The 144,179-nt window shown below is 41.8% G+C and overlaps 4 protein-coding genes across 7 annotated transcripts; all 4 read right to left on the bottom strand.

The window, feature by feature from the left end:
* Window positions 1-43,264: 43,264 nt before the first annotated feature.
* On the bottom strand, window positions 43,265-58,888 carry ASB9 (ankyrin repeat and SOCS box containing 9). Its single transcript, XM_058861950.1, has 8 exons — window positions 58,543-58,888; window positions 53,852-53,931; window positions 52,537-52,644; window positions 51,463-51,613; window positions 50,741-50,875; window positions 49,230-49,421; window positions 46,050-46,216; window positions 43,265-44,919 (listed from the first exon to the last, which is right to left on the bottom strand). The coding sequence occupies exons 1-7, from the start codon at window positions 58,634-58,636 to the stop codon at window positions 46,092-46,094; spliced, it is 885 nt and encodes a 294-aa protein (XP_058717933.1). The 5' UTR covers window positions 58,637-58,888; the 3' UTR covers window positions 43,265-44,919; window positions 46,050-46,091.
* An 8,327-nt stretch (window positions 58,889-67,215) lies between these two features.
* On the bottom strand, window positions 67,216-84,695 carry ASB11 (ankyrin repeat and SOCS box containing 11). Of its 4 annotated transcripts, none has more exons than XM_058850632.1 (7): window positions 83,061-83,197; window positions 81,364-81,443; window positions 78,388-78,495; window positions 76,775-76,982; window positions 76,430-76,564; window positions 75,319-75,510; window positions 67,216-72,627 (listed from the first exon to the last, which is right to left on the bottom strand). In XM_058850632.1, the coding sequence occupies exons 1-7, from the start codon at window positions 83,128-83,130 to the stop codon at window positions 72,503-72,505; spliced, it is 918 nt and encodes a 305-aa protein (XP_058706615.1). In that variant the 5' UTR covers window positions 83,131-83,197; the 3' UTR covers window positions 67,216-72,502. The 4 variants fall into 4 exon arrangements, with proteins under 4 accessions (XP_058706615.1, XP_058706597.1, XP_058706623.1 ...); XM_058850614.1 differs by lacking the exon at window positions 83,061-83,197 and adding an exon at window positions 84,407-84,695 and having other exon boundaries at window positions 67,217-72,627; XM_058850640.1 differs by having other exon boundaries at window positions 67,218-72,627; window positions 76,775-76,925.
* Window positions 84,696-89,328: 4,633 nt separating this feature from the next.
* On the bottom strand, window positions 89,329-97,479 carry PIGA (phosphatidylinositol glycan anchor biosynthesis class A). The gene is made up of 6 exons (XM_058828937.1): window positions 97,383-97,479; window positions 96,500-97,158; window positions 95,809-95,941; window positions 94,612-94,744; window positions 93,202-93,408; window positions 89,329-91,579 (listed from the first exon to the last, which is right to left on the bottom strand). Exons 1-6 carry the CDS (start codon window positions 97,421-97,423, stop codon window positions 91,316-91,318), a joined length of 1,437 nt encoding a protein of 478 aa, XP_058684920.1. The 5' UTR covers window positions 97,424-97,479; the 3' UTR covers window positions 89,329-91,315.
* An 11,795-nt stretch (window positions 97,480-109,274) lies between these two features.
* Window positions 109,275-139,925, bottom strand: VEGFD (vascular endothelial growth factor D). Its single transcript, XM_058829164.1, has 7 exons — window positions 139,275-139,925; window positions 122,002-122,212; window positions 117,878-118,068; window positions 115,367-115,515; window positions 114,039-114,136; window positions 111,401-111,596; window positions 109,275-109,944 (listed from the first exon to the last, which is right to left on the bottom strand). Exons 1-7 carry the CDS (start codon window positions 139,362-139,364, stop codon window positions 109,818-109,820), a joined length of 1,062 nt encoding a protein of 353 aa, XP_058685147.1. The 5' UTR covers window positions 139,365-139,925; the 3' UTR covers window positions 109,275-109,817.
* Between the last annotated feature and the right edge of the window lie 4,254 nt (window positions 139,926-144,179).

The following is a 144,179-nucleotide window of genomic DNA, read 5'->3' as shown; positions in this document are numbered from 1 at the left end:
AAGGACTTTTCTTCCTAGATTTGCCACCCCATCGAACAGCAAGAGGTTTTATTACTATTATTTAATATTACTCAATTTCTGTTAAATAAACAGCTTTTTCCACTTCTCTCCAAAGAATTTTTTTTTCTTTTCCTCTCTTTTCCCGGACCAGAAAGTGAAGAGGGGCATTTCCCTGGGGAAATCCCCATTTGGAGTTTTCCTCCCTAATTTGCCCTAAACTAGGACAAATATAGTTTTTGGCGCCCAACGTGGGGCAAGAGAAAGTGGAAAAACCTGTACTGATTGTTGGTTGTATTTATTCTGTATTAGGATAAAGCAGTCAGTAGCCATGTTGCTTGGATACATAATATCTCTCGGGGTGGAAGCCTTCATGTGGATCTGGTCCCTAAAAGTTTTTGAGGTTTTAATACCTGTCTTTGCCCTCTTTCCCAGTAGAGGGGCACGGATTAGAATGGTTATTGTGCTGGGCTCAGTGATAATGATTTATAAGAAGTTTATAGAACTACTGAAGTTTCTGTCAGGTATGTTTGGCTTATAGTTTCTTCGCCCGACCCTGCCTCCCAGTCCCAGTAGCACATTTTGGAAGTTTATTAGTAATTGTACCCAGTTTGTTAGAGGAAGAGCAGGGGATGAGGCTTTCCAGCCTTTTCTTTCCTTCTTCTCCTTTGAATCTGTTATGTCCCTCTTTGAGAATATCCAGTTTCCCCTGAGTGTTAAGGATACCACTTTCTTGTTAGTTCAGCTGTTAGGTTTCCTCTATATGGTCTGCAACTTCTCTAGAATGAGGGCTGAGATATCCAGAAGAGCCAATGAGACCCCTGCCCCAGAAGTAGACTCAGGTGTGAGAAATCCTGAGTGGAGTAGAGAATGGGAGAGAATTGGCCGAACTCTGAAGGAATTCTCTGATCCCCCAGCCTGAGAATTTTCACTTGAACAAATTCAGAACCCAGATGAAGTAGGGAAATATCTGGAAGAGAATTGCTGTGATGATTCTAAGCAGAAAAATATCATTGCAATAAGCTGGGCCCTAGCGTATGCTTATCGCACGGTGCTAGATACTGTAGGGCAGGCAGATAAATCAGCAGCTACCCCAGTCACTCAGGCTGCAGCCAAACCAGACAGTGAGCCTAAGCCAGTGGCCACACCAGACAGTGAGCCTAAGCCAGTGTCTGTTGCTCCTACCACGAGAGGTATGAAATTCAAAACCAAAACCGATCGGCCAGTAGATGATGATGATGGTGATGCAGGGGAAGGACCCTCAAGACCAGCAACTGATCAAAAATCAGAAGGCGCTGGTGAACCTTTCTCCCTGAAGGACCTTCGTGGCCTGAGAAAAGATTACACTCGACGACCTGATGAATCTATAATTAGTTGGTTAGTCCGTCTGTGGGATGCTGCAGGTGAGGCTACAGTTCTGGATGGCACTGAAGCGAGGCATCTGGGATCCCTGTCACACGATCCGGTTATCGACCAAGAAGTGATGAGGGGGGCTGACCCTTATAGTCTCTGGGAACGGGTCCTGAGAAGTGTGGCACAAAGATATCTGTGTGCAGATGATCTCTATATACAGCAAACTCGTTGGAAAACCATAGAACAAGGGATTCAGCGCTTGAGAGAAATGGCAATAGTAAAGATTGTCTTCGTGGGTAACTTAGGCACTAGAAATCCAGACTTGGTGCCATGTACATCTGTGATGTGGCGAAAACTTGTTCGACTTGGGCCACAAGAATACGCTTCTGCTTTAGCAACAATGAAGCGGGATGACCGGGAGGAGACTGTGATGGATATAGCGAAGAAGCTTCGAGCATATGCAGATACCGTGCATGGCCCCATACAGACAAAAATTGCAGCTATGGAAACACGTATACAAAACTTTCAAGACAAAATGGAGGAGAATTTCAAGAAACTCAGGGAAGACCTTGTTCCAGTCTCGGCAGTACAGACCAAGAGCCCTGGTACTCAACGCAGACGTTCCCCAAATAGAGAGAAAAGGCTACGAGCTGAGATGTAGTTTTTCCTACGTGACTGTGGAGAAAACATGAAAAGATGGGATGGAAAATCTACTGGTGCTCTGGCACAGCGGGTGCGTGAATTGGAAGACAGCAAGACTCAGGGGGGATACTCCACCAAAAAGAAAGCCGCTCCAGTAGCCTGTAGTCAATCTGACAAGTATGATGATGACATGTCTGATTCTCTTGAAGGAACCTCCAAGACATATACCCAAGGAAAGAAGGATAACCAGGCTTAGAGGGGCCCTGCCTCTAGCCAGGTAGAGGCTAGGGAAAACCGTGTCTTTTGGACTGTGTGGATTCGTTGGCCTGGCACATCAGAACCACAACGATATGAGGCCTTGGTTGACACTGGTGCACAGTGCACCCTAATCCCATCAAGATATGTAGGGGCAGAATCTGTTTCTATTGCTGGTGTGACAGGCGGATCACAGGACTTAACTTTAGTAGAAGCTGATGTGAGCCTGACTGGAAATGAGTGGAAGAAGCACCCCATTGTGACTGGCCCAGAGGCCCCATGCATTTTAGGCATAGACTTCCTCCGAAGTGAGTATTTTAAGGACCCAAAGGGACTTAGGTGGGCATTTGGGATAGCAGCTGTAGAGACAGAGGGCATCAAGCAATTGAACACTTTGCCTGGACTGTCAGAGAACCCATCTGCAGTAGGACTCCTGAAGGTGAAAGAACAGCGAGTGCCAATGGCCACCTCGACGGTGCACCGCCGACAATATAGAACAACTCGAGATGCTGTGATCCCCATCCACAAGATGATCCGAGAACTGGAGAGCCAAGGGGTGGTCAGCAAAACCCACTCACCCTTCAACAGCCCCATCTGGCCTGTGCGTAAATCTGAAGGAGAATGGAGATTGACTGTGGACTATCGTGCATTAAATGAAGTGACTCCACCGCTGAGCGCTGCCGTGCCGGACATGCTGGAGCTCCAGTACGAGCTGGAGTCCAAAGCAGCAAAGTGGTACGCCACTATTGACATTGCCAATGCATTTTTCTCCATTCCCCTGGCAGCAGAATGCAGGCCTCAGTTTGCCTTCACGTGGAGGGGAGTGCAGTACACCTGGAACCGACTGCCCCAGGGGTGGAAGCACAGCCCCACCATCTGCCATGGACTGATCCAGGCTGCCCTGGAAAAGGGTGATGCTCCAGAACATCTGCAGTACATTGATGACATCATTGTTTGGGGAAAGACGGCTGAAGAGGTCTTTGAGAAAGGAGAGAAAATCATCCAGGTTCTCCTGAAAGCCGGTTTTGCCATCAAGAAGAGCAAAGTTAAGGGACCAGCTCGTGAAATTCAGTTCTTGGGGGTAAAGTGGCAAGATGGACGGCGTCAGATTCCTACTGATGTCATCAACAAGATTACAGCAATGTCTCCACCAGCCAACAAGAAGGAAACACAAGCTTTCCTAGGTGCCATAGGTTTTTGGAGGATGCACATTCCTGAGTACAGCCAGATCGTGAGCCCTCTTTACCTGGTCACCCGCAAAAAGAACACTTTCCAGTGGGGCCCTGAACAACAACAAGCCTTTGCTCAGATCAAACAGGAGATTGCTCATGCTGTAGCCCTTGGCCCAGTCAGAACAGGACCAGATGTGAAGAACGTGCTTTACTCTGCAGCCGGGAGCCATGGTCTGTCCTGGAGCCTTTGGCAGAAAGTGCCTGGGGAGACTCGAGGCCGACCACTGAGATTCTGGAGCCGAAGCTACAGAGGGTCCGAAGCCAACTACACTCCCACAGAGAAGGAAATCTTAGCTGCCTATGAAGGAGTCCAAGCCGCCTCAGAAGTGATTGGCACAGAAGCACAACTCCTCCTGGCACCCCGACTGCCAGTGCTGGGGTGGATGTTTAAAGGAAAAGTTCCTGCTACTCACCATGCCACCGACGCTACATGGAGCAAGTGGATCGCCCTCATCACGCAGCGCGCCCGTATTGGAAACCCAAATCGCCCTGGGATTTTGGAGATAATTACAAACTGGCCGGAAGGTGAAAACTTTGGTCTCACTGATGAAGAGGAGCAGGAACAAGTGACACGGGCTGAAGAAGCTCCACCATACAACCAGCTGCCAGCAGAAGAAACACGCTACGCTCTGTTCACTGATGGTTCCTGTCGCATCGTAGGGATGAACCGGAAGTGGAAAGCAGCCGTATGGAGCCCCACACGACAGGTCGCAGAGGCCACTGAAGGAGAAGGTGGATCAAGCCAACTTGCTGAACTCAAAGCTGTTCAACTGGCCCTGAACATTGCTGAAAGAGAGAAGTGGCCAAAACTCTATCTCTACACAGATTCATGGATGGTAGCCAATGCTCTGTGGGGATGGCTGGAAAAGTGGAAAAGGGCCAACTGGCAACGCAGAGGAAAGCCAATCTGGGCTGCTGATGAGTGGAAAGACATCGCCACCAGAGTAGAGAAACTGTCTGTGAGGGTCCGTCATGTAGATGCCCATGTTCCCAAGAGTAGAGCTAATGAAGAGCACCGAAACAATGAGCAGGTAGATCAGGCTGCAAAGATAGAGGTGTCAAAGATAGACTTAGATTGGCAACACAAGGAAAAGTTGTTCCTAGCTCGATGGGCCCATGATGCCTCAGGCCATCAGGGTAGAGATGCCACCTATAAGTGGGCACGAGACCGAGGGGTGGATCTAACCATGGACAGTATTTCTCAGGTTATCCATGACTGTGAGACGTGTGCCATGATCAAGCAGGCCAAGCGGTTGAAGCCCCTCTGGTACGGTGGGCGGTGGTCCAGATACAAGTATGGGGAGGCCTGGCAGATTGACTACATCACACTGCCCCAAACCCGCCAAGGCAAGCGCTACGTGCTCACAATGGTAGAAGCCACCACAGGATGGTTGGAAACCTACCCTGTGCCTCATGCTACAGCCCGGAACACCATCCTGGGACTTGAAAAGCAGGTCCTTTGGAGGCACGGCACCCCTGAGAGGATTGAGTCAGACAATGGGACTCATTTCAAGAATAACCTTATAAACACCTGGGCTAGGGAACATGGCATTGAGTGGGTGTACCATATCCCCTACCATGCACCGGCTGCAGGGAAAGTGGAGAGGTACAATGGACTGTTAAAGACTACCTTGAAAGCGTTGGGTGGGGGATCTTTCAAAAATTGGGAGCAGCATCTAGCAAAGGCCACCTGGACAGTTAACACCCGAGGTTCCACCAACCGAGCAGGACCAGCCCAATCTGAGACCCTACATATAGTAGACGGAGACAAAGTCCCAGCAGTACACCTCAGAGGTTTGTTAGGAAAGACAGTTTGGATCAATTCTACTTCGAGTGCAGACAAACCCATTCGTGGGGTTGTTTTTGCTCAGGGACCGAGTTGCACATGGTGGATAATGCGGAAAGATGGAACAACACAATGTGTACCTCAGGGAGATCTGATGGTTGAGCGAAGATCATGAATTAATTCCCTTGTCTGTATATAATGTATGTGTTGTAGAGTTAAAATATATATATATTAATTTTGATAATAAGTTGACGATATGGGGATAAGGGGTAGAATGTCCTGGGGTGACTTTATGATACTGGTATCCCCAATCGTCTGGTTTATGTTATATATTAAGTTCTGCACCTTTAAGACTGACTCTGAGAGCAAGAGAGGGGGGTAGAAGAAGCCGCAGTTTGTGTTAAAGAAAACATCACTCCCACACATCTCGCTCCTGGACTGTGTTGTCTGCAGCACGGACAGACAGCGGGACAGAGCTTCTCCCTGGTTTTTAGTTAGTTTTAGCTAGCTGAGGCAGAGTTCCCCAGACTTTTGTTTTTTTTCCTTTTTTTCTGGATCTGTGCAAGCCTGCTCTGGACTGAACACCCAGCCAAACCCCGGGAGCTCACAAGCCTGTGGCCCACCGGGCCCTGGGCCTCGGCACTTTCCAGCGCCGGAGGGACTGATAAGAACCTGAGCGAGCCGAGCTTCACCACATGAAAAGGACTTTTCTTCCTAGATTTGCCACCCCATCGAACAGCAAGAGGTTTTATTACTATTATTTAATATTACTCAATTTCTGTTAAATAAACAGCTTTTTCCACTTCTCTCCAAAGAATTTTTTTTTCTTTTCCTCTCTTTTCCCGGACCAGAAAGTGAAGAGGGGCATTTCCCTGGGGAAATCCCCATTTGGAGTTTTCCTCCCTAATTTGCCCTAAACTAGGACAGAAAGGCTCTGCCTCTTTCTGCCTGCCTCTGCTTTCTCCCAGCCCGTGCTAAACCACTTCTTGCCACTCTATTCCCTGCTGTTGCTGCCCCAGTGTAAGCTTATAAAGATGTGATAATAATATTTAGGTGCTTGCATGACAATCAGAGAGCTGCTGATGGCAATGCCAAAAACCTCCCTGTCACTACAGCTGAAAGGAAATACACAACAGTTTGTGGGGAAGTATCTGCTGAATGCAGTAGGGGCTAAAGACTCAGGTATTTAAATATAGCCTCAGGTAAATAATTGTATTAAAAGAACAAGAGCTCTCTTGAGTGTTAATCATAACATTTTGATCTAGACAGCTCATCTAATCAGGTGTGTTTGTAGACTTTTTCAGTGAGATGGGTACAACACATCAATCTTCAGAGTTCAATTTTTTAGAAAGCCACTAAATTGGACTGTCAGCAGCCACTTGGGGTGTCCAGCTCTCAGGGACCTGAAACCAGGCAGCCAGGCTTTGAGGAGGTGGCACCATTTCAGGTTTCAAGCAGGTTTTTTTTTTTTGGAGCACAGCACCACAGCAGAAGAAACCATAAGGGGGGGTCACACTTATATGCACACTGACAAAAATTGGAAAATTTCCCACAGCATTCAAGGATTTCTTTTATTTACCTGCTTCCTCATGCTATTTTTATCATTGTTGTTTGATTCCTTTTCCTGTGAAAAAGCAGAAGTTATCAGACTGGGTGGGAAAGAGGAGATAGGGAATGGAGACACTAGAGTACACAATGTGGGAATTGGGAATAGATAACTTGTTTTTTTCTGATTTCAGAAATAGCCCTTATATTGCTTGGATGTTTCTTATTTCATTTCAATTCTATTTTGTTCTATTTCTATTACATATAAGTCAGATGGTACAATATTTTGATGCATCTGTTTACAAATAGATTTTAACTGTGAAAAATGTGATATATTCCATATATAATGTGTAAGCCCCACTGCAGCTTAAAAAAGGACATTATAAAAGAGGCACCTTTCCCATGTACATTTGCTAGGCTTTCACAAAGTGTCCTTCAAATGTAAAACTCTTGTCCTTAAAGTCTTATTCTCCAAGCAATGATAATAACTCTGAGATAAGTGAAGCTGGGAATTTGGAGGATTTTTTCAAATGCAGGCCTTTAAAAATGTTTGGATAATGGATGAGCAGTTTTAGATAGTCTGTGTAAAGGCAGACCTTGAATTACCTAGGAATTGGTTGTGGTGATTTTGAAAAGAAGCTTGAAAAGAACTAGGTGTTTGCATGGATATAGACTTTATCCAGCTGTAATGAATGCAATATTCAAGCAGTGAAGGTAGGAATTTTTATTACATTGTCTTTATTTCTGACTTCTTTCTGCTGTGAAGGGATCCAGCGGTGTGAGCCAGTGGGGAAAGGGTGTGTTAATCTTCCCAGTTTTTGTGATCAAGTGACCCATGGCTGCCACAGCATCAGCTAAACCCCATCTGTTAAACAGGTCCTATCAAAGGAAGTGCATGTCATTTCAAGGGAGTATTAATTACATTTAAACTAGGTCTTGAGTGGTCAGCAATGTCTACATAAAGTTCTTTTTAGATGGCTAAATGTCTTTGATGATATAAGCCCCATAATTACATAATTTCAATATCGAAGCATCAAGGTGTTAAGTTGAAAAAGGTGATCTCTTTCTGGGGAACTGAACAAGAGGTTGAGGATTGTTGTTTCTTACCCCTCAATTTAAAATAAGTTATGGGAAAACGAATCTCTGCTTTTCTTTTCTTTTCTGTGTGAACATTGCTTACTTCCCCAAAACCTCTAAGGTTTAAAACCTTATCATCATCAACCTGGTGGATTAGTGTTAGTCTAGGAGGGCATCTGGACATAAACTGAGTGTGAGCTCGGTTCCAGAAAGGGAATGGATCACATCTGAAGTCTCAGCCCTAGACTGATGGATTTCCAGGAGGGGTTTCAAGTTAGAGACCAATCTATAGTTATATTTCCCTTCCATCTAAACTGGTGAATCACCTGGGGGCTTGCAGATCAATCAAGCCTTGCAGATCCCTCAGCACTCTAACTCTCAAGCACTCTGCCAGCGTAGAAGCTGTTCGGCACAGGAGGATGGGCTGCCCACAGGCACTCACCACCAGTGAGTGGGCTGCCTGTCCACCCCTGCTATGGACAGAGAGAGTGAGCAGCAGAAGACTCCCAAAGCTTCTTGAGAGCAGTGCAGCCACTCTGCTGGCCTAAGGAAGGAGCAAATGTGTGTTGAATCACTGTGCTTGCAGAGCAATGCTCTGGCACAAGGTCTGTGTACCAAAAGAAAGCCCTCTGATACTGGGACATCTTTGCTGGGATGATCAGCCTGGGTCCCAAGGAAAGACTGCAGAGGGAAATGTAGAATCTCAGGTGTCCTCAGGGAAATGGGCACACCTCTCACTTCCTCTTGCCTTTTTGCTGACCAAAACCTATGACTCTTGTCTGAGCAACCTCCAGCCTCTTCAACCCTTCCTACAAGGATGTTCTTCTGCTAAAGTGTAAATTTCTAATTTGGTTAGAAGCCTTTTAGTTTTTATCTAAAACTTTTGCTTCCCACAAATACTGCATATTATTTCAAACTCAACAACAAGGTATTAAAGACAAGTGAGCTTTAACAATTTTTCTTTTAATCTCTGACAATTTTTCTTATTTTCTAACAGGCATGACAAATCTTACAAAATCTCCGTTTCAAGCATAATTGATGCAGGGATAAGAGCAAACTACTCCAAAGATTGCCTTGTTGTTTTAAAGACAATGAGTTAATTAGAGAGATATTCTTGTTAGTGGTGGTTCATTAAAAGATTCTTCATGCAACTGAAATGGTAATTTTATCAGAAACAATCTAGAGGACTCAAATTATTAATTGATCAGTGTTTAATAGTTTTTTAATTAGAAGCTTTAGCAGCAGAAATAACACCAAAACTGCAGTGACAGCCGCTAGATTTTTAAGAGTTTGTCTGCATAGGTTTGGATTCCCTGAGTGCATCACTACTGCCATCTTATTGCCATTCCCAGGCTGCCTTCATTTGTGCCCAAATCACACTGACTGCTCTGTAAAGTGCATTTATTTTGCAGCCCGTGATTAGCAGGGCACAGTGCTCTGTAAGAAATACTTGGGAGTGAGTCAGAAAGGAGATGAGAAAGCCAGTAGGTGCAGAGGCAGAGCATGGGTAAGCAAATTTTGTAACAGGTATGTGTGCTTTGTGGAAACAAAGGAGAAGATGGAAAGGGTGGGTCTGCTCAATCTTAAGAAAAAAAAAGCCATGCTCAAGCCATGACAGTGACCAAAGAGATGGATTTTAAATTTACTTCCCAAGGAGCAGACTTGGTTACAAGCAAAAGAGGTCTCAGCCACAAAGATCTACTACAGGCCTTCCTGGGGATCCCACCTTACACAATATCCTATTCACATGCTCAAAGGTATGTGTTTGTTCACCTGTTTTGGTCACTGGCCATCTCTGCTGGTGTTTAAACATCTGATTATTAAATGTGCAGGCAGTGGACTGACAACATCAACTCACTAAAATATCCTGGGTGGGGGGGAATACAAAACAAAACAGAAAAATGCAGTAATATTTTCTGGGCTCATGACTTGAGGAGCAATGACAATGCTTCAGTTCCTGTGGCCTTGGAAAAAGTTGTCAAGGTCTGGGAAAGCACCCTTGTAGAGCAGTATTGAATGTGATGTGTGCAGCAATGAGATTCGATTGTATTGCAAACATATTCTTTGTAGCTTATGTCTCCTCTGATGCTGAATCCGAAAAAATCAATGCCTGTAAGCCAGGACTCCTGTGTCTGCCCTGAAAAATGTTATTTTCAGCTTTCTTCATAAATTCATATTAAAACAGAGGTCTATTAAAATAAATTTTTTTTAAAAAAGCAGCTGTCAAATCATTAGTCTTGTATTACTCAACTGAAATTAGGGTTGTCCCACATTATTAATTTTCCTGTATGCTCCTTCTGTTTCAGGAGGCAGGGTACAAGCGACAGCAGTTGCCTATGAGTGTGTAAAGAGTAGTCAGGGCAAAGAATAAGGCTAATATTCATCTTTAATGGATGACTTTAGCTGGCTCAGAGGCTAGAGAGGGTATGGCAACAAGCTTTGTTATAATACTCGACAGGATACAGGAAACTGCTCTAGAGGAAAGACTTGTATCCCAGTGTTGTCTACATCCCAGTGGATATTTTTTTCCTCAATTGCAAAACTGTGGTCTAATTAAGTAATGGATGCAGATGGTTTCATTCAGACTGTGCCCAATATTTCCTTTTAGCAAAAGAGAAATTATGTTAATTTCTAAATTGGCACAAGCATTTGGAGAGGGGGCAGTTTGTTTTTCTTTTTGCTGTGGTGCTGTGTGTTGTGGGGGCTGCCTCTCTCAGCTGTCTGATGGGAAGGCTCTGTCAGACAAGCTGAGTGAGCTCCTTGAGGAGCGGCCATGGGGGCAGGATGCAGGTCTTGGATGATGATGTGGGATCTCTCACAAGCTCCTGGCAGGTTTCTGTGCTTTGGCACAAGGTGTTGATGGGTTTAGGTGGGTAAAGGCTTTTGGAAAGCCCAGTGTTTGTGGCACATGTACAGGATCTATCCTCTTCACAGAGATCGAGGTGAGGCAATGGTAACCAACCCTCCCTTCCCGAGCTGCAACACTGGACTGCCCTGGGCCAACAGGGAGTGCTGAGACCTAAATTTTCAGTATAGATCTGCAGTGCTTGGCCACAAAATGGCCAAGAGGGTGTATGCCTGCAGAGGTGTGTGCTGCTGTGGCTGGGCAGGAGTGCTTTGGGCTGACAGGGATGCTCTGGTCTGGCAAACTGAGCATCTACCCCTGAAGGGAATAAGCAAAGAAAACAAATATCTTTTTCTCTTACTCTGCATGAGCCCACAGCAGGATTCTCTGCCCACCATCTCCTGGACCCCAGGTCATCAGGAGTACAAGACAGAGGTACTTGTCCCCAGTCCCACCCTTACCTATGGACAGAAGCTCAGCTCCTGTGCTCTGTCCCTCACCTTCAGAGACTGCCTTGTCTTCTGCTTTTGCAGACTTACCTGAACACTGTCCCTGCAATGGCACCATAACAAAACCAACATGGGGATTGGCTGATTAACTCCAAGTAAACTCCAATAATGATGCACATAGGAATCAAACATACTTTTGCTTTTGTTTATCACTCTGTGTGTGCCTTATGTGGCAGATCAAGTTCTACATTTTACTTTCATCCGCAAGAATATTTTTGCAGCAACCAACCTTGGGCATTGGACTGAAACTAGCAGCTGAGGGAATTATTTGCCAATAAATAAAAAAGCTATTTCTACACCACTAGTTAGCAAAGGAATTGATTCAGTCAGTCAGGGAACAGTTTTCATACTCTGGCATCAGAGGGTAAAGCTTCAGACTCATCTGGTATTTTTCCACTAAGACTTCTGAACTCGGAGAATTCCATTTGCTGATCATTTTACCAGAAAATTATCACTTCTGAAGGAAAGTTATTTACTCCAACTGCTGTATTAGCAGCTGTAGCACAGACCAGGTGTGCACAAGAGCTATTAAACAGTGCCATCTCCTGGGCCTCGGGCTGCTCTGGGAAATCTGCATTTGCCCATCCCGGCACGGGCACGTCGGAGGCAGCTGTGCAAAAGCCATTGTGCAATTAGTGGATAATGCTGATTCCAGCGGGGGAAGGAGGGCAATTTGTTAATGTCATCATTTAGTAGTGTGTTCACTGGGCAGATAAGCTCTGAGACTGTCTAATTTAGAAAAAAAAAAAATAGAAATTAAAAAAACTCCCACTGTGTTAATACTGCATAAGCCTGAAGAATTGCAGCAATTATTCCGCTCATGCAGCTGCCGTGTTAGGGAGATAGGTAGAACGGCAGGTGAAGGATAGTTTTCACAGAGATATCAGCCCACCAGCATTTTGAAGTACCTGCAGCAACAACACCAATCAAGCTGCAGGGAAGTCAGATCCCTGCAGCTTTCTTTGGGGCTTTTGGGCTTGGGGACTTTTTTGGATGCTTTTTTGGGATGTTTTGCTGACTTTATTTCTATTAGTTGGTGATACCCTCCCTCTTAATATGGCTCAAATGTCCTTTCTCGGTAAGTGAAAAAACACAGATCTGCTTACCCTCCTTTTAAAATTCCCCTGGTGACAGAGCCAGGCAGGAAAGGAGGAGTTCTGAGAAGTCTGAAGGTTTGTGATTTGGAAAGAACAGCTGAGATCTTCTGCCTTGTGCCCTAGCTCATACTGGTATACTAGTGCAAGAAGAGCTGATATTTGAACCCCAGCCTTTAGAAAAAGGAAAAAAGAATAAAACCAAAGGGAAATGTAATTTAATTGGATTGCAGTCAGGGAATATCTCAGTTTCCAGGGCATTTAAGCTGTGCTTTGTCCTGCCTGTAGTTTGCCCACTTTAACTTGAGAGGGCAAGCAGTTTTCTGTCCCCATTGTTGCCATATGATGGTGGACTTCCCTTTTCTGGAATTAGTCATGTCATTATTTGAAACTATAATCACCTGCATAAAAAGTATCTGGTGTCCAGTAAGCACCATAACCTATGTTTAATGTTTCAAAAGCCTTTCTCATCCTATTTAAACCACCTGTTTTCTGAACAGTTGTTTGCTTGTTTTCTTGGATATCATGGCTTAACCCTGTTGGGCATCTCAACCACACACAGCTGATCCCTCACTCTCACCCTGTGGGGTGGGGAAGGAAGTCAGGGGAGGAAAACTGAGAAAACTCATGGGTTGAGATAAAGACAATTTAATACATAAAACAAAAGCTGCACACAGCAAAGCAGAACAAGGAATTCATTAATCACATGTCATGGGCAGGCTGGTGTCCAGCCATATCCAGGGAAGCTCCATCCTGTGTAAGGGTGCCTTGGGAAGACAAACGCTGTTATCTCTGAACATCCTCTCCTTCCTTCTTCTCCCCCAGCTCTCGAGGCTGAACATGATGCCATGTGGTGTGGGCTATTCCTGGGGTCAGCTGTCCTGGCTGTGTCCTCTCCCAGCTCCTTGTGCACCCCCAGCCCTCCCACTGCTGGGTTGGGGTGAGGAGCAGAAAATGTCTTGACTACTGTGCAAATGCTGCTTATCAGTAACTAAAATATCCCTACATTATCAACAGTAATTTGGTCACAAATCCACAACATAGCCCCATATCAGATACCATTAAGAAGATTAACTCTATCCCAGCCAAAATCAATATATTGGACTAAAGCCAGCTTTCTCTTTATTTTTTATCCAACTTTGCATCAAAGAAAGTATTGATGGGAATTGAAGTTTTGCTGTCTTCACTGTGTCTTTGAATTTACAAGACTTTTTTCCCTTTACAAACGATGAAAGATCTTCATTTTTGGGGATCCTTTCTTCCCTGCCATTTGCTTCTTTTTGTCAGATTTTTCCTAAGCTTCTAAGATGTGCGAAGTAGAAAAAAACCCAATAGATCTGCATGTACAATGGGTTTGATAGCAACCAGGGAAGACTATTCTGTTTCTAGAATTATTCTGTCTCTTCATTAAGAAGTTCAATCACAGTCCATTTGTCACTGCACTTAGCATTCAGGACATAATGAAAAACTTTCCAAGGATTCTTTGCATCCTGCACTCTCACAGCTGTTGCCCTGCTCTGTAGGTCCCAAAAATTCCACTAAAACAAATCATGGAGTATTTTATTCTTAGTGCAGATAAAATAGTACTAAATTACAGTCTGATACATGGCGATGGTTAATAATAAAAATATAAGCATACATCTATTCATCAGTATGTATCGGATAAACATTTCTAGAACAGTCTGACATTTGCCAGGACAGATGTAAAATGTCTTTGCATTTTCAATATTGAAGGCAGCTTCCAAAAACCTGCATAGTTAGAATTACATCCTCTTCCTGTCAAACCAGCTGGCAGGATCCTCAGTTACAACAGGAGGAAATTTCAATTCATCCCTGAACTACACTGAGAAGTCAATTGCATTTACTGTTCTGTCCAATGCTTTACACTCAGTGTTCAGTTCCTAGAAAAACTACTTAGGCTTCTCAGTCTAAGACCTGCCAAACTCTGCCCAGTCTTGCAGTGCTCTGTTACACTCATGTATTTACATCTTTTTATTCTTCTGAGAATGACACAAGTGCCTTGACTGAGTAAAATAATACAGAAAGTACACTAATTAATACAAATGAATTACATCAGTTTCTAAATACCTATAAAGACTTACGGTGTTTAGTACAGTGCCACCTCTCTTGTAATTTATCTCTAGAATATATTGCTCTGTTGATCAATCAGTTTTATTGGTGATTTTCTAGAGTTTTGTAATAAAAATATTAAAATTGATGTGTAGGCAGAGAAGTGAAATGTTTTGTGTGAAAGCAGGGAAAGAAGCAGCTGAAAGAGGATTTTTAAGAAGGTCTGCAATAACAACAAAGTGCACTGCACTTGGCATACCGTGCCTAGGACCCTGTTTCCAGCAGCAAAATGGGGACACATTGTTACACCAAGCACAGAAAATATGCACTATGAGAAGACTCCAGCCCAGCTGCCACCCCAGAAACTTCATCTCAGCAATGGAGGGTGACACCAGCATGGCAACAGATCACTTTATTCCCTTTATCATCAGCCTAGCAGGAAAACAGATATTTTCCAAACAAAATAAAGCAGTGGGTAGCAGCCCTACCAAAGATTTAGAGCTAGAACCATGCTGGGGGTAGGCAGTGCTCCATAAGAGATCACAGCTCTGAAGGGGTATAAGAGGTCTGTCCAGACTGTCATTTTGTTGTCACCAGGCAAAAGAAAGCCCAGAGACACTCAAGAGGAGCTGGCAGCCTCAGTCCTTCCTGCTGAGCACAAGCCATTGGCACACACACACACACCTTGCTGATTGCTTGATGGGGGTGTGGCAGCAGAAGCACATGAAGGAGTGCAGATTCATAAAGTCAGCCAGATTAAGGAGTTTGTAAATAATGTCATCTTCTCTTCTGTACCATCTCACATGGAAGTCTTTCCCCCAATTCTACCCTATTTCATACTGATGTTACTGGTTACCAAGAGCACCATGTAATGAAGATTAAGTTCTTGACTGAAGATACTGATCACAGCACCTGCACAAACTGTGTATTTTTTCACTTTTTGAGTGCTGGGAAGGAAAGCCTGTATGGACTCAGAGGGGTACAGGAGCCTTCCACAGCATCACTTGGTGTCAATTCACAGTGGAAGAGCAGTGAGTGTTGTGTCCCCCAGGGGGGAGGATCCAGTGACAGAACCACAAGGATTGTGTGACCACTCAAGGGGTGATGTCAGCATGAACACCAAGAAATGTAGAGGAAAAGGGAAGAAAGGAAGTTGTCCATATGTGAGAGAGGACACAAAGAATAAGAGCATAGTAAAGTGAAGGAGGTGGGGAATCTGAGGATAAAAGCAAACATATCATGTGAAGAAGATTACAAATACAAAGATTATTAGAGGAAAGAGAAAAATAACCTAGCACAATCTGGGATACAAAGAACAACTGATAAGAAGAAAGAGTAAGGAGTGAAAACAAGTAGCATATAATAAATGTGCTAAGTAGCTAGTAATAAAATGTGCAGTTTGTGGCCTATTTATGAAATCTGTGCATTTCACAGGAGACTAGGAAAAAGGAAACAGAAAACAACATCTCACCCTGTGTAGGTCATAGACTCCTTGGAGGATATTTGAGGGTTTTATGCATTTATTACTATTGAATTATGAGGCTGAATTGATAAGTTTTGAAGGAAGAAAAGTAGGAGAAAAATAAAAAGTCTGACTGATTTACTCTCTCAGTCATATGACAATTCAGTGAGGGAGGAGGAAAATCTTGATCTCGAGGGGATATGGGTTTACAAATTTTTGGTTTTCCCTCAGTTAATGCCGTGAGCCAAAGCAAGGTTAATCCTCCCTCTAAACAAGGCAAATAGCCAGGCTAGGGAGGAGGCCCCTCAGCCCTCACTCAGCTAATTTCAAGCTACAGGTAAATGGGCACTGACAAGAAGACTTCCCCTCAACAGGATCAATTCCATTCTGCTTCATTTCACTGCACAGGGACAGGCAGAAAGCAAAGCAAGGACAGGCAGAATGCAAAGCAAGCACAGGCATCAAAGAGCAGTTTTTACTCCCAGGTGCTCCCAGGAAGCTCAGAAGGGGCCCTGTGGTACTTGGAATCAGCATCCTCCCACTCTGGTTGAGTCATGCTGGGACTTTCCAGAAGTTCATACTGAGAAGACACATCACCTATGAAAACACTCCTGATCCTGGGAGAGAGCTGTGTCCTGCCTTCCTGCCAGCTCCCCTGCAGGGTTTCTGAAGTGCCTGGGCTACTGTGTGGTTAATCCTGGCTCAGCCAGGCTCTGTACTATTAATCTGGCACCAGGGGAGATACCTGGTAGGAGGTAGGATGTGCCCAGGGCCAACACATGGTTGGGAGCACTGAAGTTCCCAGTGGTATCAGCGTTCCAGGTTCCTTGCCGTGTGTCTGGTCACCTGTGTGTTTTGGCTTTGCTGTTCTAGGATCAAGTCTGTTTCAAAAGAAAGCATGTTCTCAGACTTAACTTCTGTGTCTTTTCAACAGAATATTTCTTGAAACAAGTTAGTGTTTCTTCCAGTTCAGAACAAATGGGTAACCTGCCTTTAACTAGCTCTGGAGAGAGGTGGGTTGCTTTGGCAGGCTAACCACGTTCATGTGCTTGCAGTGCCTGACTGAAAGGCTTTGTTATTGCCATGTTCCAAAACTATTCATGTAAAGGGGGAACTGAGAGTTAGTTCTCATTAATTTTTCATCAGGTAGGTAGACTACAGAGCAGTCTTGTCCTCTGTCCACACAGAGCTGTCCTATTCATTCCTTCCTATGATTCTTTCACACTCGGTATGAAGAGCAATATAATGGAGATATTGGGTACTTTGTCTAAAGCAGAGTTGCTCCCTTTGAACACAAACCTCATTTCTTTCATAGTGAACTTGAGGAACACTTGGGAAAGCTGATACAAATTAGTAGTGAGAGTAAAATTAAATTGGAATTTAAGCTGGCTGAGTGTAATCAGACATTCTTATACTGGGGTGATGCCCTCATTCCCCAGTATGGAGATGAAGCAATTACTGCAAAGAAGCAAATCTTCAGAGTTTGAGGACTGCAGAGCTAAACTTCATTAAACACCAGTGCAGAATCTTTCTCAGGACTAAGGGGGTTCATCTCCCTCTGCCCAAAGTGTTGGCACACAGAATTCCTCAGCCAGGCTCACGAGCCAGCAGCAATATTGCTGTACTCCTACAGCAGTTCCCTCGTGCTAATGGATGCTGTTTCTCAGGGAAGCAAATCATCTGGGACAGAGCTCCATGCTGATATCCTTACATATATTCCAGCACCCAGGCATGCTTGCACACCCTAACGTATCACTGTATTGCCTATGGTACTGACAGGCCTAAAGTAGAATTAATTTAGTTTAGTATAATACATTTTGAAAGTGACTTAACTAAGTCCATTGGGATGACTTCCATCCTGAAGGAAGAATATTTGCATAGGGATTTACTGAAATTGAACTAAATTTGCATGAACTTTTGAAAGAAAAACTTTCTTAGGTGATCTGTGCCCAACAAAAAAAATAAACAATAAAATGAAAAGGCCACACCAAAATCAACCAACCACAATAAAAAAAAAACAATCAAAAAACAACAAAGACCAATTATCCTTTTCTTTGGAGTGAGTAAAGACCAGAAAATAGATTGGAATTTATTTAAACTGTACTGTCGCTACCAACCTGCTTGTAGAGAAGATGAAAGAAAAAGGTCTGGTGAAATGAAGGGGTGAAATATTCAGGATTCTCAGATTTTGCAGTTCATATCTTTGACAAAAACATACCTTCTGCTGTTCAGCTTCTGCTCTTTTTATATTGTTTTCTGTTTCCTTTGAGACAAAAGACTTGGTAAGTGTTGATGGGTGAGGAAGGAAGAAGGCAGAGATTTATAGGCATGTCCAAGAAAACAACTTTTTGTCCCTTCAGATTGCAGGAGGTGTTCCTTCCAGTCCTCCTCCATTTAGCAATGACCCTAGGCTCTGAACTTCAGAGATTTAAACCAAATGGAGAGGCCTTAGAGGTGTGGAAAGAGTAAGTGAAGAGAGACATTTTATAAACCCTCACTCACAACTTTTTCATTTAGGAAGTACTGAACAAACCACAGGTAAGAGACTGTGAATGAGGCAGACTTTAAGCTTGCACAAAAGCAGCTTCATATGCAGTCTTTATTTTTCCCCAAAAATAGTTGCCCTTCAGATTTGGTAAAGAGAAAATTGACTTTTTCTTTTCCATTAGGCATTCCTGTGTTGTTCAGAGAAGAGTGAGAGAGGAGGCAAGGGGAATCACTGTGAAACTGATGAAGGTGAAGGCATTGTCTCCCAATGGGCAGAGAATAAAAACAAAGATGTTCTCCTGGAAGGAGCTGGATGCCATTTGCTGCCCATCTACAAACTGGGGTGGAGGGCTGGTGCTGCTGAGTACTGACCTGTGGGAAGAAAATTATCCCACCAACCACCACAAACTAGCACTTATCCTGCAAGGAGCACATAAAAGAAATGCAGTGCTCCAGCAACACCTGAACTGAAGCCAGTTATAATCCTTTTCACTCTTTTAACGTACTCAATGGGACAAATTGGTTGGAATTGTAGAGATAAAACCCTCCAGACTAGACTGAATTCTTCATGAACGTTTATAATGCAACTTGCAAATTTGCTGCAAAATGCAAACAGGCTCTGTCCTTTTGGATCACATCTTCCCCTTTCTCTCACAGCCTGTCTTTAGGATACACTGTGGATGTCTAGAGAGAGTTCCTCTAAGTGCAAGTATATCTTTGCGCTAAACTATGCCCGTGGTCTGAGAAGGACCTGGGCAGAAATCCAAAAAGTGCAAAAGTAAACCATGATTTATGGATGAGTGATATAAAATGCATTAAATACAGAGCCAGGTGACATAATTGGTTTGGATATTGAATCAGGGAGGGGAATTAAAGGCTTAATATACTGAAAGGTGAAGCTAGGAGAAGGAAATATGCATGACCTAATCTTTTCCAATAAGGTGTTTGATACAGGCTGACAGAAAGAAACTGGATTGCTTTTGTTAAAGTGTGTGCCTCCAAAAAATCGTTGTTCAAAACTAAAAATGCGTGGTATGCAAACCTGGTGAAAGCATTTTGCTGGAATGGTTTCTTATCAGAAAATATTTTGGTTTAGCAAACAAGTTAACCGTTTCATAAGAAGAAAAAAAGAAAAATAAAACTAGGAAAAAAAAAAGAGAAAAAAACAGGAAAAAAAGACCTAGGAAATGAAAGTAACCTTTCATTGAGAATCTTGTTTGTATCAAGTTTTTACAGGAGCAAGGAAGAGTTCCACTCAGTAGTTTCATGACCAGAGAAAAGACCTACCTGCTGATACATCGGAACTGTGTGCAAGAGCCCTTAGCTCTACTTCTTTCTGGTCATGAACTTCTGAACTTTGTTTGAAATGTACAGAAGTCCACAGGCCCTTTTGAATCGCAAGCAAAAGTTTTTAGTTTTTATCTGCACTTCCTTAACAAGGGTTACAAGATAATTGAAACCCTTGCCCCTACCTTGGATCTTATTAATTGAAGAAGCAGACACCTATTGCATGTAGATTCAAGGTTTTTATCCCTTTTCTCAAATCTTCACTCAGGATTTTCTCCTTTCTTTTTACTGCAGTAAGGGTAACCCTTGGCTGGTTCCAGGCTATCACCTATTCCTTTCCTTTTTCCTTCTAAAACCTCACCATCATCTGTAACTGTATTAAATAGCACTATCAAGAGTTACTTTCAGGGGATGGCAATCCCTTCCTGTATAAACATGTCTGATTCACTCATCATTAAATTCCATCTTCTGAATCATTCAGCCAAGGGTCATAACATAAATGAGCTCCTTCACTCATGAAAAGCTCTGCCTGTGTGTACTGTGTTGTGCTACACTCCATAATCCTCTCTCCCACTGTCAACCAAAACTTTCAGAACCCAATAAAAGCCAATAAAATGTTTGGTTTGCTTTGACAGTGTGCTTTGGCCATTACAAAGTGTTGCCAGCCTTGGCTTTACCACTGACTGGACAAACCAAGTATTAGATCAGGAGCCTGGGAGCACTCCTCATACTTCCTACACCAGAGGAAACCCTGTTGGTGATGCAGCATGGACATGGAAGCCTGAAGGTTCATTAGGTAATGAACATGTCTTTTGGCAAACAGCTCTCTCCTGTCCAGGTGTACAAATTTGTTGCTGATTTCAGAATCTGGCTCTAGAAAAATGGCTGAATCCTCAGGTACAGGCAAAGTTTCTATTTTCCACCTTCACATGGCCAAGAAAGTGCACCCAACCAAAAAAACCCTTCATTGACAGGAGCATCTTGAGGACACCAAGAGAATAACAATATATATGTGTGTGTATATATATATATTTATATATTTATATATTTATATATTTATATATATATGTAAAAGATGTCTCTCCATGGGTTTTATCTACACCTATAGATAAGTTCCACTATCACGTATCTCTCTGCTCCCTTGTCTGGAGCCTACAGGCCCCTGAAGGGTGTATTTCTGAGATGCAGGGACTTAGACTGAAGTCTTCATTGTGAATCCCCTAATTTACAACTGATGATTCATTCTCTTGGTGCTCAGGGAAAACAAAAGTAGCCTTCCTCCTTCAGTCAAACAAGAGGTAATATTTAACAAGAGATAATGCAGGAAATTGCTGTAAGAACCATTTGTCAATAAATAACAGTATGAGTGGTTTAAAAGTTTTTCTTTACCTTCTAGAGGAAGCATCCATCAACCTATCTATACTTACATTAAGTGGTGATTACAGGATGAATATATTATAGAAGAGTGAGAAAATTATGAGCCATGGTTGTCAACAAAATGACATTCAAAAGAAATGTCCTGAATACCAAGTAGTCAATATTTTACCTTTTTAGACTAAGATGAAATTGCTTGATCACATCCAATTACCTTATCAAAATGCTGATTGAGATAATGAAAGAGAGGACCAGAACCCATTTTCATTCCTCTGTCCTTTAACCTGTTTTCATTCAGAGGTTTTCATCTGCAGATATCATCACCCATATTAATCGCTGAAGTTAAATAAGAGGCATAAGATTTCTGCCAACATATATTTTTCCTTCTTTTTAATTTCTTAATCAGGTCTCCCTGATTTGTATATCTACTTCTCTCCTTTTCGGGTTGTTTTCATTTTCATTCATTATGCACATCATTATTTTTGAACATTTTCTGCATGTTGTTGCAGAACCAGAATTTGTCAAATCATAGAAGCCAACTTATTTTTCCTCTGGACAGAAAATCTTTGCAGGGTGAGGAAACCTTTGTGGGATGAACCTATTCCTCACTAGTATTTCAGAGTCAGCACTGAACAAATATGCTCAAAAACCTTGAAGTGTATTGGCTGACAAAATAATTTCCATTCTAGCAATTATCATTTAATCTCCAATTTTTTCCTCCACATAAAAGTCTTTGAAGCCCAAGAAAGATACCATTTATCTGAAAAACAAATTTGTAGTTCTGCAATGTGCATTCTTCAAGTGGGGCTGACAAAGTTTATCTGGTATTGAATATATTTATTAACTTATTTTTATATCTTCTAATGATCCTTAACCTCTATTTGGAACAATTACTATGTGTTATTACTCTAATTTTTATTTTATTTTGTCTCTTACATGGGACTACAACCAAGTAGCTTAAAAAATTCGTATCTAAGGTTATGCCTGCTATTTGAACACATAAGCTCTAGAAATGCTCAGAGCTGATTTAAAACAAGTACAACCAGAGAAGTGAAGAAAAATTAGAACAGAAACCTCTAAACTAATTTTAAAAACTCCATTAGGGAAGCAGGCCAGGAAAAGCCAGAGGGGTCTCATCTTATTTGACAGTGATAAGAGAAATTGAGTATGTTGAGAGCAAGACATTATACAGTAGAACTCAGAGAAGCAGCTTGAGGGGTAAGAAACCCATTTATTCTCCAACAAGAATGTGCATCAATTATAAAATACAAACATGTTTATTTTTTCAATAAGTTCTCTTATTAAGAATATAATATTTCACATGAATCCAAGATCAATAAATTATCACACTCCTTCACTGGAAAATAGCTCAAATCTTTTTAATTTTCTTCTAATGTGGTCTTAAATCAACCTCCATGACAGACACAAAAGAAGCTTTAGGTAAGATGAGAAGCAAATATCACTGATGCACACATGCACAGGTACTTATGCACACAGGTACACACTAATCACCTTGGCAGGTATTAATAGCAGCCATGGCTTTTAATTACAAGGGAAGAACTCTGGAGACAGTAGGTCCTGTCCTGACAGTCTTATCTGCCCATCACATCAATTTAGTGGCCTGATTTTCAGCACACCATATACTGGACATAAGTACCAAAGCAGAATTTGATTCCTCCTATTGTCTGTACTGAATTGTTGATGGGATACAATATAACCACAATATAAGAGTCATTTTCATCTGTCCAAAGAGTGAAATTACATGACAGAAAATCCATCAAGAGCTGGGTCACTGTGGTGGTTTGATCCTGGCTGGATGACAGGTGCCCACAAAAGCCACTCTTGTCACTCCCCTCCTCGGCAGGACTGGGGAGAGAAAACAGTGAAAGTGTCATGGCTGGAGAGAAGAACAGGGAGAACTCATTCACCACTTCCTGTCATGAGCAAAACAGGTCTGACTTGGGGAAATTAATTGTATTTATTACCAATCCAAATGGAGGAGGGTAATGAGAAATAAAGCTAAATGTTGGAGTCTGAGACACAGAGTGTGTGCCCTTGTCTCTGATGCTTAGCTCTGAGATCCAGGAGAACACTGAATTTCATACAACATGAAATTTACGAGCATGTTTTCATGATGTTACATAAAAACAACTGTTAAAGTTAGATAGAAAAATCTAAAAGTGTGTGTAGATTAGAAAGTTTTCTTAAGTCACTGGGTGCAAAAGTTAAACTAGTTTAGAAAACAGAAGACAAAATGGAGGATTTAGGGTGTTGTCTCTTTTCCTTCTTCTTCTTCTTCATCTTCTTCTTCTTGTAGAGGTTTTTGGGTAATAGTAGGTGATTGAATAGAAAATGCCACAGTGCAGCACACAGGTGATGGGTCACTGGGTCACTAAGAAAAATAATATACCTGTCTATTGTTAATTGGGTAAGAATAAGTATAAAAATAAAAGAACTGCATAGTTCGGGGCCATTTTGTGCCATCAGAGCCAAAATGTGCCAGGTTGCAGTGAATTAAACTTGTGCAGAAAGTCTAGAGAGACCTGCCAGATATTGTGATAACATCCTAATAAACACGAGAAACAAGATCCTAACAGGCTTTGGAGTCTTCTTCCTGACCCGGAGAACTGAGATAAGTGGAACTCCCTGTGAGGGAGTATTCCAAAGGAGCTCAGCTCAGGGGAGACTGGGAAATCCATGTGTGAGAAGAAGCACAACAGAATCAAGAGAAAGAAAAGACAGATTAAAAAAGTTATAGCTAAATATTAAAAAAACCTTCCTCCCACTCCTCCCTTCCTCCCAGGATCAACCTCACTCCTAAGTTCCCTCCCTCCTTCCCTGCAGCAGTGCAGGGGGGCAGGGACAGGGATTGTGGTCAGTTCACCACATGTCCCTGCTGCTGCTGCTTCTTCAGGGGGAAGACTCCTCATGCTCTTCCCTGTTCCACTCACAGGAACATGGGGCTCCTCTCACAGCAAACAATCCTCCATGACCTTCCTCAGTGTGACTCCTTCTCACAGGATGCACTTCACAAATTGCTCCAGCATGGGCTCCTTGCACAGGGTGCTGTTGCTGCAGGCACCAGCAGTGGTTCCACACAGGGCCACAAGTCCTGCCTGCAAACCTGCTCTGGTGTAGGTGCCTTTCTTCACAGGTACAGAGGTCCTGCCAGGAGCCTGCCCTGGTCCTGGGCTCCCCATCGCCTCCTTTGGGCATCCACCTGCTCTGGCTTGTGGTCCTCCATTGGCTGAGGAGGATCTCTGCTCCACCATGGCCCTCCATGGGCTGAGGATGATCTCTGCTCCACCATGGTCCTCCATGGGCTGAGGTGGATCTCTGCTCCACCATGGCCCTCCATGGGCTGAGGAGGATCTCTGCTCCACCATGGTCCTCCATGGGCTGAGGTGGATCTCTGCTCCACCATGGCCCTCCATGGTCCTCCATGGGCTGAGGAGGATCTCTGCTCCACCATGGTCCTCCATGGGCTGAGGTGGATCTCTGCTCCACCATGGTCCTCCATGGGCTGAGGTGGATCTCTGATCCACCATGGCCCTCCATGGGCTGAGGAGGATCTCTGCTCCACCATGGCCCTCCATGCTCCTCCATGGGCTGAAGGTGATCTGTGCTCCACCATGGTCTTCCATGGGCTGAGGGGCACAGCTGCCTCACCATGGTCTGCACCACAGGCTGCAGGGGAATCTGCTCCAGCACCTGGAGAACCACCTGCCTCTCCTTTTTCACTGGCTTTGGGGGCTGCAGAGGGGTTTTTTCTGTTACATATTGTTGTTTCTGTAACTCTTTTCCCCGTCTGAAGTACATTATCCCAGAGGAGCCACCACCTTCGCTGATGTGCTCAGCCTTGGCCAGCAGCGGGTCCATCTTGGAACCTGCTGGCATTGGCTCCATCAGAAATGGGGGAAGATCCTGGCAGCTTCTTACAGAAGACACTTCTGTAGTCCCCCTGCTACCAAATCCATGTCGTGCAAACCTTATACAGTCACAAAGACCCACCGCTGACTCAGTGACCTTTGTAAATCTTCAGCACAGGATGGACTGCAACCCCTGGTAGTATCATTGTCTGAATACATTAATTCTTCAAAAATCATAAAAGTCAAAGGGGTCTGATGAAACTGATTTTCAGCAAGGGCATGACCCTTCCTCCAGACCACTGAATGTGATAAATGAGAGAATCTCAAGTAAGAGAAAAAGCAAAGTTGCATAAATCCTTCATATTTATTTTACAATTGTAATGCAGCAATCAGCATGTGATTGTAAACAAGTGCTTACCTACTAACTTTGCTGAGTAAGTAGGCTTAGTAATGAAAGTCTTCTTAAGATAAAGAATAAGGTAAAAAAATTACTTAGAGGGAGTTTTCCTTATGTCCTTTCCCACATCAAACTGCAGTGATCTGTTCAAGAGACACCAGCTGTCCGATCAGGGGAGACAAATTTCCCTCTGCTCTTCACTGGAAGTGGATTTTGAGGAGACAGTTTATAATTCTGGTTGCACATCTGTACTGATGCATGCATTGAAACAAAATCTGTGGGGAAGGCTAAGGACTCTTGCTTGAATCTTCCACTGAAGAACAACTTCAGCTGCCATTCCACGGCACTTCTCAATGCTGTGGACATCATCAGTGACAGACAGAGCAAATGTGCTCTACTCCAGCACTGATATTGGTCATAGAGGTAAAACCAGACTCATTTAAAGCCTTTTGTTCAGCTGTGAATTCAGCTGTTGTCAAGAGAGCTCTTAGTAATTCTTGTCATGTTTAAGCTTTATCACGACTTCCTAACAGTCCTTGTAACAAAAGTAGCATCTTGTAATTAATGGCAGTTTGATGCAGTCATCCAAAACTGATGGTATTAAAACATCTGCAAGTTATTATCACATCTGAATGAATATCACACTAAAAATTAGTTAAAAACTAGTATTATATTAAAATAATGTAAATAACAGGTTCAATAACCGGCATTTTCTTCCATCTTAATCTGTAAAAAGTGTCTGTTCTTTAGTATGTAATGAATTTTTACTGCACCAAAATACTTTATAATCAGCTCAGGCTGAATGATTTATCTGCTTTTTATGCTTTTCAGTGCTTTAATACAGAGAAGTCCTTTAAAATAGCCTGAAAAGTTGCATACTTCCTACTTATGTTTTATTTAGGAAATCTACTTCTATTTTTTGCCCTCCCTATTCCTCATTCACAAAAATTTCCAATGTAGAAGAGTTTACTTACTTTAGACCTGAGGGAGTTGAAAAGGCATTTAATTAGGTTTACTTAAGACTTTTCTGAAATAATGGTCATACTTTCACAAGTATATTTATATTAATACTCAATCCAGAGTACCTTAATGAAAATAATTTTGAAAGGACAATTTGGCTTACCCACTGGTTTAAACTCAACCTGGAAGTACCTTGTTTGATTCATTTCTGCAACATTACAACATCTTTGGATTAAATTTAAGGCCTCAGGATATGCTGGATGAGAAAGATCAAGAGATATAAGCATTAGAAATAAACAATTAAAAATTCTCATAAGGATTCTGGGCTGTTTTGCTTTTTTCAGACTAAATGTATATTTTCAATAAAAACAAGCAACAGATCAATTTGAATAAATGTTTGTCTTCACCTCTCCTTGTTTTCCTTTTGCCTAAGTGTGAATTGAGCAACACAGCTGAAGCCAATCCAGCTGCACCAAAGACATTCTGTTCTGTGCACAGACCCTTTTAGAAGGAACCATCCTTTTCCTGTGGCTGCAAGCATTTTTTATTTTTTTTTTTCTAGTACTGGTGTTCTTCTCCAGGTGGTTCCTGTGTGAAGCTCCACAGGATTATGTTAGATGATGTCCCAAATGTCTCTTGTGGACAATCAGTGTGCTGGAAGCACATGGCAAGAAGAGATCTACACTTAATGCAGAAGACTTCCTCTGGGATGTGTTCCCAGCAAAACCTGGGAAGCACAGTAGAGACCAAGTCAGTTGGCAGATGAAATTAGCATTCAGAGAAATGAAGACAGGATGATGCTTCTGGAAAACAGGCAGCTAATTACTCCAAATGACTTGGGAATAGAGCCACAAAAGGCTTTTAGTACTCAAGTCTTGCCTAAATCTGAAGCTGCAATCTCTTAAAACCTGTCCTCTTCCAGTGCTGGAAGCCTGGAAGTGCATACAGATATCTAGTGCAGCATTCAATATGCTAGCTAGATACAAATATTCCAAGCAGAAATTATTTTTCCAAGCCTTGAAATCCTGTGTGCCCCTCTCTTGGCCCACGCTTGCCTCCTCCTGCACCCACAAGTTCGATGTCTCTCTCTGAGTCGGTGGAGGAGCCCAACCTCTCAGGTATCTTCACACCACATCAGCCCAAGATCGTCCCAGCACAGTGACAGTCAGGCTGTGTTCTCCTGAGTCATCCTATGGCTTCCCTCTCCAAAAGCAGCTGTCCAGCTACTCGATCCCTCATCTGCTAAGGTTTCCCCAACAGGGACCAGTTTCAGCAGGCGTATGTCCCCTCATGTCCAATGCACTTTTCAGGTTGCATTTAGCTTTAGCTTTATGATTAGAACACTCTGGTTGGAAGGTCCAACAGACCAGAAAAACCCAAAACACCAACCACAATACCCTGAATAACTTTGAATACCCTTTACCCATTTACCTGGGGAGAAGGGAAGAGAGGAGGGGTGGGTTCAGTGCAGAACTGACAGGTAGGGATTTGTGGCCCAGGGGTAGGTACCCATATCCCACAGTAGGTTATTAAATGTCTCATTGTTCAACATACTAATTCCTGGCTATCTGGCTCTGAGACCTCTCATTTTTTCTCTCTTCTGCTTTCTGGAGTAGTACACCCCATTCTGCTGGTCAGGCATGCAAAAAATCAGGTAGAAGAGCACACAGCCCTGAGACACTCACATTTTCTCATTGTTTCACAGCTGGTGTTTTCACAATATGGAAATTGAGGCGTAGAGATGAGGTGCACTCACCCACGACCTTGGATGCAACTTGATTGAAGGTTATCTAATAAAGCATCATCTCTGATGAACACAGGCTCACAAAGCATTAGTGTGCTATGATTGTTTAAATAGGTGAGGAAAAGATAGAAAAGGAATTTTCTGAATTGAAACAATGTTATCCTTTTAAACAAAAAAAAATCCCACATGTAGTTTCTCATATTGAACACAAGGCAGCTCTTATCCTGAAGAAAACAACATATTGGTGTTTTCCCCAATTGCAACAATATTGATAACAGATTTCTGAGCTTAATTTCCACCCAAGCTGGACACTAGAAAGTGCTACAACAGGACATCAACAAAAGAAGGATGTGTATGTGCCTGCAGAACAATCCTCAGCGGAGATTTCAGTGGCTCAACCTGGCAGAAGCAGACAACTCAGGTTAAGCAAGCAAAGGGACATGTAAAATACAGTTACAAGGTCCTTTACAAGATATTGTCCATTTTTCCCTGTTTTTCACTATATAACTAGAATATTCTTAGCTTGTTAGGCTCATCATGATAACAGATAATCTACATTGTCCTTTTTTGCAATACAATACCCTTAAACAAATCTCCTCCCTGTGCCATCACAGAGGTCTACAAGAAAACTTACCTTTGAGATCTTCACCAGATAATAAGCCTGTGGGAGATGATAGACTGAATAAATAATGTAACACCCAGGGAAGAAAGGACTGAAGACAGAAGAAGGGAAGAGAAGGACATCACAAAACAGATCAAAGAACCCCCAAAGAAATATGCAGCTGGATTAATTCATACATATATTCACCCTCTTAATAAGAAAAGCAGATCAAGTGCACTTTCACTGGAGATTATAGCAAGTCAGGTTGTCGCTGATAATGACACCAATGTAGCAAGGCAAGTGAGATGCTCTGTGAGTCAGAATGAAAAATGCCCAGATCTATATGTAGGGGTAACTTTTCTAGTTGGACTGCAGGTCAGTCCTTGGTGTAACTCAAAAGGTAGAGCTCCCTGCTGGGACCTGCATGGCAGAGCTGGTTCGATCTGTCCTCCAAAACACATTTCTGTGTTCTAATGCTGGCATAAAAAGCTTTCTGCTGTGAGACCAACCTCAAGCTCCCCCCATGCACAATGTTTCCATACCACTATCAGGCATGGGGCTGAGCCCCCACCCCATTACCAGTGGGGAAGATGCCCGTGGGTAGAGCCTCCCCAGTTACTGCACAAACAGGGAGAAGCAAGAGTGCATATCCCTGCGTCCACAGAAATGTGTGTTCTGCCATAGCCCTGCTACTCTGCATGCAAAGATCCTTTCATGCTTTGACTAGGGACAGGAAGATATCTTTGGTTTTCCTCGCAAAATAAATTCTCATTTCTACCTGACTGCCAGTTCCACAGGGTAGTGTAATCCTGATAAAACACTCCTATGAATGGGCACTAACCATTGAATTAGTAGTGAATTTAAAAAATGTATCGTTCAGATAAAAAGCACTGGTGTCATTTTGTCAATCTCCCATTGTACATATGCAATATGATTCTGTCTTCCTTGACAAAATCTCTTCCTGGAAGCTGCCCTACTTTCCTGCTGTTTAGCCTGAAGGAAGAACAAGCCAGATGTCCTTCTGGACTGTGTCCTCCCTTTCCTCTTGCTGTTTCCCTGGGAGTGGGGGAGAAGTCTGAGTATCCCTGTAACCCTAAGGTGATGCAGGCAGTGGGTTTTGCCAGCAGAGACTATTTTATATATGAAACTAAGGGACTTTATCTGCATTTTGAGCACTGCTCCAGAGGGGACCCAGCTGCAAGACTCCCACACAGCCTGGGAGACCAGAAGTGCCTGAGGCTGGCCCTGCAATGCTGGGTCACACTGGTGGGCACAGCAAGCCCACAGGCTTTGTTTTCTGCATGTAGCACCAGCAGGAGTAACAGAGCCATACCTAGCAGGAAAATCAGATGGCAATGACCAGAGGCTTGTTAGCAAAGGGTATATGCTTTAGACAAATTCCTCAGAAAACATCAGAAGGGGGAGGGAGGAGGTGTTTTCCTTGCTCTTCTGTATCTAAATATCTGTCAAAGAAGGTTCTCTCAACCTGACTGAATTACGGGATTTCAACACAGTCCTTAATGATCACTGATAAGGGCAAGGCTGTGCTGAGCTGTAAATGGGAAAAAGAAGTCAAAGCCACAATTTGTAACTTAGCTGCTGTATAGTTTTCCTGGGAAGGTTTCACAGCTCAGGCTGCAATTTGCTGCACCATTCCTGGAAATCATTTTCCTCCCAAAACAAACAGTATTGATTGCTTCTCATCCTCTCCAAATCCCATCATTTTGGAGAAGTCTTTTGTATTGTTTCCTAAAATAAGTAATAGGTGGTGTCTGGAAAGTATGGGAGAAAAAGGCCTTGGAAAACCATGTTCTTCTGAAAGCAGAAGCTAGGCAAATTCAACTTGAAGTGTAATTAATCATCAGTGAGGCATTGCAACAACTCAGAGACATCTGTAATTTGAAATTTTTCTCTCTGTGTTTCAAATCTATCTGAAAGAGACAGCTTAGGGAATTCAAGACTTTCATGCAGGAGTTGATTAAACACTCAATATGGTTTGTCCTATAAAATGACCATAGATTTTGTAGATTTAGAAATTATTATTTTTCTAAAAGCACTGCATGAAATCCCACAAAGATTTACTCTGCAAATGACAGGAGCACCAGGGCTGAGAACAATGCATGTGTACATTCAGGCAGTTCAGAATTACAGCCACGAATGCGTAAAGGACCCCAGACACTCATGAACTCTTGCTTTGCTCGTTAGCCTGGACTAAACATGTGGTTTGTAACCTTTTGTCACCTGCAGACCCCTACATACTTTTCTGTAAGCCTCTGTGCAGTGTTCACATCCTCAGGAATAGTTTTCTCTTCTATTTATCATATCTGTGTGCTGTAGAAATAGCCATGTGAATGCATTTATGGATCTGAGTGTCCTCAAAACCACTGTACTGAATGACTTCTTTCTGATCCCATGACTGTTCATGTCCTGTTTCTGTTCTGCTACTCTCTTTAGTCTTCAGCAGGCATCTATATTTGCCCATATACTACAAATCCAAATCCTGCTGAATTTTCTGAAGTCCTAAAGTTTTATTCATATAGCTGAGGACAACTTTTAAAGAGAGCAAAAATATCCCAATAAGCCTACAGAAAGCAAAATTAGGTGATTTTATTCAAATTGAAAGAAAAATTCATTCTGTTTTACTCTGCTTGTCACATTTACATGTCTCATTTCCTAGCTCTATAAAAGCTCCAGTGTGTACTGAAGGTACTTTGTTGATACATTTTCTGCCAGACTGGTATAAACAAAAATACATTCACTAATTACTTCTTTTTTTGGCTTACTGTAATGCCTGCCAAGACAGTGATGCACTCTTAGTGCCCTCTCCCTTTTGCCTGATCAGTTACATCTGTGGAGGAAGTTGATATTTAAGTTGGCCAAGACGTGGTAAAAGCATAAAGCAATTAAAACAAATGTATCCTGTCTCTCTCTAAGGTTGTTTTTTTTTTTTGCCAGGAAGCCAGTATTTAATGAAGCTTAGCATTATCTGACAGCCCTTCAACTTTCCTCTAATTAACTTGCAGTTCTTCAAATAAAACCTTTCAACACAGTGGGACTGCCTGTGAATGCAGTATTTTGCTGCCACTTCAGAAGACATTGACCTCTTTGGTGTGGCCACTCTTTAGTTTCTCCATTAATTGTTCTTTCCCTTGACAGCTGTATTGGTGCACGTCTCTAAGCAGAAATTTATTGTCCTTTCATGAAAATGCTTAGCAGGGTAGTACATATGCTCCATAATTCAAAATATTAATGTGTATCTTACAAAGCCAGATCCCTTGTGTTTGCCTGCCACAATTCATGTTCTCCCTTCCAAAAAGTGACCAATATAATGGTGACCATCTTCAAAACCTAGCTGGAGTCTCTGGGATCCTTTGTTTTCTCAAATGTGTGTTGTTGTCCTGTCCAGATAGAGCTGAATGACTACCCTTGGAGGAGAGGTAAAGATTCTTTATCTCTGCTTTGCCATATCCTATATGTAAAAACTTTCCTCATGGCAAAAGGATCATTTAGAGGAGAGTATACCCAGTAAGTGTCCCCTGCAGAGCAATAACTTTTATCCTCCCTCTTAGTGGGTACTTCTCTTTGAATTCTTCATATAATGCAGAAAAAAATCTGAACCTCATCAGATGCAGAGTGCTACCTATGTTCAGCAGTGAACACTGATCCTTGCCAATTACTTGTATTTCAAGGTAGGAACAACTGTGTACATTCCTAAAAACGTGTGGCTGCCTATACCACCTACTCTCACAGCATGTACCCCTTGCTGTAATAGGTGAGGCTGACTGTAAAACTGTTTGTTTTATGGCTTGTTAACTATCCCTTAACAGTCATGTTTCTCTTCAATATAGCTTAAAACCCACCCTAAAGGCTAGCTTTAATGGAACAGAAAATAAGCCATATTCATAGTTCTTGCAAAGTTGCCTGATACCACATTTTCCATAACAATGCTTTAGTGTTTTGTCAGTCCATAACCACTAATGTACAGCTCAGCTGTGTGGATTGTTGTGTTTATACTGGAAAAAATCCCAAACCTTCATGGATATTTGAAAATTCTTTTTGTGGTTGTTCCAGTCTCTTACTAGGATATTGGTTAATAAGTCATGCTTATACAGCTCTGTTTTTCCTTGTAAAATTCATCCTACCTTGCCAGCTTTATTGCCATTGAGACACTCAAATTCTTGAGCATACAGTTGTCTTTAAGAATTACAGCCTTCTGTACTATTAATATTCAGTGCTGATTTTTGACTCCTCTTTTGGCCTCTCAGAATATTCCCTTCCAAGCAGATATTGCTTTATTTCTCATCCAACAGCTAAAGTCACTATTAGACTTCCCATTCAAAACATTGGCATGCTTCAGCATTTTTTGTTTTATAGAAATTGGTATTGCTTCATAGTAAACCCCTTTTTCTTTTTACCTCTTTTCTTTTTGGGAACAGACAAGGTGTCAGAGCTTTGCTGGGGTCCCCTTTGATGCAGGTTGTATTTTCCCCTACTTTCATAGGTGACTGTTCATGTGCAGGGTGAGAAGGCACAAAAATAGATCCTGGGCTAATGAGGTGAAATGCAGGAAAAGAAAACAGTCCTGATACAAGGAAGTTTTCTGAATACTGAGGTCTATTGACTCACAAAATATTCTTCAAACATAAGGATACAAGCCATGATAAATTACACCTTTAAACTACTTTGGAGTAGAGATTACTGAGAGTTTTTCTTATGAAAGGCAAAATGTGAGACGTTTGAAGGCAGGATTCCTCACAAAAGTGCGTGGAAAGTACAGAACAGTAATTTAGTCCTCCTTGTTTTCAGAATTTCAAGGAAAATTATCTCCACAGCAGTGGGATACAGGTGCTTCTTTCAAGAATATCAAGCTGGCCATGCATGTGAAGAGCCTAGGAACGAGAAGACAAACCAAGGGATCAAAAAGAGTAAGGACTGCTTGAATGGACATCTCTGCAACATTTTCCCGGGTAACCTTATTTTCCCATAATTCCTTAGCCTCAGATACTCTGGATTTTGGGCCCTTTGTCTTACTATCATTCTCAGATGAGAAACTGGATTGTGGAGGCTCAATATTAAAGCAAATATATTGGCAAGACGTAGGATCCCATGAAATAGTTGTCAAAAGCAGAGAGTGTTTGACCTCCTATAGAGGGGCTCAGTCAAAATGACTAATAAGCTGTTATTAATGCCTGGTTGAATTCTGTGTAGAAGCCTCACAACATAACAGAAACTGTAAGATTACTTGAAGACATTTATGACCAGCAGCCTGTATAACATTTGGTGTTAGCTCAGCAGCATCACATCCCACTTCACATTATTTTCACAGTCCATATAAACAGTGCTTTTTTGGGGATGAAGAGAAAGAAAAAAGTCATCCCACCTTTTTGAACAACCCCATGCATCACACTTACCCAAACAACAGATCAGTTTCCAAAGTGATATGATACTGATTTCAACAGAGGAACCAGTGTGAGTCACAATTTGCCTTTGGGGATGTCGCCTTCAAGAGTCTCTTTCATGACTGGATATCTTACACAATCACAGTCTTTCTCCTACAATGGATGCCCTTCAGATAAGATGTTACTCAGCAAGCTCTTCATCCCACAGGATGACTCAGATCTCAAACTGCTTAGGGAGCCCAAACTTGCCAGCAGTAACGATGTCACCTTGTTGCCAGGGACAGGAAGCAATGGTAGAACAAAAACCTGGACACAGGACTACTGAAATAATCAATATGTTTTTATGTTCTACCTCCTCAACCACTGAAGAATCTCCCTACGAAATTTCAGGTAATATAAAGGACAATTGTTTGGAGGGAGGAGGACATGTGAATTCTTTTGTTGCCCAGACTTGCACTTTTCTGCTTTTTGAAGATAGGTGCAGTGTCAGCAATTCTCCAGTTAAATGACTTCTATCTATCCTTGATAAAAGTCTTAGAACTTCTGATGGTGAGTATTCCAGTCTATTTAGGTAGATGTGGTCTGCCCCCCTGACAGAAGGACATTAATGTCTCTGAGTATTGAAATCATCTTAGCCCAATTTTTTTTCATGTCATTCAAGGAGAACAATAAAAGAAAAACTATGAAAAGCTTTGCAGGCTTTTGCACTAAATTCTTTTAAAGCTTACCTGCATGGGAAATTGTATGAACAACAGACTTATTTGGTTTACAGATCATCTGTCACTCCTTCCTGACAGCTCAGCAAAGGGACAGAATGCCAAAACCCAAGTAATGCTTTTAAAGATTTAGAAAATTAGTTGTAACAATCATCACAATATTATTGTGAATTGCTTAATTGTAACATTATTGTGGATTACTTAATTGTTAACTGTTAAATTAAATAGCATCTGAAAGATTCCATATGTTTTCATCTATTTCAGAAGTCATGGAGTGTGTACATCCTTGAGATATCTCAGGTGCCAAAGCAACAGAGAAGATGAGAGATGAGCCAGGGATAAAGAAAGGGATGGACTGTGAGCCATTAAACAGATGTGTTGAGGTTCTCCTGCCCTTCCCTGTGAGGAGCTGTGGCAAACCCTCAGACCAGCCCACCCAGCCAGGCAGGCACTGGGACACAGTCACCCTCAGGGCTGGTCTCCCTCAGGAAAGGACCAAGTTCTAGGAGACATAACTATGATAAGAACTTTGGATGTTAGTGGTGGGATGTTTACTGGACTTCACCCAAATACTATTGCAAAAGCCAGAACCAATACTTCATGACCCCTACTGTTTTCTTTAAGTCTATTTTTTTAAAAAAACACGTGAGGAAAGACAAATAATTTGAAATAATTTCTTCTTTTTTTTTTTTCCCCCTTTTTAGTGCATTTTCTACTAGCCCAACTAATTACTACCACAACAACTAAAGGTTCATGATGAATCCCTATAATCTGGGCAGTGCTAGGAATAATGCTGTCCCTTTATCCTCAGTTCAGTCTCCTCAGACCTATGAATCCAGCTGTGGTGTTTAAGTGTAGGATAGCTGTTTTTCCCCTAGACCCTCTATTGTCACTGCAGACATGTGGAGCAATGTGGTTCCCTCTCATCACTCTGCCATTCTGCCTCATTCATCATGGGCTGTTCAAGCCATGCCCTGGTGGTAAGGTTATTAATTTCATCCAATGCCTTTCTTTAGGGCTGATCACTGCTGTGACAAAAACATTAGTCAATGTATTGTTGTAGCTCCTCAGCAAGGAGTCTCTGCTGTACAATCAAGGAGCAGAGTCACAGCAAGATTTCTAATTTCAGATGCCCATTTGAGGTTTATGGTATAATTTTCTTCCATAACTGTTGGAAGTTACCTAACACTGTAGATATTTAATATGCAGCAGGTTTTCATTTTGGTTATAACTGTGAGAAAGTTATTGATCTGGATGTAGAGAAAATACATCCAGTATGGCTGCTTCTTTTTAAATGCCATGTTTATGTACCTTGCCTGGCAGAATGTACAGAGCAGTTGGCAAAGGCAATGTAAGACACCCTTCTCCAGGACAGCCTACATATTTTCACTTCTTTTCTTTGGGAGAAGCATGTTATCCAATAATTGATGAAACAAAACTGTCAAATTGTGCTGGCCCCTTTAACAGCACTCTGACACCCTTTTCTTTCACCTATTGGATAAATAAGCTTACAAAACCTTTGAAACCTTCAGATAGGTAAGGGCAATATCCTGTGATTCTCAATGTTGCTGGAATAGCATCTACGGTCTGACCATCTGACCATCCAGCTGTTCCAGGTGCACACAAATCATCATTCTGCCTCTTTGGTGCATGAGATTCAGGTGAATACTACCTCCACTTTGTAACCCACTTCCTCCTTATGAAAAAGACATCCAGTCACAGTGGTCTAAAGGAAGAAAAAGTATTCTCTAGTCTGGTCCCTGATGTTGGCAATGTGTGGAGCAGAAACCAGGTTGTGCTGTGGCACCCAGATGTTGTTCAGCCTTAGTGATGCCAAATCAACCATGGGCTTCTTTTTAGCAATTATGAAACACCTGGGGGGAATCCTTAATTCCAGTTTCATTGTGCACTGCCTTTGCAAATGGATGAGATGCTGCCATGCAAGTGCAGGTGTGAGACTCCAAACCCTCAGGTCACCCACATGTTGGAGGAAAGAGGTCCCCTGTAGCCATGGAAGCTGTCTGTGGGGCATCCAGGAACTGCCAGGGACATGGAGGGTACATTTCTACACCTTGCACTGTGAAGTCAGAGGAATGTGGAGATTTCTTTGAAGCTAATTAAAGAGAGGTGTTTGAAAATGCAGCAGGATTTTATAAGGTAGTGTACATGCCACTACACTAAGGGATGGCCACCCATGAGACCATACAGCTTCTCCCTCACACTTTGGCCCAAATAAAATTTCTGTACTATGGTATCTGAATAGCTTTGAGGATCTGGTTGTCAAGGGAAGTTTTGTGACAGTGTCATTTGGAACATCAAGAATAGCTATCAAAAATTACAGGTTTCTATTTTGGGGTCTCTTGTCCTGGATGTGGATGTAAAAATACCTTTGAGCCAACGTATAATTCCCAGCTTTGTGAAGGTTTTTCCCTTTTTTTTTTTATGTTGTGGGGTAGTTTTGGCCTTTTTTTTTTTTTTTTTTTTAATTTAATCTGCCTTTTGCTTTCAAAAGTGTTTTCAAATTCCCTCAACAATGTTCACATTATTTATGCCTTGTAATTGTGTGGAGCTTTAAAAATACTAATGTTAGCAGTCACCCCTCATGAGATGAAAGTTACATAATTGCCTCTTAACCAACTACAAAATGCTGCAAACAAAGAGCTCCAAGTTTTTCCCCAATGAATGTTTCTTTGGAGATTCAGAAGCTGATATTTTACTGAACTTGTTCTGCCTGTGGACAATCATAATAGCTCTCAAAAAAGTAATCCGCACACAAAGCTTTATATCTCAAAGCAGAAAGCTGCAGGAAATTAGCTTTATTTTGCTGTTAACGGAAAGAGGCAAAATCCTGCAGTAACTTAACTGTTTTAGGGTTGGTTTTTTTTCATTTTTAAATGATTGAAAGAAATTAATAAAATTCAGGGGACAGAATGAACTTGCACTTCCTGTGAACATGAAAGGGTGCTGTATCCTAACAGCAGATTTCTGTGATAGCCATAAAGCAGAATTTAATGAAATTGCTTCAGAGAAGTGCAGCAATAAATGCAAGTAATGAGCCAGCAAAAGAAGCCAAGAGGCAAGGTGCTTCCATAGATATGAGTCAATAAGTGTATTAGTGAAAGGAACAATGGGATCTTGGAGAGAAAATTGCTTAAAATTATCAGAAATGAGAAGAGTAGCAATTTGTACAAAACTCCACCAAGAAATGTTCTTTTCTACCTATGGTTATGGTTGAATATTTGAACTTTAACAGAAGTCTGGAAAGGCCAAAATGGTAGTTAAACTACTATGTTTTTGCTGTTGGCCAAAGTATCTTCAAAGTCTGATGTGTGATACAAGGCAAGGTTTCCACACCTCATGCACTGTTTTAACAACCAGCACACAAAATACAACTCTGCTGTGAAAACTTCAGTCTCAGGATGATCACAGCTGGAGTTTTGCATCAAAATATGCATCAATTTGAGATGGGACACATATTAAATGAACCAGTGTGTCTCCAGTGCTTGCATCATTCCCCTCTCACAGAGGCATTCCAGAGGCACACAGGTGGTAGAGAGCAAAGCAGAGCACAGGTCTCCTTTCTTCATGGCTTTTGTGGAGCCAGAAGAGACAGGTGAAGCAGGTGTGTACCCTATATGTTTACATCCCCTAGCTATAATTTGCTGAGCAGAAGTAGCACAAACACATCAAGTTTGGGATGCCATTCCTACCCCCTAATGTTTTACTCACTGATAGCTGCAATTTTCTAGGCAGCTCCTGTAGAAAATTCAAAGAAATGAGAGCACTGTCAAAGTAGCTGCCTCCATTTGTGCAAAGGCAAATGCACATCTCCAGGCAGTCACTTGGATGTCTTACTAAATTACCTCATCTGCAGGGATGTGTGAAAGTCTGCCACGATAACTCACAGCATGGATTACACTTCAGAGGCCTAGCCTATGTGCAGGCAGTGTGTGAAGGCATTTATTTCTATGACGTGGAGCTGAATTAGATTGTCATATGCAATGTGTACATCTCCTGGGCTGTAGACTGTGGGAAGTGGGATAAACAAAACATTTTAGAGAGGACATGGAAATAAAACATTTCTCTGAAGTCAGAGTCACTGCACAGCATGGGGCACAGATGTGGCAAATCTTGGCTGTGATGCCAAAGAGCTTTGTAAAGTTCTGTGGTAAATTCTTTTTAGGAGAAGATTCCAAGGATCACCCAAAATAAATTATGGGAAGGACTCTTGCTTAGACCTGCTGTCTTGAAAGTGATAACAGCCAGCCTGTGAAATTAGGAAGCCAGCAATTATTTCCCTAGAAGAGAGCAGGGGTTTTGAAAGGCATTATACACCAGCAAGCACTCATTCTGAAAACCGAGACAGATTTCTGTTTCTAATTGGTTAATTATATGTAATTTCAGCAGGTACGAATGTTCCATTTTCTGGAACTGATCTTTTTTCTGTCGAGTGCTAATGGAGGTTAGAGGAAAAATATATTAAGCAAGCTGTTATGTAAAAAAACTAAGCAGACCCTTCAAAGAGTGGGAGTGCTGCAGGGTACCTCTAATTACAGGTCACTGACAACCAGTGACTGAGAACACTTACGTTCATGTTTTTCAGACTTTTCTGGTGCTTTCTTCACATATTATGGTTAAAACATCAGATTTCACAAAAAAAAACCACCCAAAAACAACAACAACAAAAAATTAGATTACACAAAAAAACCCAAACAAACCAAAAAACATTAGATTTCATTAAATAAACAAATTAAAACATAAATAAATAGATAAAAAAGGAAGACAAGCATTAAGTAACCTATCTGTTAAGACAAACTCTGAGCATTGTATGCATCCTGCCTCTTTCAGACAATCGATGTAGAAAGGCTTGGCAATAAGTAGGACAGTAAAAAGGAAAACTTGCACCACTCGCAGATGGAAATGGCAATGATGGGATATTCCCTGGTCCGTGTGAGCCTGAGTTTGCATTCACTCCCAGCACCACGTCTTCTCCAGCTCGGTTTTTTCCCCGGTTATTCCTGTGGCAGAAGCTGAGTGCGGAGCTGCGTGGCAGCGGTACCATCTGGCGGCTGAAGCGGGCACTGGCCCGGGAGCTGGGGCTGGCAGTCCCCAGGCAGCCGCTGCTTGCCCTTGCCTCCCTCCCCCAGGAGGGCTCCTTGCCCAGGGCAGCAGCAGCCAGCGCTCATGAGAAAAGGGGAAGGGGCTGCTGTGGCAGGGGATGAGATCCCGACATCAGTCTTCAGAGCCAGAGATGTGTCCAGTTACTCCTATCACATATATCTCTCAATGTTCTGTCTTTCGGTCCTGGTTCCTAGGGGTCTGGGGCTTTTTCTTTGTCACGCTTGAGAGAAATGCCTTGCCTGTTCACTTCTCAGCTGTCCAAGAACAGGAATAGCGGATAAAAAGTCCAGATTGTGCACAGGGATGGGACACAGCCGTTTTTTCACATCTCAGGAAAAGAAGAGGTCTCTGTGCTATGTCCTTTGTTGGAGCTTTGCACGTAGCAGTCCTCCTTTAATACAGGACAGGCATTCAAAACAGCTATGATAATTTTTATGGAATAAGGTAACTGAAAGCAGAGATCATATGCAAAATGCCTGAACTGAGCTCAGGGTGTTTTCACTAGGTATTTATTTTGGACTAAGATGTCTGACTGCATGAGCCAGGAACAGACAAGTATCTCAGAAACAGTAAAGGACATTCAGGGAAAGAAGCCAGAAGCAGTAGGTAGCTCTGAGTTCTGGATTCTCTTTCTTTTTTGAGGGAATGTGTGTTTTACAGACAGAATCACAGTATTTTGGTCACCCAGGTTTCTGTCCATGGAGTGGCTAAAGAGGTTGGGAGTCTGGTCTGGGAGAAAGAGAAACTAAAAGGAAGGGATGAGAGAGACTACTATAAAAGGAGTAATGAGGAGAGATTAAGAAACAATTCCTCATTTTCTTAGGTAAAATTAACTGAAAACTCTTTTAGAACAAAGAGGGAGGGGATTAGGCATACAAAAGGTATGTGGTGGATTAATAGATCTCTTGCCATGCTCATGGATGTCGTGGATGCTGAGAATTTGCATGGCTACCCAGATATCTGAGCCCTGAGGGCACCACTGCCCCATGGCAGCCACCCACAGCTCCAGTCCCTGCCCAGGGGTGCCCTAATCCAAACACCTGGTCTTATGCTCTTGTGTACTGGGCAGAATCAGTGAGAAAATATTAGTGAACTGAAGTCATACAGTCTTGCTGGGTAAGTTGGGTGAGAGGAAAGCTTAGAGTCACCAGAATCAAGGAGGATATAATCCCAAAGCACCAGGGATATCAAATATAGAGAAAGAATGTTTTTCATTCTAGGAGGGAGTCTGAACTTGTTTCCACCACGTCTAATGAATATGTCCCAATAGCCCAACTGGTAGATAATATTTGTCATGTGTTTTTTCTGTTCCTGCAAGAAAAATGAGCAATTTCCTTGACTTGGATTGAACTGTTTGGGGTTGTGTTTGTTTGTTTTCAAGTCTGAGAAATAACAGAAGTAATTATAGCTTGAAAAAGAGAAAAAGCTACTTCCTAACTTTTGCTCCATGAGGGAAAGGCTTTGTTTAGGGTTGTTTGAAAAAACAACAGGGAAACTTGAAAAAATGACAGGGAGCTGTGGAAAAAAAACATCTCCTTCTAGTGGTCAGTGAACAAAGAGACTGAGCTGGTAATTCCAGAACGGGAGTAGTGCTCTATCTTTCCTATGGCACAAGTGAATAGAAATAATCCCAGTGAAGTCAGGACACGCTCACACCTTGTGTTCACCATTGTGATTATCTGAGGAGCAGAAATGCACAGGTCACCTATCCTGAACCGATGGGTATCAATGGAGTTACTTCAGAAAGGGATGTCTATAGTCCTCACTGGAGAGACTTGGAAAGGCAGAGGTTCTGCCTGCCAACTTGTAGGAAAAATTATATATAAAGAGTTGGAAGGGACAAAGCATTTGTCAGTCTGTCACCATGTTCAGCCAGAGGGTGAAAAAGCTGAATCAAGTTCAGGGGTGATGCTCCTTCAGAGAAGCCTGGGAAGAGCAAAGCAGCTGTCAGGAGCTTTGCCCCACACAGAAATTCCCAACAGCAACTGTTCCTGTTTTGGTACAATTATTAAATCAGAGAAAAAAAAAAATGCAACTTCCTTTCCTCAAAATAAGGTAATAAAAAGTGCAGTCTCGACAATGAGACAACCCTGTACTTGTCCTATTCATAACATCTTTGCAAGGTCTGTATGAACCTCTGTGATTCAGAGTCAGTGCTTTCATGAGACAAAGAGCTGCTACGGCTGCATTTTACAAACCACAGAAAGAAAAGCTCCAGGGATTTCAAAAGCCATAGACTCTGCAGATACTCCACAGTTTAATTTGTGAAGTGAGACAGCTGACAGATTACAAACTCAATTTTACTTCACAGTCACTAAAGCCATGAATCCAGTGCTGTGTCACTTGAATCAGTGATGATTAATGAGTTTCAAGACCTTTAAAAGTGCAAAGGGAAGTAGTTCAGAAAGGAAAGGCTTCACCTGGCACAGAAGTGACAAGACCTTGTTGCACGGTGACATAAGCCAGGTATTCTCCAGCACTGAGGTAGGGATGGAGTAAGGGTTACTGTGTTGAATGATACAAGAATTTGAAACATTTATCGTTCCAGCAATAGTTCACTGCTGTAATTTTAAAGAAAAGTGGATTCCCTAGGTATCCTAGAGAGCAGTTCTGCATCAAATGTTTCCTGGTGCATGCAAGTGAGTATCCCTTGGAGCAGTGAGCTGAGCAATGCGTCAAGGAATGGCAAATAATTGCTCAATATGCATAGAAATAACTCCAGGGAATTTCTATCCAAAGCCAGCAGGGTTCAGGCTGGAACTGCCAGAGCAAGGAACCCTCCACTCTGACAAATACAGTGCATGTGTTAAGCAAGAAGAAGTGAATTCAGGAGCATCAAGTCTCAGATCCATGATTCTCAAGAACATGAGTCTGATGGGAATTGAGCATATCCCATATTAGGCATAAAAGTACTCTCTTTTTCAACACTAACCTACTATTTTTCAACCAGCCTGTCCCATTTTATTAAGCTAGTAAAGTAAAATTTATTTCCTTCTTAGTCATCTTGAAAAGAATTCATGTTCGTGGACAAGCAAGAGGACATTCTCTGAATATGCTCCAAAGCTGTATGTTACATTTACTAGATTTGCATGTCTGCAGTTTGCAGTTAAGAGGAAATACAAAACAACAAGAAATGCACAGGACAGCTGTGGACCTTTGCACCTGCACAACAGCACCAGAACTTTGTGTGTGCTTTTTGCTTAGTTGGCAGGAGAAATAAATTGATGCAAATCAGTTAAAAAAACAAAGCCAAACTGAAGACAATGAGCATCTAAATTTACATCTTCTCCTGCTTTCTGGAATCTCTATCTCCTTTTCACTAACCCTCAAGTGAGAAAAGAAAGAATTTCAGGAGTCCAGCTCTACATTAAAGCATCAACAAAAGGCAAGATTTATACAGTATTTGCATTTTAGTCCCATCTTTACTATAGTTTTATTTGAAGGAAATATTCGGTTCACTACCTGCCTGCAGGTGGGATTACAAGAAGTTAGAATTCAAAACCCCATAGTAGCAGTCAATCCACAAAATTAGGGCTATCATTTCAAAACTGAATGAAAACAAACTGACAAGCAAAAGAGTATGAACTATTTATTTCTGAGAAAATAGTCTACAAAATTGTGGCTTAACTGCCATTAAACTGTTAACATAAAAATAGAAAAGAATCTGATAAAATATATTTCTGATAATCATTTAAGTCCTGCATTACAGTTTGAATGGTTTAAAATATAGAAAAAATTCCAAACCTCACCTATAATGAGCTTATTCAGTTTGCATCTTGTACTTCTACAGTTTATAACTGGGTAAGTGTTGATGCATAAAGCTGTAATTCACCAGTGTTGAACACAATTTTTTTGAAAATAAATAAGTAAACACACTGAGATGATACAAGCTGAGCATAAAGAATTCATCCTAATTACATTTGGGCAAAGAAATTCAAGTAAACAGAGTCATACCATAAAATTTTCATAAGAAAAGCAAACTAGAAGTAACTCGCTCACCTGGTTCTCAGAGCAATTTTCTCCAGGTATTATCATTACTCCTATAAACCCACTGGCTGAAGTTACAAAATAAGATGCCTACAAGCAAAAGAAAAATTAGTATGTACAAAAATGTTCCATCATCTAGAATATAATGAGATCTCCAGCTTTCCACTGTGTCACCAAAGCAGGGATTCTTCACACATTAATGTCCAAAAGTTAAGCACCAGGTTCATTGTCCATTCCCTACCTGTTCAATGGAGATTCAGCTTAACTAAGACACTGATTTTAGAAGAATATACCTTTCCTATCCCAGATACCTGCTTTTATTCAACCTCTGTGAGGACAGGTATCTCCTTTTCTTCCTGGGCATGAGGGCAACAATATAGAAGGCCATCTTGAAACAGCCAATTAATTTTTACATGGCTCAAAGATGTGTGATGAACTGGGTCAGATAAGTGTTTTGTCCCATTAGGGTACAATTTGGTGTCCCAAAAACCCAACAGAACTGTGCTGTGTTTGGTCAGCACAAAGGAATCAAATCATCACACTGAATACCTATAGCCAGCAGTCATGTTGTGCAGACAAGGACTTGAATTGTGATTTACATCAAATACCAGCATCCAGGTATCATTTGATCTCTCCTCTGTAACCTTCCACTTGCACAAGGCAGGCTGGCTCTGCTCCCACTGGCACACTGGTGAACACCAAAATCAGGTTTCATACACTTGAAGGCTGGCAGTCTCTCCACTTCTGAGATGAGGACTCTGTATCTCTCATTGCTGGTGTTAGCAATGTCATCAGCTTCTGCACTCCCAGCCCACTCTTACGGAGTCTCCACTGCGAAGTGGAAAAGGATCTCCACAAGCACCCAAGTGTGTGGCTGCCTCTTCAGCTCAGGGTGACATGGAAGCCCTTCAGGGAACTGGGCTTGCTGCTGCTCCCAGGTGATACAGATGCACTTTGGTTTAGAACTCAAAAGGAAACAGGGCAATGTGAAGAAGAGCTGGAGTCTCAGTATCCTTGCTCCTACAAGAATCAGGCAGCTGATACCCCTGGGGGAGCAGCCAAGTGAGCAGAACGGTCAGAACTGCATTTTGGTGTCAACACGATCCATTTCTGAAAGGGAAAGAAAAATACCCAGTGTTAATGTTCAGCTGGAAATATTTGCTCTTATGACCTCACTGGAATAAGAACTACATACGTCATACACTGAGCCAACTGCTCAGCAACCGAGCAGGGGCAGTAATTGTGCACTGTTTTTTAAAATTTGGAATGGACTTTGATTTCATTGTTTGTTTTATGACTACACATTAGAGGCATTATTATTACTGCTCCCATGGAAAATGCTATGACTGAGGTAGCAACCATCCCAGAAAAAAATAGTATCTCACTCTTAATATTTTCTTGGGTGGAGAAGGGGCATAGAAGCAGTTGTTTTTCTGATGCATGCTGAAAAATGCTTTGGAAATACCACCTAATTTTCAGGGCAGGAAATGCCTCAGTGCCTGCTCCTGATAGCCTCTTAGCCCATGTCTTTGAAAAAATAACATGCTACAAGGATAAAATGGGTCATTCTGAAGTGTAGCTCTTCTATGTCTCAAAGTATCAGGAGTAACTGCCTTAATGGATGATTAAAAACTTTTGCCCTGCTATTATTGCACAGTAGGGAGCTGCCATCAGCAGTGACCTATTTGCTGTCATGGCAGAAATGCTTATTGGTGCTTATCTGTCCACTCCGTGATCTCTTAGAAAATAAAAAACTTCTGCCAGAGGGCCTTCCTTGCTTGGCAAGTGGGTTCAGTTGGGTTCCCTCCCCTTACTCGTGGTGCTGTGGGCACAGCCCTCACAGATGACAGGCACATGAGCACTGCTTAGAGAAAGCTCTCTGTAGCTCTCCTGGTGTGCCTGATGTTTACATGAAATGCTGTTACTGCTGGGCTGGGATGTGTGTTTTCTTTCTGAGGGGTTGTCAACCACAAGACCTTTGGAACTGTGCCAGAGAATCAAGAGATCTATTTTAAAATGTTATGCTAATCTTCTGTGCTTTCAAGGGCACTCTCACACCACATTTCCAAGCTTCACCATGCAATCACACAGGATTGTTTCCTTCCAAAAGGATTTGGTGGGGGTGATGGCAATGAAGACTGAGCAAGTTGGTCAGTCCCAGGCTTCATTAGTGACCAAAAATTGCCATAAATTATCATTGCAAACACTGGTGACGCTAGTGATGAAAAACGTTAACTAACCTTGCTGTGTTATTAAAGGCACCGTTTTGAACATAAAAAGGCTCAAATGTGGAGAAGGAAATGTTTCAGCTCATCTGGGAGGAGAAGTCCAGTTATTTTTTGATGCTGCTTGTATCCAAAGCACCTCCTGATGCACAGGCGGCACAGCTGCATCAAGGACAGTGGCCCTGGAGAAAGATCCAGGGAAGAGGTTACACACATGGCTTTATAATGCCAAGACTATAAACCTGAAACAGCAACTGTGCAGCCCACCTCCTGCAACCAACCTCTCATCAGGATTTCACACCCAGCAGTGAAAAGTCAGACCTGCACCCCCCAAAGGACAGCTGCCCACCTGCAATCCAGTCCATGCCTAGTCACTGTCATTACTCAGCTGGCATCAGCAGCATCAGCCTTTGCCTTTTAAGCTGTACAAATGTTTGTTCTGTCTGAGAAGAGATGATTGATGCTACTTTAAAAGCCCTTCCCTCCTCTCCCCCAGTGAGATCAAAGTTTTCAGTCCACTGCTTTCTGGAGGCCTATTTCATAACACTGACAAACACAAAGCAAAAGAAACACTATATAGTTCTTTATTTAAACCTTCCAAGTTAACCACATTGATAGATGGGAGCCCTGTTGAAGAATCTTCGTCACTTTACAAAAAAATCAAGGTATATTAGCATTATACACTTGTTTGGGTCACTTATCCTTTTCAGGAAGGGGAAGATCATGTATCAAGTTTTACCTGCGGCACCTGTCAGCGTTCAACACTCCAGAGCATCGTTTGCTCAGGGGTGTGCAGGGTGGCAGGGGCTGTGGGAGGGCAGGTAAGGAGATGGGCACCAACGATGGATGCAGGGGGTGGGGAGGTCATGAGAAGGGACACTGCAGAAAGCACGAGGGATGTGAATGAGCTTGGAAGGGACAGTTTAGGTGCTCTCCCTCCTGAAGAGCAGAGGGAAGGAAGGAATGCCACAACAAAAATGTGGTGAGAGGGCAGCTTTGATCAGCTTTTGAGACTTCCCTCGTACAGGACACCACACTTCCAGCAGCTCTGCAAGGCTGAAAGCTGCTGTGCTATCACAAGGGCCATGCAAAGGGCTACACCCTTCTGCTAGGAGCCAGCATATGAGTTGTTACCCTGCTGTTAGGTAGAAAACAAGGCAAACTAGTTAAACTATTGCAGTATCACACTGACTGACCCCAAAGATAAATGCTGTGCCTGCAAACATCTCATTGAAAAAACAAAGGCTTCCATTAAAAGAAAAAACAACCAAACCCAAAACATAAAGACTTATCAAAACACAAGCAGTGACACTACACTGGAAAATATTTTGCAAACACAAGCACACTCTTTAAAAATACAGTACATTTTTGGAGCATTCACTAATTCTCCCACCCACACACAGGACTGTCCCTGAGATGTAAGCATGGATTGGGATGATCCAGCAGCACAGTGAAGGGAACCACCACATGTACTACACCTGCTCTGGGCTGGTCCTGGGAGGGTGACTGGATCAGCACGCTCACCAACTCATCTCTGGTGGCCAGACACGCTCCCTGCAGCCTGCCTGGCCATGGGCTACAGGGCTCCAGCAGCTGGGGTCTGCCATGGGAGCAGCTTTTGCACCACTCTCCTAGACTGCAATTGTTCAGCCAGCCAAAGAAGACAGACATCTGCTGTCCACAGGCATGACCCCATGCAGAGAAGGACACGGAGAACATCAGAAAAGACACTATTCCACAGGAAAATTCCCTTCAGGCATTTATTGTTTCTGATTTTGATTGCTGAATTTCACTTAGAAAAGTTCCTTGCTGCCCATGCTGTCAGCTTAGCCTGAGCAGTGTTTCTAGGCCAGCTCCTGAAATGTTTTTCTATCTCAAATAAACAGGACACATGCAGTGCCATGGCAGTCAGGAATCAAATGCAGCAGGGACTGGAAGACAAGATCATTGCTCTGTGTGCCATAGATTAGGATGGGAAACCAAATATCCGCTGCTCATGCGTAACATGCACAGCACAGGTGTTTCCACGCTACTTTCACATTATTATTTTAAGCAGGGCCTGATTCATCATTTTGTTGTTCCAATTTTATCTGAGTGTGAATATTTCAATGGCAACAATCTCATCAACATGTAAGTGGCATGAACCCTACCATCACCAATTTGTTTAAAACAATGAAAATCCAGATTATTTAGTAATGTATATAGCTTGCTGGCTGAATGAGAAAACCTAAGTAAGAAGACAAGTACAAAAATGAGTAGACACTAGAAATCTTATTCTAATTTCTCTCAATAATATTTCTCTCCATACTTCATTAAAGATTTCATAATCAATAAAATAAAATAAATTTACCTGGAACTATTTAATTTACAAGTAAAAAATGGACTCTTCCAAAAATTTAAGTTTATGGTTTGATACTGCTGTTATTATTCAGGACATAAAGTTGGTCTTTAGAGAAAGTCTAGAGTATAAATGAATATAAATATATAATTCCATATATCATTCCTGTGCAATTTTCCCTAATGTCCAAAAAGAAAATCAGGTAATCTTTCATTTTAAAGATACTTTTGAATCTATGTAAAGTTTGAACCAAGAATAAAAGTAAAGGGCAACAAATTAGAAAACAAATTTTTCAATATACTTTTTTTACTATTACATACATTAACATTTTTGGGGTTGCAAATCTCCATTTATGTATTTGTGCTGAGATGTACAAACCTGACCACCTACTGTATAGCCAGAGATTGCAAACCTCAACCTCACTACCCAGCCTCAATTCCCATCAGAGGTGATTTGCTGCCTGCATTTGTCAGCACACTAAACTAAGACAACCTGACACAAGGGAATCGAGAGATTCTCGCTAAACTCAAAGTTTTACATAATGAAAAAAACATTAATTTCTAAGGAGTCTTTTGCTTGTTTATTAACCCTAAACTCTATTTTGGATTATATGGCAACCTCTGTATGATTGCCTCCTGATGCAGTAGATTCAAAATCTGGAGGTTCAGGAAAGGTTATTTTTCTTACATTATCTCTGCTAGTGCACCACTATATTCTGGCACTTGCACAATGTCCCTAAGTCAGCAAATGGAGGCAAGCTCAGTTGTTCCCAGTTTTCTAGTGCTTTCAGCCTGGAATAGCATAGCCTTCTGCAATCATCTGTGTGGGCTTTCCCTAACACAAGTTCTAAGGGGCACCTTCTCTCTGCAGGAACAGCTGGCCCACAGGGCAGCCAGGTGGGACCAGCTCCACTGGCCTCTTGTTTTCAGCGTTCTTCACCCAAACATCTGCTCCAAAGTCAATCAGCAGCTTCACCAGCTCCACACTGCAATTCCTGGCAGCCGTGTGCAGAGGGGAGTCCAGGCCCTTGCCGCTGTTCACACTTGCTCCTGAACAGTAAGAGAGGGCAAAGAACAATGACAAAGAGCAATGATTAAACAGTAGCCCATTTTCATTCACTGCACTAGCTGCTATTTGTCTGAATAACACACAAATGCAGCCAGGGGTGGACTCCCTTATGCTGGGCTTGGTGCTACAGTTTGCACAAGCACAACTCTCGCTGGCTGAGCAGTGGAGCTGTGAGTAAGAAAACGATCCCAGAGGAATGGTGCATGAGGAAGTCCTTCACCCACAGCCCAGCCCATGGACATCCTGAAGCATGACAAATGCCTATGGCCCACCTCTGCTTCCCATCCCTTAAAATAAATGCAGGATTTCAACTCCGCTGTACTGGAGGCTTAAGATGGTGGGATTTCCAAATGCCAAAGCATCTGTTAGGGAAAAAATGTGAGGATAGAAAAGCTCTAGAGGTTCTTGGTAGAAGAGGGCATAAGCACCCCTGATGACAGTTCCCCCATTCATTACCCTGGATTAATGACTCCTAAAGCACCCTAGGAAAGGTGAGCTGCAGAACTAATTCAAAACTGGAAGGTTTTTATAGTACACATTCCCATATACAGGAAGCAGCAGAAAAAAAAATAGCAGAAAAAAGAAAATAGTTCTCAACCATTTAATATTTAGATTAATTTGTATTTGACCTCTTCCCAAAAAAGGTCATTATACTAAACAGTCACCTACCTAAAAGGTGTTATATATGATTTTTGCTTGTTTTTTCCAAAGTAGCTTTGTTGGTGCATCATTTTTGTACCAGCTCTGTGGCCATTTTAGGTTATATGACCCCTTTAGCTAGAAGACCTGTACTACTGTAGATAACAAGAAATGGTTTTGTGTAATTATCCAAGCGTATAGACTTACAGCTAGGTTTGTGCGATGCAAAAGATATAGTGCTGAACCTTCTTCTGTGTCGTTAATGTCTCAAACCTTTTATGAACTCATTGGAAATTAAAATATGTTTGCAGAAATACGGTGTAAAAGTGGCTGAGTCAGTTGTTTTGGGTAAAGAGGAGGTAAAAAAAATTAAAACATTAAATTTCTTCCTATCCACTTCAAATAACTGCAGCATCACATGCATAGACACTGGAAAGGAAAGCTTGTTCCAGGCACAATCAGCCATGTGAAATCCAGGATCACCCATCTTTTTGTTGGGAGCTATGAAGCTGAACTCCTGGGTCAAGAAGAGCCTGATCTACCACATTTAACCAGGGCTGGTATTAGGAGTGGAACATCTCCTGGTCCCAAAACACAAAGATAAACCAAAGATAGATGTTGCAGGAAACGAAAGTACACCATTCTTTATTTTTGTTTTTACCTGACTCAAGCAGCTTCCTGGCACAGTTCAGTTGCTGGTTCTCACACGCTACATAAAGAGGAGTTCCCAGGTGCTTGATGTTGTGATCTATATTTGCCCCATGGGATGCAAGGAGCTCAACACACTGCACATGACCTTAAAAGGGATAAAGAAAGAGTCAACTCACAGAGATCAGGCCTTTTTTTTTTTTTTTTTTTTCAGCAAATTCCCTGTTGCAGCAGTGTAGTTTGGCAAAGATTCAAAGTTTTGTCAAGAGGTGGTAGTGTAAGACTTTCATTCACTCCAATGGATCCAGTCAGCAAAACAGAAGCTGAAAAGCCACGTTTAGCAAAACAGGCTAAAGCCTCACAGGCTAAAAGCCCTCACATTTTATCTGACTCATTTCAGATGTCTACTGAAGATGAGATGAATCACTCCATGTTTCTCTCCATTCCTTTTGAAGATAGCCAGATGTCTCCCTCAAATGTCCACATTGCAGGCAGCTGACTTGAACAATGCATTCCCTTCCAGGTGTCACCATGTGAATTCAGAGGATCTGACAGCTGAGCTGACCTGCCCTTGATGAGCAACAGGGGTGGGAAGAACTGCACCCCTCATGATGAGACCAATTAGCAAGGCATTTTACATGACCCAAAGCAAGAAAATTATCTTCTTTATCTCTCTCCTCCACTTCAGCACACTGCTGGTAACATGGAAGGGAGGGCTGATGCCTGTGGGGTTACCTCTCTTAGCAGCCTCGTGGATGGGGGATGCCAGGTCACAGGGAGGCTGCAGGCTGGCTCCATGCTCCAGCAGCAAATTCAAGCAAGCCACGCTGCCACTGACACACGTGTTGAACAATGGTGTGTGCCAGTCAAGAGTCACTCCATTCACCTGGGGGAAAATAACACAATCCGGAAAGTGTTTCTATCTTCTCGGTATTTCAGAATTGATGACAACTAACCAGTTTCTCAGCACAATATAGGGTTTTTGATAATTTTTATTTAATTCCATGCCAAAACTCCCCAGTGCTCCTGAAGACTACAACTTTTCATTAAAATGTTCATTAAAAAAAGTATATTTTTAAATTGCCTCCAAGTCTCTCCTACTAAAAAAAAAAAACAAAACAAAAACATCAGGGCCACTCCAGGGTCTCTCAGGAGCTACCAAACTAAAAGTATGACCATTTCTCAGTTATCTTAGCTGAAACACACCAACCCATAGCCCTCTCCTGAAACAGTCTATTTTTGGCTGAATGTGTGCAGCCCTTCCTTTTTTTGTTTTCTTTTTTTTTTAATTTTAAATGGAAAGGGTTTTTTACTGGTAAGGTAATGTATGTATGAATCGATTTTCTTATTCATTATAATTTTGACATTAGCTTGAAAGTAGTGGCCATGAGACACCATTTCACCATTTTATTTGCAACTTGTTTCCATTTCTTTCCCATTTTATTGTCAGTTGATCCCAACATTCCTGTGCCTCTGCTTAAGACTCTGAATATTGATACCAACAAGATTAATGTGTGCATAAAAAACACCCTTAACTTCTGCAGGATAATAAACACTCTGCAAGATGAACTTCCCCTTGTTCTTGTGAAAGATGAGAACATTTCATCCTCATCTAAAGAACAATAATAGCTGCTTCTTATATCTGTGCTTTTTTGGATCGCTTTTTTAGGACGTGCATTTTGTAAGTACCTTAAGCAGAGCTAAGTACAGAATATAAATCACAGAGATACTCTGCCATCACATACTGTTAAAGTGTGGTAATACAACATACTGAAAGTAGGGACAGTGGTGTGTCCATCACGTACTCACCCGAGCACCATGTTTTAACAGGACACTGGCACAGGCAGCATGACCCCCTAGGCAGGCTTCATGGAGGGGAGACACCTGGTCTGCTGTAACAAGATTGACATCATTCCCCTGATAAGATAATGGAAAATATCATTACAAACAGCTACTAAAACCCCCATACAAAAACCAGCAATAAAAAAAAAACAACAAACCAACAAAAAACAACAAAAAAAACAAACCCCAAAACAACAACCAAAAAAACCCTTCTTTAAAAGCTTCATGTAACTAGACCTTCCTCAACTGCCTGGAGCTATTCACCTCAAAAAGTAAGGATGAAGAGGATGAAGAGGCTGTGATGTTTTGGATGAAGTGGATACTGGCACAGAGTACCTGAGGTCATGGCTTGTGCACACTGAAAACCAGCACAGAAAGCTTAGTGGAGTGTCCAGTGGGAAAATACATCCTGTTAGGAACTCAGCGTGATTTGGTTTCTACTACACTGCAGATAGCAAAATCTGAAATAAAAGAAAATGATGAAAAGTTGCTACTAGAGCTCTTGGCAGGGCCAGGACTGCTGCTTTTCTCTATCACTGCTCAAGCCTTCTGACCTTCTCCCCACTGAGTCTGTGGTTATTTGACTGGGTTGAACCCTGAAATGCTCGAAGTATTTTCTGCTCTTTGCCTGGAGGCAACCACTGAAGGAAAGAAATGCATCAGAAACATTGTTTGGCTTCTACAAGATCTTTTGTTTCTAGCAGTCTTGGTGCTCCAGAAGACTAAGCTGGAAGAGTCTCCAATGCCCCTTCCCTTTCCATCAACTCCTTCACAGGTTAAACCCAGGGATTTGAAGAAGCAAAGTGGTGAGGTTCACAAATCACTTCTACCTATCCCTGACCTTCTGGAGTGGGACCAGGGCCTTGGGATACACTCAGGCACTTCAGAAACAAATGTCTGGGTGACTGAATTGAAGCCTCAACCAGACCCCTGACTGGGTCCAGAGCTGGCCTTCAGGGGCACCCAAAACTGCTCACAGGCGCACACAGGAGCTGCAGAGGAGCTGCCCTCAGCCATCCAGAGATCCCAGTGATCAGGGTCTCATTACCTCTGCCAAAGTTAACTCATCACCCAGGACAGTTCAGTACATTATCAAATTAGTGCACAAAGTTTGTGCTGGGCAAGGAACTGATTGTAGAAAAAAAAAAAAAAAAAGCCTGTTGCATGCAGATTTCACTGTGGCCTGGTTAACAAGACTTTCTCACCCTGGAAGTTTCACAGTAAAGCACAAACTGCATTCATCCACTGAACAAACCCTGCAGAGAAACCAGTGGAGAGGTACCTGTTCAATGAGCTTCTTCAGAGAAAGCAGACGCCCATGGATAGAGGCCTCATGTAAAGGAGACCAGTCTGAAACAAAGTCTGTATGAAAACAAAGACAGGAAAAAGGCTAAAAATTCTATTTCACTAGCATACTTTACTCCAACTGTGTGACCTCCCTTCTACTTTATTTGAGCTGCCAAGATTTCTTTGGAGCAGATGCTGTGAGGGATACAGACAAGAGGATATCTTCTCTCTGGGTTCATTTTTAACTTGTCCTATGTTTGCACTGCGCAGCTGCATTCCCCTTTAGAAGACAGGAGAGGGATTTGCAGAACATCACCTGGCTCTGGCTGGGCTTGTCCTTCTCGCTGAATTATTTCCAAGGCCTTTTTTTTTTTCATAAACTTATGACATTTTACCAATTAACTCAAAAGGAATATGCTTTGAAGAGGGTTTGGCTGATCAGTCATTTACCCCTGCTCTGAGCTGGACTAGAATCAACAACACTTGGCAAGAGAAGGGACCAAAGTACAAGAAGGCAAATTGTGCTGCTTGTTGATTCCATCTTTCAGTTTTCAGTGTCTGGTGTGAGTGGTGCATTTTAAGTAATAGCTGTGCTCTCTGCATTGTTGAAACCACAAAGTGAGGTACAGCACGTATATACCGTGCAAATATTAATAGAGGGAGATCTTCAGTATTACAGATTTTATGGCTCAGAGCCAACTGACAGCAATAATCCTTCTGGGATATGTATGTTCCAGCATTCAAAACCCAGTGTCTGCTCTATGTCAATGTCCCAGGTTCCCCCTGGGAAGGAAGGGAAGCCTTCACAGAGAGCACTTCCCACAACTTCCTGTGAAAAGACATTTTGCTGCTCTCTGGAGATGTCCCACTCTCTTACCACTAACTACAGAGAAAACTCCAGTGACCAAGTTGCTGAGTTACTGAAGTTCTCAGGAATTACAATAGAGTACATGTATGGAATGGAATCCTAAATAGCAGGGAGTCTGCCTTCAGCAAAACACCCTAATAAGCCACTATAATTCTTTAAAACAATGTTTACACATAAACTGATGATCATAAAGGTTTTAAATGAAAAGAAGGTATATTTAGACCAGACATTAAAATAAGGTAGTGAAATAATGGAGCAGGCTGCCAAGAGAGGTGGTAGATGTCCCATGCCTGGAAAGATTCAAGGTCAAGTTGGATGGGGCTCTGAGCAACCCGGTCTAGTGGAAATGTTCCTGCTCATTGCAGGGGTGTGGGACTAGACAACCCTTAAAAGTCCCTTCCAACCTAAACCTGGCTATGAGTCTATGAACTAGCTTTTAAAGAAATTTGTATTCTTTGTTATTGGCATTATTTGAGCTCTGCCTGCTCAAATTGCTCATGTTCCATAGCACTCATATGCTATGTTCCATGGGCTGCATCCCACAACAGTTACACAGTTTCATTAGGCTCCCAAAGATCCTTCCACTTTAGCAAAATGGACAGCCAATTCTGGAAGCTGCAGTTTGGTTTATATGGGTAGAAAAACTAGGCAACAATTATTAAAGCACAGAATTATTAACTGAACTGAATTAAAAGAGCTTTACTCTGCAATGTGTGTCAAATTGATGCTTATCTGACTATGCTGTTGTTCTTGCTGATCCTGCCTGTATTACAGTCAGTTGTGTTTCCAGGGTATGCAAAAAGCTTTTCCTCATCTGAAAACTAATGTCATTGCCTAAATTGCATGAGTTGTAAGGGAAATATGTTTACAGAAATTCTAAAAGTCTCGATGGAAGTACAAGTATTTTGAGCTGCAACTTGAACTTTTTTTTGGCCACACAAATACTGGCAGCCTTTGTGCCTGTACCTGTGCATTGTACCAACTTGTAATATCATCGTGTCAGAATTCTGGTTACTAGGAAGGACGTATCCATGTGCAGATTTTATCCATTCAGTCCTTGCTTGAGAAAAGACAGGTTTCTACTGAAACTCTACAAAAAGCCAGACCAGCCATCTGTGGACTGGCCATTAGCTTGCAATTTTCCAAGTCTTAAAAATGAGTAAAAAGATTGACCATATAAGCATCAAAAATAAATGTCAGTGAAAAATAATAGAGATATGTGCTAAGACATGATTTATCTGCAAGTTCTGTAACAGAGAAACTGAGAGTTTTATCCTAGGTGGAACTGGAGTCCTGTGGAGCCCTGTGGAATCCATCACACCAGCTTTGGATACTTTTGGAAGAGTGGTATTAAAGGCCTGACTGATGACTAATTGTGATGGCATAACTCCAGATCTGCTGCCATGAACTGCACAGCCCCAGGCTGATGTCTTTCCTGCCCTATCTCCATCTGCAGCAAACACCTCTAACCTGAAGCAATGTCAGGGAGACAAGCCTCCTGGAAGGGATGGCAAATTTCCCAAGTTTCTTGACCCAGGGCATCACCTTCTGGCAAATAACAGTATCTCTATTTTCTGCCTGCTCCAGGCTGGAACTCGTGTTTCTTGCCTGGAAGAGGAGAAACACTGCAGTGGGTTTCCATGTCGCATTGCCCTCACTGCCAGGAGGCACACTGTCAGAATATGAAAGATCTGTATTGTATTTGATTAAGGCCTAAGAAAATGTGAGTTCCAGCTGACCACAGGCTTTCAAATTCCTGAACTAGTGGCATTCATGAAAGTACTCAAAACACTCTGCCCACCAGAGCTGCACATGAAGTAGCAAGGCTGCTGTATGTGGGGGACACAGCTGTGTTCATTGTATGTACCACCACTGCAACAAGGATTCCTGATTGTCAAAAAAGACGTACAACTGCTCTTTCACAAAGAAACAAGATAATTTGTCCAAATTTGAAATTTACCCACAGCTTAGTCCACAGGGAGGTGGAGTCAGACCCCAGCAGTTCAGCATCTAAATATCCAAACCCCACTGGCTTTCAGTGGCTTTGGGTCACTTAGCTCCCCTTCCACTGCAGAAGACTCCAGCCAGCCCAGAGGTTCCATTAAACCTCTGGTCATATTTGATTGCATTGCCACCACTCAGGCACGGGACACTGGCAGGGTGGTGTACACAGAGGGAGCCTTATAGCAACAACCATGCACACATGCAAATTTTGACTGCTCCCTTGCACAACAGAGCTCTCACAGGACCTTTCTAGACCACTGTTTTTTGTGGTGATGGCTGAAGCAACTTTTTCCAACCTCTGACCATGTGAGGGCACTGCATCCTCCGTGCCTGTCCTCACGCTGGTTTCCTTCTGTGCCTCTCACACACAGTGCAGCTTGAAAGGGGCTCTGAAGTCCTTCCAGTGAAGGTATGCCCTTGCATTCATATTTGCAGATAAAAAATCCCAAGGCATTATATAGAACAGATTACAAATGGTATTTTTCATAGTCAAAGGCTGCCCCTTAAATTTGTGATATACACAGCCTGAGCCAAATACATTGCTGCTGGAAATTGCCAGAAGAGCTTAGTGACTCTACTAAGGAATAGGCAGACACAAAAGGAATGGACTGAACTTTGATTTTCAAAGGACCAAATGATCTGTGCCCAGCACTGTGTCATGTGGGATTCCCTCCTTCCACCCTCTATTTTGCTGGAGCTCATCTCCAGTGTGGACTGGTTCACAATGTTAATAACATCTCTGCCTTCCCTCTCACCCCAGCCTCAGGCTGTACATACGTGACACACACGAGGACAGGCAGACTGCAGATAGACTGGTCAGCCTTGCATTTTGGTTCTATGGTCCTAATTTTCAATTTGGTATTAATGGAAACATCCTGAACAGCCCAGGAAAGGCGCAAGAACAGCATAAAGTCACGTTTTCTGAATTTACCTCATTCTCTCTGCACTCGCCATTAGATGAAGGAGCAACTTCACAGAAACAGAGCTACATGGAACACGTCCAGCTAAGGATATGAAGTTAAATTATTTGTCTTTTTTTACCATGTCATGTTTTCAATGGCTCTGGGCCAGACACAAAGCAATGAACAGAGTGAGGCTATTTCTCTGAGTAACTGCTCACTATTATGTGCCCACAACAGCATTGGTCACAATAATGCCATTGCAGAAGAACCCAGTAGGCTCAAACAACACTTAGGTCTGTTCATCTTAAAGTGCAGGGGAACTGATAAAAGATAAAGGAAAAAAAAGGAAAAATAAAAAAAAAAAAAAAGAAGAAAGAGAAGACAAAAAAGAAAAGCAAAAATTAAAATAGTCAAAAGAAAGGATAAAAGAAAGAAGGAAAGTAAGGAGGAAGGGAATGAAAAGAAAGAAAAAGAAAAAGAAAAAGAAAAAGAAAAAGAAAAAGAAAAAGAAAAAGAAAAAGAAAAAGAAAAAGAAAAAGAAAAAGAAAAAGAAAAAGAAAAAGAATTGAGTCAGTGCTGAGCTTCCTGCTGGCACTCATTTCAGTCAAACATGCCACATTTCAACTTATTTTTCAGTATGCTGAGGTCCAAGTGGTGCATTTGTTTCTGCTTGCAAAAACGTACTACAAAATCAACCACTCTTTTCTATGACACAAAGGAAAAACGATAAAAAATTCAGTATCAAACAGAAATAACTTTTTTTAAATCCCCTCAGAAGTACAAAGGCATGGGGGTGTTTAGAGGGCCGGACCGAGGACCTGTCCCGAATCAGGGCGCAGGGAGCCACCGCAGCCTGTCCCTCGCTGCCTCCGGCAGAGCCGGGGCTCCTGGCCAGGCAGGAGCGTCACTTACCCCTCATCAGCGGGTTTGATGGAGACGCTGCACATGCCTGGCCTCCAGCTCCTTGCAATTTGCTGGCATTTTGATTTGTTCTCTCATCATCCATCTCAGCTCTGTCTGCCCAAGCGCTGTTTTTTCACTTTGTGGTTGGTTTCCAGAGTTCAAATTCCATGGTCCCCGCGGAGCCCCCAGCGGCCGGAGCGCTCTCTGGAGCAGCCTGTGGCCGCATGAGCCGAGCAGTGCAGGCAGAGCCCGGGACACGCTGCCGGCAGCTCTCTGTGCACAAACTCCAGCACCTGGGGTGGTATTTAACAAAACAGCCCCCGGGCTGCCCTGCTCGGCAGCCGGCCATCCAGCCCAGCCAGAGATGTGCCTGATGTCACATCCTCTCCAACGCGACGCCCAATCGGGGCGCCCGCCGCTCATTTTTATCAGGAAGGAAATTCTTAGTTTGCCAAAAAAAAAAAAAAAAAAAAAAAAGGCAGAAAGAGCCAGTTCAACTAGTTGGGCAAACTCTGGCTGCAGGGGACCCGCAGAGAGCCACGGGCAGCAGGGCAGGGCTTTGCGGCTCCTCGGCTGCGCGCCGAGCGGAGCCGGGCGGGGGCCAGGGCGGAGCGGGTGCGCTGCTGCCGGTCCCGCGGAACCCGAGCTGCATCCCGAGCCGCATCCCGCGGAACCCGGGCTGCATCCCGAGCCTCATCCCGCGGAACCCGAGCTGCATCCCGAGCCTCATCCCGCGGAGCCCGAGCTGCATCCCGAGCCTCATCCCGCGGAGCCCGAGCCTCATCCCGCGGAGCCCGGGCTGCATCCCGAGCCTCATCCCGCGGAGCCCGGGCTGCATCCCGAGCCTCATCCCGCGGAGCCCGGGCTGCATCCCGAGCCTCATCCCGCGGAACCCGGGCTGCATCCCGAGCCTCATCCCGCGGAGCCCGGGCTGCATCCCGAGCCTCATCCCGCGGAGCCCGAGCTGCATCCCGAGCCTCATCCCGCGGAGCCCGAGCTGCATCCCGAGCCTCATCCCGCGGAGCCCGAGCTGCATCCCGAGCCTCATCCCGCGGAACCCGGGCTGCATCCCGAGCCTCATCCCGCGGAGCCCGGGCCGCATCCCCGCTGAGCGCGGAGAGGAGGCTGCAGCGGGGCTTTCGTCCCTTCACCCTCTTCAGCTGAGTTCACCGAGTCACAATCACACCAGCAACTTTGTGCCAAAACTGCGTCCTTTCATTTGTAAGCAATTTCTCAGCCTAAACAAACCATCACAAATCAAACGTCATAAATAAATTTAAAAAAAAAATAAAAAATAAAATAAAACAAAATAAAATAAAATAAAATTATAAATAAAGTCATCTTTGTTTCAGGAGGACCTCTGCCTCATTTCCCTGCTGTGTCTGTTTTGCTTCCCAATTTAGTGCCATTTACAAGCACAAAATCCTTTTTCTGTCGCTGAATATTTGCCCATTTGTGTACAAGTGCAAGGAGGCAGAACTTCCATGCAAATTCTAAACCATGTAATGTTTTCTGTTTGGGTTTTTTTTTCTGTATGGCTACTAGAGCAAAATTCGTGTTTGTGTATTTGGGGATTCAAAGTTGTTAATACTAGTCTAATTCTGAGCCTAACTTAGTTAAGCCTAAGAAACTTGATTTTAATATTTCTCTCAGTACTGTTTGCAAGAGATCTGGAATCATATTTAGAGTTTCTTTGTCCATATTTTTAAAAATATCAATTTGTATTAAAAGATGCAAACAGCAGCTGAACATCATCCACAAACCTTGACAAGCAGGGAATCTCTGACAGCAGCCTGGGCACAGCTGAGGACAAAGCCAGCCCTTTCCATGGTTCTCCCTGCTGAATGCAGCATGGCCTCCCATGCTGGATGCAAGCTGACACTTTGATCTGCTTGGAAATTACATTTCTGTCTTAGCCATTTCCACACTAAAACTGTTGTGGGAAGAATGTGTAAACAGAGAAAGTGGAGTAGGCATTGTTTTTGAGGATTGACATGTAAAAGGAATGGAAAAACAATTTTTCTTCCTTAATGTTGCTTGAGTTTAGAGGTTAGGTTACCACATCTTGTGTATGATCATATCTCTAGCAGATCTAGTATTAACAACCATGTCAACAATTCCACCACTGAAAGGAATCAATGTATGCATCCAAGTGTGCAAGCTCAGAGATGTGTTGTCATATTCTCTGATGACCAAGAAGATAAATGCAGCAATGACCGGCAAGATCGAGTGCCTCAAGAAGTTTGCAGATGACATGAATCGACAGTTGACACTCCTTAAGGACGGGATGCAATAGCTGGGGCCTTGGACAAGCTTGAGGGTTGGGCCTGCAGGAACCTCATGAGGTTCAACAAGTCCCAGTGCAAGCTGCTGCACCCAGGTCAGGGCAAACCCAGACTTGAATACAGGACTGTGAGAAGAAGTCACTGAGAGCAGCCCTGCAGAGAAGGACTTGGGAGTTCCTTGGGAGTTCACTTGGGTGCCCCATGGCACCCTGGGCTGCATCAAAAGCAGCATAGCCAGCAGGCTGAGAGAGGGGATTCTCCCATTCTACTTTGCCCTCATGAGACCCCCCAGGAGTGCTGCATCCAGCTCTGGGGTCCTCAGCACCACAAAAACACGGACTTGTTAGAGCAGGTCCAAAGAAGGACCACAAAGATGGTCAGAGAGCTGAAGCACCTCTCCCAGGAAGAGAAGCTGAGAGAGCTGGAGTTGGTCAGCCTGGAGAAGAGGAGGCTTTGGGGAGGCCTTACTGTAAGTTAAGGTGCTTATAAAAAGGAGGGAAAGGGACTTTTTATATGGGCAGATAGTGCCAGACCAAATGTCAATGGGTTTAGATTGAAAGAGGGCAGATTCATATCAGATGTTAGGAAGAAATTCTTTACTCAGAGACTTGTGAGGCTGTGAGTGCCCCATCCCTGGAAGTGTTCAAGGCCAGATTAGATGGTACTCTGAAAAACCTGATCTAAAGAGTGGCATCCCTGCACATGGCAGGGCTTGGGACTATCTGAACCTTAAGGTCCTTTCCAACCCAATCCAGTCTGTCATGAAAGCTGTGCTCCTCTGAGTTACATTTAAGATGCCCTTATGCTGATGTGCAGCCAGATTACAGCAGAGAGTAGCTAGAAAACACATGGATCCTGAGTTTGATGGGTATAAATTATCTGCTGAGGTCTTGTTTTAGCTAGCAATTCAGACATACCTGACGAGGCAGTGTGTGCCTTTGGCCTGGTGTTCACCATAATATTATTTTACCATCTAGAGCCACTCACTTCTTAAACATCACTTTGATGTGAATGGCGTCATTGAGCTAAATTAAACTCCACAAAAAACACATCCCAAAAACAGGGGATTCCTATAGGTCGTTCTCAGCCTTGCTGAGAGCTGGAACATGCAAGAAGGCTTTGATTCATTTAATCTCCTTTGTTGCTGATCGTTTTTGGAAGCAAGCAGTAAATTCTCCAGCAAAAAGGAAACATGTTTTAACATCAACCTTGATCTCAAGATAAACAGCACGGAACTTCAAATACAGATTAGAAACAGCTTACACAGCACAGAGACACACCAGACCTTTTAAGTATTAAAATACTATTCTCCACTTAAATAGCAAATACACCCACAAGTTCTACATAAACAGGCCTAGCTACAGAAATTACTTAGTCCTTATTCAAGTGCAGCCATAGAAGTGCAGAGTAAACTGGAATCTACAACACTTAATATTACTTTTCTTCTGTTTACAGCATGTCTTATAAAAGGAATCTTTCTTCTTAAAAAATCTAACTTTTTTGTAATTCAGTGGACTGTTCTACTATATTGATTCTTTTTTTTCTTCCACTTGCTAATCAGTTTTTTAAACTGCGCAGATAACTTGTACTAAAACTTTATTATTATTAGCACAAATATTGCTACAAAAGTGAAAATGCACTTCTGGTAAATCTGTCATGGTATGAAAATTCAGCATTGGTTTCTGAGGATGCAAACCACAGAATTACAGAAAATGTTCAGAAAATTGGACACAAAACATAAGATTTGTTCAATTTGACTTCAGAATCTGGGTGAGAAATGCTACATTTTCTGTGGCACTAATGCAGAAATATAGGCATTTTCAAACCATGATTTTCCTCACCTACTTTAAATGTCTACTCTGGGGGAACACATATGGGAATTTTAGAGTCAGTCTTCACCAATTGTAACAGGCACCCCTAAATCATGAGCACAGAATTAGGTGTGTATGTGTAAACAGCTGAAAACCACTTTAAAACATGGCTGAATTGACAGCCAAGGGTCCCAGCTGTCATGTGCCTTGTCCTGCACAGCCTCTGGGTGCTGCAGCTCAGGGTGAAACTTCTTCTGTCCTGACAAAGGCCAGCACTGCCCAATGCCTGAAGCACAGAGCCCCAGCTTTGGAGTGTCTGTGTCTCAGAGAGCAGGGTTTGGATGGACAGTTCAGACAGGTTTGTCTGCACTGATCCAAGCTGTCGCTCCCTGCCTGGCTCCCGACTCTCAGCAGAGAATATCCTGTACGAGGGAGAGCAGAGCTGACCACAAACTGATGCCACAAGTGTCTCAGTACATGGTCCATTGTGTCAGCTCAAATACCTGTAAAAGCAGTTTTCTTCTCCAGCCTGCAAACTCAAGCCCTGAGACCCTAGCACATGCCACATCCTCCTCTAAGGCAGTAATTTCCAGTCAGCAAGCAAGGCAAACATCTGGGACAGCCATGTTTTAAATCACTGCAGTTAAATCTGCCAGAGCTTGCCCACGGGAGTACTAAAGCGCTGGCGTCATTTCCAGAGATACCTGGGTTTGCTTTGGAAATCTGCTGTGAAATCCTTGAGCTGACACAAAGTGGAGAAGTTCTCCTTTGGAGAAATTAATAATACTGTCCGGTTCTCATATCCCTAATTTCCTTTCCTCAAATCAAGTCTCTCCTCTAGAGGCTTTCCTTCTTTTACAGTTTTTCTGACATTAAATGTTTTCATTTTCCTTCCTCTCACCCTCACAGAAACCTCCCTCTTGCAAACATCCCATCATCCTGGCTGGGGTTCAGACAGACTTCTGCAAGAAACTGTTCCCTTCTGCAGGATGGCAGATTTATTTAGCAAGAGAGACTCTAATTCAAAACAAACAAAACCTGAACAAAGCATCAAACACATCCTGGTTGCCAGGTGAATAGTGTGGTGAAACATCTCATGTGACAAGTACACACCAGCGAGCAGACAGTAGGTGTAACAACAGCAAAAGAGTCAACCCAGTCCTCGAGAGCTGTGGTGGTTTTTTAGCACAGTCTTCCAGCATATGGCAAACTGCAAGGTAGTCTTGTCCAATACCAACTTTTAAGTGAAACCCAAATCCAGGCATAGAGCAGATTTCAATTTCTTTCTTCCCCTTTTCTAACTGTTCATTATTAGTTTTGAAAAACAGTAGGAATTCTTTGGTTTGCTGGAAAATTTTTTTGGTTCCCAAACTTTCCAGTGTAAAATAGCCATTTCTGAAGAAAGCAAAATTACTTCCTCAAAGGTATTAATTTTGTCAGAAACTTTGCATTTAAAAAAAAATAAAAAATAGAGTTTTCCACTAATCCCAGTGGTTAGACCAGTGTGGAGAAACCCCAAATGTAGCACAGACAAGCTCAGAGCCACAGAGGCCAGCTGGGTTGGCCCTGCTAAGCAGCCCTCACATGGCAGGTCCCATGCATGGTGGGTCTTCCCAAACAGAACAACTTTCCATGCCTTTTCCTAGTTTCTGTCTCTTCCCACTCCTTATGAGTACCAGGAGGCAACAGCAGTAACAGCTAAGGAGTTGGAAAGGCAGATGGAATGGTGAAAAAAGGGTCATGGGATGGTGGTATCTACTGAAGAGTCTCCTCTGCCCTGGTGCTTCTCTTCCCAGTCTTGCTGGGGTCAGATGTTCACTGCTTTTTGAGCACATTACATTTCAATAAGCTCTTCCACCCACACTCACAGGCTGTTTTCCAGACCTTGGAGCTCCCCTCTAGAAATTTTCCTTGTGTGGCACATCTTTTCACACTGCTGCATGTGATGGGAACAGCCAGCACATTCCAGCTGTTCTCACAGCATGTTCTCCCAGGAGCTCCCCTCGGGGAAAGCTGCCAACACCTTATCACTTCTACAAAATGCAGTTTGTGGACTTACACAAAAGACACCCCATGGTCTCCCAAACACTTGTCCAGAACTGGAACTTCTGTTGGCATCTAAAAATGGGCTTCAGCAAGCAACACTGCCAGCTCAACTGCACGAGAAATAATGGCAGCCAAAGAAAATGTCCCCAGACCCTGCACCTGGGTCTGTTCCCTCCAGCATCCCAGGCATAGCAGGTGCACCTCTTTTCTTTTGGTAAGGATTGTTAGCATGTTACTAAGGTGGATGAAATTACTCAGCTCCCCTGAACAACATCCTCGTCTCCCTGCCCTGCTCCTGGAAGATGGCATTTGGTGCCAGTGGAGAAGAGGGTGTGTAGAATAGTCGAACCCATAGGATATGAACTGTTCCAAACATTATCTCCAGTTCTGAGAAATCCACTCAACTGGTGTTGGGCAGATTAGCTGCTTGGATCAGGAGCTACCCACATTTTCTGTGTTGAAAATGCAAAGCTGAGGCTGCAGTAAGCAGTCAGCTACAGCAGTAGTGTGCCTTGGTAGGTTTCCTTTGCTGTCCCTGAGCACAGGTTGGCTTTTGTTTTACATGGGGCTGGAAATCCTCTGAAACAGCCAACAGATGCTGATTCACAATGCTGATGTTGTTAAACTGAGTTTCGCTTCCTAAAGGATTATGAGCTGAGTGCAGTGACAAGTATACCAGTTTTATCTTAGTACTGTATCCAGCTTGGCCACTCATCTGAATATCTGATGTTGCTGGAGAAGGAGAACCTCCTCTGGAAACTGATGTACAGAGTGCAGGGCTTACCTGAGGCATAAAGATGGAAATGTGTGGCAGGGCTGCCTGACCCTCTCCTTCCACGAGCTGTGGGACATCTCTGGTGCACAGCAGGCTGCAGGTAAGCTCCCCCAGGGCTGCACCTCACCTGGCCACTCCAGCTCCCTCCATGTCACAAACCAGGAGTGACAGAGCCTCCCTAGGAGCCCAACAGCCCTTTGGTGGGTGCAGGGAAAGCTCTGCAGCCAGCTCTTGCCTGGCCAGGCTGCAAGGAGGCACTGAGGGCCAGACTCACACATTTCTGCACCCTCAGAGTCCACACATCCTCTCAGACTGCTTGGAGGGGCCAGTTCTCCACACAGCTGCCCTCTTCAGAACAGACCTGGGAGCCGTCTGCACATGCAGAACACAAAACAAGAGTTCTCTAATTAATTCTGCAACTTGACCAGGTGGTTATTATTTTCTCATCACCTGTTCTTGTGACAGCATTGGGGCAGACATCTGAAGATCTGAAACAAGTCCTTCACTCAACTTACCATTTCTTCTGATGACAAAGTTTGGTAGAGATTTGTACCAGCAAAGAGAATTATCTGTTAAAATGTATCAAGGATGAGCCTTTTTAGTCACATACTTGAGACATATTAAAAAAAAAAGACCAAAAACCAAAAAACACCTAATGAGTAATGTAATAGTAAGTGGCAAAACCATATTTTTTCCCAAGCTGCTGCAAGCATGAAAAGCCCAGGTATTTCTCAGCCATTTACAATGGGTAAATAGCAGACAGGAACATTTTCTGCACAGTAAATCATTTCAGCTCAGAGACTTTCATAAATATCAAATGAGGTGCCATCCTGCCAGACACCCAGCAGAGCAGCTGTGGTGCCCTGCAACAGTGGCAGCCCACAGTGAGTGGGAGGGGAGTGTTTTGGGGGTAAACCTGGAAAGCACTTTGAGAAAAAAGGCAGTGGCAGCTCAGGGGGAAATGTCTTGCCCTCTCTATAACAACAGCCTGTAAGAACCTGTCTGTAGAAACAAGCTGGAGTTACTTTTACTTGTTGGCATTGATTTAGAGGAAAGTTTTCATTGAAGTCTTGGAAATCCCCAACCCAAAAAATGTGTTCCTCAGTCACTGTAATTATTCAGGATGCCATGTTTAATATATATATCTTGCTGTAAATCTGTAGTGACCCTGAAAGCACAAGTAACAAGGAAAAATTAGCACATTCATTAATTAGGAGCTACTCTGGGATATTTGAGGATTAGTGGTCTTCAACAGGTACTCAGTAATGAAAGGCACAGTGCTGCTGACTGGTAAAAGTCAAAGTATTTTTATACACATAAGGTTCCAGGAAGCAGGAACTCACCCTCTGAAACAATTAAGAGCAAACATCTCCCTGTAGGATAATGAGATAGAAATAATATGCAAAGGTTGACCCTCTGGGCCAATGTCCTTAAAAATATTTCAGTTTACTTACATTGTGATAGAGACAGAATAAAAAGGGAGCACTAGTTTCTACATAGGGATGAGGACACTTTTTTGTTTTCAATGAAGAAAATGGGAAAAAAATATGTCTTGTTTCAACTGTTAGTAAACCCTATCCCCCTCATGGGGATTGGTAAACCAGCCTTCAAAGAAATTCAGGGCTATTGTCACTGCCCATAACAATTTGTTCATTGTGACCAGAGTAAAATAGGTATTTAATCAGCATCTAGTGCAAGAAAAGTGCAGAGAACAATACTCCTTCCACCCCCAACAAAAAAAAAAAAAAAAAAGAAAGGATAATTTGGAATCATGTTTGTGAAGCTGCTGGAGAATTATGTGGCAATATAAAATGAGTAAGTCTGTGCAGTCTTTAATTCTTCTCTCCCTAAGACAAAAAACTCACACATTTTACTCACATTCCTAGGACAAAAAAATAAAAGTTAGAACAAGTTTTCTTTGGAAATCTCTACATCTCCTTCCCTTCTCGTTCTGTCTAATTTCTACTCTGTTAAGGCATGTTAACCTCTATAGCCAGCAGGTAGACCTGGCAAAAAGTGAACCATTCACTACAAAACTATACTGCTAGCAAGTCCCTAACAAACAGCTAAAAATATGGCAGGATGCTGCAAAATTCACAGAATCATACAATGGTCTGGGTTGCAAGAGACCTTAAAGATCATCTAGCTCCAAACTCCCTGCCATAGGCAGGGACATCTTCCACTAGACCAGGTTGCTCAAAGCTTCATCCAGCCTGGCCTTCAACATTTCCAGGTGTCCTAAGGAAATTCCATGGTTACTTCAGCCAAGGCTTCCCAGGAACTTCACATTCCCCACCACATCTCCTTGTTGGGGAGAGCAAAGTTCAGCACAGCACCTCTCCTCATTGGCACCTCTATCACTTGGAGAAAGAAGTTATTATTAATGCATTCCAGGAACTTCCTGGTGTGCCTGTGCCCTGCTGCCTTGTCCATCCTGCAAATACTGGAGCAGTAGAAATTCCCCATGGGGTCCAGGGCTTGTGGATGTGAGGCTGTCTGTAAGGGCCTCATCCTTTCAGGCTTCCTGGTCAGCTGGCCTGTAGCATACACCACTATAATGTCCTTTCCCTCCCTCTAACCCTGACCCCAGGGCTCTCAGTCAGCTCCACATCCACAGCCAGGCAGAGATCCATGCACTCCAGCTGGTCACTGACAGAGAGGGAGGCGCCTGCTCCATGTCCCCTCTGCCTGCCCTTCCCAAAGATCCTGTATCCTTCCATTCCAACATCCCAGTCACAGGAGCCATCCCACCACATCTCCATGATGACAATGAGATCATAGCCCTGCAGGTATGACATGCTCTGCTGATTCATGTGTCTCCTCCCTTCCAGATGTTCTCAACTGAATATGCAGATTATGCTTTATTCTGCAAGTCCTGATACCGTTTAATGAAGATTTTTCAGTTTTAAATCAGACATAGTTTTTCATTTGCTGCAATGTGCATCATGAGTTTCTACAAATAGTACAAACTTCAAGAATAAAGGAATTTTCAAGAAATAAAAATCAAATTAGGTAGAAGTTCTGTGTGGAATAATCTGTATTTGACAAGAATATATTATACATCTCATGCAGAACATTAAAAAAAATAAACACAGTGAGAAGCAATTGGCATGTGCGAAATGCTAATTTCTGAAACAAAAAATAAAAATTAGACAAAGGCATCAGGAACCATCACCCCAGGATGCAAGTCAGACAGATTTTTCAGCTAAGAGTCAGTGAACGTATTTAATTTTCATTACCAGACTTGCCCTAATGCCATGCTGGGACACAGCACCAGTATTTTCAATCCAGTAAAGACTGGAAGGATGTTAAATGCCAACAGCAGAGCTGTGCTGCAGGAGAGGGACAGGCATGGGACAGAAGGGTGCTGGGCAGCCCCCGTGCCTCCTGTCCTGCAGAGTAGGCAGGGAGTGGCACTGAGGGGACACTGACCCTGTCTGCAGGGGTTTGCACAGGACAACACAACATTTATTTCTAGCATATGTGGAGAGAAGAAATCTAAATGCCCTGAGGAGGATGTTGCCCTGGCTCAGATTCCCTTGGGGAAGACAAAGTCAGAAGGAGATGATGCTCCCGTCCCACTGCCAAAGTGGCACAGGCAAGGAGAGAGCACACAGGGGGACAGACAGACAGACAGAGCCTCCCTCACAGCCTGCATCTGCCTGGGAAGGTGGGGTGTTGGCACCTTGGGAATTTCAGTTCCTACAGTATAACAACAGGTTTCAACAGTCTAGCATTGCCCTACACTTTTTAATTTCACTCTCTGAATGACAGATTCAACTGGACAGACAGAAATTCAGGGACTGGCAGATCTGCTGTGGAAGTCGAGTCCTAGAGAGGATGGAGGATTGTTAAATGCCAATAACAAAGTTGCATTGTAGGAACAGAAGTCACCTTGAACCCAACAGGCTGGTCAGGAGATCAAAGCAGAGGTCTTTTTGGAGCCAAATCACAATGAAATTTCCTAACTACCTTAAGAAATATTGTTTATTAAGCCCTCCCAAAATGTGTTGGCCTATTTATAGTCACTGTTGTATGTTCCTGAGGACATGGCCCATTGGCCAGAATGCTTGCAGAGAAAACTCTGTGAAAAATTAATCTCAAGTTACAGGGAAACCTGTGGAGCCAGGTTTTGGGCAAGAGACTGAGAAAGCACTGTGTAGCAGTGGAATTGCAGCACATACAAGTGTCTGTATCCCCAGGGAAACCATACCTTACCCAAATAACTGATTTCAGTCAATGATCATAGAATGACAGAGAAGACACCACTTGTTTTAAAGAAAAGAGAGCTTGTGAGATTAGTTTCCCTTCTCCTGCCTTTGGAAAAGCAGCTGACAGATGTTTTCCAAACTCATTTTGAAAAATCACCAAGACTCAATAGCCTCATAGAAAATTGTCCCAGCCTTTCCTTATCCTCACATGACATGGAATTTTTGAAAACAAAAATTAAATACCTCCTCCAGCCATTTCCTCAGTATTTCCATGCATTGTTATGACACAAAGCACAGTCAATGAGAATTAAATGGGTAACTACATATTTTGAGGTAAGAGGAAGAAAGTCTAGGTAAAGTCTGTAATGAGATTTCATAGTCTTAGGACTCCTGAACTTCTCTTCTGATTTATTAAGGCTGTCAGACTCTCTGATACACAGAATTTCAGAAATAATGTTGTCTCCAGGAAGAAGGAAAGGTAAGGTCATTTTTTGTTGGGAAGCTAATATCAGGATAAAACATAGGGCACCTTCTCTTGCTTCTTGAGATAAAACTTTTCTGAGAGGCTGAATAGACTTTGCATTTTCTTAATGGAGATACATTTTTTCAGTTTTAAATCTATGCAAGTGAAATACTGCTCTCATTGATGATCGCAGAAGGAAATCAATTCAGCATTACACATTCTGAAATAGATCTCATAAATTGCCTCAGTCCCTTGATTGCAGTGCAAGTCTGGCAACTCACACAGCTGAGGCTCTGTCTCTATTTAGAGAGAAAGTGGTATTCTCACTGCTACCTTATTAGCAGAGCAGGTGAGTTTGCAGTAAAGATAGAACTGAGAGAGATCTGCTGACATCAGATTAATATAGACATTTCTTTCTTGATAGTATTTTATTTTCAAAGGCTTTTGATAATTTAGTGTTCAAATCTCTGAGATTCATGATGTATTATACCATACAAGGTCATTGATGTCACTGACAACTTTATGGGCAACAGCTCTTGCCATCAGATAACACTCAATATGTGCAAACACAGGCTGAAAACCTCATCCATTTTTGGCTGTAATGTTGAAGGTTCCAGTCTCATGAGCTGCTGAGAGCTCAATTTATCTTACTTGTGCTGAATTAATCATAAAGAAGTATGGCAAACATTAGACCTTTGTCTCAGAGAAACTGTCATGGTGACATTAAGGGATTAGCATTGAACCAGAGACTGCTGCTGCTGCTGGAGCAGGGGCAGGAGCCTGAATGCTGTTGGAAGCCAGTCCTGTATCCAGACTCCAGGAGGCCAATTCTCTCTGACTTAAGATGTATGGGCAGTGAAAATTGGTACCAGTGTGCCTAGCTCATAAAGAAGCTACTACATTTCACAGCCTGAAATGTGTCAGCAGCCTCTTGGACCTGTGAAGTTCAGTGAAATGGAGACAGCCTCCTTTTAATTCTGCTTCCCGTTGTACTACAATTAGTGAAACACCATTGCCTGTCCCATGGAAGAAGTTTAACAAAACTTGGTTCTGAAGAAATGCTTCATTCTCCAGAAGAACCTCCACAGGAAAAATAAACAAGTGTTTACAAAATCAAACAGGCACTGTAAGTGTCACTGAATACCACATTTCTCAATTCAAAGAGGTGCATGCTTTCAGCCCTGCTGTTTCCAAGCTGCTAATCCTCACATTATTTAAACTAATACACAATGGACAGTTATAACACTCTAAAAATCCTTTCTTCTAGGGAGGTAATCAAAGCCTCCAGAATAGGGGGTGAGGGAGAAGACAAGCCTGCAAACCACTCCTGGTGAGGAAAACCCAACATTTATCCATAAACAATCCAGTCCCAAAAGCACAACATTTGGGTGATGCACAATGATCTTTAGTGGCCCTGCTTCTCTCCAGCTCCACAGTCCAAGGACTTACCTTGAGAAATGACAGGCATGCAAAGCCAAAAAAAGGAGTACTCCTTCCTTTGCTTTTCTTTAAACCTTGCAAAGGATGGACAGTGAAATATCACCTACAGTGCCTATAAAAACATTTGAAGTTCTGTCATGGAATTAAACTGTGAAGAAATATTCATGTAATGAATACAGCCAGATCTCAGGTGATATAACTTTGGAGGGATTTTTTCCTAGAAGAGATGAAAGGGTTTTTTAAGACTTTCATACATTTTTGTGTGTTTACTCGAAACCCCTGCACTTGCTTTCATAACATTGCTTGTGCTTCCAAAGACAAGATGTTAGCACTGGGGATAGCTGTGCTCAGGCATATACAGTGGCTGGACAGCCAGAGACCACTGGAAATTGATTGTGCTGCAGTAGACAATAGGAAGAAGATGAAAGGATACAAAATCAAAGTTGATAAAATATGTTCAGTATATTATATACATCTGATGTTTGTGACTGAAAGCTTTCATTTTCACATACTAATGGAAGAAAAACATCCACTGCCTTGATTTTGACACTGAGATTGGACAGACAAAGGGAAGAAGCTGCACAGATACTGTACAAATAAATATAGCCCTAAATGCAGGGGAAATCTCTGTGTGTATGATGGTGAGTGGACATGTGCATATGCATTTACAAATACATGCCAAGTGAGCTGTTTACATAGTAGAACTTCTCAGGCTGGTGTAAGTTGATGTGGCAATAGATTGTGAGGAAACTGTATCCATAATACCATTTACTGCCTGTGAAAAGATGTTTTCAATTTTCACTGTCACACAGCAGCTAATATTTGGCAGCCACAGAAGACAGTGAATGGTGCCTTTGATTTTTTTCTTTGATATAGTAATCTTGGAGTAAACAACCATTTGTTCCTTTTTCTTTCCCAGTCTAAAGACAGTCACTGGCTTATCGATAAAGGAGGAAGTTCTCAAGGGGCTCAGGCAGGTGCAGCCTGTGGACTGTGTATAGGCACGACCGACCCAGATGCCTTCTGATACACAACCGGCACAGCTGGGCAAGGCTGGCAGGACCTGGGGGGGAGAGATAAAAGGCAAGAATAAGCACCCTCAAACCCACCACCACTATGAGTCAAAGCAGCAAACACCAGCAAGATTTGCAACCCAGACCAAGCACTACCTAACGACTTGATGAAGTCAGGGAGAGTTAGATACATTATTGTTCATATTTAAGTTGTGTTGTCAGAGTTGGTTCAGCAATTTGAAAACTGTGAACACTAAATACCTTTTTTGATATGCACAGCTAGGCTGTTTGGCATCTTTTCTTGAGCAAACACCTAAAACACCATAAAGTGTCTGCACTGGAGAGAGAGCTCATTGCTCCTCAACACATTTCTGACTGTGTCACCTAATTTTAGCTAAGTCTGACTGAAGGGAAAACTTTTGAAGAAAGGTCTCAGAATATAAAATCTTCAAATTTTTTTTTTCAAAAAGATGTTGGGGATTAAAGAAGAAAAGAAAAAGAAAAAAAAAAGAAGCAACCAAAAAAATTTAAGATGAGAAGATGAGAAATCTTTTTGCCCTTCCCTTGCTGTATGTTAGCACACTTATTAAACATCAGTGGTTGAAAAGCTGTCAGTGGTCTCATCCTGGGCAGTGGCTGGCACAGTGATGCCCATAGTGGTGCTGCCCACAGTGGTGCTGCCCTGGTGTTTTCCCAGCAGGGTGACCAAGGGCTGTCCCCTCCACAGATCAGGTGAAGAACGTGCCAGGCACAAACCCTCTGGATATGAAGCTCCATTGCTTCTGCAACCACAAGCTTGTACATACAAGTGCACCCTGCTACTGAATGTGTCCCTGCCTCCCCTTCACTTTCCTCTTGCCAGAGCTGCTCCAGGTGAACTTTTACACCTGCCCAGAGGTGCTCAGTTTGTGAACCCTCTCTTGCCCTTTCTCTACAGTTTCTGTCCAAACAGTAGCAATCACAGCAGACTTTGACAAGTAATAGGTAAAGATGTGGGCTTAAAGGCCTGTCCTTATATTTTACAGGTAAGCTTCATAATCTGTTCTTTTACTACAGGAAAATTTAGGAGCTTAAACAGGCTGATAATATCCCCTCTGAGAAGAAATTAATAGAAAAACATAGGATATATAAAAAATAATATTTGTACTACTGTCACTGGAAGTGAAGAAAGAAGCTATCATCTCCTAAAGCACTTAGGAAAATGGACACATTTTATATTTCACATCACTTAATAGCTAGTGGGAGGAGCAATTAAAGGGACTCATCTAAGTTTCCTCAGTGGAGAAGTTAGGGGTTGAGAAACTCTTTAGCCTGGGGTACTTATTTCAAGCAGAAGGATGTCAGAAAACACAGAAGTAGGGAAAAAGAATAGTTGCATATAGCAAAATATCTGAAAGTGGGACCAAAGGTGAGAAAACTGAGGAAACTTCGTGCCTGAAGAACAAAGTCAGCAGGAACTGAAATGCCTTTAGAGCCTTTCTGACTGTAAGGGAGAAGAAGATGACAAGCTGAGACTGGAAATCAAAAGGAAAGTTTGGGAAGAGAAAATTATTAATATTAGGATATTTCTTTATCTGCACAAACTCAGATTCGCACAGGACAATGGTAGCAGGGCACTTGGCAGCACTGCCTTTGCTCCCACAGTCTGCCACTGAGCCATGGGCAACTCAGGTATGGGGAAAGAAGTCACACAAGGTGAGAAGCATTCAAACAAAATTCCTCCCAGAAAGTTTTAGACGTGACAAATTAAAGCTCCACATGAAAAAACATGAAGAAAAGGAACAGGACAGAAGGATATTAAGCCAATGTTTAATTTCCTCCATAAAGGTCACTTGTGTTCAGAGGGTCAGCACAAAGCCTGTGTGCAACAGTGACATTTATTCATCTACCAGGCAGGAGCTGTTTGGAAGTGGGTTTTTGTGCACGTCGTGCTTTGGTCTCTGGTGGGTTGTGAGCAGGCTCAGGAAGGTGAGGCTGCCTTGCACGGGTGGAGCACCATCCACCCTCTGAGTCAGGGAGCCTCAGGGGGACACAGACCAGCTAACAGGGTACCAGGGAGCTGGGAAACACGGAGATTAGAGGAGGGGGGAGCTGATTCAGGAAGCACATAGCACGGGGATATTGCTCTTGGATGCATTAAGTTCTGACCAAATGTTGTGCCGGTGAAAACGGCACAAGTGGATCCTGATTCATTTCTGCTCAGAGGTTTCTTCCAGTAAACTGGAAAGATAATTAATTGCAGGAAGCCTGGAGGTGAACAGCAAAGTGCTGGTCTGTGCTGGGATTTCAGCCCCAGAAACCACATGGAAGAGCTGTGAAGCTGAAGAGTCACCTGGCAAGGAGCTCTGCTTTCTCCTGGCAACCGAGGACACACTCACGCATTGAGCCATGGTGCAAGGCTGAACACTGGATGGTGCACTAAAATATTATCTTTTGATAAACTTTCATGGTAGCTTTTAACCCTAGGAGTCCCACTAAGTAAATATGTATGATTTTCCTCCAGTAGACAGGAAAAGAAAGCATAGAATAACTGACTGATTTACCTGCTAAAACCATAGTACCAGGTGGCAGATCTAGCAACAAAACAGATTTCTTTGTCACATGTTGGAGGTTTGAAGGCAGCAGAGAAAGTAAGAGAATTTAAATAGCACATTACTTTCAAAAGCAGTTAAGGAAATCTACTTAGGTAAAGGATATAAATACTGCTTTACTTAAAAAAGGAAAAGAAAGGAAACCATTACCTTCCCGAAGCAGAAGCACCTGCTCCACTTTGCTGTGGGGCGTGGCAAGATCCAGGGCACATTTGAGGTCAGCATTTTTGCATTTCGGGTTAGCACCATAGTCTGTCAGCAAGACAACTATCTCTACACTGGATTTCCTTGCTGCCATATGCAGGGGGGTATCTAATCTCTTCCCCATGTTCACATTGGCTCCTTGGGAGAACAAGAGCTCATGGTTAGACCTGGTAGGCATCACGGACTATCTGAATCTGCATCACACAGGCTGGTTTCCACCAGTAGCCTCAATAAATGGAAGGGATGGATGGCAGCCAGGGCTTCCCCCATGTCTCAACAGCAGCTGTGCAAAGCTGAGCAGGTCAAACACCTGCTTTGTAAAAGTGCTCTGGGCTACCAAACCCTGTCTGCGATGCTCAGAATTGAGCAGCTGACCTTCAACCCCATACATATTCAAAGTTTACCATATGCTCTTTAAAGTTGTTAATGGCATAAAATCTAACATGGATGATGTTGATTTAATTGACAGGGGTACAAAAAAAAACCCTGAAACCTTTAGGTATCTCATTGTTATAACTCTGGAAGCACAGGAAGCAAAATGCTTGCCCCAGGCTGGCTCGCACAGCAGGGCTGCACTTTGAGCAGGTGTAAGTCAGCTAATGCACACTGACAGCAAAAATTTATGCTAGTTCATAGCCTGTGCTTGGACCTGCAGTGATTATTCTTCCAAGCAGCTTTACTGCTGCCCTCATCACCCACTGAGGAGGTGAAGTTAATGGTTCTGATAAACTGCTATGTTAAGCAAGATTTTATTTTGGTCAGTAATATTAGTCAGCATTTTCTGTGCTTCCTGTTATGCTAGAAAACTAAAAGAATTCCGTTTTCACATTCAGATAGCCTGAGGGAGGTGTCTGTAATTAAGAAAGCTTTTCATTTAGGAAATCATAATTTCGTTATCAGCACAGGGGAAATTTTTAATGGCCTCAAATGAGTCAAGCTCCCAAACAACTCTTGTGGAAATAACCCATGACGTTTAAAGTAGAGCGGCAGCTCAGAGAGACCAGCAGTGCTGGCTCACACCACCACAGCTCTCTCCCAGCCCCCTTTCTAGGTGTACCTAGCTCCAAAAGCTTTTTGACACATTCTGTCCTCTGGTATGAGCAGGCCATGTAGAGAGGGGTCCCATGCTGAGGGTCTTCTTGGTCAATGTCAACCGCATGGGCCAGAAGAGTCTCCATGCACTCCCTGTGACCTGTGGAGAGAGGAGCTGTCACTGAACTGCTGCAGAGCAGAGCACACCCAGATACAACTGAGAGGCACAAGGGCTGTGAAAAAGCCAAGCCTGTTGATCTGTACTGGTATGGAAATAATTATTTTTTTAATGCTTTGTCAACCACAAGAGACAGATTTGTCATGTAGTTATTGTTGGCTTCGCTCACACCCCTCACACCCAGAACATCACCTCTCTTGACTGCTTCATGGATGGGTGAAGGCAGGTGGGTCCCCAGCTGCGCCTTGGCTCCAAATTCCAGCAGCATGTTGACACAGGCTGCACTGCCGCTGCAGCAGGCGTTGAACAGAGGAGTGATGCCGTCAATGGTGGCTGCATTGACCTGCAGTGGCAAGACACACTCGGGATAATCCGGTTTAACGCCCTTGCAACACGCCTCCTGTGCACACCAGAAGTGCGCCAGAGTGAGACTCTTGTCTTGCGTAATTTCAGGAATTATTATATTTACAACTTTCTGAGTTACATGTTGTGACATAACATATATAACATTCTCCTTTGATGTCTGCCCTCTTTCCCAGATGTTAGTGCCATAAGGCAGAAACCCTGCCTGCCATGAATGCTCCTGCTGGAGCTGCTAAAACATGCAATTTTTTAGTATTATTTTTTTTTAATGTGAAGAAATTGATTAACTTCAAGATTGTTTAGTTTGCACCAGCCTCAAGGTGGAATAGCCTCAAATGAAAATGGCTCTGCTTTTTAAATGAAAACATTTGCTTTCTGTTTAATACTTTCACCTGAAAACACATTTCTAGCAACAGAAATTTTCATAGAAACGTAATCCCATACAGAAAAGGAGCTTGAAGGAGTTGATGTGCATGTGGACGTCTATGAAAGACAGAAATTTTCTTCCCCAACTTCAGAGGTAAAGACTAGGCAAGAACCACTATTGCCTTTCTCCATTGGGACAGCAGAACTGTAGATCACAGAATCACAGAATATGCTGAGTTGGAAGGGACTCATCGGGATCATGGAGTCCAACTCCTGGCCCTGCACGGGGGAAGAGTCACACCATGTACCTGTTGATGCTGTGTTTAACTATGTAGCAAGCCCTCAGGGCCAAGTTATAAAGCAAATCTGCATGTTTTTAACTCTGTGGCACACTGGGGAAGAGCAACAGATTATGCAAGCACATGCCAATTTGTAAAATTTCCACTGCCCTCACCTCCTCCCAGTGTCATCCGGCAGGTGTGGCTGGAGCTGCCCGAGGCATTAGAGGTCTGTTGCTGCCTGGTTTCTTGCCATATAAATTTTACTTGAAAACAAACTTGACATAAAAATATTCTTATATGTTTCATCCATTCCTTAATCTCCATTGTGAACATGTATTCTGCCTTAGGTCCAGCTGTGGGAATTGTTATTTTATTAGCAGATAAAATGTTTTATTGCTTCAAGCACATCCATTTCTACTTACATAAGACTCCCAAACCTTCCCATAGAAAACCAGATGTAATTCCAGTGATCACTGAGGAGGAGGGAGGGGGAGGTTAAAGGTGTGAGTTACTTTCTTCAAGGTTATTTCACTTAGCATCTTTCATTCATTTTCTATCAATTGTGATGATGTTTCACACACAAAGGGAAAACAAATGAGAATAATGGGATGATACAAGGGGGAGTGAAATCTATCTCCCAGGGAAACAGAACACTGTTGCATTTTTCCACATTTCTGTCTGAGATATCCAACTGCATTTTGGCCCTGCCACACGGACAGCACTCCAACATTCCCGGTGATGTGGGGAGCATCCATTCCAGGTGCCCGTGTCCCCAGTGGCGTCCCCAGGCCTTACCTGGGCACCGTTTTCCAGCAGCAGCTTGGCGCAGGCGACGTGGCCGCCCAGGCAGGCCTCGTGGAGAGCCGACACACGGTCTGTCGTCACCAGGTTCACATTGAAACCCTGCAAGGCACGGCCAGGGGTGTGTGGTGTGTGTCCAGGGAAAGGGCTCAGGGGGGATTGGTGCTGTTCAGTGATTCCCTTCTTGTCCCCAGAAACCACAGCTGGTGGTGGGGTTAAAGAAGGAGCAATTATAAGCTACACCTTCTATTTCTAGCTCTTTATGATGCACTATCAATTGCAGGAAAGACATCACATTTCTTTAACTTATAAGGGTGGCATTCCCTTCCCTATTAAGTCCTGCACCAGGAGCTACAGCTGGAGGGATTCGCCTCCCTGAATGAGGATGCTTCTGGCACAGGTATCTGCAGCTCAGCTGGAGCTGGCAGCTCCCTCAGTGGGGAGAAACAGGATTCCCTAGGATATGATACATCCCATGCTGAAGCAGCTGTTTCCAGCAGGGCAGAGGAATTGTATCCTAAAAGTTCTTTCATTCACTTCAGGGGGTACCCAAGTGTGTTTCATTCAGAGGTAATAAGTACCTGGTAAACCTGTAAGAGAGATAAGTCAAATCCCACCCACAAATCAGTTCCTCTTATCTGACCATCGAGGAAGTGTTTTACACTGGGAGAAAGAACAGTGATTTACAGATGCCTTATTACAGGTATTTCCCTAATTGACAGTTGCCATATCTAAGACAAACCAGACATACTCACAAAGGGGAAAGCAGTTGTCATATGTGTTTTCCTCTGAATAAAACCGAATCTCCTGGTAATTAAAATTTTAAAATCATGTATGAGAGCAGGCCTGGAATCAGCTCCATTGCCTGTTTGATGTCATATTTTGAAGCACAGTTGATGTCTGCCCGACGTGCTATAGACAGGGCAGCTCACGAGATGGCAGCAATGCACTTTTTGGTACACAGTACCCAATGCTATGAGCAGAAAGGAATATCTGGGAGTAACCTCACATGGCAAAAAAGTCAGCAATACTGATGCCATGAGTATTAAAAACACTAAACACTTCAGGCTAAGAATTATATGATAGAAAAACAATCTCTTTTAGTCATGTGAAAATATTATTAATGCAAAAGTTGTTGGCAAAATTTCTCATGCATTACAATGGTGCTAGGGGAATAGATAAAACCTTGAAAAAAATACAGATTCTTCCATTTTCTAATTGTATGGTTGTTTCATACTTCATGATCAGCATATTCCTTCAAGATTTATTTCTTCTAGAGGCTTCTAATAAGGAGACCTATCCTCAATCATTATTCATATATAAATGTATATATATATATTTAACAAATAAAACAGTCATATCAAGTGAAAGAATAAGCACTGATATATTGGGAAAAACAGCAATTCCTTCCATTACAAAATGGAGAATAAGTTGTAGATCTTACAATGGCTCTTTGCCAAACATCACTCATGATAAATCTTGTTTTCAATGCACATGAAAAAGCAAACTCTTTTTTCAGACCTTGAAACAGATGTTGGTGAGTTCTTGAGCCATTTTAAATCTCCGGGACTACATCACCTCCCTATGTCCAGGCATTCCCTGTGCAGACAGAGCCTCAGTGGCTCTCTTGAAATCTGTGGTGCTGCAATAGAGACTTTTGAGTGTCCCACAGATACTCAAGTACAGTCCCATACTTCATTTCAGGCTCATAGTGTAACTGTATTGGGAGCAATGAGCAATGATTATGCTGCTCCATGAAAAACTTCATCCCTTCATTTATCAGTCTGTGGTGACTCAGCTCCAGGTCAGGCTCTACAGACACTGCTGGGACAAGCAAGGACCTTCATCTTTTACTCACAAAATTAAATGTCTTCAGGAAAAGGAGAAAGGGTGGATTAACTAAAGGATATAACCACACCACTGGGTGCTTCCTCAGCGTACATCCATGCACAGTGAATAACCAGGGTATCTGGTGAGTAACCACAACAACAGCTGCTCCACAAAGCAAGTGGTGTAAGGTCAGCATAAATGGAGATAGGAGGGTCAGAAAACCATCAAAGCCCTAAATGAATAAAGCATCTTTCTTTTTATCTCTAGCCTCCATCACTTCCTTTTCCATAAAAATCACTTTATGTCAGCAGGTGAAGGAAAGAGGAGTCAGAAAACTGAAGGATGAATAGAGTCTGTAAACAGCATCTTTTTTTAGCTGCAGCTATGCCTCAAGAGATATCTGGAGAGCAGGCCTTCACACTTGAAGCTCCACTCCTTGAGGATGTTGTCCATTAGAGCTGTGGCCCCTTGTAAAAATTATTTACCTTGACTATAAAAAGTCTGAGAGCCAAGTCAAAGGCTTTACACTCGGGGAATTAATTTCCCTGCAGTTGCCTTGGGGGCAAGAGGGAGAGGGGGACAGTTACCTATTCATGCTAGATGAGGACAGTGAGTTTAAGCAAAGGTCATAAGGAAGATGGTTGGCAGAGCACAAGGAACCATAACCTATCTCTTTTCACATCCAACTTCTTTTCCTTCTCACGTATTCTCTCCTCCTGTCTTCCTTTTGCCTGAACTCGGTTCCTTTTGGAGCAGGGGGTTTCAGGCACACTTTATAAAAGACAAGGTGCACTATTACAAATTTTTACTGTTTTGGGTTTTTTTTTAAATAGCCTACACATATATATGTATTGTTGCTATTGTCAAGCCTAGTTGCATGGTTCATAATTGAGAAAGAGCCCAAGGATCACTGTTTATTATATAGAAAGCTGCAAGCTCTGATAGTCTGTCCCAGGCTTGTCCCCAGCTTCTTAGCTGAGCAAACTAATACATGTCCAGAGGTGTTTGTGCTGATATATTATTCATACAGCCATATTTCTTATGCCCTGTTGCAGTCTATTACCAGCTCACCAGCCCATAAATGCAATTCATGTGAAACCATCCTGCTTCCCAGCCTTTTCTTTACCTGTGGGCTTTTACCTGTGCAATCAAGGTTTTCAGGGAGAGAAGACGTCCCTGGAAGGCAGCATCATGAAGAGGGGATCGGTCTGCCCAGCTGCCTGAAACAGCAAATGCATGGAAGATAATTCAGGTATGCAGCAAAAGCAGATCTTGGGAAGCACAGCCACGTGTAAATGCAGATCAGGACTGAAATCAATGTGGGCTCGGTGGTGAAACCCTTTGATGAATTGATTTCAGCAGAGCAGCTGAGGGGTCAGCAATCTTGAGAAAGCTGGCTGCTCACTAAGGGACCAAAACAGAAGCTTCTTGGCAGAACTTCTAAAAGAACAGCTAAAAACATGTTTCAGAAAAAATCACGAGTTTAGTGCTGCTGGGTCTCACATGGAGACTTCAGAACCCTGCAATTTTCCTACTCAAAACCGTATCAGCCTTCACCTTTCCTTGGGAGCTCTTGTCACAAATTGCATCCCAGCTTCTCTGACACTTTGTTAAAAGCCTCATAGCGGGGTTGACTTGTCCATCAAATGAAGACTGGCATGTCCTTGGCAGTTTTATTTCCTGAACTGACAATTTCATAAATAATATCCTCCCTCTCAGACTACCATGTAACAGGTTTAATCATCCTCTTCACTGAAATGTTTTAGAAAACATGGAAAAACAAATTCTGCCTGAAGGCTTTACCTTACTCCTTTAATAATTTGGAGATGCTGAACTGTTCAGACTCCTTCATGTAGGCTTGCTTGCCCTTTTTCTTATCTTAATCTATTTATGTGCCAAGAAAAAATAAATCTTTAGCCTCACTACTACCCACAGGGATAGACATTCAGCTCAGGTTAAATCCCTGCCACTCAAGTAGAGAGCAAATTTACTTGTCCTATACTAAAATTTATACCCATACTGTGACGCAGTGTGTAGTAAGTATTTCTCCAAAGGCCAGCTGCATTTCCAGTGCCACAGGACAGAAGCAATGCCAGTGTTTGCATTCACACTCTGTTGTACAGCAAACCCATGGGCACTGTACTTGAAACCCTTGTCCTGTTTAATTTTTTCAGCTATGCCACACACCAGAGAGAATGGAAAGGGTGATTTATCTCCATTTCAAATGCTACCCAAGGCAGGGAGAAATCAATGAGAGGAACGACCACATCCTTGGGGACTTGAGGCCAAGGACACAGCAGAGGTTTTACCCTTGGCCAAAGGAGTTTTGTTAACCAAGGACCAGGATGCACTTCATCTATTGGGGTTACAGTTTTAACTGTAACTTTTGTTTCCATTTATTTATGAGCACTTCCTGGGCTCCTAATGCAGGAAACTGGCATGGAAAGACCAGCTGGCACAATATATGGCAGGGCTCTGAATAACACATCAATCAAAATGACAGAAACAGGAACCAAGTACGGACCAAGAAACATCTTCCTGAAAACATTCCAAATACCCCACACCTCTCATCATGACTGAAATAAGCAGGCTTGGTTCAGAAAGTTAGAAGACATCACAAGTGACAAAGCCCAGAGCCCTTAAACAGCAGGAAGATTCAGGAGTTACTCAGACAGCAGAGCTGCAGGGCCTTATTTAACCTTTTATGCAGAGTATAAGACGTGCGAGTGCGTGTTCTCACATGCATTTCCAGGGCATTTCCAATGCATGTGTATGCACACACAGCCTCAGGACAACACACACTGCTGCACAGCTCCATGCCAGCCACCACAACCTACCTCCCTGAAAGGTGTGGCAAATATAGTTCCCATACGGGGCACATCTCCCCTTCTCAGCTGGGAGCGACATGACTGGAAGTGCTCTTTTTAAATGCCTACAGATAAATTACACAGCCCTGCTGCTGCCGTGCTACTTCACTGCAAAGAGAAAAGGTTGTGGAGCTCTGACTGTAATATGATACAGTGCCCCAGCAACAACATCACATGATCTTACATTTTGTAAGATTATCCTTAATGGCTTTCTGCAATTGGCAACTTGCAGATAAAAATATGTTACGGCCTGCTGAATTTCAAGGCACCTCAATAAGAATCCACTTGAAGGAAAAGCTGCTGTTCAGCACATGCCAGACTACGATTGCATAAAGGAAACAATTAATAAATGATTTGAGCTACATTCTAGAGTATAAAAAATAAATTAATAACCAAGACATGCCTGCATATATACAGGCTTCATTACAGATTTGTCAAAAATGCTTGTCTGCAGTATTTCTCTTGGCCAGATGTTAATCTCCCTGCTTTGGGTGGCCATCCCACTCCATTTGTGCTCTGATGCCATTCCTGTGTCTGTTCATGATGGCACAATCACAAAGCAAGTGCCCAACATAGAAATATGTGATGTCACAATACTGATAAGAATCTTCAGTTAGGAAAACAAGTCCTCATTAACAGTAAATTGAAAATACTGTGTCATTTTAATTAGTGGAATTAACAGGAATGCAAAAACATGCCTATTCATTATTATGGCAGTGACATGAAGGATTAAAGTCTTGAACTTGAAATCTAAGGACTTGAAAAAAAAACCAAAACCATGACCTACGAAGTAACTTATGAAATATAATATAATCTAGTGCTGTGTATTTTTCAGAACAATTTTAGCTGCATTCATTTTTATCATCTGATTTAACAAAACAAGGATTCTTGGCTTGGATTCACAAAATCATTAGTTATACCCTCCTACATCTCCTTTCAGAAAATCAATGTTAAAACTTTTCTCTAAATATTCTCTGGCAGTAAAACTGTATGTTTAGTAAAACCATCTGGAACCACTGACAAAGGACACCTTGCACCTGAGAACAATATTTTTATTTACCATAATGCTTTGAGCAAATGTTGTCCTCTTTCTAGCTGGGTAATTGTTGAGAGTCTCATATTTTGCACACCTAAATCATGCCAACACATACTGACACTGCAAAGACCAGAAATGGGAGGCACTTCAGGTTAAAACACCCATGCATTTAGCAAAAAAACCCCTCATTTCATGGTAACTCACTGATTTAAATCCTCAAGTTACAAAAATGTGGCAAATAAAAATTTCAATGTTAGATAGTACATTTTTTTTACTTTACCTGGGACTATTCCATAGATCTCTTCTGCTATCCTGGCAGCTTCTTTTCTGTTGCCTTTAACAATATAGAAATGGGTCAGCAAAGCCAAGGAAATCTTAATTAAAAGCTTGAAGCAAAACAAAGCAAAAATGGCAAAATAAATGTTAGTGAAAGAATGGAGTATAGAACTGCCCTCCATTTTGGTTTTCCCTTTGAATAGTTTCTCAGGTTGGCTAAGTTGCACTGGGCTATTCTTGGTATCATATGTCATCTATTTTAAACCCGTCAGAACCTGCTGTTCCTCAGTTACCAAAAATACATCCTGGTTTTATTTGGTATGAGGTGTTTGATACTAAATAACAATATCAAGGATAAGATATTCTGAAGAACTCTGCATACAGGAAACAAATGAGAAAATCCTTTCCAAACCTACATAAATGAGAATAAATTTTCAGACAGATGCTGTCCATACCACCTGAAGGCCTATACATCTACATTAGATTTATTCTCCGAGGTAGCAGTGCCATTTACAAAGACTGCATAGATAGAGTTGCAGATATTGTTCAGAGATGCTGCAAAAAGAATACTTTTCTGTCTTTTCCATCTCAAGAACAGGTCTTGCTGGTACTCAGATACAGAACAAAGGCAAACATGTCAAAGAAAAGCATTATCATGAGAGAACTTGAAATAAACCTGCATGGCCAAAGCCAGGGCTAAGAAGTCAAAGTTATTCTAGGAGGAGAAAAATACATTGAAATTGCACAAAAAGAAACACATGTTAACATTCAGTTTTTTCCATTACCCGTGGATAAAGAATGGTGTCCATTGATATCTCTTGCAAACAGCATTCTCTGTTTTGGAAATATTTTTACATTATCGTTCATTGATTCCAAGGTGTAATATTTGAAATTGAACATGATGCACCCTTTCTTTAACTGCTCTTTTTACTTTCTGAGGGCACATGGCTTCCATAGAGAATAAAGTTATTTTTCTGTGTGTATTTATTTGAGTCGATGTAGAACACCCCATCTCTTTTTATTATAAACTGTTATTTATTCCTATTATCCTATATGTACCACAGGAGGAGGATTTATTTCTTACTTGATTTCCCTCTTTGTCCAGGTTCTCTTAGCCTTCAATTCCAACATCTGGCAAGGAAAAGAGCAGGATAATTCCTCTCTTAGAGTTCCCAAAGAGATGGTGGATAAGCACACGGAAATTATACAGCAAATTATTTCTCTGGGCATTTTAGATGTAATTTCTTTTGGTTTATAGCAATACAGCTGGTTTAGTACCTTGCTGTCTTCAGTGCTCAGCCCTCCCAGGTGCACTAAAATGCAATATGAAATATGTGCAGAGATAAAACACCCCAAGCAATCTTCTCAAGTGAACCAATTTTTCTAAAATTCTGAATTAAACCAAGTTATTACATTCTTATATTACTTAACTCCTTACAAAAGTATTACATCTACCTTTCCTCATATAATAGTATTATATACCTGTAGAAACTAAATACTTATGAATCCAAAAGAGGAAAATTTCTTCTTTTTAATCACTTTAATAGTTTGCCACAGGACAAGACAGTTGAAGATACAGATTACAGGACAAGAGACATTCAGTTAAGGAATCACAGAAAAACATATTGGTTTATTGGCAGTTAATTCTGCTCAGCTGAGAAACAAAGAGGAGAAATTAGGAAGCAAAGGTGGACCAAAAAAAGGAACAATCAGCCCAGAAAAATCTCATCATGAAAAAATTCCTCCTGAAGCCAGAGGAATAGCAAAAGCTGTAAGGAACAGAATGTAGGATGCAGAGAAAAAGAACACATAAAAAACATTAAGACCATTACAAAGTAAAGTCAGCCTAAATGATAGAGAAATCTTTCTCATGTAGGATTTACAAAACTGCCTCTCAACAGGAGACAAGCAAGAAGGAGGAGCACCTTTTAAGAGAAAAAACAGAAAATTGGCTTTTGGTTGCAAAGGAGATTAATTGATTTCTTTCATAATCAGCCCACTAGATGGTATGTAGAATTGTACATAAAACTCAGGAAAAGTATGGAAAATCAGGTGATTTTCACTGAAATTCTCTTATCCCTAATGGAATAATACCAAAGAGCTCTCCAAGTGCTCTAGAAAGCCATGAGAAAATTTGACTGCTTGGAAGCAGTCACTGGAACATGAGTCTCCCCGAAGGACAAACTCTATTTGTATAGCAGCAAAATCACCCGCCTGGCTTCAGAACAAGACAAATAAAGATTTTCAGTTAAATTATTGAGTGAGTCATTTGAGAAAAACTTGCGTGATCTCTTAATCTGCTCTTAGTGTACAAGAGCACTAGGAAAATTACTGCAGTGGATGTAAAAGAAAATCATCATTGGGAAGACAGCTGAACAGCATGGTGGAAAGTATGAATACTGGTGAAGGTGGTAGTCAGGCAAACCACAGCAAGATCGGGTGTGACCACTAAGAAATCTCTGGTATTTTTGAAACTAGAGATGAGCAACGTCGTGTAGGCGTGAGAACAGGCGGAACACGAGCAATGACAGTGCAGACACAGGATTGTCATCGTTCCTCCCTTGCTCTTTTAAGCATCACTGCTGTGAGCTGAACGAGGTGGATTGTGCAATTCCATTGATAGACTTGAGTGAACAAGTCAGCCCCCTGTAAAAAAAACACTGAGAACTTCTGCAAGATGCCCAAACTGCTCCATGATCCACTCTTCTCTAATTCTAGGATAATTACTAAATTGTTAAATCAAAATATCCAAAAATACATTAATCCTTTAAAAAAATTGTCATGAGATGATAAATAGAAGTATTTTAGCTAGATCCTCAAAAAAACTGGAAAGGTAATGTTAGTTTACAAACATGCAAGGAATAAGCAGAAACAAAAAGGCACTCCATCTTAGAAAACAACTCATTTTCAGTAAGATTCACCTTAACTTCATCCAAAGTTATGGAAGAAATTTTTAGGGACAAAGTTCTAGGGAGAAATATCAGATGTAACCTGAAGAATTTGGCAAGGAAATAAAAATTTGAAGGATCCTTATCTCAAAGAACTTCAAAGAGGAATTGGTCTGTTCTTACGCTACACATGCTTTCAATTACAGCAGCGTATTTCTAATGTATGTAGTTGGGATTAAACTATCAAATGTATTCAATCAAAGTAAGGCAACTGGGGAAAAAAGGAGTCAGAAACACTCAAACACAAGAGATGAGAACAAAGACATGCATACAGAGCCTGGCTCCTTCTTTTCTATCAGTTTGATCTAATAAATGGCATTACTTCCCATACAAGCATTTCATTTGCATCCTTAGGTCAGCACACTTACAACACTCCTGCTTTCAAAAAGAGATGTGGAGAGTGACTCACTGTTTGCTCTCTAGCCAATGTGGGATTCATCTCACCTATCTGCACACCAGGCAGGGTCTGGTTATTGAAACTTCCTGGGCAGGAAGCCAGCAAATTCCAGCAGCAGCCAATGCCTGTGCTCCCAGGGAATGTACCAGTCCCTCCTGGTAGGGAGGGACTCTTCAAGGAGTCCTTCCTTGAAGAATCAGAATGTCCAAGACAGCCAGACAAGCACAATTAAACCAGCTCCTGCACAAGTAGCATCTCAAGAGTTAGGACAGTGTTCAATCACATCAGGATCTGAAAGCAACCTAATCTACCTGCTACATTTACAAGAAAAATGTGTAATTCTGGTAAAATAATAAATTCAGATGCATAACCACATCCTGCCTTCAGTATTGTTCCCTTAAAAAAAATCCACATTTTATCTATGTCAATGCTCAAGTTATTAGGGAAATCTGTGGAAGTCAACATACTACTGAGTGTCATGATGCACAGCAAATATCATGAGAGTAGTTTAATGACGGCAATTAAACCCTAAAAATATTGAAATACTCTTAATTTTAAAAAAATCTAAATATTAAACCATTTTGAGATTGATTATTCTTTTATCTATTTACATAAAGTCTGTATTTTACTGAAGCAGAAAGCACCAAAGACTTTTACAATTAACTTTTAAAAGCCTAAGTATATATGAAAAAAAGGGACTAGTAAAGAGAAAGAAATATCAAAAAGAGAAAAATATGAACAGATGCAGAAAAACTTGACCATAAAAAAAGTAAATTACAGTATTTTCCCTCTTTCAGATCTATCCACACCCACTAAAACAGTGAGAAGGAGTCATATCTATCTATACTTTACTTGATGCTTGTATGGTATATTGTATCATTTAACCTACAATTTTCAGTTATCAACACTTTAATTCACAGTGTCTGCACATAATGTATTGGAAACATTTCTCCTTGTGCCTGGGGATGGAATTTCATTGCAGTTTGGGGAGGACCTTCTATACAGGTGTTCCTGCTCCTCCTACACACCAGAGGCTCTGCTCTGTGCAAGACATTGCTTAATTAGCGTAGCTCTCTCTTTGCTACCATTGCCCTGGTATTTCCCAACAAACTTTACCTACAAGCACAATTGAAACATTTTAATTTTTTTAGGAAGTTATTTTTTTTAATTTCTAGAAACACTCATTATCTCAGGTTATTTTTTTTTTTTTTTTAGTATTCTGCTTATTTTATTTAACCTTTTTCGTGTTACCCACTGATATTCTGTAAAACTACATGTTTCTGTGGCATCACCCTTTACTCCACTGCACGAGGCCAGTGAGTGAATCATTCCCACAGAGCTATGCATAATACTGAGTGCTTTTATTTGATAAACCAGCTTTGGGGTTAAGTTTATATGGCAGCTTGTACAGAAAGATGATTACTAAAAGATATTTTCCTAAGAACTCCAACAACACAGTGGTGGAAAGCAGCATTATGATTTGCATTTCTGTATTTTCTAATTATATGTTCCTGCATATTAATGAAATGTATCCATTCTTTATGGAAAGGTAAATAAACCTCTAGATAAACTTTACACTGGTCTTGTAAACAAGACTATAACAAGGTTTTATTACGTTACTCATAAGTACACAATGTTCCACAAAAGAAAAATGTACTTTGAAGAGATACACACAATCCTTTTGATTTGTGTTTGTAGATGTTGCAGGAAACCAAACAGAAATATAAAAGAACAAACAAAATATTACTAAAAACACACACATATATATATATTTATATATATATATACATATATATTTATATGTATATATAACATTTCCCTGGAGTAACAATCAGTATTTTCAAAAGGTTGTTAGAAATCTGAATGCTTGAATAGTATTTAAAAAAAGTAACTTAGAGAAGTAAAATATTAGCTTAATTCAACCCATTTATCCTTAAACCTCGTGGCACCATTTTAGAGGACTTCCATTTTTAATGCAGAGTTTGAAAAACTCAAATTGTAATATTACACACTGTATGTTACATATCAAAGGCTAAAAACTCTCATAAAAGAAAATAGACTTTATATATGGCAATTATTTACATTATCTTTGTGTTTCATGAAAATATGTTCAATGAAATTATAAAATGTTTGTGTAATTACATCTCTACCCAAACAACATGAATTTGGCAGAAGTAATGTGTTAAATACTACCCTTCAAGGGTTTGGAAACAGAATTTTCATATTGCACAGTTTTAATATTAATACAGTGTCCGACAGCACACAATACTCCAGAGTCATAAAACAGTAAGCTTATCATCATTAGTGATGCTTGAAAAAGAAATTAACCCAGTGCATCAGACAAGGGGCAATTTTAGAGGTGATTGACACAAATGAAATTAATGTCTCTTCTCACACACATTGGCACAATGCTGTGCTGCCTCTTGCCCCACGTACACATCACTCAGGCCTGCTCACAGATCTCCTTCTCTCTGTCTCTCCATGAAAAGCAGAGCCACTGGTTATTTCCACTTCAGGGACACCTTCCCAAGATTTCACGTGCAGAACCTGCCAGCCAGCATCTCTGACGTGGATGAGGCGAAGTCGTTCACCCTGAATGCTGTCCCTCCCAGAGATGGACTGAAATGCCACTTTGGTCCTAAGTGAGGGCAAGGAGAAAGAAAAGTAGGGGGAAAAATGGGATGGGTGGGTGGGAGGTGGGAGAGAGCGAGTAAGCACAAGTGCGCTTGTTAAGCCCTTCAGTTTTGCTCTCTCACACACGTGTTACTTCACGCTTTGGCACAGTCTGCTGGAAGTTTTCAGGCCTGAGATGTTTCTGAAGGCTGTATTATCTCTAAATAATACTATTTCCTTGCCTATGTACCGAAAAAAAAACCAACCTGAAACCACTATAAGCTTTACGTCACTTTCACACATGTAAGAGAACAGGACAAATTTAGCACCTCTGAAAATATCAGAAAATCATTATGGAATTTTGATTTAGCAACAGGATGAGCACCTCTGACTAGGGAAGAACTTCAAAATAACAGTGCTATGCAGGCAAAACCTGTCACTGGGACACAACTGCTAGAACTAAGTATCTGAAATTTACATGGTAATGAACTTTATGACTAATTTCAAGTGCCAATTCCATTTTAGGAGAAAAAAGGTGTATTTTGTTGAGTTGTTAATTACTTTGAAAGAGGTCTTAAAACAATAAATATCAGGGATTAGCAGGAACTACAGTAAGCTAATAATTTTTATGTTTTACTTTCCAAAACACCTTAAGTCCCTCTCTGCAATGTTCAAGTTATCAAGAAAAATCTTGTATTTTTGTTTCCAAGGCTTCTGACAAGTATAAAAACCTATGTTCTCCTGCCAGCTTTCAGTGCAAAAGAGATGCCTATAAATTTGCATGAATCCAAAACTGAACTAAGAACATCATCCTAAATTGAGGTAGCACATTGAACTGAGTTTCTTTCCAAGAACTTCAGAAAGAAACTAAAGAGTTTCTGAAGAGTAATGTCTCTGTCAGCAAGCATTAAAACCTTTAGTGACCGATGCATTCTTCCCTCTCCACCTGAGCAATTTAGGAGTTTGGAAGGTCTTCTTTAACTCTTTTTTTTTTCCCAAAAAAATACTGTTTAGTCCATGCACCCTTAGGTCCTGTAGCGTCTATTGCAACATCAATAATGGAATCCGGAGTCATCCACCTCAGAAACGCCAAAAGAAGGAAGTTCAGAACAGCAAAAAAAGCAAAAATACACCCCGTCACTGGGCCACAGTGAGTCATTAGTCTGTCAAGTCGCTCCTTGATTGGTAAAACCACTTCATCTGCAACTCTGTCATACACCTAAATGGAGAAGAGACAGAAAGTAACAATACATAGCTTCTACCTCAAAAGTCAGGCAGTACTTTGCCATCACTAGGCAAAATAAATGATCTGTTCTTAGCTACCAGATGGGACAAATACTACCCCCCAAAAGCTTTGCAGATCCCAAGTGCTGATTTATGAGTCTTGGTCTAGCTATTTCATTCATTTATTTAAGGAGAAATATGAAACATTTTCCTCTTTTACACACTTCAGAAGTATTTCATTAACTAGGAAGCCTGCATCATTTGTCTCTCATATACTATGATACAGAAAGGATTGGGGGTTTTAATTAATTGAATGGGTTCTAATCTCATATTCACATCAGTCCTAGGAAGAGCTTGAACATGCAATTACTAGATTTTAAACACGAAGATGGATGAACTCATAGGTGAGTTTGGCACTGTTCCAAATCTCTGTATTTGAACAGTGAAGCAAATCATAATAGGATCCTGATTTTTATTTAAAGAAACACTACCTCAATTACTGCACAAAGCAAATACATGCTACTAGTGACTTATTGTACATGTCAACCACAGCCAACTACAAACTCACTACAAACCACTCTAAAAAGGCTATAAGGACACAGATTTTTCTTATGAATGTTACAGACTCCATTCTACAGGTAACTTAACAATTTGCTAACAACTGTCTTCTGTAAAATTTAAGATCAATGCATACTTCTACCAATTCTATGATCATTTTCCTTCATGAAGTACTGGTGGGTTTTTTTAAGAAAAGGCTATATAAACCAAACTCAAATCTAGGCTAATGTCTGTAAAAACTTTGCAATTCAAATGTTGCCTGCAGTTACAAAATCATAAAATGAATGATACTGATGGGACTTGAAAATAGTAAAATAAACTGGCTGCACAAGGCACTTTGAGGAGGCTTGTGAGAGATATGTAGTTGAGTGTGGTACAAACTAAGAGGCATGGGGTTCAGCTACTCTCTCCTTCCTGTAACACAGGAGGTGAAGTCAGAAGTGACACATCTCCACAGGTGTTTGTAACATTAATACAGCCAACATTCTTCTCTAAAGGCACAGTTTTTATACTGAAGTGCAGTTCTAGTTCTGAAGTATGATTTCAAAACTATGAAAATTAATTTTCATTACAACCACAGCTTATGTAAACCCACCTGTGTTCAGCCTTCCAGCATCGAACTACCTCTCATAATTTTGAACTACTTGCTAGCACATGGCAAAGCTTTGTCATAAACTGTCCTTACCTTGTCATACACCTTACGCAGCACATTTTCCAGTTATGCCAGAAAAGTTACTTCATGTGAAGACTTGAATAAATAAATTAGCAGAAATCTAACTAAAGATCTAGGCTTTTCTTCACAATATTTACCAGCAATTATGGCGTGTTAGAACATACAAATAGGAAAAAAAAAAAAAAATCAATCACCTATCCAGAAATGTATTTGGGGACAAAAAAACCGCATTCTCTGAACCTTTTAAAACCATGTATGTTTGACAGGAAACATGCTAAAAAACTACACTGGAATATTACATGGTGAATGTGCACAGTAATATTTCAAAGCAAGAATTGTTTCAGAAATGTACTTTCAGAGAATTTAAAAGAAACAATTATACATACTTTCTCAGTTCTCTCTGCTACATTCCTCCACGTATAAAATGTCTTTACTTCATTATGAACAGCTTCTGGAGATGGCAGAGTTCCTGATCTGAGCTGGACAATAGCTTTTTCTAGTCCATCACACAAAGATTTCACAGAGGGCTCACACAAAATGATGAGATTTTCTGGAAGTACCTCCGGAATCCCACCAACTCTTGTACTCACCACCTTTGAAACAAATGAAAGAAACAGCACACATGCAACATAAAAAATGAAATTGTGTGATGACAATGCTATTACATTGTTTAGATGCAGCTATTTAAAAGAATAGGAAAACATCATGGTTTGGTAACTTGACCTGTATGTGAACTAAAGGTGTAAACCCCAGGGAAGACAGAGCATAGCAGATTACCTTCAACATTATCCAGAATTATTCTTTGGTGCCATGATAAAACAGAAGACGTGGTCTAACAAGTGGTTATGAGACTCCTTTCTGAAGGTGTTTTCCACAGTACACAACTAAACCTGTGTAACCAGATTTTGGATATTTCCTCCACAGTATCTCAAAAAACCTGTTACCTCTATTTGCAGAGGATAATTTTACCACATACTAAAAATTTCAGTTTCCTAGGTTACTGAACACTTGCAAAAATTTATTTATACTAATCTGAATTATTATTTTTAAAGGGAAATCAGAAATTACTAAGACTCACATATTGCCCAATGTTTAAAGATGATTGCATAAAGAAACTGCAGAACTTCCTCATGTCTAGAGAAAAGAAATGGCAAGAGAATAACTACAACTAGATATTAACCGATGTCAAAGGATACTGAAGTAAAAAAAAAAAAACCTGAAGTCTCTCACATTTTCTATACTTACTGTAGATTAGGTACTCCTATTTGTCTGTTTTAATACAGTTTCTTTATATTTTAATGTGAAACTCTAATTCTTTATGGCTCAATTTCTTTTTAAGTCGTCAATCTGAGTTGTAGATTAGTTAGAAAGGGATTTTATGGTTCTCTCTCTCCCCAGCTTATCTTGAATCCCTAAATAATAAGGCAATTTTTCTGCAGCTCCTTTCAAAGTACTGTCAAAGTAAACCTTTGTTAATATCAGGTACCCCAAAAGTCCATAAAGGAGTACATACAAATTAGTATTTTGGAGAGGCAGTCTGGCTAGTTCAGAGTACTAAGAGCAGATCTACATGTTATTCCCAATTCTGCACAAAATTCTTCTCAGAGCTTAAGCAGTTTCAGTTAACCTTTCTGTCTCAGTTTCCAGGTGATCTGTAAATGGGGATAATATTTGCTTACCACTGTCAAGACAGAGCCTCAGATGAAATCAAATGTCAGAAGCACATCTTATTTCATAGTGAAACTTGTTTAAAATGTATGCATGTTTTCTGGATATTGAGCTTGCTTTTTTTTTACCTGTAAACCACAGCTTGCTGCCTCCACAATAGCCATACAAAAGGCCTCAGTGAGAGAAGTGTTGAGAAAAATGTGCCCCTGAACCAGGACATTTCTAACATCCTGGTGTTCCAAGCCTCCTAGAAGACGTACCCTGCATACAAGAGAAAAGAAGAAAAAAAAAAAAAAATAAACACAAGATTTGGATCATAATAATGCTGTGTAGTGTTACATATATTCTGAAAAAGGTACCAATGGTTCACCCTTATATAGTGAGAGAACAAAGGCACATCCGTTTAGTTTTCTCTAAATTTTTCCAGCAGTGGAGAAGTAGAAGATTGTGCTTTTTTATTGTCACACTGAAAGAAACTTCTGAAAATAAAGCTGGTGGGAAAAGTTTGTTTTCATGGCATTTTCCTCCAGAACATTGAGACTGAACCTTCTAGTTCTGCAAGAAAAAATGGCCTCATTCAGTTAATAATTAAGATTTGTCAAATATATTATCTGAATTTTCAAGGTAAGGTCTGACCAATCTGAGTTTGACAAAGGAAAAAGTTTTTAAAATACAATGATCAGCAGCTATCATCTTGAAGAGATATTGGAAAACAAAAAAGGGTAAAATGAGAATGATACTAACAATATTAATATGGGGAATCACTGACTAAAGTACAAAACAGGCAAGAAAAAACCTAGAAAATAAAATGAACAACTGAGGACATGAAACTGTTCTTGATCAAGAAAACCCCAAAGAAATACAAGACTGCATATGTATCATGACAACATTCTGGCAACATGATAGCACCAGGGAACAAGTCTGTAGTATCACAAGAAGACATATGAGACAAGCACTATGCTTAAGAGTTTCATACTGAAATAATAAATTACTAGTAGTCATCATCACATGCAATGGCACAAATGAGCTGTTAACACCTGATGCCATAAGAGATCCAAGCATCATGGTTGCAGGGAGGGGTATGATGAATTTATATCTAAGTCAGCAGCCAATGACTTGAGTGAAGGCACATTCAAGGCCTATTCACAGAAATATTAATTAACTTCCTGGATCATAGTCCAGCTCTCAAAGTCTTCAGTGTCTGGTTTATGTGCCTTGCCTTTAGGCCTCCAGCCTCAAGTTTTGGGGTTTATCTTGGGGAGGGAGGCAGGCAGATCCCCACCCCTGAAGTACCTTGAAGGGTCATGGTCACCCACAGAACAAACCTGTCATGTAGCTGGTATCTCTCCCGGACTTCTTCTAGTACGATTCGTTTTGGTCCTTCTCCCCCAACTAAGAAATGTAACTCCGGATATTTCTGACAGAGCTCAGGAATTATACCACTAAGCAAATCAATACCTAAGAGTAGAGAATTTAGGGCAAGCCATTATTGTATTTGATTTCAAGAACTTCTCAAGATGTAGCCCACATCTACAACTATATCCAAGAGCAGAAGTAGCAAAAAAATAAAAGTCTCCTGAAGACAGTTAAACAGCTGTACACAAAATATGAAAAAAACCACAACTTGTGGCCTCTTAGGACTTAAAAATGGAAAAAAAAATCTCTTAAGTTGACATCACTTGATTAAATAAAAAACAACTACAACATTTTAAAGAAAATATATAGATTAGGCCCTAAATCTTATGTGCAATATGAGCCAAACCTTCCATTTTACAAACTGCAGTTTTTGATCTCTTCAGGATTACAAAGGAAACGCACCTCTGAACCCAACACGTACAAAAAGAAACGTACATTTCTTCTTCTTGAGCTCACAAACACAAAAGCTTGGAACAGCCACCTCCCCACTCTCAGTGAAAATTCCATCCATTCCACAGATACAGCCTAAGTGATACCTGACCAAGACCTTTCCAAAGGGTGAAAACAACCAAAACAAGGTCACATTTGATCCCCCATTACCTTTCCTATAAACAAGTCTGCTGACAACAACAATTGTTATTGTACTGTCATCCCTCCTCGAGGGGTCTGGAGTGAACTCGGTGGGATCGACAGCGTTGGGGATGACAGAGACTATCCGAGGGTCCAAGGCCGCTCGCAACACCGTGTTCTCCTTACTCGTGTAGGAGACACAGATGATGTGGTTGGTGTCACACAGGGACACCGTCAGCAGCTTGTTGGTCAGCACCGAGCTGACATCGGCGAACCCAAAGAGGGAGTGGTCAGTGAACACGGTCCGCAGCCCCATGGTCTTGGCGTGGAACAGGGCGTCGTGGGCCATGGCGGAGAAGGAGCTGTGGGCGTGCACGATGGTCACCCGCTCCCGCACGAAGATGTACCTGAGCAAGGGCAGGCTGTGGAAGAGCGTCGTGGCCGTGGACTGGTTGTACATCACCTTCAGGGGCAGGTAGTAGACTTTGAGCCCGCTAGTGAGGTAGCGGACGCCCTTGCGGTGGCCGTAGGCGTGGGTGACCACCAGGACCTTGTGGCCGCGCTCGATGAGGCACTGTGACAGCTGGTACACGTGGCTCTCCACGCCCCCCATGTTGGGGTAGAAGAAGTCCGACACCATGCACACGGTGTGCGCCGCCGGGCCTCCGCCCTCCATCCCGGGCCCGCTCCTGCCGGGGGAAGGAACCACAAGGCGCCATCACTCGCCGGCGGCCGCTCGCGACGACCCCCGGCCCCCTCAGTGTCCGCGGCGCCTCCGGGCCCACCGTACGTCCCGCGCAGGCCGCGCGCAGGGCGGGACGGCACCGCGGCCCCAGAAAAGTCCAGTCAGTGACCGCGGCGACCGCCCCGGGGAGCGCGGGTGGCGCTGAGGGCGGGGGAACCGTGCACGTACCTGCCGGCGGCCGGCGCTCCCTGCGCGCTGCCCGGCGCCATGTCCCCATTTCCCGGTCACCCGGGCGGCCACGCCCGCGTGGGGCCGCGCCGCAGCCAATCAGCGCCCGGCTCTGCGTCACGCGGGAAAACGCGCGCCAATCGCTGCGCTGGACGGTGATTGGCTGCGGCGCGGCCCCTGCCCGCCCCGAGACCCCGCCCCGCCTCGGGACCCCGCCCCAGCTCCCCATCCCGGGATCCCGCCCCGGGACCCCGCCCCAGCTCCCGACCCCGCCCCCGCTTCCCATCCCGGGATCCCGCCCCGGGACCCCGCCCCAGCTCCCCATCCCGGGATCCCGCCTCTCTCCCAGCTCCCCATCCCGGGACCCCGCCCCAGCTCCCCATCCCGGGACCCCGCCTCTCTCCCAGCTCCCCATCCCGGGACCCCGCCCCGCCTCGGGACCCCGCCCCAGCTCCCCATCCCGGGATCCCGCCTCTCTCCCAGCTCCCCATCCCGGGACCCCGCCTCTCTCCCAGCTCCCCATCCCGGGACCCCGCCTCTCTCCCAGCTCCCCATCCCGGGACCCCGTCCCAGCTCCCGACCCCGCCCCAGCTCCCCATCCCGGGACCCCGCCCCGCCTCGGGACCCCGCCCCAGCTCCCCATCCCGGGACCCCGCCCCGCCTCGGGACCCCGCCCCAGCTCCCCATCCCGGGACCCCGCCTCTCTCCCAGCTCCCCATCCCGGGACCCCGTCCCAGCTCCCGACCCCGCCCCAGCTCCCCATCCCGGGACCCCGCCCCGCCTCGGGACCCCGCCCCAGCTCCCCATCTCGGGATCCCGGCCCGCTGCCGACCCCGCCCCAGCTCCCCACCCCGGGACCCCGCCCCGCTCTCTGCTCCACCCCGGCTCCCCATCCCGGGATCCCGCCTTTCTCCCGGCTCCCCATCCCGGGACGCCGCCCCGCTCCCGGCCTCTCGCATCCCGGTATCTCGCCCCGCTCCCGGCGCCAGGCAGTGAGGGCACCGCGCTAATGCAGCAGCGATGTCCTTGCTGTAGTGAGAAGCTGGTCCCGGACGGTGGTTGTCAAAAACGTGTAGTACGGAGCTGCTGAAAAAAAGTGACCTAAATGCCGTATAGGGATGGGATTGCCTCGAAATTCCAAAGGCTTTGCTCTGCCCCCAGTGGAGAAGCTCTTCTGGTGTGTTTGCTGGAACTCACGAAATGTTCTACTCTTCTACCCCAAGTGCTGAAAGCTTGCTGTGTCTCAATGGAAATAAATTTTTTAAAAATGGCTTGTATAGACGTTCCAGGAGCTTGAACACTGGGAAAGGAGCTGGGTTGGCATCACTTGGCTATGTATTCCTGGTCTTCTCAAGAAGCCTTACCATCAGCCTTTTTTGCAGTTCCAACACTCTCCTGACTGCTGCTGGCTGCCTAGAAGGGTGTTCATGCTATTCCTGTATGTTCCCAAAATTATGCTTGGCAGCTCCTTCTTCTTGCCATGATTTCTGATACAAATTTTGTAAGATTTGAGTCTGTCGTGTCTCGTATGCAAATGTGTTTGTTGTGAGTGACAGTACAAGCTGACCTAGGCTGGAGTGCTGGCCGGATTCCTGAGACTGAAGCTTGGACAGTTGTGGTTTGGAGGCACTGATCCTGAGAAGGACTTAGGAGGAAACCAGGCACTTTGTTTTGGGGACTGAAAGATGTGAAAAACTCCACTGTTTTGAATAAGGAAAGCACTGCTCATTGATTGAATTTTTCTCATGTGGTTCAGAAAGGTGGGACCAGCACTGGTAAATCTGACTTCATCATCAGGTGCTTCTCTGGCATGTCAAGAACCTGAATTTCAGAATGAGAAGCTGAGTGTGAGGCCAGAAGAGGGGAAGCTTCTCACCAGCAACAGCAGGGTGTGAAAGAAGTTTGAGAAGCAGGAATCTGTAGGGGTCCTCATTCTCAGAAGAAACTAGCCAGAGTGTAAAGCTGTGGCCTTGAATTGCATCTAGGAAAAAGCCACCAAAGTAGTGCTAGGAGAAGGAGGAATGGACTTGGGGGGTCTCCACTGCAGCACCCCATGTGAGCTCTGGCAAATGGTGGTGGTGACCTCCCTTGCTGTCACACTGCCCTGAAGAATCAAGCTGTCAAGTCACTCCAATTTTAGCTGTCAGGAAAACAGTTCTTATGGTTTTAACTATTTGGAAAATTATTTTTGTTAGATTAGTTCTTCATGTGTGTTCTCTAGAGAAGTTGTAATTCTTGGAATGCAAACTTTAAAACCCTGAAGAGAAATCATAACTGGTACATGACATAGCAGCCCCTTTCTTTACTTTCCTGGCTGTTGGTCATAGGCTCTGGATGTCTTTTTGAAGGAGATCAGGGATGGTGGCCAACCTTCATGCCTTTGGCCTGGCATGTTGGCTTTGGTGGTCTGACATCTGTGTTCGTCATTAAATGTGTCTTGTTGAGCATAATGTCATTCCTGTCAGTGGTTCAGTAAATCCCCCTGGATCTGAAGCCTTCTCCTGTTGTCCTGTTCAAGGGAACTTGAAAAATTTGTCTACTAAGGAGCCTAGGAAAAACCTTAATAGAAAGGAATCTTTGCCACTACCAAGTTGAAAAAGATGCTGCTAAATTTTGTCTCCACAGCTGTTTTACAAGGATGGGATAACATTCACTTTTCACTGTCTGTGGTGTTGTGTTGCGTATTCATAAAATTGTCACCGATCCTGGTCATATCCAGAGTCTATCCTGCCCTGATCTGAGGTGAAGCTGATATTGAAGGGACCAACAGCTGAAGAAAATGAAATTTTCTTACTCTCTAAATCCTGCACTCAGTATATTCACCCCCTCACTTAGAGCACATACAAGGTCAGAGTGAGACTGTACAATAAATAGAGAGTAAAGATGTAAAACCTGTGACAGCAGAGTAATTGCCACTTCCAAGCCTGGTCTTTGAATGCTCTCTAGAACATCTCATAAATTGAGTTAATGGACAGAGAAGATGGAGGACACTCAAAGAGACTCCTGTGTCTTTGTTCAGGTAGCAGATGCCATCGTGCCTCAAGGAGACCTCTTCAGTGTTCTTGAAAATACAGGAAAACTTTCTGCCAAGTACTCTGTGCTTTCAACTCCCACTCAGCATCCTCTCAGGATGAATTTTCCACTCTATCCCCCAGCCTGTTGGGTGACATTGCTGTTATTCCATGTCTGTATGGAGCAAAGACTATCATCATTTGTGATTGAAGTGGCTTTGCTGTGTTATAAGCTGGTGTAATAAATTAATGCATTTATTTACACTCAATAAGCCTAAAGCATGCACATTTATTATTAAAAAAAATAGTAATTGACAAAAAGAGGCTATCAGTTATTCACAGAGTACTTCACAAAAGAGCTGTGAAGCAGTGCTGCTCTAGAGCCTAATGCCATGACAAGGGAGCCATAGTGCTCCTGGAAAAGAAATCTTGTGACATGGAATAGTGGTGTGAGACTGCACAACTGGCCTGAGGTGAAGGACATTTTCTTTTCATTATTCAGGAAAGCAGAAACTGTTGGAAGCCACAAATGAAGTACATCAGTGAAAAATAGTACTGCTGAATGGAGAATTGTGGCCTATAGATGTATCATAAACTGAGACTGGTTAGTGAAACCAAGCAGGACAGCCAAAGACAGTCCAACACCTTGTTTGAAAAATGACAGTGTTTGCAGTTTTTGATCCTGCTGGAATTAAATAGGCTCCAAAACAAAGAGGAAAGCAGTATTTGGAATTGTTCCTCTGAAGAAGGAGGACTAATTGTCCTTCCATTTAGTTTACTTTTACAGGGTAAGGCTGGAGAGCCTGTCCCTTCTAAGATTCCTGCATAGCAGGAGTGAGTGTCCAGCTGTCTGCCTCAGCAGTTGTTTTTTGCTGCTAGGAAATAGCAACAGGATCTAATAGATTTCTATAATACCTTAGAAAGGTTGGTTTTGCCTGGTTTCTACTGCATATGTCCAATTTCATTACCTGGCTGGAATACCTCCCATAAAGCAGCCAGGAAAAATCATGGTTTTCTCATTCAAGCACCTGAATTTTCCTATTCATGGAATCCCACAGAAGCTGGCTAAAATTACATGTTAACGTACTTCTAAAATACAAGTTTAGAGTTGAAGGCTTAACAAACCGCAGTGCTGTCTGTGAAGGAAATTACCATTAAACACAAACCAGAGAAAGGGCTTCTTTTCTTGAAGCCAAATTTCTCTTTTAGAATGCCAGGAAATAAGTTAGTTTTCCATTTTACAGACTCTTGTCCCTTCCAAGCAGTTTGGAATTCATCTGTGGGACATGAATTTGCTAACAGAAGGGAGAAGTTGATTGGCAAGGCTGAAGGCTGTGTGTGTTGGCTCTCACATGTGTAACCTGTGCCTCTCATGCGTGCCTGGAGGTCACAATCATTTGGTCATCCTCTGCGCACTACAGTGCTCTTCCCCAGGGCCCAGAGCATTCCCTTCCCTGTCAAATCAAGTCAGTGAAGGTGAAGAAGGACATGAGGGCTTGGGAATAGTCCAAGGATACCAGGAGTAGCTTTCAGTCCTCTGAGCTTACAAACAGGTTACCTCTCCAAGCAGGACACAGGACAGGACAGCTGCTCGCATCATGGGCTGTTACTGAGAAGAGTCCTCTTTTACACCACCTGCGAGTGGTCATTCACCACTGCCGTGCAGGATCCATTCCAGTACCTGCACACTTGGTCTCTGGTCCCTCCTGGTCCCTAGAAGGAGCAGTCATGGCAAACAAAGCCTGGATGGTGCCTGTCTCCTACCTTCCCAGCCAAGGCAAGCGAGTGATCCAGATTAAGTACTCGTCAAATAGGGCAGAAAAAGATTCCTGAGCACGCAATGCAAAGTGATGTCTGTGCCTATCCTGACATTTTAAGTCTGTCAGAAGTACTGGTTGCTTTTGTACTGGCAGACCCAGGGGATACCTGTCCTGCAGCCAGCATGCCATTACTATCAACTCTCTAACAAGCCATCTGACTAATTTGACAGAAAGACACTTCTGCCTGTGTCTGACTTGGATCAAATGATTTACAGTAACACACAGGTCTGATGTCAGCTATGAAGCCACAGCATGTTGACCACACTAGACTTCTAGACTTGGTTCTACTTATTTTATTTTTTTTTTTTTGTCAGCTTCACTAAATTTAACTGTCTATTTAGTTGAAGATCTCTTTCTGCTTTTGCAGCCTTGAGGCCACATCAGAAGACTTTAACACCAGTATATCAGCTGTGCTAGAAGAGAAGGCCTGTCCTGGAGGTCTTCTGTTTGTATCTTTAAAACTGTGCTTCACAAACTTTTAACTACTCCTGGCAATTTATGTCATAGGGTTCTACATTGTATGATTCTGGGAGTTGGCACAAACTGGAGTGGCAGAACCGTCGGGTGGATTTCAGCTTTAAAATGCTTACAAAATGGGTTTAACTGAAAGTTGAGTATATATGAGGACTTTTTGGTGGAGGAGAAGAAAGGTACAGTGACAACAGTAGATGGAGCTATTGGAAACTTAAAGTGTGTTTGTCCTTGTGGTGCTGCAAAATATCTCTGTGCAATGCTGAAGAACCTTTAGCTGGTATGTTTTATTTCCTATTACTAATGCCCCTACCACACAAATGCCCCAGAACATTTTTAGCACTGTTCTCTGTAGTCGTTATATCAAATAGAATAATACCTGCCTGCATTCTACAGTTTGAATTTAAAGAAAACTGAGTTTCTTATAAAAAATAAACATGAACTATCTATAGTTCTATATATTGATACTATAATTAACTCTATATTGATAGTTTGAATCCAGATTTAAACTGTAAAGCAAGAATAATTAATTTTAATTGTACTTTAAAATCCATTAAATGAGACACAGGCTTCTTTAAATTGATACTGTTACTGTAGGCTTGACTATCTAGAGATGAAAACAAGGCAAGGTCTGTGGAGGAAGAAGTAATTTTTATTTGATTGTTAGAATTGAGAAAACTCAGAGGGGCATGCAAACCATTCTCGAGGTGTGAAATGGAAGCCACAGTTTTCAAGCTTTGTGTAGGCTGGAAAGTGCTGCTCCAAGGTTTATTTAATTGATGTGGAGCAGGGAAAGGTGAAAGGGTAACTGTACTCCAGGGGACAGAGAGAGAAGTGTAGGCATTCTTAGCTCTGAAAACTTGTAGGAATGAGCTGTGGGCAGATTTAAAATGGGATGCACAGGGAAATGGAGGAAGAACAGAGAGACTGAGATGACTTTCAAGGGATTTTCATGATATGCCTTCATAACTCAGCTACAGAAAAATATTGATGCTTATTCCAAGGACAATATTGATAAGACGCATTGCATAATTCTTGTGGAGGCATTAAGCTCTTCCTTGTTTTTCATCACTTATATTGGTGATTTTATTTTGAGGACTGAATCAAAATATCCACTGTGCAACTATATTTGAATGTTTAAACACAATTCTGAAAAGTTAGTCCATTAATAGGAATCAAGATACACTTTCCCCAAAAAAATCAAAGGAGGCACATGAGTGTGCATAGACAGTGGGGTCTGGGGTCAAGGGAAAGTTTTGGATAAATGCTTTGCCAATGAGCCACCTAACAGAAGCTGATGGGTTAGTCTGGGTATCTTGCATTACCTTTTCAGCTGGACCTGTGATCCTAAGCCACATATCAGAGATAGTCTCCACCTATTAAAAATACAACTTAGCATAACAAAGTGGGGCAAAAGACTAAGTGAAATGCTTCCTACCTTGTTACCTTATTTTTTTTGCCACTTAATTTGTAATCACACTCCGTAACTAGGTATTTTTGGTATAACTGCAGTTGTATTTTCAAATATATAGCATATACCAATGCACACTAGAATTAAATCATTGATTACTCAGCCATAAACATTTTAAAGGTACCTTTAGATGTTTAAGAAAGGAAACAGTTCATGCTAAATTATGGATCCCCCACTGTTCTCAGCCTGGTATGACCTTTCATATTGAGTAGTATTGTAAAGTATGATAAAAGTGGAAACAAAGAAGAGTGTTAATTGCATTGAAGTCAAAGTGCAGACCAAGCCCTGACACATCATTTTCTGTACTCCTTTTGTTTTATTGGCCAAAAGAGGCACTTGCTTTCTATTTTCATTTAGAACAGATTTTTTACCCCTGAGTTAAAAGTTTTTAGTGGGGTTTTTAAGTAACTGCTGATGTAGGAGTTTGAAAAATAAAGTGAATGGCAGTACATCACTTGTAACCCCTACTTGTTTTGTTTGTTCGTTTTTTAATGTAGACTTTAATAAATGAGAAAAAATATTTACTTGGCCTGCTATCCACCTTGTCATTCCAGACAGAACAATTCACTCCATAAGTCCAGAATTAGAAGATGACAACCCCTTTGATATTTTAAAATATTGAATTTTAAAATTGAAATGAATATACCAGTTATTTAGAAAATACAGAGGAAACAGGCAGCTGAAGAAACTTCCTCAGATTCAGTTTTGGGTTCTCGAGATTTTCCTTTCTTTTTTTTTTACACTACTGTAAAGCAAAATAACTTTAATCGCATAAATCCTGACTTGCAGTGGTACAAGAAAACAAAAAATAAACCTAAGCAGATTCACATTTGTTTTCTCTGGAATACAGGAAGGGACCTTACGAGTGAGCTGGAGTTGATGCCCAAAGGATACATACAGATTTATATGTTTGCAGTGTATATGAGTATGACTGGATTTATGAGTGCTCTGTCAACCCTCCCATGAATAATTCTTGCTATAAGCAATGTCACAGCATATGACCTGTGATAGCTTTTGAAGTAAATGAGAGCAGTACTTTCAAGACATGCTTGAATTTCTTCCATCTCACCAGCATTTGGTAATATCACATGTACCTCTGTCCTTCTGGAAGTCAAGTATGGCTGTTGCAAGTAGATAAATATTTCCTGACTCTTTCAATGTGGTGTGCATATTTAGCTATTATTCTGATTCATATTCTTCCTTGTCCCCTTCCTGCAAGAAAGCACATATAAGTAGAAGCTAGCTACTCATAAAATCTGATGGTCTGAGAAATATCGTGTGTGTTTATTTAGAATTAACAATTATTATATAAGTATTGTCCTTCCTATTACATACATAACACAAATATCACATTAAAGACATCCCTCACTATATAAAAATTAAGATATACTGCAGCAGAAATTTTTAGCACTATTATTCTGCCTATGAAATCTGTAAATCATGTCCATATGCCTAAAAAGCAAGTCATGCTGAACACAGTCATAAAAGGCCTTTCAAACTTCAAAGAGAACATTCCACTGCACAATAACCTTCTCTCTCTGAGGGTCATTTAGTCATAGGTTAAGAGTTAATGATTTCAGTCAAAAAACAGATCTGCTATGAATTTTACATACCTCATTTAATTCTTCTGAATTGTTATATTTAATATCCTAATTAAAAGTCAGTCTGATATATCAATATGAAAGATAACATAAACCATTTCTACTTTAAAGTTTGTTGAATACTTTTAAATGAAAAATCCAGAATTCCACCAACAAAATAGCATCGAACTTTTGTAGATTATCATCAAAATCTAATTTTCTGCATGTGTTTGCATCTTCACTCAGACCCTCCTTTTAGTCCTAGTCTTCCACACAGAGGATTAATGGCTATGACACAGACTTAGTGACATTCAGATATTCTGGGGGCTGTGGCAGTGAAGACACACCACTGTCATTCACAGCACAGTGCTAAAATTATTGAGCTTTTCCACATGGTGTTTCAGTGAATGCTACAGATATGCACTACACACTCTAGCTTTGGTAATTTTCTAATGATTAGGAAAGCAGGGTAGCAAAGGGCAGCACCCTACAATAGAGACTGGCACAGGGCTTTAGGAGCAGATAATCTGTTGGGGTAGGGATTTTTTGTAAAAGAAATAGGTTGTAAGATGCCTGTAGGTTGCACCAGAGCTGGAAATCCTGCTTGAAGCATGCAAAGTATATTCTTAAGGCTTCTGGAAACTAGGGCTGAGAACCTCTAAGGAGAATTGAAATTATAAACTAGATAAAAACCTGTGTGTTGGCTGCTTAGGTCATGCTTGCTCATGAATGCCACCACAAGCAGTTCTCTTTTCCATCTTCACAGTAAGCCTGAAAGCCATTCTTAATCCACAAGTTTTCAGGCACATTGCTCCTGCAAAGCAGAAATCCCTCACAGAAGAATCTGTCAGGGGGTTAAATTCAGTGAAAAAAACACTGAATTTTGCATTGACCTCCCAGTGTGTTTTTGATGATCACACATTCTCTGTTGCTTATGCATGCTTGTATCTGTCCTAGTTTGGACTGGGATAGAGTTAACTTTCTTCTGAGTAGATGGCACAGTGCTGTGTCTTGTTTTTAGTATGAGAATAATATTGATAACACACTGATGTTTTGGCTATTGCTAACTAGTGCTTACTCTAAATCAAGGGCTTTTCAATTTCCTATGCTCTGACAGAGAGCAGCAGCACAAGAAGCTGTGAAGAAGCATAGCCAGAAGGGCTGACCTCTATGGGCCAAAGTGATATCCCATTCCATAGTACGTCATGCCCAGAATATAAACTGGGGAGTTAGGGGAGTCCCATCACCACTGGGGTGGACTGGCCATTGGTCAGTGGGTGGTGAGCAATTGTGTTGTACATGATTTGTGTTTCTTGGGTTTTATTCCTCTCTCTCCCTTTTCCATGACAATTACTACTAGTAGTAGCATTCTTTTTCTTATTCTTGTTGTAGCTGTTATATTTAATTTTGTTTCAATTATCAAATTGTTCTTACCTCAACCCATGAGGTTTACTTTTCCTTTCCAAATCTCCCCACCAGGGTGGTGGTAGAGCAAGTGAATTGTGGAGTGCTTAGTTAACAGCTGGGGTTAAACCACAACACTATCAAAAATATTTGCCTAAGTGTTTAACAAAGTGAGCCACAAGAACAAAATTCTGAGGTTAAAGGTTAAATTGACCCAGAGGCTTAAACTGAAAGAAGCCTATAGATATAGCAAGATCTCATCTCACGCCATCCCACTGGGATCTTCAGTCCTGCAGTGGACATCGAGGCACAGGTCTCTTTTGCAGTGGAATGGGGAAATGTGAAAAGCTCAGAACAGGGTTCACAGTGGTGGTCAGTGATGGGACCTTTCCAGCCCAGGTATTCTAATGGCCATTGTAATCTCCTGGAGGTTAGGTGGTTCATGTTCAAATCCCCCTCCATCTCTGTGAGAAAAGCTTTGGAACATGGTTTTCAGCCCCTTAGTGACTGCTTTATCTGAGAGCCTCCTGGGGTTGAAGCAGACTTACTTGTCTCTGGCAAAAGCGCTCAGTTTTGAGAAATGAAATTGATATATTCACTGGTCAGGATAGAAAACCAAGGAAGCCTCTACAGATCAACACTGACACAGATGTAATTAATACAGCACTCCAGTTGCTAAACTCCAGGATAAGCTAGGAAATGTAAAAGCTTGATTTCTTCCCACAGAATTTAGCTGTACAAATACTTTTGTGTGGTTTTGCATAAAGGTGTATTTTCACTCTATATACCTCTGTTAAGTGTCAGGTTTGCCTCTGCAGCTCCCTGGCTTTCTGAGGAGCATGCTACAGGTGTAGCTTATTGGCAACACAGCCATTTGGGCAGAGTGCCTCCAGATGAGATAGAGAAGTGATGGGGAAGTTCACTCCTTTTAAGGACCCCTGTGCAGCTCGGGGACCTCACCACCACACAGGTGTTTGAATTTAGAGCCTCTTTGAGGATCAGGGGAGATGTGTGTGCTTGTGCTGCCAGGCTGCTTCACCTGGTGTTGCACAGGGATCACCTTCCCCTTGTTGTCCGTGCAGAGTCCAGGCTGTGGCACGTGTCCTTTGGGCTGGAGGAGCAGCCACAGGCAGGAGCCCAGAGATATCAGAGCAGGAGATAACCCTGCTGCAGGGGCTCCAGCCAGGCTGCTCACAGCCCAGACTCTGCTGCTCCATCAGAGGATCCCAGGCCAGCTCCCAGAACAGGTACCACTAACAGCCTGCAGGTATGTTTGCACAGACCTAGGTCCCAGCTGGCTTAGGAAACACTCACAGCACTCAGGATCAAATCCTAAATGCCTTACTGAGACTTGAGGCATGTTAAATTGTTTGGTGCTTTGTCCAGCCATTCAATCAGTCTTACGGGGTTTGGCTCTAATTTTATTATAAAGCAATCTATTTTTCCTATATGAATAAAAAAACCCCAAACTTAGTTGCACATCAGAATTCCATTTTCTGTTCCCTGTGTTGTGTCAAATGTTCCATCTCTGTAGCATTTGTTTCATATACTCTGTTCCCTTTGTTCACAGTGCAGTGTAGAATTGGAGAATTCAGCAACTCGGAAAAAATTATACAGATGTCAAGAATATCACTTCCAGTTCAGGATTATTGCTCATAATATTTCGTCTGGATTAGCTCACACCAGACTTCAGTGGCTCAGAAAATAATACTGCCCTTTTACCTGGTCTGGTTAAAGCACTCTTACTCAGGCCTCACACTGGGGAGAGGAATTTCAGTGCAAAGGAGATATTTTCATTGCATGGTAGGCTGAAAGGAAGACCATCTTCTAGTGAGCAGTGCTTTCCCAAAAAATCACTGAAGAGCTAGCACTAGTGTGGTGCTATCCCCTTAGGAAGATTAACACACTACACCAGGAACAAATAAATAAATCATACATGCTGTCAGGCAGACATGGGAAAAAATGCTTCATTTTTACTGAAACTATTGGGTCAAGTTACCTTGTTTCGACCTGGGTTTGGGCAGAAGCCAGTCCCTGTGGAACAAACGTAAGAAAACTGTACTTGAAATGGCTTTGGGGTTTTCCTTATTTTCTTTTTTTTGGGCAGAGTTTTAAAATAACAGAGAAAAATCAAATCCACTCGAATAACTGATGTATTTATTTTCTTATATACACTTAAATATGGCACATCTGACAGTAGTTGTACAATAAACACAAAATTATAATCAAAGCTGGACAGTAGATCAAATAACTCAGTGCTGAACCTATTAGAAGCCAAATCCTGTACACTGAATTTCTGGAGAAAGTTTTACCCAGGAGCTGCATTAGCTAAGGATTCAGAGGCTAAGATTATCAAGTCTCAATTTCTGAATGACTGGCTGGACACTGTGACTCTATTTCCAATACAGTTTCATCTTCCATAACGTAACCTTGAACTGGTACCTCCCAATCTTTCTTCCATGCAGCCAGAAATTCATCAGCTGTTGTTACCTCTTGGAGAACAATTACCAATGTCCCAGAGGACTCACTTGCAGTTAGTGATTACTCTAATAAATAAATGCAGACTGGATTAATTCTTCTGCTATTAATGTGGAAGATGTTCATGTTTACTATTGTTTGAAAGTCAGTGACAACTACTTTGCAAAGCAGTGGATTTTCGAAGAGTAGGGGAAGCTCAGTCAAGGAGTTTCTCTGCTTTGGGACCCATGAGTACCTTTCTTCTCCTTTGGACAACGACAATGCCTGGAACACACTGGTTTGGCAGTTGGGCATGTTCTGGGTTGGGATGGACATCTGTCTTCACAACTATTTGATAAAGAAAGAATGCAAAAGAGAAAAGCATTTTAATATGAAAATTCTTCACTGTCATATTCCTCAACTTTTTCATCATTGAACACTGCAATGCTCCCTACATATAATTTGGGAAAGTGTTGATGTCTTACAACACAGGGAGACAGGAATTTTCTGCCTCAGTTTTTGTCTACAGCAACATGTCTTGCAGTGGTCCATTTGTTCTGATTCATGACTTAAGTGATGCTTTCCTTTCTTGAGACCAGTAAAGTACTGAAGGTCAGCACTGGATAGTGCTGCCCTTGGACTCTGCAAAGTAGCTTATCTCACTTCATGATTCAGCTTTGCTTCTCCAGAAGTACTGCACATAGCTGTCTGGCATTAAGGTCCTGTGTCCAGATTACAGGAATTTTTAGAAGCCAAATTCACATAAACAAATTATTACATTGCTCCCCTCCCACCTGTCTGAAACATATAAATAACCAAATTTTTCCTGCTCATTTTTAGCTCTGCTAATTGTTTTAGCTATTTTTATACTTGACAACTAATTTGGGTTTGTCCTTGTTTCCAAAGCTGAACCTGAAGATGCAAAGGGTAATTCTTCCACAGCATCTTCCCTGTCAATGAACCTATGAAGCCACTGAGAGTGGATCCTGTGGGTGACCATTCAGTGAGCTACAGCTCTGCCAAGGCACCCAGGGAAACTGGATGCTGACTACTCTTATATAAACTTTGAAACTAAGCTACTGCATGCTCCTGGGTCTCTACATGGATCCAGAGCTTTCTGAAAAATTTTAAAAAATTAACTAATCCATTAAAACAGGTGTTTTAAGACAGCATTTTCTACCTGTGATTTGACACAGAAACCTCAAAACTAATAATACAGATTAGGGAAATTCACAGAATGTACTAGCCCCAGAACAATTTTTCTGCTTCTCAGTGGAGTCAGAGCTGATTGAGTAGATTTATATGTGTAAAAAATTGCATTAGGCTTAGAAAATTACTTGCTCTGAGAACAAACTGGATATGGAATGTGCTGTGTGTTCTGTGTGCAAATTTAGGGAGCCTTTGTCCCTAACCATCCATGAGATTGCCTTCAGCTGGCGCAGAGAACAGCTGTCACAGGATGGGTTCTGCCTACCTACAAGACTTGGTATCTCATTGCAAAAACTAATATCAGTTGTAGTACAGGTTTAGTCATCATTCCCTAAAGATTAGCAAGAAAAAACAAGTAAGTGGTAAGTACTGACAGTTGAATAGCGGCCTTGTCTAGATTTCTTAAAAATACAAATAAACCTTAAGTTCCTTTTATACGGTAAGTATTGTAAATATAATCTCCATCATCATTATTATTATCATCATCATCATCATCTTCCTAACTTCAGCAAGGTATTTTATCCCAGCTAATTAAGAACTTGCAACTCTAATTCATCTCTTGCAGTGTAGACACTGAATGGCAAGGATCACTTACCTGCAGGTTTCAGCATGAAATATCTTGTGTTTTAGAGCACAGCTCTCCTGGCTCTCCCTACACAAATAGCAGCTGCAGTTCTCTTTACTTTGAAAGAAATCTGTGGGACACTTATGTCTACAGATGCATTCACAATTTTCTTCATCAAATTCCATATGTTGTCCACACATAGCCAGCTCAGCAAGAGGAGGGAGTCCTGCAATAGCACATACATCTTTTAGCACTAAGCTTTGCACAACTAAATCCTGCTTTTGAAGAGACTATGTTCTCTATTCATTAGGACTCACACATGTACTTTCTGATAGATTCCAGATTTCACAATTTCTGTCACAACTTTCTGTGCAGCAACAGACTTGAGAGGATTGAGCTGATTATTTCACTTTATTCTAATACTGCTATTTCTTATGGGTTGAACTTAGCACAAAAAAAAAAATTGGGGGATGTATACTGCTAGAGTCTAATGTTATGTTTTGGAATGCACAAATATTTACTGGACAGCAAGTTTTAAAAAAATAATCTCAAAAGGGATTAAGTCCATACCCGTGACAAAAAGACACATCCATGCAAGCTTCCACACCCACCACGTTTGCTTCACTACACAGTCACTGCAGAAATTTTTAAGGACTAATGCTATGTCTACTAGGGGGCAAGCTGGTCTAGCACTTCAACAAGGAGCACATTTATATTTGTCAAAGATGAAAGAAAATACTTTGTTTCAGAAAAAAAGCCAAAACAGCCAAGGGAACTCACTGTCTAATATCTTCCCTGAAAATGCACATCTGGAGCACAATATGAAGCTAATCCTAGCAAAAAGGGAACACATTTTGTGAAAGCTTTATTAAAATGCAAGCAGCACATCCCCGGTTAAAGGTCATGGCATATAAGGTGTCATTGGGAAGGTAATTTCCTGTAGCTTTACAATTAGCTCTTGGATATAACCTATGGAATGTGAAATGTAACCTGCACCTCTGCCATCTGATCCCTGATCTCAGGGGTCAGAAAAGGCTCACACATTACTTGAAAAAAATTTTCATTATTATTTACTCAATGCTGAAAACCCAGTATCTCAACAGAATGAAATCTAAGGCCTATTGAAAGGGAGGAGGGAGTCTGCCCAAAGTTCTTGGAAGACAAACCCTTTCCTTGGGGTGATAAAGCTTGGCATGCATGAAGTGGTGTAGAGTGTTTCTATCTCACTTTGTTTCAACCTCAAAGACAGATTTTAAGTTATTTTGTCCCAGCCACCTGCCAAACACAATTTACATCAGAGAATGATATTTTTTCTGAGGAAGTATTGAGTCTATGTCAACAAAGGCCGTAATTCAACAAGCCACAGATTTTAATGCTCCAAGCTGACTTTACTTAAGACTCTGAGTTAAGAGGGCTCTGGCTATTCTCAGTATTGGAATTGCATTTGGACTCAGTCTGAAATACAGAGTACTAATTCTTTCTGGACTGAAAAGCCTAACTTGTGTTTGACTGCCTAACCTGATGGTCAGAGGATCTTATCCAGAGTGAGAAACAATCCAACAGAAACCACTATGCAAATTATTTCTTGCTTATTAGCATTAGGAGATTGTAATCAGTAGACCAGTTTATAAGGTTATTTAGCTTTATTTTAATTTGCTACTCTAGAAATTGCTTGCCATATTGACTTTTTTTTTGCTTTGAATGCTTTATTCTTTCTCTTGCTGAATGTAGCTTAAAGCAAAAAGGCAAGATTTCATTCTCTCTGTTTCCTCTAGTGCTATGACCATGTTATTTTGACCAATACAATTTCCTGAGAAAAAAAAAAAAAAAACTTTAAAAAAATCTTACACAGGACTTGGAGAAAATATAATTTCTCTTAATATTTATTGCTAGTAAGTATGTTCAGACTTACACAGTTACCACCCAAAATATTTCCTGCAATTTTCTTTGACAAATAAAAATTTTACAGAAGTAGAGGAAGAAAAGCAGTTACTATTCTTCTACAGATTTTATACTTTTCCATTTCCTTCCACAGACCTGAAGAAATATACATACATACTCCTGAGTATGTAAGGTGTATCAGTTTAAAATATTTCTAAGTAACTTAAGATTATCATTAAAATACTCAAATATTTTGAAAGGTTATATAATTTTTTGCACTCATTACAGTTAATGTACAGGACTAGTCTTGTCTTATTCCTTATTAAGTCTTTTCTTAAGAACCAAAAATAAAATACAAAAAATAAAAATTAGTACCCATGTAATGTATTCTAGGGATTTTTTTTCTACAGTTAAGAAGTTTCCCTAATGCCCATCATAGAATTTAATGCACATGTGATGTAAAAATTTGTACAGGATGCCTACTTCACAAAATCTTAAAAGTACTTTCCTATGTCCTAGTCAGGTTGCTAATACAGAGACAGTAAAACATAGAAGCAAAAAAATCATGAGATGAGGGGAAGTACATATGTGTGTTTGTTTTCAGGTGAGTTGCCACACCATAATCCAAGTCTATCTAGGGATGTGGAATAAAAGCTTTAACTCTATCAATGAAAAAAATAAAGAAGAGGACCAGAATGAGAGACAAAGAGCTTAGAGATGGTACACAGAAGTGTCTCTTTGTCATTCCATCCTTACAAAAAGTGTCTCTTTGTCATTCCATCCTTACCTTCTCGTCTGTTGGAGTGCTGTGTGTCTATAACACATTCACATTTGTCACTGTCCCAGATCCATCCATTATGGCAAAATTTGTTGGTAAAGGGGCATCTAGATGAAAAAGAAATTGAGATAGGAATTAAAAAAATAATTAGGGGCATCAGGGTAGCCATTTGGCAAAATGAGCTGCTGGTGTGCTGGGTCTGCTACGTGTACCTGGCACCTGTGTGCACTAAAGCTGCAGACAGAAAGAATAGGGTCTGGGTGGCTCTGCTGATAGGGAAGAGCTCTCTGGCTCCCAGTGACACAGGAAGCAAGTTCAGCACCTATTTCAGATTACAGCCTTAGGAAAAAACTACAGTTTTGCACCTCCACTTTTCCATAAAATAGCTTTACCCTGGGTGGGGCTGTCTTTGTCCTGCAGTATTCATGTTGTGTAACTTTACTCAATTTTGTCTTGCTGTCAGAAGATTCAGTTCCAGTTTAATTTGCCCATGCTCATGGATGCACAGGGGACTATTTCAGCATCAGAGGGACAGATTGACTTTCAGGCCCTTTGCTTTCACAAACTGAAAGAAGACTGAGGTCCTTCTGTATTTGTCAAGAATGAGGATTCGGAGTGGCAGGCTGAGGGAGGGCTGGAGTAGCTTTGCTGAAATGATACCTCTCCCCACCCCAATGCCCAGCTGAGGGGCAGTGATGGGGACAAGCTGAATGCAGGGCTTGACAGAGACTTTGGAGCTGACTTCCAGTGAGTTACTCAAGCTATTTGAGTTTCTAGAGTCTTTTTTTTAATTTATCACCAGGACTACTAGTATTTTGTGCCAAATTTTTTGAGTGAGATGTGAGGTCACTTTTCTCCTGTTCATGAGTCTGAGCAAACCAAGACTGGATCAAAAATTGAAAAGCCAAGATTCACATCAATTCTGACCCAATGTGCCATAAAGTATGGCAGAGGGCTTTAGCTTGAGCACAGAACTTGGTGTGCTTGGTGTGGCTAAATAATGCACAAGCAGAGCACTGTGTCAGGCTGGCAACGTCTATGCACACATTCCCAAATAGCTCCAGTGGAGCATAGTGCCAATATGAGCACCTTGAGTCCCTGCTCAAGAGCCTAAATATCTTAGTGACTTCAGATGCTGCAGAACTGGCCTATAGTTTGTTGGACTGACGACCATTCGCTTAAAATTCACATGGTTTGGGTGAACCTTCTAACCCTGATTCTAACCAAGTTATTCAGAAAAAGTGTTGGGTTAACAGAAAGAGAATGGGTATTATAACACGCAAATCAGGACAAAACAATTTCAACATGTGTAGAAGTTTGCAAACGAGGGAACTTACCCATCTTCTTCTGGGTACTGGACAGATCTTCGTATGATGGTGTACTGGTGGCGCTGGGTGTTTGACGTACACTTACAGGCTGTGTGATTGGCAATTTTGATGGGCACAGGCTCAGGAACACTTGTCAAGGGAACTGAGATCTCAAAGAGCTAGATAGGACAAATGACATTTATTTTTCAATTTACATTCTACAGTTAATAATTAATTATGAATAGTTATTAATTAAATAGTAATTAATAATTACAATTTAAAATAAAAATCTCACGTTCTTTTCCACAATTTTTCCCACCCTTTCTCTTATCTAGAGATAGTTACCATAAATATAAATGAGCAGAAGTGCACTGAGGATTTTGAAGAGTAAGCAATGCCCACCAAGGTAGGAACGTGCCAAAATGGGCATTCTAGTGCTGTATTACAGCTATTAAACAGCCAAAACTACTCAAAATTATTTGCAAGCAAACACAAAAACCTCTTTTGGATGGTAGGGCCAAATGGGAGAGGTAGGTGTTGAGAACTTTTTTCTTGGTTGTGCCATCAGTTGAGTCTTTATCACTTACAGAGACAGCTACTTAACTGTCCTTGGGTATAATCACAGTATGCATCTTTAGGGACCTAGCTTAAGCCCCACAGCCTCCTCAGAAAGGGAAAAAACAGGAGTAAATAGAGAAAGGTTCATTCTGCTTCAGCTGGGTTTCTGCAGGGAATCATCCTGGAAATGTCTCTGTTGACCATAGGAGGAGCTTAAGGAACAAAGCAGCTGCTTTCAGTGCATCCAAATTGTTAAGAGTGATCTTTGAGTAGGTCTGTGGGGGCTCTGGTTCCTTGGGCAGTTGTGTGCAGGAGCTTCCTTCCCATGGAAACCAAAGCACTGGGCACATCTTGGTGTGCCAGCATGTCTTGGCTTAAAGCTGCATCCACCTGCAGGGACTGAGTATTTCTAAACAGACTGCTTAGGCATTAAAACGTATGTGTTGCAGTGTCCAACTGTAGGTGGCATCAATATCCTCCAGCCAATATTTTATATCAAGGGAAAAAACCCTCTCACTAATGTGGGAATATGGGAATAATTCCATTAGATGAATAAATCTGGACTGATGGTGGTGTATCTAGAAATGGAACTTAGCTGGAGACTTTTGAGGGAATGCTTATTTGGAGGGATGCTAAAGGAATGTTACACTCTGCAAGACTTCAGGTTTTCAACAAACTTATGAACTGCTGCTCAAAAAAATACATAAATAAATAAATACTTCTTAGCCTGATCTAGCTCCCTGAGCTGATCAGATGTCTTTTGTGTGTGGCCAACCGCTCATAACAGCTTTCTCCTTCTGGTATGGAATGAAAGCAATTAATGAGCATTGACGCAAGAAGGACAGGCCCTGATTTATTTTACTCCAGCTATATTCCAGTACAACCAGACACAGTGGAATTACATTCCAGCAAACACAAAATAAATACAGAAGTAAATTGACCTGTTTCCCACAAGGGCTTCAATTTTCTTTTTGAAACAACTGCCCTTGATCTTTATTACAATTTAAAGAAAAGCCTCTCTCATAAGTAGAATTTCATTTGTTATGCCAAGTGAAATAAGAATGCACAAGATGCAGGTTCCTCAAAGAGGACCAGTCTCCTGTGCTTCTTCTGTGGGTATGAATCCTAGAATCATAGAAAGGCTTGTTTGGAAGGGACCTTAAAGATCAGTTCCAACACCTTACCCCCTCCCATGGGCAGCAGTGCCACCCACTAGACCAGATTGCTGTTGAACAATGGTTGGTTTCATCCACAGAATGGATTCAAAGTATTAAACTTGGACCTCTGCTCAGTCACCCACTGGAGAAAGATATCTCTGTACATAGCCTCTATGGGAAAGAAGCTGTCTGGCTACTCTATGCTCAATTTTTGGGACTGGTCACTAAAACTTGGGTATCGTCTGTTGTGCCTGTTTAGTAATTGACTACTGGTTTATGCCTTCCTTTCCCTAAGAGGTTTGTGATTTGGGACATTCGGATCCTGAGGCATGCTAATTAAGAGCATCTGGTCTCTCCTGATGAATATGCCTCCTTTTTTGGGTTGCAAAATTGCACATCCACAACTATTAGCCAGCCTTCTTGCACAGATGATAATGTTGAAATGCAGTGGCCCAACACACCAAAATTTCCTGGGGTTAAACCTTGGATACAGAGGATTCCTAGAAGACAGCACTCTCAAGGGGTCCCCAGTCCAAGTAACAATGTATTAAAGAAGGATGAAACTTGTGGTCATCATGAGCCACTTTATGAGGGCCTGATTTTCCATCTCTACACACATATAAATAACTTTAAATAATGCAACATGAATGTAAAATGCTATTGCAGCCTCCTGCATTCACTCCACATGGATAAAAAATTAATTCTTCTGTTTGTTGTGATAGTAGACTGATCTTCCATAACAGGATCTCAGAAACCAAACATCCTCCTTCCCCTCCCTTTTTGGTGAGCCAGGGTAAAAAGAAAACAGATGAATAGCCTCATTTACCGTTTTTGACACGTAAGTTGTACTTGTATTCATGCAGCTGAGACTCTCCTCGTTGCAGCAGCCTCCACATCTGAACACATTCACACAGGGAGGCTTGAAAAATTTATTGGTTGTTGTACCTAGCTCTTTGGCAACTTCCACACAGGTTTCCCTTGGCACACACTGAGTCTTTTGCCATTCTTCATCTATGACTGGAGAAAACACCATTTTTATGAACAATCATGGCAAAGCTGAACCTCTTGATTAGCGAAGCAGAAGCATTATATAAGTAAAAATGAAGCGCTGGCAGGACATTTGCACTTACTTGGATCAATTTACACTTATTTGGATCAATCTAAGGACCAGAGGGAGTTCTGAGTGCAAAATTATCCCAGTAACTTACACCAGCTGCACTGGCAGGAAGGTTGTTGCATTTATCTGCCTTTAGCTTTCAATGCAAATGACCAAAATCTCTGTTAATTCCAGCAGATCAGGTTCAGCTGCATTGATTTCCCCTAGCTGAGAGCCCCCAGCTCCACAGTGTCTATCTGACAAAGCTGTGACAAAGCTGCCCCACATCCCGTTCCCCTTTGCCTTCCTTATTGTCATTTTATCCTCTCTCTGAGTGTACCCCACCACAGACTCAGCAGAGCCTGGGCCTTAGTGCAAAAGCACATTAATGATTACCAGATTCTGGTCAGAGGGTATGAGTACTCCTGGTGGATGTCTGCCAGAGAGCACTGTTTCCAAAATGCCCAGTGAAATCCAAGACAAACAGTTTCACACCTCAGTACCATCAGGGGGTTCAAGGCTGAATAACAGGGATATGAATTCAAGCATGAGTTCAAGCCAATTCAAAACACCATGGCATCTTTCAAATTCTGAATTGCTGTAGACTAGTAGACTAGGCTTGACTGATTTGTCAGATTCTAACTGTGAGGAGGAACAACGCATTAGCTTCCTGAACCAGACAGAGAAAACAATGACATTTACATAATTTACGTTAATACAGTCTGGAGTTTTGTCAAGAGGTGGATCTCCTTTTTTTGCCTTTTCCTTACTTGATTCAAGTTATGGAATTGCTCATAAGTCATCAATGCTTATGCTTTAAGTTCTTCTTAAAATGATGAGAAACATTTTTCCTCTTTACCCTCTACATCTGGATTGTGAAAGCTGAAAAAGCTGAAAAGCAACTTTTATACTGTTAAAAAAATGCTCTCTCTTCCAGTGCACTCCCTACCAGTGTAAAAGCAATGCCTACATTTACAGTGAAGGTCTGAGAAAGAAGAAATTCTGGAATACTTTTAACCTACATACTATACCTCGCCTTCAGATGAAGATCTGGTTTTCTCATTCCTGACTTTCCTTTTGTTATTTTAAATTTTTTTTTCAACTGACTTTGTATATTTAAATAATTTTGTTTATTCCTGAAAAGTCCTTCGACGGGGTTGATTTGCTCCATTTTTCAGCCATGCAAAGAGTACAGCAAATAAGTTTGATTTCTGAATTGTGAAGAAGAGGCATAAATTAAGAGAAGGATAATCGTTAACATTAATAGAATTTTCTAGAGTAATGTTAGTTCTATCAAAACAGCAATCTAATCCTAACATCAAAATAGAAAATGTAGTGTTTGCCAAACTCATTAAGGTATGTGCCTGTAATCACTTCAGATGTCACCTCAATGAGCACAAGCAGCGATGACCTTTCCAGCTACACTTATCCTCACTTTATTAACCACTTCTTTAGCAGAAGGGCTGTTACAGGAACTGGCTGCCAAGAAAGTGGGTGTCACATCTTGTTCAGAAGCCCCGTGGTCACCTTGGTCATTTCTGTGACCAAGCACAGGGCAGTTTCTGAGAAATTTGTCTGTGATACAGTCTCCAGCTTGAAAGTGCTGCAGTCCTCAGTGACTGAGCAGCTCAGGGGAGACTGTGGTTAGATGAAGTGACACAAACTTTCAGTGAATTCATTGTTAAAGCTCTAGAAAGGAGGAACAAAGTCCTGAATTTTGCCCGATGGAGTTTGGAGTGCTGTGAAAGATACTCTAGTGAAACAATGAGTCTTGACCCAGCCCTCTCATCAAAACATTTTATTAAAACAAAACAGATGCCCTTGATAGAAAGGTCACTACTTAATGACTGGAAAGGGTGTGGGAAAGAAATACATGTTTATGGGCTTGTGTTTTTTTAAAAGGAGCTGTAGTACCTTGAACATATTTATATATTAGAACAAAAGTAACTTTCTGTCCTGGGATAATTCCACTTTGAATGGAAGAATGGAGAAGATAGCCCAATGGGTTTTTTTAGCTTGAATTTCAGCAACTTGACTTTTAATGAGAAATCTGACAACTCTGTGTCTAAAGTTAGACTTTCAAAGGGTGAATAGGAAGCAACCTAATAGCTGTTCCAAGCAGAAAACTGTGTCTATATGACCATAGTAAAATAGAAGCACAGAACAGTTTAGTTTGGAGGGGACCTCAGAGATCATCTAATTCCAACTGCTCTGCTGTGGGCAGTAACACCTTCCTCTAGACCAGGATGTTTAGGATTCAATCCAGCCAGGCCTTGAACACTTCCAGGGAGGGGTCGTCCACAGCTTCTCTGGGCAACTTGTTCTAGTGTCTTCCTAATATCTAATCTAAACTTACCCTCTTTTAGCTTCACTACATGCCTTTGGGAAAAGTCCCTCTCCAGCTCTCTTGCAGCTCCCTCCTAGGTACTGGAAGGCTGCAATAAGATCTCCATGGAGCCTTCTGTTCTCCAGGCTGAACAGCCCCAACTCTCTCAGCCTGACTTCATAGGAGAGGTGCTCCAGACCCGTGACCCTCTCAAATTCGTCACAGCGTACTAAATGGCACAGTGACTTTGTTATCTGAACATTATCTACATTATAATATTGAATTACATTATTCTGCCATTGAAAAATGTGCATTTGAATGTTCCCTGCCTCAGTAAAATTTAATAACATCCCCTGTTGTCATGCTGTTTTGACAAAAGGAATATTTTAGTTTTGCAGAAATGTTGGTGTTCAGTAAATGAGCAGCAGTGATTAGAGGATTACAGCACTTGATTCTGGGTATTCCTAATAACTCTATGGATTTTTGATGTTTCTGAGTAGATTTATAAGGGTATGTAAATAAAATGTTTATCAAAATTAAAAGCTATCTTAATTGTTCTTTGTGTGTGTACTTGTTTCAACTTTTTTTCTGTACCAAATTTCTGTCAAAAGTGTAAAGCCATGCCTGTGATATGAAAACCCTCCTCAGACAGGCACTCGTATACACATTCTGTGTTGTGGCTCAGAGAAGCAATTTAAGGCCTTTGCTCAGATATAATTTAGCTTAGTATTGGTGTGAGAATGTGGCTGGAATTGTTGTAAAAGTGGTATTGGAACAGGATCAGCAATATCTGATTTCCCAAAGGGAAAGTGATATGATAATATCACATCAGGATAAAGACAACAAAGAGATTATCTCAACCTGTCCTTCATTAGTCTACAGTTTAGCTTTGCTGTAGGATGTCCATTTGCTGGACCAAAATATAGTAACTGATCCTTTGTTTTACATCCATGAATATGTAATGCCTCTTGAGCATCACAGCTACAAGGAACAATATTCATACTTGCTCCAGATGGAGGGAGTAGGTTGTGATTCTCCACTTTTAGTTGCTGGTTGGTTGCCTCAAGGTCTACTGTTCTCTGTAGAAACTTCCTTAAACAGACTGAGATTAGGACAACACCTTCTTTCTCTCAATTCCCACACAGACACTGCTGCTGGTGCAGTGCCTTGCATCAGAGCACACCTAATAAAAAAGGGATTTCTATGCCTGCAGTAAAGTTTATTCATTTCTGCCTGCAAGCAAGTTTGAGATGCAGCACATGCTGCTGTCCAGCCCCTCAGCCAGTCATTCTGACCTGGTTTTTGGACATTGACTTCTCTTTCTTTTGTGCACTGACAAAACAGTGGCCACAAAACAAGGAGGTGTACTCAGGCTGTTGTCTGACACTTTTTCATGCAATGTCATTTTCCAGTAATGCCCTGTTGTTTCCAGTGTGGGTATATTCTCCCTTACTTCACAGTTTACCACACAAGAATCAGGGAGGGATCTTGAAGCTGAGACCAGACTGGGCCACAACCCTGCACCTACCTTTCAGTGTGTCGATATCATAGAAAGCAGCAGCAAATCTGGTAGAGCGATGTGAAGCAGAGCGGGAGTCTAAGTTGGCCAAGCTCTTGAGTTTTAGCCTGCATTTCCACAACTTCCAGTCCTCAGAGTGAGTGATGTGAAGCAGCTCTTCCAGGCTGGATGCTCTCCTAATCTGCTGTTCTGACCGCTCCAATGCTGACAGAGATGTCCTCTGGAAGGAAAGGGGGGAGTCAGAAGGCTTTACAGCCTGTCCCCAGTGCAGCACGGGGAGCACTTGTACCAAAAGGGACATCTGAGTGTACCTGGGAAAACAGCAGTGCACAGAGATGTCCCAGGCTTTGAGAGTTCCCAGCACCAGACTTATCTGCAGGATTTGCGCCCACATAGATTGGGAAGGGGAGATACCAACTTCTTCACCCTCTTCATCACAGCCCTCAGACCTATTTGACAAATGCAGACTTTGTGTCCCTGGTCTCCAGGGAACCTGGCAGACACTGATCACATCCCTGCTGTGCCTGAGCTGGCCTGTAGTGCCAGAGTGAATCCCAGGTCACCCTACAGGTAACCTGGATCAGTCAGCTGGTGAGCCCAGCCCATGTGCCTCTGCAACAAGCCACCTCGAGTGCCAAAACTCTGGTTCCAGCCAAGAGACATCACTGCAGGGTCAGATGATACAGCTAGAAGCTGCAATAAGTACGAGGGCCTGTCCATATGGCAGGCAAGCACATCATTCAACGTGCTGCAAAGTGCAGATGCATCTGCCATCCCCCATTGTGACTCCACTCGGGTCATGCCCACGTCCAGCTCCAGAGCTGTGGCTGTGCAGCAGCGTTAGCACAGTCATTGCATTTTCCACCTGTGTGATGTTCATGACCACTCTGCTTCCATAGCAGAAAACTCCTTACAAAGACCTGTACCATCAGTGTGAAGTTAATATTCACTTTAAAAATAGCTGTTTAGCACTTAATATTGCACAGCATCCTGTAACAATACTGCTTTCTTTGGCTGCTGCTTTCTGACATCTGTGTTTGTGCCTTTATCAAGGCACTGAGTATTTATTTCCACTGACTCACCAGATCTGCTGAAAACATTGTCTCCAACACAAGTAAGAGGTTATCTCTGTAAATGTCTGTATTGCACTGGGCTGGTGCTCTCTCAGCTGTACTCTCTGGTCCTGGTGAACTGTATTTTTTTACTTGCAAACAAAGGGCTGCAGTGCCAGCTGTGATAAATGAAATTCCAGCTCTTTAAAGCAAAGCTGTAGAACAAGAGGCTGTCGCTGAGGTGTGTAGCAGACAGCAGTCTGAACCAGTAGCGAGTGCTCTGTAGAGGGCTGGGGAAAGGGTGAGGGAAAGGGCCACCTATGAAAGGAAGATTTTTAGATGAGATCTGAAATCCAAGCACTGAGTGTGTCTGTTACTTGTTATTAAGACATCTGTGGCATTTATTTTGCAACAATACAGATGTTAGCCTGTACACACGGGCCAAGTTAATTTTTGGGTAATTACCTTCCACTGAGCTAAAATTCCTTAAGTAATTAACTCAGAAAAAGTTGTTTGCTCTCTTTTTATGCCCATACAGAACATTATATTGTGCTCTAGCAAGTTGCCATGTTTCATTATAGAGGTGGCTGCTTCATAGGTGAATGATTTCTCATGCATTTCTTAGGTGGTGAAAACTGGAAACCCCATCTCAACACTTACAGACAAATAGCTCAGAAGGAATGTGAATACTTAGCACCAGGAACTGGATTTCTAGACAGTTTTACAAACAAGAAACCCAGAATTTTGCTGATCCAGGAAAGATGAAATTCAGCTTGAGGTCAATGCGTCAAGGCTTATTTGTTCTAATAACCACAACTTATGTTCACTCCCATTCACAAACTGTCTCCTTGGTCTTGCAAAACATGTAGGACCAGCACTGGTATGGTAATGGGACCAAAGATATCAAAACTCAACTCTATTAAAGCATTAACTTTTTTCCTCTCTCTTTGCAGTACAAAATGTGTTCTAGCTGAATCAGCATCCAAGACTTCTAAAGTAGACTGAATTTACAGAGAACCTGTAAAGTGAGATGATAGCATTCTGGAACTTAGAAGGTATATCCCTGCACTTCTTGTAAGAGTCAGCAGTTTGGGATGACTAACTTCTCAATTTCTCTTACTCCTATATCAAGAGGTTTTATTAGTCATAGAATCATAGAATTGTTAAGGTTAGAAACGACCTCTAAGATCATCAAGTCCAACCATCAACCCAATACCACCCTGATTATTATATGAGCAAAATAAGGTTTAAACTTAAGATGAAAGTACAGAAAAAGTAGCAATGCCTCCTCATGGTAATCAAAGATCACTGATTTTATCTAAAGGAAGAATTTTTACTGTTTTAAGGACTTTTTAATTTTTAAAGGTATACAAATTCCATAATGTGGACACACTACACTGAAATTAACAAATTTTGTGCTGTCACAAATACTGTTGTGTAGATGGGTCATTAGTAGAGGTCATTTCTATACCAAAAATGCTTCTCCAATTGGATTTTAATTCTGACAATTAAAAAAAACACCTCTGATACTGATGCATAATAGTGGTACTAACAAAACCTGCCTATGTATTCAGGTTGTTTCTTCTCTTACTGCTTTTCATATTTTGGAAATTAGAGGGTATGATCAAAGGAAATGGATGGAGCAGTACTCACTGTAGAATTGTCATCAGATATGTATCCTAATTATCCTAACCATGATCATCCAAAACTCACACAGAGTTAACACTCCTCTGTCAGATCCAGCTCTGCTCAACATTGCCCAAGCTATTCAACCCTGAAGTGAACCTCTTGCCTCTTCTCTCAGCATGTTTCCTAACACCTATCCAAGCTCTGCAGCTTGGTGGGATTGCCTGTTGCCTACTATGATAACACAAGAATAATTGTACTCCTGCTTCTTATATTTGACTTCTTCCTAGAGGGAATAGATTTCACAAATTATTTTTTAACTTCTTCACAGAATTCCCTATCCAGTACAAAACTTCCTGGTGCCCTTTCTTGTAACAGCACTGAGATAAAATATGGTCTTTGCCTCTGAGCATTGCTGACACTAGGCAAGATGCTGAGTGAAGGCACTGCTGGAGTTTAAGGGAGGTCTGAATCTCAAGTAGTTATGGGATTTTACAGTGGGGACATCTATTTTGTTTGTGAGCTCGTTGCCCCAAGCTCCTTCTGTAGCAAAGACAGAAAAACATAGACACATTTAGAGCATGATTCATTTGAAATCAAACTGAAAATCTTTTTGCTGGGTAACCAGCAAGGCCAGGCTCACCAGAACACAATAGGTATCAGTATGGTAGATCTTTGGTCAAACATAACAGAACTAACTGGGGTATAAAAAATCTGAAGAGAAGCACCAAATTTTGCTCCAGTCTTCCTAAGTGTCAAAACAGGAACAGTGAATAGTCCCTTATGTGTTTCTTTTGATTTGTTTGAGACTACTACAATGCTCTTATCTAAAACATTATTCTAAATGCGTGCTAGAGCACACAGCAGACATTAAACAACCAGAAGGACATCCTCATTTTAATACACTTTGACCATAGAGGTGGCTGCCCAAAACAAAAAAGCATTCAAAAGTAAAAACTTTAACAATGAGAAGTGTAGGAGGTGCATCAGCTCCATCAGCAGGACAAAGCCCTACAGCCTGAACTGCTCCTGCTGGCCACCCTCTTCCTACAGCACAGCTACACCAAATAGAGCATTGTCATGAAATATTTCCAAAGCATTCATTTCTGGTCATACTATTTTGAAAAGGACAACACCAAATAAAAACACAGAACTTCTTATAGTCTCAGATAATACCATGGATGAAGTGCCATAGGCCACCCCACAGTTCTGGAGAATTCTTTCATATACTGCTGTTTAAATTCAGGCTCTGTTTAAATATAGGCATATGCTGGCTGACTGAAAAGAAATACTTAGAAGAGTGCAGCTTTGGACAGAAATGTGAATAAATCTTTCAGAATGTGAAATTGGAGGAGAATGTTAGGTTCAACAGTCCCAAACTTACCTGTCATATGATTTAGGACTCTATGGCCTGTCACTTTGATAGCAAGTGGGAAGCAGTTAAAACTAGCATTTGAACAGGAAGGGAGCTCTTCACTCAGAGCAGAGGTAAGATACATAGATGTCAGACTGACATTTCACTGACATTTCTGGGAGGTCCATATCCTCACAAACAGCAAAAGGGGAACAGAACCATTGACTGCTTCCCCTGACTGCAGCCATCTGCACAAGCTGTTTTCCACTTTTCAGATATCCCTACCTCCCTTTTTCAGTCTTTCTCTGATAATTACATTCCTCCTTCCAGGTTCCCCTCCCATTCTTTACTCTGATCTCAACATCTTGAACTGCTTGGATTCCACTGTGCTTTTATGTTGTTGATTTTCACTTCTTTCCCTATATTCTGCTAGGTGGGAGTCTAGTGAAACCTATCTCAGGCTGAGCTGCTCAGCCTCCTGGTCCAGAGGAACATAGATTTTTTTCTCTTCCATGCCCTCATCCAACTTTCCTTTACATTGACACAGATTTTAGTAGTCAGCTGAGGTAAGCTGTCTCCATTGTGGAAGATGTTGGCTGTAATGGTTGCAGCCAAGACATGGAGCAGAACTTCACTGCCCTTGGCATGGTACACATAGGGAGCAAAGTCATGAGCTCTGGACCCAGGAAGCTTAACATATGAATTAAGACTTGAGAGTAAAGCAAATTAGACAAGGAGTCATTGGGAAAGGACAGCAGCAATGTCATTTCCATGCTCCCAAAAATTAAAAAATTACCTGTGGAGCTATGTCACTGGGAAGCTCCAAATGTCCTAAACTTTTAATACCCATCAATGTACACCCCATAGTCCACCAAAGATATAATGCTATTCCCTGTGAGAAATGTTTGAGTAGAATTTATCGATAACAAATGTCAAAGTAGTAGGTTTAAGTAGTTCATTCTTATCTCCTCAGCTTGCTGCTGCTCTTAATGTCATTTTTCTAAGTATCTTATGTGAAAATGGATCCCATACCCTGAGATAAAAACCAGATTCATAATTAACTGAAGTTGTTTTTCAAAACACTGACCTCTTATATGTTCCAAAATTATTCTTCAATTCAAAGAGGAATATCTGTTTTCCTCTATTTTGGCACAGTGAACAATCATCAGGAAATGATAATGCAAGTTAGCATTGTGATTTTTGGATAATTACAACTCTTGTCTTTCCAAAAGAAACCATAATACACTATCTATCTTCTTCCTAGTAATCTTAGATGCCAGGAGACCCCTAAAAGTAGTCAGCATTGGAAAGGAACAAGAGAAAAAGCAGTGACACATTCAGTGGCCTTTCCTGCCTTGGATACTGCCTAAAACCAGACAGTGAGTTCATTTCCCCACTGATTTATGCTAGTCCAATGTTTAGTTTATGCATCATGTCACACAGATGCACAATCCCACAGACAGCCTGCACTGTTCAAACTGGGCTTTTTCTTGAGTATCAGTATTGACCATATCCTCTCAGGGGCTGCAGCTCTGCAGTTTGCACCTTTCCTCCATCCTTGACAAGTAGATTTCCTGCTTAGGAAAAGTAAATCAAAATTATGTCTAAGAAAGACAGCAGAACCCATCTTTCCAAAACTCCCTTTTTTTTTTTTTTTTTCCTTTGCATGTGCTGATCTTTTCAGTAGCATTAATTCTGTGTTTCAAGACCTTCTGGAGGTATTTTGAACAACAGATATGGAGTACAACAGTAAACAGAAAGGCCTGATAAGGTCCTAAATTTATTTGAAGACCTATAGCATAAAAACATGTGAGGTTGTATTTAAGAAAACAGATGCACAAATGATCTGCATGGATGCAGATGAATAATAACTTGTGTGCATGTGGGCAAAAATAAAAATGGATTGAAATCTATATTTTGCTCAATCTGCCTGCATTTTACTCTGTACTCAAGCACACTCACAGACCCAGGAAATACATCCTGAAAGTTTTGCACATATGATTACTTTCCATAAGCCCTAGCCTCACAGTCTTTCTCTACAGGGAGGACATAAACCTCTGCTTAAAGCTAAACACATGTAGGCATTCTTCTGATAAGGAATGTTTTTCTGAGTTAGGGTCACAGACACTATCATGGCAAGTGCTGCATAAATACCAATGGAAATTTTCAACATTACCACTGTGTCTGGGGCCAGGACATATGATTAAGGACCCTTTTGATAACCTTGCACTGTTTTATGATCCATCCTTTCAGCAGCTAAGCAAAAGAAAGAAGGTAACAGATTTATCTTGCCAGTGAAAGCAGACTGTAGCTGCATAGCACAGTGATGATTCTCTTAATGCCATTGTAGCACAAACTTGGCCAAACAAAATATCAACAACATTGTATCACAAATCTTGGTTTAAGATAAGGCCAGCATAAAGCTTTCAAAATTAACCAGTCCGTGGGGTGGAAGTTTTGTCTCAAAATGAGGGCACCTGAACACAAAGAGTACTGGCAGCATGTGAGGACATTTTGAACCTTTATGTCAGCATTGTGTGCTTTACACAGCTGTAGCAACTGCATTCAGCTCAAGAGAAGTTATGTAGAAGACAAAGACTTGATGTGACCAGAAGGTGAATTCCCCCTGTTCCAGTGCTGCCTGAAGGCTAATCTCAGAACTAGATTCAAACCAGTTTAAATACTAGGTAGATGATTCATCACCACAAGAAAACACCAAGGAATTTTGCTTCTGTGTATGCTACACCTGAAAACAACCTCCTTTTCTCTTCCATGATGCATTCCCCAAGGTGATTTTACCACAGTGTATAGACTGATTATAGTTGCAGGCTCATCTTGTGGAGAAAGAGTGCCTACAGCTCCCTGCCACCCCACAATGATCAAAAATAAAAAGCATTCTGATTCTATGATTCTAATCTCATGAATGAACAGGAACTATTTATCTGAGATTCCCCTCATAGATAATGGAGAAAAATAGGGCCACTGGCTGATCATTCATCGCATTCTAAAATCTGTTGAATTAACTGTGCCTCCAAAATGTCTCTTCCTCTCCACTAATGCTGAAGGATGAATTGGCAGATCACCATCTTAGCTGTAGTGAGGAGACCTGAATCCCATTCAGCTGAGAGTAGTCAAATGAGATTCAATAACCTCTCCTAATCTAAAGCAGAAGCAATTTATGAGGTACACAAATATAACCATCCAGGAAGTGCAACTGCACCAGAAGGACCTGGTTGAAGGCCAGCACTCCATTCCCTGCCTCAAAGCCATGGTGTAGCTACCCAGCCATGCTTGGCTCACAGCACACAGACTGTGAGCTGATGTGGCCAAGGAACTGCAAGGGAGTTCCCGTGGAAAAGTTTGGTTCTCTCTTGGCAGGAAAAGGAAGGAGCTCCTGCCATTATGACTCCAACACAAAGAACTACATCTTCCTGGTAAGAATAACAAACTTGTGTGGAGTTTTTGCAGTAAGAACTCTTCTGAGGGTTTTCATCATTATTGGTAGTATTTCTAGCATTATTGTGTCTCCTACCAGTTTAGAGTCAGGTGAAAACATGAAATGAAGAGATGACCTGTAACCTGGTGTCTGTAGCCAAAGCAAAAGATACAAGAAAAGAGAGGAAGGCATTCATCCAAAGGGAGCACCAAGGAAAGACAGAAGATATTGCTCAGAGTGACGTACCATGATTTTTTAAGTAGCAGGGGCTCAACTATTGCCAAATTTTATCATAACAAATATTGTCTATAAGACAGCATTTTGTATCCCTGGGTGTTGTATAACAGGTAATGAAACAGTGAGAGAATCTTCTGCAGCTTGAAAACATGAGGCTTGGAGGAGTGACTTACTGCCCTATCAACAAGCAGCTGCATCACCCCATAAATATCTATCATGAGGCATCTCACTTTGCCACATGTCTGACACATATTGGCATGCAGTAATTTTATCATCACACTGTATTTCATTTCTGAGGAGAGAAAGAGCATTTACCTTTCAACAGCTCCAGTAAATTCATATTTTTGATTCTCTATCAGCTATGAACTTCTGATATATGAAGTTTCATCCCTGACTATATTCCCTCTGGAAGCATCACTGTACATTATTAGTACACAAATAAGCTATTTTAAATTATAGCGAACATGATCATAGAGAGACAAAACAATTAGATATTTTGACTTCCTACTAAAATTGTTCTCTGAAACATGACAGGCTTGTCATGGGATTTTAAGTGACTATTACAGTCTTTGTCATCTCAGAAGCATGGATGAAATTTCAGGAGCATGCAGTGCTTCATTCCACCTTCAAAACATTGTAAACCAATATGCAAATCTCTTCTAAAAATGTTTCATTTCTCTCTGTGCACTGCCTTGTCCAGGCTGAATGTTCATTTGATTATCAGAGTTACAGCATCAATAACCTGAAGGGGCACTCTGTTTATAGAAGGGACAAGTTTGGACCCTTTGAGACAAATTTCAAGCTGTCACTTTTTAAGAAGGATGCTGTCTCCAGTGAGAGCTGTATTGAAAGCATACAGCTATATTGTCCAAGTCTATAGCAAAAAATATGTAAAGGAACAGAACTTCTTCCCTGAAAAAGCTCAAGGACTGAAGAAGACACAGGAAAATTTTGCTTCCCTCACTCACAACCCGTGCAAAACCTCTCAGCAGTCTGCCTTGAGAGTTAGAGTGTTGGCCTTGGCTGTGCATCCTCTCAGGAAAGGGTGACTGTGGGATCACTCCTTCCTGAAGTCCTGTGTGCCATGGATGCTGGAAGAAAAACTGCATAGAGCCCTGGCCTGTAAGAAAAGCAGTGTGGAGTTGCCAGAACACAGAGAGGACTGACAGATATGTTACTTGTGGGTTTGGGGGGAACAAGAAATGGTCAAACTGATAGTCTGGCCAGGTGTTGTATGAGGTGGCAGAAGGCTGACAGGGAGACATTGACCTGAGACTGTCACAGGTCTCACTGATACATTTGTCATGTTTGGGGGCCTCTTTTGCTAAAACCTTGTCAGTACATTGTCTGAGACAGAAAACCAGAGAAGGAGGAAGCTCTAGACTGCTCCACCTCATGTGCAATGTGGTTGAACAAAGCTTGTTCCAGACACTCCTTCTTGAGTCTGTCTTCTTGGGCTTCAGTTTAGCTTCCACTGAAGAAGGAGACCTAATTACCTGTTTTCTAAACTTGGTGGTCAAGGTGGTGATAAAACAGCTTCTACTTTAGCTGAAGATGATATGTTTTCACAAGTAAATCATATTAACTTCTCTGTGGCTTCAAGAGAACAGCTGTTTTATGTTTTGAAAGGCCTTTTGAACTAGATCTTTTGTGGTACTACAGCAAACCAAATCAGACTTCTTGCACTTTAGTAGCATGCTGACATTATAAAAATCCTTGGAGATGAGACATTTTAGTTGCTGTATTCTCTCTTGAATAAACCAAAATATTGAAAGCATTATAAGAGAGAACATCAGAATTGGATGCAGTTTTGTGGAAGCAGGAATCTCAGAATATCATATACTTAATATATTATTATATATTTAATAATATATATTATATTATATATTTAAGAAAATTATATAATTTTTCATTTCCAAAGCAGAGACGGATAATATTTTATCAAAATACCTCTTAGAACTATATACATTTAGCCAGTTAGGTCTATACACCAAAATAAGGCACTTTTTCAGCCAGCAGACATTTTGAGTATCAGCTACAACTCATTAAACAGATGCTTCTTCCCACAGCCAGGTCTTTTGGCTGTCATGGGAAACATTCTCCAGTTGTGATTTTGAAGGCAGCAACATCCACTGTGCATCAGTTTGCTGGCAGCAATGGAAAAGCTGGAGTGGTAGATGAAAGAGTTGGTCTGCAAAGTACATTCATTTGGTAAGTGAAAAAACACAGGTGATTTGTCATAAATGTCCAGTGTGGTAACTCACTGATATATCCTAAATCCTACTGACAACTTTGGGAGTCTTACAGTACAATTTCTGAGCTTCTGCTTACACACTTGTTCATATGGTCTTGCACTGCTGCAATGCGTTGAGGCAGATGTGCTGCTCAATAGAGAGCTCAGCTAGAACATTATCACTTCACTGTACACCAGGTTAGGTGCTGGCCCAACACCAGGACAGGGTGCACACATCAAAAATAGCATAATTAATGTGTTTACAAAGAGCGTGTCCAGGCTGTAGTCACTGTCTCTCGATATTTGTCCATTCTTTGGAAGTCACTGGGGTTCAGGGGGTGAGTTTGGAATGGCTCAGTAACAGAGACCTGCATGAAATCAGATGACTATGTATTCTTTTAATATTAGAAAATATTTTTTAATGTGATGAAGGGTCCTTCAGTTAGCACTTTCATTGTTTTTTGGGTTTTCCCCAAGACACTTTAATAAATGTTTTGGAAGTATGACTAGCCAATTGGACAGCTGGGTTTCAAAATGTCACTCACGAAGCCAAGCCATTGCCAACACTGAATGAACTTATGTTACCCCAATCACATGCACACATTTTCCTGGAATTGTAGTTTTTCTTGAGTAATATTTCCCTAGCAATCCAGAAAAGTATCCTAACATGGTTTCTGAGTCACGCTGCTAATTAAAGTAAAAAGTTTTGCCTGTCTTTGTGTCACATTCTCTGTGTGCAAAGTGACATACGATATAGTAACATGATGCAACTTTTTTTGCAATTCAACGTGACTCAAATAGAATTCCCTCCCCAGCTGCACTCAGACAGTGACCGTGAATTGCCAGCCCCAACACAGCCTGCTTCCCATGAAAGCATGGCTCAGGAAAACCCATCCCGACATCCCGAGGGTGAGGAAGGAGCTCCCCCTTTCCAAGCCCATTCATGTGGTGCCCACATTGGATTGCCAAATCCCAGGAGCCCCGCTCCGCGTAGCTGGTGCTCAGCACGGCTTTGTGGATGAAGAAGGACCCTAGATGGCGTCCTACCACCAGCTTCAACCACTTTTGGGAGAAAAATATAACAAAATACACAGCTGTCCCTTGCAAAGGAAGGACGCCGAATTTTTCTTAATTCAAGAAAGCTAAAATAGCCTGTGCAATTGTTCTGCTGTTCATTGGTACAGAAGCCCATCACCAGGATGTTAAAAAAAATTCTTTTTGGTCTTCCCATGGGCAAAGGGGGTCTGTGCAGCTGTAGTGGGGGCACTCAGCATTTTGTCTCCATTCCTCAAATCCCAGCAAGATGTATGATGATTTGAAAAGCGTGCTGAGGAGGTAGGAAGCAGGTGGAGAAGTAGATAAGAGAATGGCACATAGTGAGAGGAATAAGAAATTTCTCAGGAATAAGTGTTTCTGTAGGAAAGTCACCATATCAGATTTATTCCCCTGCAGCAGCGTAGCTCAGGTCACTTTTCCCCTCAGCAATATGGTCTCAAAGCCAAGTTCAAGAAAGGGCAAAAGGCAATTTTACAACTGGACTTACTTGCCCTAGAGAAAGGCCTAAAAGTATCACAGATCCCACTGTGTGATAACTATAAAAAGTATTGTACAAGGGTTTTTTTTAGTGTGAATAAGAATAAATGAGTCATCACCTACAACTACTGTATCTTATTTATTTTTCCCAAATGCTAGTATGGTGTCCACAGGAGACAAGACCCAAGTAAACCTTGTCTGGAATTGCAGCAGTGTTGATCAGAACAAAAGCTGCAGACACCATGGCAGAAGTTTCACAAGCCAGAGTTTGCACCAGGGTTTTTTTTTCCCTGTTTTCAGGCAGATCTTTTCTCTGCTTGCCTCCTGTGGGAGCCTACACTGATAGCACTACACCACTGATTATAAACAGCATAAATGCCTGTGGGGAGAAAGCACCAGTAAGGCTGAGAAAACAGAAACAAACAACACATCAAACTGAGCTGATGGCTTGTTTTGGTTGCTTTCAGGCCACTAATTAACAAAAAGATGGCCCACTGCCCTCTGAACCTGCCTTCTTGCCTCCCCTTGGTTTCACAGATTTTCAGATGTGAGCTACAACTGATGGCAAAGTTTAATTAGTGCTTTATTTCAAACAGCTGATAATTGGATTGCTCAAATGCTGCATCTGGTTAGTCTACACAGCCTGGTGTACTTTTCCAGGCTCTGCTCTATCCTCAGATATTAAAATCCTAGCTGAAATGGACTGGGTTGGATCAGCAGCTGGGAGGGATTTTTTTTCCATTTCTCATGAGTGAGAACTGTTCTTGATAAAGTAGCAGCGTGTTAGTAGTTGCCTTTCCAAACTGATAAGAGCCAAGGACGGATGCTGTGTGGCATGATAACAATACAGGATCGTTCTGTTTGCCTTCAGTGCACCTTGTCAAGACAGTAGCAGATAAGTTAGAACAAATTGGCTTTCCTCACAACTTCCCTGATAGCTTCTCACTTCTGAAGGAAAAACACAATCATTCCTGCAGTAATGCTCTAAGTATATTTTCACACATTTTTGGCTCATCGTGCCTATCAGAGATGGTAATCACAGAGAACCAAAAGCAGAAGACAAAACTGGGAAAATTAAATACTTCTGAAAACCACAATCTCATAATATTTGTTTAGAAGAGTTTCCTAACTTTGAAAGGAAGCTGGATTTGAGGATGAAAACCTAGTTTGAACAGAGAAAGTGTTCCCAGTGACATTTCAAGTTGCTTTTTCTAGCAGTTGAGCACTTTGCTGGAACTTCAGGAGTTGCCTTTGAGGAAGAAATCCCATGACATGGAAGATTGTTAGAATCTAACTTTTCTAGAAACTGAGCAACATTTCCAAGCAGGCTTTAGAGATGTGTGTAGATCTATCTGAAAAAGAGTGCCAGTTATAATTACAGAGACGAAGGCTTACAGCCAGCTCTGCTGCTCATGTTTCCTCACCAAGCTCTGTTTCAGCTGTACAGACAGACAGACTGCAGCTGGCTCTCGGAAAGGAGATGTAAAAACTTCCTGATTTCTTCTGCCCATGGAGTGATGGCTCTCCAGTATTTCCATGCCTTCCCAAGGGCAAGGCATTCTCCACTTAGGTGGTCCAGGGCCTCAGGAGGATGGGGAAGTGCTGCTTCACTCTCCCCAGCAGACAAGGACCATGTACCAGCTGTGTTTGGAAGGTGGCTTACTGCTCTGTGCAGATCACAGTGGCAGTAGGAGATGAGGAAGATCTGCTTGAGCAAGAACGACCACTCGAGGCTTTAAGAATGTTTAGTGCAGAAGTAGAACAGATTTAGCTGTGGAAAAGGAGTGCAGTAACAGAGAGCAGCCACGTTCACCTCCCAGCTAAGCCCACCTAACCCCTCAGTCTTTTGATCAAGAAGCAGCTTTATAGTTCAGGGACACTCCTCAGGCCTATCCACTGTGGGTTTCTCTCTAACAAAACCAAAGGAGGGTTCAACATGGGCAGAAAACCTCTGCATAAGGAAAAGGCTCTGAGTCTGTTTAACTTGGAAGTGACCAGTTGTTTCTTTCTCTTGCCTGTCCCCCAACGCTTTATTAATAATGTGAAGCAGCAGAATTGAGGAGGAAAGCAATGAGATTTTCATTCTCCGAGATCAAAACTCTCAGCCTCTTAGAGAGGCAGTTTTAGTGTTGGAAGGCAGAAGCAGCTCTGATGGATCATTGGCTTTTCTTGGCAAAAAGTTTGCCTCAGCTCTGATGAATACAGGACATAGCTCTTCACATCTAATTTTAAAATTCCAGAAAAAGTAGTTTATGTCTGTTGCTGCTCAAGGAGAAGAAAAATTTGAGGGGGAGAGACAAAAAGAGAGACAGGGAAATTTGCGGTTCTCTAGCTGAGAGGATCCAAAACCTAAGAGACTGTCAGGAAAAGAACTTCAATAAGGAATTTTAAAAGCATTTTCTGATTAAAAAAAAAAAAAAACCAAACTTAAAAAAATAATTCTCAATCTTCAGAAAACCCACGTGGAAATAAATCTAATTCTTCGTTGAGGACTTCGTATGTTAGGTTGGCATCCTGAACCGAGCCACTGGAGGGCGAGGACCAGCCTTGACATCAGTTCACCTCTGGATCCAAGCCCTGTTGGACACCTGTGATGCTGTGCTGCCCCTGTCTGAGGCTGCCCACTGCTTCTCACCATGACCCTGGACTCCAGTTGTGCTTCTGATTGCCAGGTATTCAGAGTTGAGGCTGAAACTTTCCATACCAGATGTCTGCCTCAAAATTATTTTAATACTTTTTTTGCTTTCTCTGTCAAAATGGTTTGACCGCAGGGGAGGATGAAGCCCCTCCTTTATCCGTGCAAAAAAATTTTCTTTTTCGCTACTGTGAATCACAGATGTGAATTTTTGATGCCTGAGGAACCTTTTCTTTAGCTCAGATGTGTCTGCTGGTATCTTTGATAAAATCCCCCCAAATGTGAAAGCCTCCAAGAGCAGCAGCACAGCCCTCCCAGCAGGAGGACCTTTGCAGCAGTCAGGCCCTGTGCTGGTTCCAGTCCGCTTGGGAGCAGAGCAGGACATGGGTGCAGGCCACCCATGGGTGCAGGTCTGGCCTATGGGGCTGAGAGCACTGGACCTGCCCTTCTTCCCCCTCAGGCCACAGGGGTCTGGCATCCAGGGACAGGAAGCTGCTGGATTTGCCTGTGGGAGGGGAGGGAGATCAATGCTTATGGAGGAGGGCCAGACCTGGCCAAGGAGGCTGAGATCATCTTTGGAGATCAGAAGGAGAAATGGGTCTGGAAAAGGAAAGCTGGGGCAGTTAAAACCACAGGGACAAAGAAGGAAGCTATGGATGGGGAAGGGAAGGGTGAACCATGGTCAGATATGACTGGAAAACTAAAGTGCCCATTAAGGCTGTCTCTGGGCAACTTGGCCAAAACTCCTGAGGGTCTGAGAGGGAAAAAGAATGTCCTCATCTGGGAGGAAGCAAGTGGGAAGGAGGGTGACACTTGGATAGCACAAATAAGAGATCAATCAGAAAACTGAGTCCCTGAGTCCTGAGGCGAGGGAACACAGGTCAAGTGCTGGGAGTAGAACAGGTCAGGAATGGAGAGAGGAAGGAAGAGCTCTGACAGGCGAGGAATACATGTACATGGAAAAGGGATTCATGTGCTCAGAAGAGGATGGAGTTTTTGAAGGGTTTGGAAAAGCCAGCTGCCATGGACATGCTGGATCATGGCAGATTGTGCATAAGCTTTTTAACATTCATACCTTTAATTAGGATATTTGAAGGGGAAAAAGAGAGTATTTAAACCCTTAGCCCCCTGAAACTCTATTGCATGATACCATACTGACGCCACCTGATGGTTTAAAACATAAATAATTTTAAAATTTCAGGTGTCCTGGGCAGAGCTCACCTAACTTGGATTCATATAGCAGAGGGCAGAGCAGGTTGCTGGTGCTTCCTAAGTCTCATTAGTTGTGTATTACCTGCATCTTGGCCTTGTGAGTTTTATCCAGGCTATGCTGCTGTTGATCTTAAAGAACTTTAAAAAAATAAGGTAGGGTAGGTGAATGCAATACATCATTTCTGTGTACTGCAAATTCAATTTGAGGTGCAAATGATAAAAAAATAGTCATAACCCTGTGTGCCATCTAGCACTGTAAGATGAAGGATGTTTTGTGGTGTATTTCCACATATGTACACACACAGAAACCCGGAGAAAACAACCCAGAAAATTAACACTCTATGTAAAATATTAAAGGAAAACAAACAATTTAGCCAAAAACCTCTGTCTATACCAAAAGATCTAGAAAAAGCAGAAAGCCAGTCTTTTCCTTTTGGCAATCAGCAGCCAATGCAAGTGAAATAGAGCATTTGTGTGTGATACCTTTATGAGTGTGACCTATGAGATTCCTTTAGGATAGTCAAGGAAACTCAGTGAGTTGTTTCAAAAGCAGTATCCTGTGGCTAAGTTGGCTGCTTGACAGTGGTTGTGCCTGACACCATATTTCAGTGAAAATAATCACAATTCTACCTATGTCAGATGGACAATCCTATCACAGTGAATGAACTGTAAGCCAGTATAAGATACCAAGAAGAGCTCTTGCATTTACTCTAGGCAAAGTGGATATGGATTGAAAGTTTATAATTAAAGGGCTTTCTAGTGGTTTCACTATGGTGCTGAATAAACTAGTGTCCCACATGTGGCTAGAATTATCACCCCTGCCAATTATAAAATGGTTTTTATTCTGTATTAGAAAGCACGTTCTGGTTTAAATAAAGTGATTCCTACAAGCACAAACTCAGTGATTTGTCATTCAGTGCACAAAGTTAATGTATTAAACAAGGCTTATTACTCTGGTCCTAATGCCTTCAAAGAATTGATTTCTGAGGTTGTAAATTAAAAGCTTGTGAGCAGTCAGCAGGCATCAGTCATCCTGAGGCACACATTGCTCCCCACTGCTGACTTATTGGGCTGGCAGCAGCAGTCTGCAATTAGGCACACAACTTAGCATTTCTTCTCTAAAGAACAGGTCAGCATGCAACAGGCTTACAGACTAGTGTGTGGTCATGGCTTGCAAGCAGGAGGTTTTCTGAAGTGAAAACAAAAGTATTAGCTTGTTTTGCCAGTGAAAAACAAATAATTTTTTCTGGACCACACACTGAATTAATCATTTTTGGACAGACTGCACATGTAGAAACTTGTTCCAGTTTTTGTTCTGATTTTTCTAAATGATTGTCCTAGTTGTTCTCACATTGTCTCAAAGTCAGATTTGAAAAATTCTACTCTCATGGTGAGGCTTCAGCTTAAATTTTGTTTCATGTACTATATTCAGAAGAAAAGTTAATTTTCAAGCAATGTACTCTATTATTAATTGCTTTTTAATTTAAAATCCTATACAACTTTTTCTAATGAAGAAAAAGAAAAGTGTTTCTCTGATATCTGGAAAACAAGTGAACAACTGATGAACACGTGTTTTTATACGGAAAATTTCAACATCAGCATACTAATTCCTGCAATTATAAATACCTGAAATAAAAAAAAAAAAAAAGTGTATTTAACAAATATTCTAAATACTCTGACTTGTGTATTTTTTCAGATTTTTCTTTTATTTTGCATGACTGAAACTAAAATTTTAATTCAAGAACAAAGTATACAACATGTACTTATTAACTAGTAAAAAAACGTAATACAAATATTAAACAGAGATATGGATTTAAATTCCTTGTAGATTTATCTCTGCAACTAAACAATCACCAAAGAAAAAAACAACCCATTACCAAAACAGCAAGAAACCCACTACCTTGCACATTAAACATAGCTAATTCTGGAAATTTATACTAAGAATCACAGTAAAGTTCACTTACCTTCACAGATCCGTTCTCATAGTCAGATCCTTGCAGCAGATGTAGATAAGAAACGATGAAAATATTCACAGTTGCCCACGGTTTGTACATTCTGATGTTTAAAATCCACAGGTTACTACGCAGTCGTTGTCATACAGCTGGAAGTGTCTGTTTCAAAAGGCATTTCTCTACCACCAACACAGAAAAGTTTCCAGAATTTCTCTCACAAACTCACAAAGGATTCCAGCATCTAAGACTAAATATCTGTCTCTTTGCTGCTCAAAACAATTGTAAGTTCCTCTAGAGAAAGGAATTTCTTAGAGCAGATTTTAGATACACTTGAAATAAAATCATGATAAGGTTTTAAATAGATATATATCTGTATGTATACACATACACACTCACAAGCGATCAGGTATGGATTCCAGTTAATGTAGTTAATATATCTTCCATCGAGACACAAAGAGACATTCAAAATCCATCTGTGGTCCAGAAAATGTTAGAAATCTTCTCGATTCTGTGCTCTGTGTTACAGCAGGCTTTTAAGATGGTAGTGTAATGGCCAGTGTTTTGAGCCGAGAGCTGTAATCCAACTCTGTATGAAAACTTTTTTCACAACCTTCATGGAAGCTTGCAGAAGCATGTGTCTTAAATCTGATACAGACTTTGGCAGTAACGCAGGCAAATTTTGGCTCAAATCCCATTTTCTTCCTACCAATAGCACAGCAGTTTTTAAACTAACTGATGCAATCTAGACTCCCATTATTTTAAAGAAGATTACCTGAAACATGAAACTTCAGCACACGTTCTTACACCACACACATATTTTATGTTACTTCTCTGAAAAGATAAAAAAAAAAAAAAAAAAAAAAAAAAAAAAAAAAAAGAGGGAGGGAAAAAAAGAGAAAGACTGACTCTTTCTTTCATGTGCTCTATCTTATGTGCCATAAGAGTTTCTGAATAAATTTTATAAAGCAAAGTTAAGAACTATCTCTAACAAGATTTTAATTTTTTTTTTAAAGAATGCTCATTAAGCTACACATATAAAAGGACAAAATAACTTTTCATTGCAACAAAACACAACCAAACCAGCATTTCTGCTCCAAGGTATGTATGTATTTTCTCTGTATATTTCTACAGTTTAAGATTTAAAAACAGAGATCAATAATTTAAAATTATAGCAGGGACCAAGACTCCAATAACTGCGCATGTTAAATCTATATTGCCCCACTCATATATATTGTGGTCAGGAGAATAGTTTCACTCTCACATGTTTTAGTGTTTGCAAAATCAGACTCCACAGTTGTTAACGTAAACCAATCAAGTACCTAATACTTCAGAGTCCTGGTTTCCTACCTCTGATGTCCAAACAAGTGATGACTTAAATACAAATTACACTTCTCTACTACCATTAGGTTGAATAATTTCTTATTTAGTATTGACCACAAATGGACCTTAGCAAGAAAATTATTTTTATCCAGTCTTTCCAGTTGTTGTCTGTTAACTGCCATTAGGTTTTAAAAACATATTATTTTAATATTTTAATGATTTTAATGAACTCTATTATTTTTTAGCTTTGTCTTTTCCCACTTGTTTCCTGAAAGCAATCTATTTGTCATTTTTGCTCCTTCCTGCACCCAGCCCACACTGGTTAATACAAGGACAGTAGGGATTTCACCTCTTTGAAATGAGAGTGAGAAAGCTGCTTTGGCAGTGTACCTGCTGCTCCTCCTCAAATCTCAAACAGCTGCCAGAGATATTCAGTTTTGCACACCCCACGCTACAAGGGTCATCCTGTGTCTGTACTGTAGGTTATAATTAAAATCCTTTACACTATTTCATTCATTATTTTAAATTATTGTGTTATCTAACGCTTATGTACGGTCACCTTGACCTCATTTAATGTTTCTGGTTTGCCTCTGGTACTACTATCCATCTCCTTGCAGGAGCTGCAAGCCTGCTAAAAGAAATGGATATGCCTGAGCCTCGGATGCACAGCTTCCGAGCAAGGGATCAAACCAAAAATAACCTCTGTAGGCTCAGGATTACATGAAAATAACTTTCTATTGACCTGCAGTTAACTGGAGGGAGCGTCTGGCCATACTCACCTCTCATTTCTGGGATCGTTTGGAGCGCGGAACCACGGGAGAATGGAGAAGCAGGATGTGCCTTCAAGCCTGGTGAGTGGGATCCTTACACAGCCTGTCTGCAGCACAGTGCAGGGATGAGCTGCTCTGTTCCCTGGCAGGGCTGGTGCCAAGTGCCCACAAACTGCCCTTGAGAGACTCTCAGCAGTCTGGCATTAGAAAATTAAGGCTGTTTGGTTTGGAAATGTTGGAGGGAAAACCTCAGTAGTATTTTCTGTATGTCACTGTACGTATCACTGTTACATACCAAATTCAGCTCTGTGTATTTGGGAAGACCAGGCCTGTATCCTTCTCAAAGCAAACCATTCATCAGAAAAGGTCACCCACCTCTGGCTTCAAGGGGCTTTTTGGCAGGAAGACTGAACTGACCCTCAGGCACTGAATCAAACTGGTTTATACAAGAGCATGTTAGATGCTGCAGGCAGAATACAAAAAGTACCTAGTCTCTCCCCTAGACTCAGACACAAAGACTAGCAAATAAAGAAAAAAACCCCCTCTTGTTAACCGCAGAGGACTCTAAAGCTATCTCAAAGCTGTTAGTGAAAGCAAAGGCAAAGCAAGAGAAATCAGCCGATAGGATTCCAGAGCAACTCAGATAATGAATTCCTGGGAAAATGTTTCCACCATCTGTATCACTGAGCTTATCCCACTCCCTATATTCTCTGTCTCTCTTCTCAGTTCTGGGTAACAATCAGTTCTCCCTTCAGCACCACCTCAGCTCTGCTCCGTACACAGCTTTCTTATGATTTTTCCTGCCTAGTGTTTGAGAACAATTTAAATACTTTTGTGCTGGAGCTCAAATCTCAGAAGTATGGTGAGATTATATTGCAGACTGCCTGCAACAGCAGTGCACAGACTTGCTGTCTGGCCACCTCTGTTTTAGTTTAATTTATGAACAGAGGTTATCAATACACACACTCCAGTTTCTTCTTTTATCTCAGTTAGCTGTTGTAGAATCACCAGCTCAGTTCTGTGCAGGGGTTGGGGTTTGTACATCTTTTAAAATCTAACACTGTCTGAAAATGGGCTCAAATAAAATTCATATGATTATTTAAATTACTTTTGTAATGGAATAATCAGCTCCTCAGACATCAGCAACATTAAATACTGCATAATGGATTGAAATTTAAAACATTTATGCCACCTTTGGGTAAGCAGCTAATACATTAATATTGTGGTAATGAGTCAGCTCTTTGCAAGAAGAGCTTAAAATTCTGTTTAGTCAAATCTCTTTCTAATACTGATCAACACTGATGTCTGAAATGGATGAACAATTCAGATTAGAACTTTAAAGCTGTTTTTCTACAAGCACTATGTATGTTTTTTTCAGTAATATTTGAAGTATGAGTCTTTCTTCCAAAGTAATAGTCTCACATCCATTGCACAGAAACCCTGAATTGCTGATTCCTAGTCTCTGTTTTTGTGATGGAAGAGAACATATAAATGACACAGAACTTGGTAAATTAATGGATTAAGCATAACTTCTCGGTACTTTTATGACAGAATATGCAGACCAAGTGGAGTTTATTTATTGGAGCTCCTCACCATGATGCACTGAGGATTCTATATTTGGACTTCACAGCACATAAAGAGAAAAAAGGCCAGTATAGATGACTAAAACTAACAAAACAACACCTTTAACTCATGCATTTCTTGCATGCGTGCTCACACAAGAAGAATTTCCTGACAATGCTGAACAACTCGCGTTCTTCAAGCTGAAATCCTTTCAGGTGAGACAGTAAATTCCTTCAGTAATCTGAAAAGAACTTAGACTTGCAGATAGGCCCATACTAGTGTCACTATTAGCCAGAAAAAAAACTAAAAAGAAACACCTCAAACAGACAAACAAACAAAAAGTCTTCATTTGGAAAAATGGAACGAAACACCAAAGGAAGATATTTCAGGCTTTTAACACAAGAGAAAGCCATAAATCAATAGGACTACTCAGATCAGAGAAGGTTTGTGAGGATATGCCCTAAATAATCTCCAATTAAATTGATCAATTTACAAAGTTGAAACTGGAGATACATTAAGGCAATTCATAGCCTTTACTTCAAATACAGTATTGTCTCACCAGCTACTTCAGACATGAAAATTCCACACCATTAGAAGTTTCAGTATGGCACAATCCTCAGAATAACATAATTCCCAGTGAAGGTCATTAAGTATTTTCAAGATGATTCTATATGTAGATCTGTACATTCCCTCTGACTAATCCATACACAGAGGAACTTGTTTTCTTGACAACTACAGAGAAAAAGAAAAATTGGGACAGTTTATAAAATATTGCAAACAAGAATCTAACCTAGATTTAATAAAGAACTCATGGCATAGCAGCTACATGGCAATCCAATCACTTAGCACACATTATTAAACTAATTGTCAAGTAATTATTAAACTAAAAACTTTTTTTTTTTTTAAATAAAGAACATTAAAATGGCTACTGGCATCAGAAATTTATGTGAAATAGCAGAATGCTTGAAACATCACACTAATGCTAAGGTGGATTGGTAGAATTTAAGGAAAATAAAAGCAAAATCCCATGCATAAAATCTCAGATTCAGAGCACAGGACAAACCTGGGCTAGCAGAGTGATGGGGACAGCACCACAGAGCCAGATCAAGAGCCATCCCTCTCACCAGCCACAGCACTGCTTCATCTCCTCAGGTTATTCTTTAGTTGCCCTTAAATTAGATGATTTCATTGTCTACTTGCTGCAGCAGACCTGGAGCTCACAGCAGGATGCAAAACCGGCCGGGGAAGAGGGGAAATCCCACTG

The sequence above is a fragment of the Poecile atricapillus genome, chromosome 1 (assembly GCF_030490865.1).
Source record: "Poecile atricapillus isolate bPoeAtr1 chromosome 1, bPoeAtr1.hap1, whole genome shotgun sequence".
Classification (NCBI taxonomy): domain Eukaryota; kingdom Metazoa; phylum Chordata; class Aves; order Passeriformes; family Paridae; genus Poecile; species Poecile atricapillus.
The sequence above is the reverse complement of the archived record's forward strand: the minus strand, read 5'-3'. Positions and strand labels throughout refer to the sequence as shown.

Bases quoted from the DNA above. Each gene is read 5' to 3' on its own strand.
- ASB9 (XM_058861950.1), bottom strand. From the start codon at position 58,636: ATGGATGATGAGAGAACAAATCAAAATGCCAGCAAATTGCAAGGAGCT. The intron at 52,645-53,851 runs GTACCTCTCCAC...TTATCTTATCAG, and splicing joins TGAAGAAGCTCATTGAACAG to GGGAATGATGTCAATCTTGT. The intron at 49,422-50,740 runs GTAAAAACAAAA...CTTACTGTTCAG, and splicing joins CAGGAAGCTGCTTGAGTCAG to GAGCAAGTGTGAACAGCGGC.
- ASB11 (XM_058850614.1), bottom strand. From the start codon at position 84,656: ATGACATATGATACCAAGAATAGCCCAGTGCAACTTAGCCAACCTGAG. The intron at 76,983-78,387 runs GTAAGGCCTGGG...TGGTGTGCACAG, and splicing joins TGCTGGAAAACGGTGCCCAG to GAGGCGTGTTGCAAGGGCGT. The intron at 72,628-75,318 runs GTAATGGTTTCC...TCTCCCCCCCAG, and splicing joins GGTGCTTCTGCTTCGGGAAG to GTCCTGCCAGCCTTGCCCAG.
- PIGA (XM_058828937.1), bottom strand. From the start codon at position 97,423: ATGGCGCCGGGCAGCGCGCAGGGAGCGCCGGCCGCCGGCAG. The intron at 97,159-97,382 runs GTACGTGCACGG...TTCCCCCGGCAG, and splicing joins GGAGCGCCGGCCGCCGGCAG to GAGCGGGCCCGGGATGGAGG. The intron at 94,745-95,808 runs GTTTGTTCTGTG...TCTTGTATGCAG, and splicing joins AGATACCAGCTACATGACAG to GGTACGTCTTCTAGGAGGCT.
- VEGFD (XM_058829164.1), bottom strand. From the start codon at position 139,364: ATGTACAAACCGTGGGCAACTGTGAATATTTTCATCGTTTCTTATCTA. The intron at 115,516-117,877 runs GTAAATGAGGCT...TGTCCTATCTAG, and splicing joins CAACTTACGTGTCAAAAACG to CTCTTTGAGATCTCAGTTCC. The intron at 109,945-111,400 runs GTAAGTGATCCT...TTTATCAAATAG, and splicing joins TTTCATGCTGAAACCTGCAG to TTGTGAAGACAGATGTCCAT.